This window comes from Rhineura floridana, chromosome 21, assembly GCF_030035675.1.
Source record: "Rhineura floridana isolate rRhiFlo1 chromosome 21, rRhiFlo1.hap2, whole genome shotgun sequence".
NCBI classification, from domain to species: Eukaryota; Metazoa; Chordata; class Lepidosauria; order Squamata; family Rhineuridae; genus Rhineura; species Rhineura floridana.
In genome coordinates, this window is record NC_084500.1 from 22757 (window position 1) to 140521 (window position 117765).

Sequence of the window (117765 nt, forward strand, 5' to 3'; positions counted from 1 at the left end):
CCCAACCCCAACCCCAACCCCAACCCCAACCCCAACCCAAACCCCAACCCCAACCCCAACCCCAACCCTAACCCCAACCCTAACCCCAACCCCAACCCTAACCCAAACCCTAACCCTCACCCTCACCCTAACCCTCACCCTAACCCTCACCCTAACCCTTACGGCGTACCCCGCATTCCGTCATGTGGGACTGGTGAATTTGGTGCGCCTGTCTCACTGTGAAGTCACCGTTCCGGGCTGTTTTACGTTGAAGAGTATTAGAGCCCGGAACGGGTAGCGTGACGTGGTCTTCGGGGGCGGTTGGGGCCTTACAGCGTGTCTCGCCTACCGTCGAGTGGAACTGCTGATTTTGGTGGGCCTGGCTGGCCGGGAAGTCACCGTTCCGGGCTCTTTTACGTGGAAGAGTATTAGAGCCCGGAACGGGTAGCGGGACGTGGTTTTCGGGGGCGGTTGGGGCCTTACGGTGTGCCCCGCGTTACGTCGTGTGTGACTGGTGAAATTGGTGGGCCTGGCTGGCCTGGAAGTCACCGTTCCGGGCTGTTTTACGTTGAAGAGAATTAGAGCCCGGAACGGGTAGCGGGACGTGGTTTTCGGGGGCGCTTGGGGCCTTACGGTGTGCCCTGCGATCTGTCGTGTGGGACTGGTGAATTTGGTGGGCCTGGCTCACCGGGAAGTTGCCATTCCGGACTATTTTACGTTGAAGAGTATTAGAGCCCAGAACGGGTAGTGGAACGTGGTTTTCGGGGGCGCTTGGGGCCTTACGGTGTACCCCGCATTCCATCGTGTGTGACTTGTGAATTTGGTGGGCCTGGCTCACCGGGAAGTCGCCATTCCGGGCTGTTTTACATTGAAGAGTATTAGAGCCCGGAACGCGTAGCGGGACGTGGTTTTTGGGGGCGGTTCGGGCCTTACGGTGTACCCCGCATTCCGTCACGTGGGACTGGTGAATTTGGTGGGCCTGGCTCACCGGGAAGTCGCCGTTCTGGGCTGTTTTAAGTTGAAGAGTTTTAGAGCCCGGAACGGGCAGCGGGACGTGGTTTTCCGGGGCGGTTGGGGCCTTACAGCGTGTCTCGACTACCGTCGCGTGGGACTGGTGAATTTGGTGGGCCTGGCTGGCCGGGAAGTCGCCGTTCCGGGCTGTTTTACTTTGAAGAGTATTAGAGCCCAGAACGGGTAGCGGGAGGTGGTTTACTGGGGCGGTTGTGGTCCTACGGCGTGCCCCGCATTCCGTCCTGTGGGACTGGTGAATTTGGTGGGCCTGGCTCACCGGGAAGTCACTGTTCCAGGCTGTTTTACGTTAAAGAGTATTAGAGCCTGGAACGGGTAGCGGGAGGTGTTTTCGGGGGCGGTTGTTGCCTTACGGCGTGCCCCGCATTACGTCGTGTGTGACTGGTGAAATTGGTGGGCCTGGCTCAACGGGAAGTCATTGTTCCAGGCAGTTTTAAGTTGAAGAGTATTAGAGCCCGGATCGGGTAGCGGGACGTAGTTTTCGGGGGCGGTTGGTGACTTAAGGCGTGTCCTGTGTTCCGTCATGTGGGACTGGTGAATTTGGTGGGCCTGGCTCACCGGGAAGTCGCCATTCCGGGCTGTTTTTCCTTGAAGAGTATTAGAGCCCGGAACGTGTAGCAGGACGTGGTTTTCGGGGGCGCTTGGGGACTTACGGCTTGCCCCGCATTCCATCGTGTGGAACTGATGAATTTGGTGGGCTGTCTCACTGTGAAGTCTCTGTTCCGGGTTGTCTTACATTGAAGAGTATTAGAGCCCGGAACGGGTAGCGGAACGTGGTTTTCGGGGCCTGTTGGTGCCTTACCGCGTGCCCCGCGTTACGCTGTGTGTGACTGGTGAAATTGGTGGGCCTGGCTGGCCGGGAAGTTGCCGTTCCGGGCTGTTTTGCGTTGAACAGTATTAGAGACCGCAACGTGTAGCGGGACGTGGTTTTCGGAGGCGCTTAGGGCCTTACGGCGTGCCCCGCGATCTGTCGTGTGGGACTGGTGAATTTGGTGGGCCTGGCTGGCCGGGAAGTCGCCGTTCCGGGCTGTTTCATGTTGAAGAGTATTAGAGCCCGGAACGGGTAGCGGAACGTGGTTTTCGGGGGCCGTTGGGGCCTTACGGCGTGCCACGCATTCCGTTGTGTGGGACTGGTGAATTTGGTGGGCCTGGCTCACCGGGAAGTCACTGTTCCGGGCTGTTTTACGTTGAAGAGTATTAGAGCCCGGAACGGGTAGCGGGAGGTGGTTTTCAGGGGCGGTTGGGGCCTTATGGCGTGCCCCGCATTCCGTCATGTGGGACTGGTGAATTTGGTGGGCCTGTCTCACTGGGAAGTCGCTGTTCCATGCTGTTTTATGTTGAAGACAATTAGAGCCCGGAACGGGTAGCGCGACGTGGTTTTCAGTGGCGGTTGGGGCCTTACGGCGTGTCTCACCTTCCGTCGTGTGGGACTGGTGAATTTGGTGGGCCTGGCTGGCTGGGAAGTCACCGTTCCGGGCTGTTTTACGTTGAAGAGTATTAGAGCCCGGAACGTGTAGCGGGATGTGGTTTTCGGGGACGGTTGGGGACTTACGGCGTGTCCCGCGTTCCGACATGTGGGACTGGTGAATTTGGTGGGCCTCGCTCACCGGGAAGTCACTGTTCCGGGCTGTTTTACATTGAAGAGTATTAGAGCCCGGAACGTGTAGCGGGAACTGGTCTTCGGGGGCGGTTGGGGCCTTATGGCGTGCCCCGCATTCCGTCGTGTGGAACTGCTGATTTTGGTGGGCCTCGCTGGCCGGGAAGTCGCCGTTCCGGGCTGTTTTACGTGGAAGAGTATTAGAGCCCGGAACGGGTAGCGGGACGTGGTTTTCGGGGGCGGTTGCGGCCTTACGGCATGTCTCGCCTACCGTCGTGTGGGACTGGTGAATTTGGTGGGCCTGGCTGGCCGGGAAGTCACCGTTCCGGGCTGTTTTACGTTGAAGAGTATTAGAGCCCGGAACGGGTAGCGGAACGTGGTTTTTGGGGGCCGTTGGGGCCTTACAGCGTGCCCCGCGTTCCGTCGTGTGTGACTGGTGAAATTGGTGGGCCTGGCTGGCCGGGAAGTCGCCATTCCGGGCTGTTTTACGTTGAAGAGTATTAGAGCCCGGAAGGTGTAGCGGTACGTGGTTCTCGGTGGCGCTTGGGGCCTTCCGGCGTGCCCCGCATTCCATCGTGTGGAACTGGTGAATTTGGTGGGCCTGGCTGGCCGGGAAGTCACTGTTCCGGGCTGTTTTACGTTGAAGAGAATTAGAGCCCGGAACGGATAGCGGGCCGTGGTTTTTGGGGGCGGTTGGGGACTTAAGGCGTGTCGCGCTTTCCGTCATGTGGGACTGGTGAATTTGGTGGGCCTGTCTCACTGGGAAGTCGCTGTTCCGGGCTGTTTTACATTGAAGAGTATTAGAGCCCGGAACGTGTAGCGGGACGTGGTTTTCGGGGGCGGTTGGGGCCTTACGGCATACCCCGCATTCCGTCATGTGGGACTGGTGAATTTGGTGGGCCTGTCTCACTGGGAAGTCGCCGTTCCGGGCTGTTTTACGTTGAAGAGTTTTAGAGCCCGGAAAGGGTAGCGGGACGTTGTTTTCGGGGGCGGTTGGGGCCTTACAGTGTGTCTCGACTACCGTCGTGTGGGACTGGTGAATTTGGTGGGTCTGGCTGGCCGGGAAGTCGCCGTTCCGGGCTGTTTTACGTTGAAGAGTATTAGAGCCCGGAACGGGTAGCGGAACGTGGTTTACGAGGGCGGTTGGGGCCTTACGGCGTGCCCCGCATTCCGTCCTGTGGGACTGGTGAATTTGGTGGGCCTGGCTCACCGGGAAGTCACTGTTCCGGGCTGTTTTACGTTAAAGAGTATCAGAGCCTGGAACGGGTAGCGGGAGGTGTTTTCGGGGGCGGTTGTTGCCTTACGGCGTGCCCCGCATTACGTCGTGTGTGACTGGTGAAATTGGTGGGCCTGGCTCAACGGGAAGTCATTGTTCCGGGCAGTTTTAAGTTGAAGAGTATTAGAGCCCGGAACGGGTAGCGGGACGTAGTTTTCGGGGGCGGTTGGTGACTTAAGGCGTGTCCTGTGTTCCGTCATGTGGGACTGGTGAATTTGGTGGGCCTGGCTCACCGGGAAGTCACCATTCCGGGCTGTTTTTCCTTGAAGAGTATTAGAGCCCGGAACGTGTAGCGGGACGTGGTTTTCGGGGGCGCTTGGGGACTTACGGCTTGCCCCGCATTCCATCGTGTGGAACTGATGAATTTGGTGGGCTGTCTCACTGTGAAGTCTCTGTTCCGGGTTGTCTTACATTGAAGAGTATTAGAGCCCGGAACGGGTAGCGGAACGTGGTTTTCGGGGCCTGTTGGTGCCTTACCGCGTGCCCCGCGTTACGCTGTGTGTGACTAGTGAAATTGGTGGGCCTGGCTGGCCGGGAAGTTGCCGTTCCAGGCTGTTTTGCGTTGAACAGTATTAGAGACCGCAACGGGTAGCGGGACGTGGTTTTCGGAGGCGCTTAGGGCCTTACGGCGTGCCCCGCGTTCCGTTGTGTGGGACTGGTGAATTTGGTGGGCCTGGCTCACCGGGAAGTCACTGTTCCGGGCTGTTTTCCGTTGAAGAGTATTAGAGCCCGGAACGGGTAGCGGGAGGTGGTTTTCAGGGGCGGTTGGGGCCTTACGGCGTGCCCCGCATTCCGTCATGTGGGACTGGTGAATTTGGTGGGCCTGTCTCACTGGGAAGTCGCTGTTCCATGCTGTTTTATATTGAAGACAATTAGAGCCCGGAACGGGTAGCGCGACGTGGTTTTCAGGGGCGGTTGGGGCCTTACGGCGTGTCTCACCTTCCGTCGTGTGGGACTGGTGAATTTGGTGGGCCTGGCTGGCTGGGAAGTCACCGTTCCGGGCTGTTTTACGTTGAAGAGTATTAGAGCCCGGAACGTGTAGCGGGATGTGGTTTTCGGGGACGGTTGGGGACTTACGGCGTGTCCCGCGTTCCGACATGTGGGACTGGTGAATTTGGTGGGCCTCGCTCACCGGGAAGTCACTGTTCCGGGCTGTTTTACATTGAAGAGTATTAGAGCCCGGAACGTGTAGCGGGAACTGGTCTTCGGGGGCGGTTGGGGCCTTATGGCGTGCCCCGCATTCCGTCGTGTGGAACTGCTGATTTTGGTGGGCCTCGCTGGCCGGGAAGTCGCCGTTCCGGGCTGTTTTACGTGGAAGAGTATTAGAGCCCGGAACGGGTAGCGGGACGTGGTTTTCGGGGGCGGTTGCGGCCTTACGGCATGTCTCGCCTACCGTCGTGTGGGACTGGTGAATTTGGTGGGCCTGGCTGGCCGGGAAGTCACCGTTCCGGGCTGTTTTACGTTGAAGAGTATTAGAGCCCGGAACGGGTAGCGGAACGTGGTTTTCGGGGGCCGTTGGGGCCTTACAGCGTGCCCCGCGTTCCGTCGTGTGTGACTGGTGAAATTGGTGGGCCTGGCTGGCCGGGAAGTCGCCATTCCGGGCTGTTTTACGTTGAAGAGTATTAGAGCCCGGAAGGTGTAGCGGTACGTGGTTCTCGGTGGCGCTTGGGGCCTTCCGGCGTGCCCCGCATTCCATCGTGTGGAACTGGTGAATTTGGTGGGCCTGGCTGGCCGGGAAGTCACTGTTCCGGGCTGTTTTACGTTGAAGAGAATTAGAGCCCGGAACGGATAGCGGGCCGTGGTTTTTGGGGGCGGTTGGGGACTTAAGGCGTGTCGCGCTTTCCGTCATGTGGGACTGGTGAATTTGGTGGGCCTGTCTCACTGGGAAGTCGCTGTTCCGGGCTGTTTTACATTGAAGAGTATTAGAGCCCGGAACGTGTAGCGGGACGTGGTTTTCGGGGGCGGTTGGGGCCTTACGGCATACCCCGCATTCCGTCATGTGGGACTGGTGAATTTGGTGGGCCTGTCTCACTGGGAAGTCGCCGTTCCGGGCTGTTTTACGTTGAAGAGTTTTAGAGCCCGGAACGGGTAGCGGGACGTTGTTTTCGGGGGCGGTTGGGGCCTTACAGTGTGTCTCGACTACCGTCGTGTGGGACTGGTGAATTTGGTGGGTCTGGCTGGCCGGGAAGTCGCCGTTCCGGGCTGTTTTACGTTGAAGAGTATTAGAGCCCGGAACGGGTAGCGGAACGTGGTTTACGAGGGCGGTTGGGGCCTTACGGCGTGCCCCGCATTCCGTCCTGTGGGACTGGTGAATTTGGTGGGCCTGGCTCACCGGGAAGTCACTGTTCCGGGCTGTTTTACGTTAAAGAGTATCAGAGCCTGGAACGGGTAGCGGGAGGTGTTTTCGGGGGCGGTTGTTGCCTTACGGCGTGCCCCGCATTACGTCGTGTGTGACTGGTGAAATTGGTGGGCCTGGCTCAACGGGAAGTCATTGTTCCGGGCAGTTTTAAGTTGAAGAGTATTAGAGCCCGGAACGGGTAGCGGGACGTAGTTTTCGGGGGCGGTTGGTGACTTAAGGCGTGTCCTGTGTTCCGTCATGTGGGACTGGTGAATTTGGTGGGCCTGGCTCACCGGGAAGTCACCATTCCGGGCTGTTTTTCCTTGAAGAGTATTAGAGCCCGGAACGTGTAGCGGGACGTGGTTTTCGGGGGCGCTTGGGGACTTACGGCTTGCCCCGCATTCCATCGTGTGGAACTGATGAATTTGGTGGGCTGTCTCACTGTGAAGTCTCTGTTCCGGGTTGTCTTACATTGAAGAGTATTAGAGCCCGGAACGGGTAGCGGAACGTGGTTTTCGGGGCCTGTTGGTGCCTTACCGCGTGCCCCGCGTTACGCTGTGTGTGACTGGTGAAATTGGTGGGCCTGGCTGGCCGGGAAGTTGCCGTTCCAGGCTGTTTTGCGTTGAACAGTATTAGAGACCGCAACGGGTAGCGGGACGTGGTTTTCGGAGGCGCTTAGGGCCTTACGGCGTGCCCCGCGATCTGTCGTGTGGGACTGGTGAATTTGGTGGGCCTGGCTGGCCGGGAAGTCGCCGTTCCCGGCTGTTTTATGTTGAAGAGTATTAGAGCCCGGAACGGGTAGCGGAACGAGGTTTTCGGGGGCCGTTGGGGCCTTACGGCGTGCCACGCGTTCCGTTTTGTGGGACTGGTGAATTTGGTGGGCCTGGCTCACCGGGAAGTCACTGTTCCGGGCTGTTTTCCGTTGAAGAGTATTAGAGCCCGGAACGGGTAGCGGGAGGTGGTTTTCAGGGGCGGTTGGGGCCTTACGGCGTGCCCCGCATTCCGTCATGTGGGACTGGTGAATTTGGTGGGCCTGTCTCACTGGGAAGTCGCTGTTCCATGCTGTTTTATATTGAAGACAATTAGAGCCCGGAACGGGTAGCGCGACGTGGTTTTCAGGGGCGGTTGGGGCCTTACGGCGTGTCTCACCTTCCGTCGTGTGGGACTGGTGAATTTGGTGGGCCTGGCTGGCTGGGAAGTCACCGTTCCGGGCTGTTTTACGTTGAAGAGTATTAGAGCCCGGAACGTGTAGCGGGATGTGGTTTTCGGGGACGGTTGGGGACTTACGGCGTGTCCCGCGTTCCGACATGTGGGACTGGTGAATTTGGTGGGCCTCGCTCACCGGGAAGTCACTGTTCCGGGCTGTTTTACATTGAAGAGTATTAGAGCCCGGAACGTGTAGCGGGAACTGGTCTTCGGGGGCGGTTGGGGCCTTATGGCGTGCCCCGCATTCCGTCGTGTGGAACTGCTGATTTTGGTGGGCCTCGCTGGCCGGGAAGTCGCCGTTCCGGGCTGTTTTACGTGGAAGAGTATTAGAGCCCGGAACGGGTAGCGGGACGTGGTTTTCGGGGGCGGTTGCGGCCTTACGGCATGTCTCGCCTACCGTCGTGTGGGACTGGTGAATTTGGTGGGCCTGGCTGGCCGGGAAGTCACCGTTCCGGGCTGTTTTACGTTGAAGAGCATTAGAGCCCGGAACGGGTAGCGGAACGTGGTTTTCGGGGGCCGTTGGGGCCTTACAGCGTGCCCCGCGTTCCGTCGTGTGTGACTGGTGAAGTTGGTGGGCCTGGCTGGCCGGGAAGTCGCCATTCCGGGCTGTTTTACGTTGAAGAGTATTAGAGCCCGGAAGGTGTAGCGGTACGTGGTTCTCGGTGGCGCTTGGGGCCTTCCGGCGTGCCCAGCATTCCATCGTGTGGAACTGGTGAATTTGGTGGGCCTGGCTGGCCGGGAAGTCACTGTTCCGGGCTGTTTTACGTTGAAGAGAATTAGAGCCCGGAACGGATAGCGGGCCGTGGTTTTTGGGGGCGGTTGGGGACTTAAGGCGTGTCGCGCTTTCCGTCATGTGGGACTGGTGAATTTGGTGGGCCTGTCTCACTGGGAAGTCGCTGTTCCGGGCTGTTTTACATTGAAGAGTATTAGAGCCCGGAACGTGTAGCGGGACGTGGTTTTCGGGGGCGGTTGGGGCCTTACGGCATACCCCGCATTCCATCATGTGGGACTGGTGAATTTGGTGGGCCTGTCTCACTGGGAAGTCGCCGTTCCGGGCTGTTTTACGTTGAAGAGTTTTAGAGCCCGGAACAGGTAGTGGGACATGGTTTTCGGGGGCGGTTGGGGCCTTACAGTGTGTCTCGACTACCGTCGTGTGGGACTGGTGAATTTGGTGGGCCTGGCTGGCCGGGAAGTCGCCGTTCCGGGCTGTTTTACGTTGAAGAGTATTAGAGCCCGGAACGGGTAGCGGAACGTGGTTTACGAGGGCGGTTGGGGCCTTACGGCGTGCCCCGCATTCCGTCCTGTGGGACTGGTGAATTTGGTGGGCCTGGCTCACCGGGAAGTCACTGTTCCGGGCTGTTTTACGTTGAAGAGTATTAGAGCCCGGAACGGGTAGCGGGAGGTGGTTTTCGGGGGCGGTTGTTGCCTTACGGCATGCCCCGCATTATGTCTTGTGTGACTGGTGAAATTGGTGGGCCTGGCTGGCCGGGAAGTCGTCGTTCCGGGCTCTTTTACATTGAAGAGTATTAGAGCCTGGAACGGGTAGCGGAACATGGTTTTCGGGGGCCATTGCGGCCTTCCGGCGTGCCCCGTATTCCATCGTGTGGAACTTGTGAATTTGGTGGGCCTGGCTCACTGTGAAGTCACCGTTCTGGGCTGTTTTACGTTGAAGAGTATTAGAGCCCGGAACGGGTAGCGGGACGTGGTCTTCGGGCGCGGTTGGGGCCTTACAGCATGTCTCGACTACCGTCGTGTGAGACTCGTGAATTTGGTGGGCCTGGCTGGCCGGGCAGTCACCATTCCGGGCTGTTTTACATTGAAGAGTATTAGAACACGGAACGGGTAGCGGAACGTGGTTTTCGGGGGTGGTTGGGGCCTTACGGCGTGCTCCGCGTTCCGTCGTGTGGGACTGCTGAATTTGGTGGGCCTGGCTCACCGGGAAGTCACTGTTCCGGGCTGTTTTAAGTTGAAGAGTATTAGAGCCCGGAACGGGTAGCGAGACGTGGTTTTTGGGGGCGGTTGGTGACTTAAGGCGTGTCCTGTGTTCCGTCATGTGGGACTGATGAATTTGGTGGGCCTGGCTCACCGGGAAGTCGCCATTCCGGGCTGTTTTTCCTTGAAGAGTATTAGAGCCAGGAACGTGTATCGGGACGTGGTTTTCGGGGGCGCTTGGGGCCTTACGGCTTGCCCCGCATTCCATCGTGTGGAACTGGTGAATTTGGTGGGCCTGGCTCACTGGGAAGTCACTGTTCCGGGCTGTTTTACGTTGAAGAGTATTAGAGCCCGGAACGGATAGCGGGACGTGGTTTTCGGGGGCGGTTGTGGACTTAAGGCGAGTCCCGCGTTCCGTCATGTGGGAGTGGTGAATTTGGTGGGCCTGTCTCACTGGGAAGTCGCTGTTCCGGGCTGTTTTACGTTGAAGAGTATTAGAGCCCGGAACGGATAGCGGGACGTGGTTTTCGGGGGCGGTTGGGGCCTTACGGCATGTCTTGCCTTCCGTCGTGTGGGACTGGTGAATTTGGTGGGCCTGGCTCACCAGGAAGTCACCGTTCTGGGCTGTTTTACGTTGAAGAGTATTAGAGCCCGGAAAGGGTAGCGGGACGTGGTCTTCGGGGGCGGTTGGGGCCTTACAGCGTGTCGCGACTACCGTCGTGTGGGACTGGTGAATATGGGGGGCCTGGCTGGCCGGGAAGTCACCGTTCCGGGCTGTTTTACATTGAAGAGTATTAGAGCCCGGAACGGGTAGCGGAACGTGGTTTTCGGGGGTATTTGTAGCCTTACGGCGTTCCCCGCATTCCGTCGTGTGGGACTGGTGAATTTGGTGGGCCTGGCTCACCGGGAAGTCACTGTTCCGGGCTGTTTTAAGTTGAAGAGTATTAGAGCCCGGAACGGGTAACGGAACGTGGTTTTCGGGGGCGCTTCGGGCCTTACGGCGTGCCCAGCATTCCGTCATGTGGGACTGGTGAATTTGGTGGGCCTGGCTCACCGGGAAGTCACTGTTCCGGGCTCTTTTACATTGAAGAGTATTAGAGCCCAGAACGGGTAGCGGGACGTGGTTTTTGGGGGCGGTTGGGGACTTAAGGCGTGTCCCGCGTTCCGTCATGTGGGACTGGCGAATTTGGTGGGCTGTCTCACTGTGAAGTCTCTGTTCCGGGTTGTCTTACATTGAACAGTATTAGAGCCCGGAACGGGTAGCGGAACGTGGTTTTCGGGGCCTGTTGGTGCCTTACCGCGTGCCCCGCGTTTCGTTGTGTGTGACTGGTGAAATTGGTGGGCCTGGCTGGCCGGGAAGTTGCCGTTCCGGGCTGTTTTACGTTGAACAGTATCAGAGACCGCAACGGGTAGCGGGACGTGGTTTTCGGAGGCGCTTAGGGCCTTACGGCGTGCCCCGCGATCTGTCGTGTGGGACTGGTGAATTTGGTGGGCCTGGCTGGCCGGGAAGTCGCCGTTCCGGGCTGTTTTATGTTGAAGAGTATTAGAGCCCGGAACGGGTAGCGGAACGTGGTTTTCGGGGGCCGTTGGGGCCTTACGGCGTGCCACGCGTTCCGTTTTGTGGGACTGGTGAATTTGGTGGGCCTGGCTCACCGGGAAGTCACTGTTCCGGGCTGTTTTACATTGAAGAGTATTAGAGCCCGGAACGGGTAGCGGGAGGTGGTTTTCGGGGGCGGTTGGGGCCTTACGGCGTGCCCCGCATTCCGTCATGTGGGACTGGTGAATTTGGTGGGCCTCTCTCACTGGGAAGTCGCTGTTCCTTGCTGTTTTACGTTGAAGACAATTAGAGCCCGGAACGGGTAGCGCGACGTGGTTTTCAGGGGCGGTTGGGGCCTTACGGCGTGTCTCACCTTCCGTCGTGTGGGACTGGTGAATTTGGTGTGCCTGGCTGGCTGGGAAGTCACCGTTCCGGGCTGTTTTACGTTGAAGAGTATTAGAGCCCGGAACGTGTAGCGGGATGTGGTTTTCGGGGACGGTTGGGGACTTACGGCGTGTCCCGCGTTCCGACATGTGGGACTGGTGAATTTGGTGGGCCTCGCTCACCGGGAAGTCACTGTTCCGGGCTGTTTTACATTGAAGAGTATTAGAGCACGGAACATGTAGCGGGACCTGGTCTTCGGGGGCGGTTGGGGCCTTATGGCGTGCCCCGCATTCCGTCATGTTGAACTGCTGATTTTGGTGGGCCTCGCTGGCCGGGAAGTCGCCGTTCCGGGCTGTTTTACGTGGAAGAGTATTAGAGCCCGGAACGGGTAGCGGGATGTGGTTTTCGGGGGCGGTTGCGGCCTTACGGCATGTCTCGCCTACCGTCGTGTGGGACTGGTGAATTTGGTGGGCCTGGCTGGCCGGGAAGTCACCGTTCCGGGCTGTTTTACGTTGAAGAGTATTAGAGCCCGGAACGGGTAGCGGAACGTGGTTTTCAGGGGCGGTTGGGGCCTTACAGCGTGCCACGCGTTCCGTCGTGTGTGACTGGTGAAATTGGTGGGCCTGGCTGGCCGGGAAGTCGCCATTCCGGGCTGTTTTACGTGGAAGAGTATTAGAGCCCGGAACGTGTAGTGGTATGTGGTTTTCGGTGGCGCTTGGGGCCTTCCGGCGTGCCCCGCATTCCATCGTGTGGAACTGGTGAATTTGGTGGGCCTGGATCACCGGGAAGTCACTGTTCCGGGCTGTTTTACGTTGAAGAGAAGTAGAGCCCGGAACGGATAGCGGGACGTGGTTTTCGGGGGCGGTTGCGGACTTAAGGCGTGTCCCGTGTTCCGTCATGTGGGACTGGTGAATTTGGTGGGCCTGGCTGGCCGGGAAGTCACCATTCCGGGCTGTTTTTCCTTGAAGGGTATTAGAGCCCGGAACATGTAGCGGGACGTGGTTTTCGGTGGCCCTTGGGGCCTTACGGCGTGCCCCGCATTCCATCGTTTGGAACTGGTGAATTTGGTGGGCCTGGCTCACCGGGAAGTCACCGTTCCGGGCTGTTTTACGTTGAAGAGTATTAGAGCCCGGAACGCGTAGCGGGACACGGTTTTCGGGGACCGTTGTGGCCTTACGGCGTACCCCGTATTCCATCGTGTGGAACTGAAGAATTTGATGGGCCTGGCTCACTGTGAAGTCACCGTTCCGGGCTGTTTTACGTTGAAGAGTATTAGAGCCCGGAACGGGTAGCGGAATGTGGTTTACGGGGGCGGTTGGGGCCTTACGGCGTGCCCCGCGTTCCGTCGTGTGGGACTGGTGAATTTGGTGGGCCTGGCTCACCGGGAAGTCACTGTTCCGGGCTGTTTTACGTTGAAGAGTATTAGAGCCCGGAACAGATAGCGGGACGTGGTTTTCGGGGGCGGTTGTGGACTTAAGGCGTGTCCCGCGTTCCGTCATGTGGGACTGGTGAATTTGGTGGCCCTGTCTCACTGGGAAGTCGCTGTTCCGGGCTGTTTTACGTTGAAGAGTATTAGAGCCCGGAACGGATAGCGGGACGTGGTTTTAGGGGGCGGTTGGGGCCTTACGGCATGTCTCGCCTGTCATGCCCGCCCGACCCTCAGGGTCCCGGGAACATGCATCAGGCTCAGACCCCCACCCTTAGGGAAATGAGACTGGAACCGAAAAGCTCTTACTTCACCCTTGCCAAGGCTGTGTACGCTCACAACAACCCTGCAAGGTAGAAGGTAGGCTGCCACCACCCCTGTATACTGGTCCACTCAGAGCCAGGGGATCTCTGAGCCCAGAAGGTATATAAAACCAAGGTCCTAAAAGGCAAGAGTCACAGTTACACTCCTTGCCAGGCACCTCTGGTTTAACACTTAAAATCCAAGCTTTTAACTTCTTAACCCTCTTTGGTAGTGAGTGACTGAGGTTGGGTCAAAACACTGAATTTAGAACCACCCCTTCTCTCAAATGAACACACCAGGTTAAATAGAAGTAGCTTTATTAAAATATATAAGTGCACATATCATATAGCAGCAAGTAATCCTTTAAGACCATTCACCCAACAGGGGTTTAGGTTCTTACAAGAGAATTCATACACACAACAAGAAAATAATAAACTAGCTCACCTAACTACTTACATACGAGGTAGTTGGTTGCGTGGCACCTCTCCTAAGAGAGATGGATGTTCAACATAAAGCAATGGAACCCGACATAGGTTGCCTTCCCATAAGTAACCCCAGGAACCATAAGGCAGAAAAGGTTTGGAACTCTGGTGCCAGTCAGCATAGGCAGAGAACAGAGAACAAAGGCTGTGGGTCCCTAGCCCTATACTTAAGGGAAAAAGATCCTAACGGTCCAAGATTAATTGACCAATCAGGAATTGACTGATGTAACTTTCTTCTCGATGTTTCTCACATTTTCGCGCCTTCAGGCCCCCCTCCCAACGGTGTTTTCCAACTGCATAGGCCAAGGATGACCTTGGGTGCCAGGCACTGGCTAATCAACAAAGATAAACAGGTGCAGCTTGTTAAGGCTTCTTCTAACCGTCTTCAGCTGGGAAAATGAAACTTAACTTTGCAAAGTGGCAAGGCCTGTCCTTTCTGACTATAACCATCTCCCAGAGTCCCTTACTGGAACCAAAGTGTTGTCATCAGATTTCTAATAACTCATGACCATTACAGGTTCATGACACGCCCCTTTTTGGGAAGATGATGTCAGAACTCTAAATAGTTCTGCGTCATCGCCACAGCAACCAGGAATAAGGGAACAATCAGAAAAAAAAATTCCATCAACATTACAATACAGCATATAAAAAAGAAAAAAAAAACAATTTAATACATTTTAAGCAAGTGAGCTACTTCTTGTCTTATGCCTTCTAATTAAGTTCAAAGTTACAACATAACAAACAATAAAGGAGAAAAAAAAAAGAAATAAGGGACCCCTAAAACACCCAAAAAAAAAAAGAAAACTTTATTATCAAAAAAAAAAAAATAATAATAAAAAAAAATAGAATAAAAAATGGGGTGATCCAAAACTGGTCCAAGTTCAAAAAAGGTCATAAGCCGTAAAATCTTTAAAAAGTCCATAAAACATGTTAAAAGCGTAAAAGAGTAAAACAAGGTCTAAAAACGGTCCAGAGGTCATCAGAGCCAGAAAATCAGTCCGTGGAATAGGCATGAATCAAATGTCAGTCAACTGGAACAGGTAACCGAGATAGGGCATCTTCAGCAACCTCCATAGCAGGAGTGCAAGTCAAAACCAGATGTTTCCTAGAAAAATATTGCTTCATCATATTCACATGGTATACTTTAGGTTTCTTATGGGCTTTAGGGTCAATTAGCAGATAGTTGGTGTCGCTCAACTGGGCCTTGACAATCAAAGGGCCTTCCCAGGCCACCGACAACTTATTGTCTACTTGGGCCTTTAGTACCAAAACTTCTGACCCCTCAACAAAGTGTCTTTCTTTAGCGTGAGCATCATAATGGGCTTTCTGCTGTTGTTGAGCCTCCCCCAAATTCTCATGAGCGACAGCCAAAACATCTCTTAAGATATTCTGTAACTTCTGGAGGTAAGTTACTACCGACACAGGCATAGCTTCCAACCTTCCTTCCCACTCATTCTTGAGTAATGACAAAGGCCCCACCAGATCCCTTCCAAAAACTAGCTGGTTGGGGCTGTAGCCCAAGCTGGCAGAGGGAGTAGCCCTATAGGCGAACATCAGGAAAGGTAAAGCTACATCCCACTCTCTAGGATGTTCTAACACATACGCCCTTAACATTTTATTAATAGTGGCGTTCATTTTCTCACATAGCCCATTCGAGGAATGGTGACCAGCAGTCGTAATGTGATGTTCCATACCAGCAAGTTCCCAAAGTTTTTTAGTTAACTTAGCCACAAAACTCGGCCCTCGGTCTGACAAAATAGTCTTGGGAAACCCCCAACGCGAAAATAACTCTAACAAGGTTTTAGCAATGACTGGGGCAGTGATGGAACTCAAAGGAATAGCTTCAGCAAATCTCGTGGCAAAGTCAATTACAGTCAAAATAAATCTTCTCCCAGTCTTAGTCGGATTAAAAGGGCCGATCACGTCCACAGCCACTTGAGCAAAAGGTTCTGCCACAATCTGGGATACTTGTAAGGGTGCCTTAGGGTGATCACGCGCATACCCAAGTTGTTGACAAATATCACAGGATTTTACATATTCTTTAACAGTCTTAGCCACTAAGGGCCAATAAAAATGCTGGGTAACAGAAAACAAAGTCCGTTTCACACCCAGGTGCCCCGCAGTCACAACATCATGGGCCAGCCGCAATACATCCAGGCGAAAAGGTTTTGGCACAACTAATTGTCTGACTGGTTGCCAGTCCGTAGAATTCCCCCCAGGTACATGTTCTCGATAAAGCAAGCCTTTGTCCCAATAAAATCTCACTTTCACAGTCTCTGATAAGGCAGGAGGGCTTCTCTCGGCTTCTTCTCTGCAGTTTTGCAAACTCTCATCCTTCAATAAAGCTGCCTTAAAGGCTTGGGAGCTGGCTGCCGGTAATTTACATTCCTCCGTCTCCCCCACACTGGGTTGAAAGGAGTTTTTTCCCTGTTGTTCGGGCAGGGTCCCAGCCCTCCCAACGGCAGCCCTCTCTTCCTCGCCACCCAGAGGCCATTTCTCCCCACAGTCTTCCATAGGTTGTGACAAAGTTTGAGACCTGGTAAGAGCGTTTATTTCCGCTTCACGTACAGTCTCTTGATGGCTTAGGAACAACAGATCAACTCCTATTAAAACATCCCATAAATGGTCATCCGAATGAACTATAACTCTATGGCGTCCAGTCCAGCCTCGGTATGAAAGCACCACATCAGCTACAGGCACTTGCACTGTCTGCTGGCCATACGCTGTGACCGCCACTTGTAACTCTGGAACATATTGCTCCGGCTTAACCAGCCGTTCTGCAATACTGGTAATTTCTGAGCCTGAATCGATTCTTCCCTTGACCTTAATACAGTTTACATATATGGATTCGGAAAACTGCGTTTGAACCCATTCTTTACATTCCGATGAAAGGGGTCCTGGAGAGTCTTTCTCTGGAAACAAACTATTCTTTACTCCTCCCTCTCGATCCCCTGACACAGTCTGTACAACACTCACCGGCAGGGCTTTAACAACTGGTCCACGAGGAGCCTCAGGACGGTCTTGTGAATTTGGGGCAGAAAATACAAAATCCGATTCTGCTCCTTCATTCTCCTCGGCTGACGACCATGAAGAAAGTTCAGGAGGTTCCGCTCCAGGGGACGTTAAGTCTCTCACGCGTGCAACTGGAGCAACCTTTGGGTTCTTCCTTCCAGCAGGATTGGGCTTAGACAAGGTTTTAGAACAGGAGTTAGCTTTATGTCCAATTTGCCCACATTTAAAACAAATTATTTCTCCACGGGGCTTCTCTTGCAATGCAGCCTCGGGCCGGGCGGAAGACACTTTGAAGTAGCCAGCAGGCCCCCCTTCCTCTTCCTTCGCCGGTTGCCCTGGTTTCTGCATACCTGCGGTCTCTCGCCTCGGCGGTTTCACAGGAACGTACTCCGGTCTCCGAAACAAAGTATACTTTTCTCCAGCTCTGTTTTTAAACATACGATCTGCTAGCATGCCTGCTTCAGTCAGAGAACGGGGCTGCTGGTCTCTGACCAGAGCCATCAAATCTCGAGGGAGGCGTCTGTAAAACAGTTCTTTTGCAAACAGATCTAAAACCTCCTCTCGGGTTACAGCCTCGGCTGTGTCAGCCCAACGTTCCACATTTCTGCCCATCCGTGCAGCAAAGGCTGAGAAGCTTTCCCGAGACTTCTTCTGGTCTGTTTCCAAATGCCGAAAACAATCCTCTGAAGTTAGCGCAAAATGAGACTTGGCTAAAGCATAAAAGTAGTCAAAATCATCTACATACTCCAGTGGCAAAGAGTTCAACAGTTCTCTCAACTCGCCTTCAGCATTAATGCGTAAAGCACTCATCCAGTACTTTTTAGGCACACCTTGATCTCTACAAGAGTGAGCAAAAACTTGGAAGAAAGTAAAAATATCATCTGTCTCACGAAAGGTCGGAAAGGATTTTTTATGGAGGTCTGGTCTTCCTCCTCGCGGTTGTTGCATCTCACGAGCAAAGCTTTCCCTACTCCGGCGATCTTCCTCCATAGCCTTGAACTGCAGGGACAACAGCTTCATTTGCTTAGCCAGGTAGCGCTGCATGCTCCTAGGCAGCTCTTCCTCATCCAAATCTGATTCTTCCTCATCTTCGCTATCCTCAGTTTGCTTAGACACGAACTCCTTGTCATCCACAGAAGGCTGAGGTATAAACGACAGAGCAGCAGCGCCTTCTTCCAGCTGAACAAGCTGACTAGGCAACGCAGTGTCTGCCAGGAGCACATCCTCGGCTCCATTCTTTTGAGATCTGGTTTTTATCTTTTGCGACATTCTGCACTAACCTTACTACCCAAAGTAACAAACAATTGTGTCAGAAGTCTCTTTAAAATTTACAACTTGCTGCAATGCACTTATCTCACACAGCGTGTTCACTTAAGAGCAGGAATGGCTTCGATCCCACCGCTGCCACCATGTCATGCCCGCCCGACCCTCAGGGTCCCGGGAACATGCATCAGGCTCAGACCCCCACCCTTAGGGAAATGAGACTGGAACCGAAAAGCTCTTACTTCACCCTTGCCAAGGCTGTGTACGCTCACAACAACCCTGCAAGGTAGAAGGTAGGCTGCCACCACCCCTGTATACTGGTCCACTCAGAGCCAGGGGATCTCTGAGCCCAGAAGGTATATAAAACCAAGGTCCTAAAAGGCAAGAGTCACAGTTACACTCCTTGCCAGGCACCTCTGGTTTAACACTTAAAATCCAAGCTTTTAACTTCTTAACCCTCTTTGGTAGTGAGTGACTGAGGTTGGGTCAAAACACTGAATTTAGAACCACCCCTTCTCTCAAATGAACACACCAGGTTAAATAGAAGTAGCTTTATTAAAATATATAAGTGCACATATCATATAGCAGCAAGTAATCCTTTAAGACCATTCACCCAACAGGGGTTTAGGTTCTTACAAGAGAATTCATACACACAACAAGAAAATAATAAACTAGCTCACCTAACTACTTACATACGAGGTAGTTGGTTGCGTGGCACCTCTCCTAAGAGAGATGGATGTTCAACATAAAGCAATGGAACCCGACATAGGTTGCCTTCCCATAAGTAACCCCAGGAACCATAAGGCAGAAAAGGTTTGGAACTCTGGTGCCAGTCAGCATAGGCAGAGAACAGAGAACAAAGGCTGTGGGTCCCTAGCCCTATACTTAAGGGAAAAAGATCCTAACGGTCCAAGATTAATTGACCAATCAGGAATTGACTGATGTAACTTTCTTCTCGATGTTTCTCACATTTTCGCGCCTTCAGGCCCCCCTCCCAACGGTGTTTTCCAACTGCATAGGCCAAGGATGACCTTGGGTGCCAGGCACTGGCTAATCAACAAAGATAAACAGGTGCAGCTTGTTAAGGCTTCTTCTAACCGTCTTCAGCTGGGAAAATGAAACTTAACTTTGCAAAGTGGCAAGGCCTGTCCTTTCTGACTATAACCATCTCCCAGAGTCCCTTACTGGAACCAAAGTGTTGCCATCAGATTTCTAATAACTCATGACCATTACAGGTTCATGACATCGCCTACCGTTGTGTGGGACTGGTGAATTTGGTGGGCCTGGCTCACCAGGAAGTCACCGTTCTGGGCTGTTTTACGTTGAAGAGTATTAGAGCCCGGAACAGGTAGCGGGACGTGGTTTTGGGGGGCGGTTGGGGCCTTACAGCGTGTCTCGACTACCGTCGTGTGGGACTGGTGAATTTGGTGGGCCTGGCTGGCCGGGAAGTCGCCGTTCCGGGCTGTTTTACGTTGAAGAGTATTAGAGCCTGGAACGAGTAGCGGGACGTGGTTTTCGGGGGCAGTTGGGGCCTTACGGCGTGCCCCGCATTCCGTCGTGTGGGACTGGTGAATTTGGTGGGCCTGGCTCACCAGGAAGTCACTGTTCCGGGCTGTTTTACGTTGAAGAGTATTAGAGCCCGGAACGGGTAGCGGGACGTGGTTTTCGGGGGCGGTTGGGGCCTTACGGCGTGCCCTGCATTCCATCGTGTGGAACTGGTGAATTTGGTGGGCCTGGCTCACCGGGAAGTCATTGTTCCGGGATGTTTTACATTGAAGAGTATTAGAACCCGGAACGGGTAGCGGAACGTGGTTTTCGGGGGGGGTTGGGGACTTAAGGCATGTCCCGCGTTCCGTCATGTGGGACTGGTGAATTTGGTGGGCCTGGCTCACCGGGAAGTCGCCATTCCGGGCTGTTTTACATTGAAGAGTATTAGAGCCCGGAACGGGTAGCGGGACGTGGTTTTCGGGGGCAGTTGGGGCCTTACAGCGTACCCCGCATTCCGTCATGTGGGACTGGTGAATTTGGTGGGCCTGTCTCACTGGGAAGTCGCCGTTCCGGGCTGTTTTACGTTGAAGAGTATTAGAGCCCGGAACGGGTAGCGGGATGTGGTTTTCGGGGGCGCTTGGGGCCTTACAGCGTGTCTCGACTACCGTCGTGTGGGACTGGTGAATTTGGTGGGCCTGGCTGGCCGGGAAGTCGCTGTTCCTGGCTGTTTTACGTTGAAGAGTATTAGAGCTCGGAACGGGTAGCGGGACGTGGTTTTCGGGGGCGCGTGGGGCCTTACGGCGTGCCCCGCGTTCCGTCCTGTGGTACTGGTGAATTTGGTGGGCCTGGCTCACCGGGAAGTCACTGTTCCGGGATGTTTTACATTGAAGAGTATTAGAGCCCAGAACGGGTAGCGGAACGTGGTTTTCGGGGGCCGTTGGTGCCTTACGGCGTACCCCGCGTTACGTCGTGTGTGACTGGTGAAATTGGTGGGCCTGGCTGGCCGGGAAGTCGCCGTTCCGGGCTGTTTTACGTTGAAGAGTATTAGAGCCCGGAACGGGTAGCGGGACGTGGTCTTCGGGGGCGGTTGGGGCCTTATAGCCTGTTTCGACTACCGTCGTGTGGGACTGGTGAATTTGGTGGGCCTGGCTCACCGGGAAGTCACTGTTCCGGGCTGTTTTATGTTGAAGAGTATTAGAGCCCGGAACGGATAGCGGGACGTGGTTTTCGGGGGTGGTTCTGGACTTAAGGCATGTCCCGCGTTCCGTCACGTGGGACTGGTGAATTTGGTGGGCCTGTCTCACTGGGAAGTAGCTGTTCCGGGCTGATTTACGTTGAAGAGTATTAGAGCCCGGAACGGGTAGCGGGATGTGGTTTGCGGGGGCGGTTGGGGCCTTACGGCGTGCCACGCTTTCCGTCATGTGGGACTGGTGAATTTGGTGGGTCTGGCTCTCCAGGAAGTCGCCGTTCCTGGCTGTTTTACATTGAATAGTATTAGAGCCCGGAACGGGTAGCGGGATGTGGTTTTCGGAGGCGGTTGGGGCCTTCCAGCGTGCCCCACGTTCTGTCGTGTGGGACTGGTGAATTTGGTGGGCCTGGCTCGCCGGGAAGTTGCCGTTCCGGGCTGTTTTACATTGAAGAGTATTAGAGCCCGGAACGGGTAGCGGGATGTGGTTTTCGGGGGCAGTTGGGGCCTTTCGGTGTGCCCCGCATTCCGTCGTGTGGGACTGGTGAATTTGGTTGGCCTAGCTCGCCGTGAAGACACAGTTCTGGGCTGTTTTACGTTGAAGAGTATTAGAGCCCGGAACGGGTAGCGGGACGTGGTTTTCGGGGTCGGTTGGGGCCTTACGGCGTGCCCCGCGTTCTGTCGTGTGGGACTGGTGAATTTGGTGGGCCTGGCTCACCGGGAAGTCACCGTTCCGGGCTGTTTTAAATTGAAGAGTATTAGAGCCCGGAACCGGCAGCGGGACATGGTTTTTGGGTGCGGTTGGAGCCTTACGGTGTGCCCCGCATACCGTCGTGTGGGACTGGTGAATTTGGTTACCCTGGCTCTCCGGGAAGTCGCTGTTCCGGGTTGTTTTATGTTGAAGAAAATTGGAGCGCGGAACGGGTAGCGGGACGTGGTTTTCAGGGGTGATTGGGGCCTTACGGCGTGCTCCATGTTCCAACGTGTGGGACTGGTGAATTTGGTGGGCCTGGCTCGCCGGGATGTCGCCGTTCCGGGCTGTTTTACGTTGAAGAGTATTAGAGCCTGGAACGGGTAGCGGGACGTGGTTTTCGGGGGCGGTTGGGCCTTACGGCGTGCCCCGCATTCCGTCGTGTGGGAGTGGTGAATTTGGTGGGCCTGGCTCGCCGGGAAGACACAGTTCTGGGCTGTTTTACTTTGAAGAGTATTACAGCCCGGAACGGGTAGCTGGACGTGGTTTTTGGGGTGCATTGGGGCCTTACAGAGTGCCCCGCATTCCATCATGTGGCACTGGTGAATTTGGTGGGCCTGGCTCGCTGGGAAGTCGCCATTCCGGGCTGTTTTACCTTAAAGAGTATTAGAGCCCGGAACGGGTATCTGAACATGGTTTTTATGTACGTTTTGTGTCTTACTGCGTGCCTCCCATGGAGTAGTGTGGGATTGGTGCCAGACCCACCAAATTCACCAGTGCCACACGACTACATGAGTGGCACGCAATAAGACACAAAACGTCTGCAATAACCACGTTCCGATACCCATTCCGGGCTCTAATACTCTTTAACATAAAACAGCCCGGATCGGCGACTTCCCAGCAAGCCAGACCCACCAAATTCACCAGTCCCACATGACTGCATGAGAGGCATGCAATAAGACACAAAACGTCGATGAAAACCACGTTCCGATACCCGTTCCGGGCTCTAATACTCTTTAACGTAAAACAGCCCGGAACGGCGACTTCCCAGAGAGCCAGACCCACCAAATTCACCAGTCCCACACGACCGCATGGGAGGCATGCAATAAGACACAAAACGTCCACAAAAACCACGTTCCGTGCTCGCTGGGAAGTTTTACGACGTAATTCCACAACACCGCTTTGCACAAAGTGTGGGGAGTGATGCCATCAAACGGTATATTGTCATAGTGGCATTACATGCAATCTGTGTAATGAGGTGGGACACACATATTTTTGGTGCTCCCAGGCATACTATGATCAACAAGATGCAGATAGATGGGCAAAGGCGGAAAAATTTGCAGAGGTAGGAAAAGAAAAGGCAGCTGCGCAAATGAGAAGGAAGGCTAGACAGGAAGGAGGTATGTGAGTAGAAGAGAGGGAACGTAGAGTACAACCTGAAAATTGGGCAGAGTCTAATACTCGAGGGAGGAAAATCGATTCTACCTCATTAGAATCTATAGAAAAAAGAAATGATCTTCAAAAAAAGCAGGATGAATGGAGTACGGTTCAGAAAGGAAAAGGAGGAAAAGGTAAGCAAAAGACAAAGCATTTAGAAACAGTAGATAATGAGAAATTACTTCCTGATAAAAATAGATACCAAGTCTTAGGAGAAGAATTAGAAATGGTACAGGATGAAAGGTCAGATAGGAACTTAGATCGTGGCATTATAGACACAGAACAGGAGAGTCAGATTGTGAATGAGGAGATGGGTCATGGCAACAAGGAAGGACAACAAAACAAACAAAAAATATTCAGGACAGAGATTTCATAAAAGAACAAAGGAAACCAAGGAAGAGACATAAAGAACAGAAGCATAAGGAACAAATTAATCAAAAAGAAGAGCAGAGGAATGCAAATGATAGAGGAATAGATTCTCAATTTTTAGATTCTCAGTCTTTAGAATCCCAACAAGAAAACACCTTGCATACTTAGCCGGTTGCCGAATCTACAAGAAGAGAGGAGTTAGACAAATCGCAAGATGTTAATTTGTTACAACAAAATTTGTGTGTACAGGAAGTTGTGTTAAATGGCGATCCTCTCACTTCCCTTTTAAATAGCCCTGTTGCACCCCTTTCCTATTTCTCCCACCACCACCTTTCCAAGTAAGACTACACTTCAGGACTTTCCTGAAGGGGTAGAAAGTGTAGATGACGTATAAGGAGAGATAATCTGAAGAGAAGGGAAAACAATAAATTGCATGTAAGTGACAAATGCTAGTAAGCTTTACAGTAAATTTTCCTATGGTTATTTCCAGGCACTGTATTGAAACTTGTTGAATCTGAATTGATGCTTCCTATAATATAGAGCTGAGTTATATATATTGTATTAGTGTTAGGTTAGTGAGGTAAATTTCTATGTATTAGTTAAATATGTTACTATAAGAGTGGCAATATTATTACGTGTTTTCGCGTGCGTGATGTAAAACCGGTAGTATGAATAATTTTAATAAAAAATCTTACCAAAAAAAAAAAATCTTACCTAAGCCTCGCCCTCACCCTAACCCAAAAATAAGAACTTGAGCACATTGCTAAAAACATGAAAGACCAACAATAAATTCTTTAAATACATTAAAAGCAGGAGATCATCTAGGGAGGTGGTTGGACCCTTGGCCCACATTGAAGTCAAAAGTATGCTAAAGAGAAGCGAGTTGCTGGTGGAAAAGGGGTTTCAGGATCCAAGTGGACTGTGGAACTTAGGAAACGCCTTTCTCCTGAGCCAGACCTCTTCGTCCATCTAGCTCAGTGTTGACTGCACTGACTGGCAGCAGCGCTCCCCAAGGTTTCAGGCAGGGGTCTCTCCCCACTCCTACCTGGAGACATTGCCGGGGATTGAACCAGCAACCTACTGCACACAAAGCAAATGCCACTGAGTGTCATGGCCCCGTCAGAGGACTCCTCAGATGAGGACGACTCGGGAGTAACAGCAGCAGACCCAGGAGCAGCAGGAGACACGGAGGAGCCTCCTGAGAATCCAGCTCCTTCTGCCCCTCAGCTGCAGAGCACCCCAGGGACAGCAGAGGCCCTGCAGCCAGACACAGACAGTGAACAGGATACTCCCCCCTCACCTGCAGAACGTAGACAGCAGAAGGTCAGGCAGAAGAGAGGCAGGCCTGTCTCCTTAAGGCCCAAACGCTGAGGGCTCACACCTGCTGTCCATCCTGCTCTTTATAAGGCACACCTTGGCTGCGGCTTGTTGCTGACTGCAACGTCAGGCGTGGCTTTGTGTAGACCTAGTTTCCCTGCAGCATCTCTTTGACTGACCTCCTTGGCAATTGATCCCGGATCTCCACTGACCTCGCTTCTAGACTTCTGACTCGGCAAGTACGCTTCGGATAGGCCTGGCAGATTTACAACCCGACTGCTGGCTAAGGACTTTCCTTCCCTGCCAAAGACCCAGGAATTTCCAGCCCCCCCTGACACTGCTGATGCAGTGTAGAGCTGACACTGAGCAATGGCACCCTTTGCATGTATACACTCATTTGCACATTGTAGTTGCATAAAATTGCCACAGGAGGGCACGCCGAAGAGACTGCGCCCAGAGGACCTTGTTGGGTTGCTTGTAAGCCACCTTCATTTCCTTCCTTCGAACTCTAATATGGGAGACAGTGCAGGACTATCATTCATCTCCCCTGCCAATTCAGCCTGGTCCACACGCACACACCGCCAATCCTGGGCTGCGGATTGCTAAACGGAGGGGATCTCAGAGTGGCCTGCCCTTCAAGCCGGGGCCACAGGGGGTTGAGCGGCAACAGGGGTCGTGTAGCACCTGAAACACCAACATTTATTAGGCCAGAAGCTTGGAGGGACTCATTAATTTTATGACATTTAATGAAGGTGGCTTACAAGTACAACAACCCAACAAGGTCCTCTGGGCGCAGTCTCTTCGGAGTGGCGCAAGCGCACCAGAAGCAGCAAACATGACCAGCAACAGCCTTCTCATCTTATCTCTATGGGTATTCCCAGTCACTTTAGGCAGCGAAAGAGCACCCTCCTGACCCAAAAGATGCCCTTGGGAAAAGAAACCAAGGACTGTTATTGGGCCCAGTCTTAAATTCAACAATTGTGTCAATTAGTCAATTAACCCAAGTGTGACTGAGTGATTGTGAATGTACTTCTGAGTATGTGCAGAGTGCATTTTCAGCACCACTGAGTGCAAAGATATGTGGTGTTTGATGAGAGCTTCCAGGCAGATGAGAGCTCTGCAGAAATTAAGTTTATGGTTAGAAAGAAAAAGCTACCTATTCCTCTGTGTCTGGCCTGTTCAAAATGAGGTCTGTAGATCACCAGTGCTCCATGAGCTTCATTCTGGTGGTCCTCAGTGCATCTGTAAAAGTATCACTTAAAATAATATAATGTCTAGCCCAGGCATTTCAATTGCTGCAACAAGAACAAAAATCCCTAAGTGGTCCATCAAGATGCTCAGCAATTTTCAAGTTGTTGTGGGAGGGGGGGATGACTTCTATTTTGTATTTGTCAGGAGTCTGTTGACATCAGCTCTAGGAAGTGGAGTTTTAGACCCTTTGGAGGCCCATTGTGAATTGTTTGCAAGGCTCTTGGAGGGTAAAGTTGCTCACCTCCGTAGCAATCTTGATGCCCCATCCACATCTACTATAGTCCCCAATGAGGTGTCCAGTGCAACATCTGCTGCAACTTCTTGGAAACGGTTTCAGTTGATGCGGCCTGATGACATGGACAAGGTGCTTGTGATGATGCAGCCAGCAATGTGTCCTCTCGACGCTTGCCCTTCTTGGCTTATTAAAACTTGCTGAGGGGGTTTGACCGAGTGGATCCAGAGTGTGGTCAACACATCATTGCAGGAGAGAGTGGTTCCAGCCACCCTGAAAGAGGCAGTGATCCAACCGGTCCTGAAAAAGCCCACCCTGGATGCATTGATCTGCGACAATTACTGACAGGTCGCAAACAGTCCCTTCTTAGGGAAGGTGATTGAGAGGGTTGTGGTGCAGCAATTGCAAGTACTCATGGATGAAACAGATTATCTTGACCCATTCCAATCCTGGTACAGGTCTGGTTATGGGACTGAATTGGTCTTGGTCACCCTGATGGATGACCTTTATCGGCAGAAGGACAGGGGGAGTGTGACCCTGTTATTCTTACTTGATCTCTTGGTGGCTTTTGATACCATTGACCGTGGTATCCTTCTGGGCCAACTTGGTGAGAAGGGTATCAGAGACACTGTTTTACAGTGACCCTAACCCAAACCCTAAATCCTAATCCCTAAACCCTAACTCTAACGACCCCTAACCCTAAACGGTAACCACATAAGCATTTAAACTAATTGTTCTTCCACATAGGGGAAAGGTGCATGTAATGACATGATTTGTCCACCAGATGGCAGCAGAGCTCCTTATTGAGGTGTTCTGCTCCAGGAGGAATGCAATAGCATGATTTGTCCACCAGGTGGCAGCAGAACCGGCTTATTGCATTCTGATCAGGTAAAGGTTCGTGCAATGGCATGATTTGTCCACCAGATGGCAGCAGAACTCCTTATTGCATTCCGATCAGGTAGGAAAAGTTCATGCAATCTTAGCTGTCCCGTCTTGTGTACCAAACTGCATAATTAGACTAGAAACGGGATTGCCATCCATAGAATCTCGGATCTGGAGCTTAAGAATCTCATATTGGCTAAAGCTAGTTTTCAACCCGGTTGGATTAGCACCCCACACCTTAAAGGATAATTTTGCGTCACCGTGGAAAAAACTAATCATAGAAAAAATTTTAACAATAGGTTTTTCACCAACAACAATATTAGCTATGGAATATGAAAAGGCTAAACAGAGTATTCTTCAGAGAATTAGAGATATTGATTATCAGCATCAATTAATGCTAGTGAAAAAGACAAGATATAATAGTAAACCATTGACATCTATGGCTTATTTATGGAATCTCACCCAACCAAAAAGGCGAAGAGCTTTTACTCTAGCAAGATTTAATGTCCTGCCATCGGCTTTACTTGCTGACAAATTCAATAAAGTCCCATATCAGGACAGAAAATTCCCATGTGATAAGGAGGAGGTCGAAACAGTTATACATGTTTTATTATATTGCCCATTTTACTCTGATCTTAGACAGCAGATAATTGTTCCCATTATAGATCAAATACCAGGTAGAAAGGATATTTTTATGCAGAATTTTTACTGGATGATCACTCTCCTGATGTAACCGAAAAAGTTGCGAAATACTGCGATCTCGCCATTCGTCGCAGGAAACAATGTGTCGACAAAAGGGGTACTCAACCAGTAATTTTAACTTAAAAGAATCTTTTAAAAGTATTTGATGTTGGATTTTGTTAAATATATGTTGTAATACTGTATGTTTTTTATTGGTCAATGACCGCAATAAATTATCTATCTATCTATCATGCAATGGCATGATTTGTCCACCAGATGACAGCGTAGGGCGGGACTGAAAACAGGTTGTCAGGTTTTGTCCACCACGTGGCAGTAGAGATCCTGTTAGGAACACAACTACAACTCCCAGCAACCTTTGTCGTTGGCTTGACTGGCTGGGGGCTGATGGGAATTGGAGACCAATCAACACCTCTGCTCAATCCTATTGGGTGAGAAGAATGTTATGATGATTGGGGCGGGGCAGGGGGAGGTGAAGAGTACTCTACCCAACCATGAAAGGATTGGCTGGAGAGAGGGTGTCCCAGGAGACCCGCCTCCAGCACCGCTGCGTCCTCCGCCTTCAGAAACTGACCGTGGGTTTTCCCAGGTAACCTGGGAGGGGGGGAATGGGGGGAACAAAATCCCAAAGCTGCTCTTTTTAAAAGGGACCGTTAAATCCCCCGGCAGCCCGCTCAAACTTTTCTGAATTTAGAGGCACGGTGGAACAGTTTAATTGTGAAGGCGGGGGAATGAACCTCTGACCGCTCCGTTTCCAAAGGAGCAGGCAGGCAGGCCGCCCTTCTGCATGAAAGAGACAGTGACCAATCAAGTCCAGCAACTGCCCACTTTGTCTGCACCGTACATACAACACAGCCTTGAAAGTTAGCATCACCATTTACATTCATATCATTAGTAACTATTGGCAATCAATTTGCAACTACTGGGCGGGACTTCAGCCTTGGACAAGTCTTAACGGTTATTCAAAAGGGAATCAAAGTCTGGCGCGCACGTGCAAAGGGTCCTTTCGGGTCCTAGCCCGAGGGCTTTTTCAAAAACAAGAAAAGGGCTTAACGAACAGTCACGTCTTCGAGCCTCTTTGTTGCTGTTATGGGCCTCCAAGTCAATTACGACATATGGCGACCCCATGAATCAGCGACCTCCAAGAGCATCTGTCATGACTCATGAACCACCCTGTTCAGATCTTGTAAGTACAGGTCTGTGGCTTCCTTTATGGAATCAATGCATCTCTTGTTTGGCCTTCCTCTTTTTCTACTCCCTTCTGTTTTTCCCAGCACTATTGTCTTTTCTAGTGAATCATGTTTTCCCATTATGTGTCCAAAGTATTATAACCTCAGTTCCATCATTTTAGCTTCTAGTGACAGTTCTGGTTTAATTTGTTCTAACACCCAATTATTTGTCTTTTTCACAGTCCATGGTATGAGCAAAGCTCTCCTCCAGCACCACATTTCAAATGAGTTGATCTTTCTCTTGTCCGCTTTTTTCACTGTGCCAACCCACATAAAAAGCGGGAATAATTTACATGGTGCAGGAACATCTGCTTGGTTTAGCGGGTAGTGCGCAGCCAAACACTCCCTTCAGGATAACCGACCTCACCTGGTTGTTGTGTGGGAAGAGCTGCGTCTGCTGCTGCTGCTGCTCCTTAGATAAATATTTTATTTTAATATTTATTTAAATCTGTAAGCCTCTTTTCCATATAAATATGCTCAAAGTGGCTCACAACCGAGTAAAAATACAAACCACTACATCAGTAACAATCAAATAGCAATCAATAGCACTCAAATGACTCAGTTTGATTACAAGATTATAATATTTAAAGCCATCACCAAACTATCAGTTAATTAAAACATATCAATTAGTGGTTGCGGGTTAACGTGTGGAAGACGCCGCTCCCCATTTGCGACAGGCTTCCCAGCGGCTCCTGCGCCCTCTCGCGGGCCGCCTCCTGCCTCTGCTTCCCGTCGTGCACAAAACGGTGCCCGGGAGTCGACGCAGGAGCCCCCGCCTTCCCCTGCGATCCCGACATGGTACGTTCGACCCAATCAGCCACCACGTTGCTTTCCCGCCCCCCTCAGTCTGCATGGTACGTCCCACGCCCTTAAAAGGGCCAGCGCTGCGTTGGCCTTTCCTTTCTTTTTCCGGCAGCGGCGGCCTCGTGGAGGAGATGATGGCGGCGAGGTGGGTTTGCGGCGCCGGGCCTCTTCCTCCCCTCGCTCCCCTGGGACGGGCGCCTTCGCCTCCGAGCTCTCTGTGTCCCCGGGCGGGTGGCGGCGGCGCGGTCTTTCTCCTCCATGGGATGATGATGCCGAGATAGGAAGTGCCGTCAGATGCGAGAACTGACGAGAGCGCCCCTCCGGCTGACCACGGAGCAAGGGGGCTGGGGCTCTCCTCTCTCGCCCGGCGGGACCTCCGAGGAGCCGCCGCCCATTCGAGCCCCGGGAAAAGCGGCGGGGCGTGGAGAAGGGGCTTTTTTTGTGTATAGGCGGGGGCGGCTGGGGGGATCACGGCCCTCCAAGTCGCCAGGTGATTACACTGCACGCGCTTCTTCTCCGCTGAGCCGACGACGTTGATGGGCTCGGCTGGTTCGTATCCCCGCGTGAGCCCTACCGGGCGGGCACGACCACTTTCCCGCCTGGAGGGCCGCCGGGCTTCTCGGCGTTTTCTTTGGGCGTCCCCCCCCGGGCCTTGCCTGGACCCCCCGCCCGTGACTGTGGTCTCTGTTGCAGGTTCACCCCTCTGCCACGTGGCGCCGGACCCGAAGCGCAGGAGGGAGGGAGGACGGGGCGCCACCCCGAAGGTAAGCGCGCAACGGGCGAAATGGAGCGGGCCCCGACGGAGGGTGGCGGTGATGAAGCAACCTTATTAACTAAGCTGGAATTACCGGCAGACTCTTGCTGTTGAGAAGGTTCTTTCTGAGCAGCCCTCCGGGAAGGGGGCCAGGCGCCCCCCCACTCGGCAGCCGCCTCCCCCCCTTCTGGTCCTCCGCTTTGCCTTGTCTGGGGAGGGGAGGCTACTGCTTAAGTTACCGTGGCACAGGAGTGGGGAGGAGCAACTGTAGTCTTTCCTCCACCGTTGCTCATTGGTGCTAGGCTCACGTTTGGCTTACCGTTGCACGTGGCTTGGGCCAGAGTGGGAAATGAATCTGAGACCCCCTGCAAAAGACCTTGTTTCTCTCCGCTGAAAAACACTTCGTCTTGACCTAGAAATCATCCCGAGCGCCACGTTATGGAGGTGTGCGTTGTAACTCCTGGGTGGCCCCAGGGTTAACAGCTATGGGGCGGTAGGATGTCAAGGAGTCCAGAAAAGTGGGACGCCATTCTGGAATGCAGCTCAAGAGGAGGTAAGCGTGTTCCCTTGCTCACCCTTCCTGTCACGAAGGCCTGGCGTGGTAGTATGCCTAGAGACCACTAAGTATGAGGCAACCAAGAAATAATAGCAGGGGAAACCTGCTGGCAGCCTCCAAAGCACCCTGATGGCATCCAATGAGATCTCTAGTTGAGGTGTTGGGATGGCCGCTTTGTTGCCTCACTTGGGTATTGTTTCAGAACTCATCCTATTCCTGTGAATGCAATGTGTTTTGTTTTTAGTGTGTGTGTGTGCGTACTGCTTTCACGTCTATTCCGACTTATGGTGACCCTATGAATAGGCTTTTCATGAGGCTGAGAGGCAATGAGCTTCATGGCATGTGTGGATTCAAACCCAGGTCATATTCCAACACCTTACCCACTATACCACACTGGTTTTCTTTGTTTCTGATACTGTATTTTAAATTTCTGTAACCTGCTCTGGTGAAAGGCAATAAATATAATAGTAGTAGCTGTTGTCATAGAGATCATAATTTTGCTTGTCTAAGATTTCATAAAATAGTATGAATGTGGAAAGTGCACTATTAACTGGCCTTAAGCAAACGCTCCTGTAGGCTCAGTAAGGTGAAACGTGTTGCCCAGCATCAGATACGGCTTTTCCTCAGTCAGATTGCAAGTGCCACTTCATACAAGGTGGCCTCTGGAGTAATCAACCCAGTGATGCTGGTTCTGGCACCTGTGCAGTGAAAGGAGGGCCAGTTGCATTTACATGTGAATCTTCATGATATCTTTTCAGGTTTGTAGCATTGTGGCAATATTACCACAATGTGACCTGCGCATAGCTTGGAGTCTTCCTGCCAGGAACCACCAGCATTTTCTTGAGAATCCTCCAAGGAGCACATTACTACAGTCAAAACAAACAAAATCCTACAAGAGCCTTGACTGCAACTTTTTGGAAGTAAAGGGGGGGCTCTGCCAACGTTACCCTTGTGTACAACCCCACCTCCAGAAAAGGGGAAATTGTCTTGACCTGTTTGTGTGCACACTTGAAAGCTGAATGTGCCTGTTAGAAAACGCCAACAAGCAGGTCACTCTGATTTTGCCTTGGCAGCGCTACAGAAGCTGGAAGCAGAGTAGAGGACAGAAACCAGTTTTGAAATGTTAGGTCTGCTCTACTGTTGGCATGTATAGCCAAATGTTTACAAGCTGCAAGATTAAATAAAATAAATAAATTAACCTTTTTAAAAGATGTTTTTAAAGCTTTTTTAAAAAATGTTTTTAATGTTTTGTTTTAATGTATTTTAAGGTCTTTTATGAAGTTTTAAAGTGTTTTTAGTTTGTTTGCCGCCCTGGGCTCCTGCTGGGAGGAAGGGTGGGATATAAATCCAATAACAGAGATAAATAAATAAAGGTGAATGCACCTTTCTGAGGGAAGCCTGTCAAAGTGCCCTAGGCCCTGCTCCAAAATGTGTCAAATTTGCATGTATTTCACCTCCCCCCACCCAGGAGAGCCAGTAGTGAGGAATTGTGGGAGTTGTAGTCCAACCATAGGTTAGTCTTGTGAAAGGCCACAGGCTAGCTGGCTTGCAGTGTAAAAAGAGGGTGATATGCTTCTAGGCCTGTTTGGGGTTCTGATGTGGACCTCTTAACCAAGCTCTTCTCCCTTCCCCCAGCAAGACTGCTGGGGTGGGTGAAGAGGTGCAAACCTAGTGCTTCGATGAGCAGGCCATAAACTCTGCTATCTGGGGAAAAGCAACCACGTAGCATGTTTTCAAAACACAGGCAGAAGCACCAATGATTACAAATGAAGGTCTCAACAGAACAGGCTCTGGTCAGAAGGCACATGCAGCCACCACCTTGTTGCAGCTAAGTGGATCTGGGTCTGGTCAGTGCCTGGATAGAGGTCCTCCTGGGACCCACATGCCTCTGGTTCTGTGATGAAATAAATAGCATATTTCTGGGGCCTGGTTGTGCTAGGCACTCTGCCCACCATCACCAAAACCATGCGCCCCTGGGGTGAAATGCCTGGTGGAAGGAATTGTAACTACTGGCATAGAATTGGTTCAGTTGGGCTCTTTTGTAACACCATGCCCTCATGCCACCTGACTTGCTGATAAACCCTGACCAAGAAGGGTAAAATCTCAAGGGAGGGGGAAACAAGCAACACTCCCCATGCTCTTTGGACCCCTGAAGCTCCCCATATAAGGGACACATTCATTTGCTCACCTTGATTCAGGGTAAACCCTGGCCTTTTGAGGAAAGTTGTTGCCCCTTACAGCATTTCACACAATTCCCTCACAGCAATAGAAGCAACCATTCTGCTCCAAGAGAAACACTCGGCCTCCCCCTAAAACCGTCACTTATGCTGACTGCAGACAAACCCTTCTATTTCAGTAAAAATGTTTATTGTTATTGCTGCTTGACAAAACGGATAAAAACAGTTTCAGCAACATGCAAGCAATGACAAAATCTGAAGCCACGGATTAATACCTCAAAAGGACATGTGGGTATCCCAGCCAATTGAAAATATGAGTGGCGTTTGTGCCACAGGGAAAATCCCATGAGAGACAGCAGCCTGATTTTGTTGGTGTTGGAAGCTGAAGGTGGCTAGAAATAAAATTTTATCCCTTCCTGTTCTGGGGGGTTCTAGCTCAGTGTCAGACGTGGTCACTTCCATCAGTGGCTTTTTTAAGGGGGTTACAGAAATTGCAGCACAATGCACATTGAGAATGGAAAGAGACTACTGACTCGGTCTTGCGGGGTGGCTTACAATGTCCGGGGACAGACTGAAAATCAAAAGCAAATATTCTCAACGTGAAGATTGAGTACCAGGTGGCCTGGCTGCCAGTCCCTTTTCTTTCATATTTATGGTGAGAAAATCACCCACGGTTGAGACCACAGAGCTGAGTTCTGTACACTTAACTCCGCCTCCACATTCTCTTCTGTCACAGTGATGGGACATTCAAAGGAACTGAAGACATCACATGAAGACACTGATAGCTATTTCACACTATAAAGGACATCTGGAACAGTCATTGGCTTGATTTCCCCCTGGTTTTGTCATGAGTGGTTGTGGCAGTTGGCACTGAATCAAAATGGGCACGGCACAACCAGGTTACATTTTTAAGCTCTGTCAGCTTCTCAGAGTGCCCTGCTCTGCCTGAACAGGTTCACTCTATAAACCAGTCCAGAATCTGACACTACTGCAGGTTTTACATCTGGCTCATTCAAATCCTGTGTTGCACTGAAAGTTCAACATGTAAAATTGTGGGGTTATGAGTGGGGGGGGGAACCCACTCACTTCTTGCACAGGTGACGTTAGGCTCAGGACCATTTCTCAGCTCTAGAAAGCAACTTCATTTGAAGACCCATATTTCACTCGATTCAGTGAGGTAACTCCTCTCCCTGTTACACCTCTTCCCCCTTTGACACAGAAATCCTTTCCTAAAACTTTTGCCACAAAACTTTATATTCAACCTGGGAAGTTTTTAAAAAATCTGTAACCACTATGAAGAGTGGAAAATTAGATGAAATCCTGATGAAGAGTTTTGTGTAACTTGAAAGCTGTGCCCAAAAAGACTCCCTCAGTGGTGGTATCATCACCTTTTCATTTTCTCTCTTTGGCACTAAAGCAGGCAGCAATGCTAGTGAAACTCCTCAGCATTAGGTTACAAGATCTTGGACTAAAGGGTTAAGAACACACATCAGTATTGCACGGAGAAGTGCAGCCTGGCCCCCCTCTAATAAATGAAAGTGGTTGGCATCCATCCATCCTTACAAGAGGACCCTCATCGGCTTCCGCCAAGTCTGGCCAAGATCCTTGCCGCTGCCATGGAGGGGGACATGTAGAGCCTTCTGGCCCAAGGAGAGGCACCTGGGCTTCACACGCTTCATGTCTGAAGCAGCCCTGGGGCAGCCTCTTGATCTGCCGACTGGCTTGGCTGCAGCCTAACCTCAATCACTTCTCCTGCCTGTACCTGTTTGGGCCTGGCCGCCTCACCCACACCCCTGACACTTCGGTCCTCATCCCCTGAGGCCAGACCCTCTTGGCTCTCCGGGTCGCTCACCTGGCCCTCACCAAACTCAAGAATGGTTGGTAGGTTGCTTTGGGTGGGGCAGCGTTTCTTAAGGCTGACCAGGAACGGCTGTGGCAGAGAAAAAATGTCCACATTGTTGCCCAGATCAATCCAGGTCATGCTGGGGAAATTCCTGGAGTCTTTCAGTGCCTCTGTCAGGTCCCGGAGGATGGCCTTGGTGAGCCTGTTGCCATTGAGGGAAAGAGTTGCAAGGCGAGGCAGGGCACTGAGGACAGGAAGCAGCTGCAGAAACATCTCGTCCGTGAGGTCCGTGAAGCAGAGCTCCACATTCTCAATGTGCTCCGAGCTCTGCTGGAGATAGGAGATGACCCGGTCCAATTCCTTCATGGTCAGAGGGATGCCAGACAGATCCACTGCATTGTTCTGGGGACTCCCTACCAGGATTGCTTTCAAACTGCAAGAGGACAAGAGAGGGGACCTTGTGAGCCGTCTCCAGCCTATCCACAATCCCCCACCCCTGCCAGCAGCCCTCAGGAAGGATGGCGCTCCAAGCACCTTCAAATTAATGAAAGGAAATGAACAGTCAATGATGCAAACATTTCAGTGGTACATGTAAGAGATGCTCAAAGAGCAGTCAGTTTTGATCATGTGTACTCACCATTTAGCAAACGTTTTGCATCCAAAGCAGTACACACATATTTTTACCTGAGTAACCTGTCCTGCAAGGTAGGAGGTGAAGGGGGGGGGAGAGAGAGACAACCAGGGGCTCCTCACTGTGACTTAAATAAAAGGCACACAGAAACGTGCTTGTCCTTCCTTGCTTGCTCTAAGGGGTAGACCTACAACCACGGGGGAAATTGCAGGGAAGCAGGTTTGGGCTAAACATCTGGAGAGCCACAAATTCCCCGCTCCTGGATTAGAGGAAAGGGTGGATCAAGACTATCTCCAGAGATGGTGGCAGTGGTGACCTTCCTGACAAGCCATACAACCACTCCCTTTTGAGACTATACAACAAAAATGAACTTTTGACCAATGCAGACGATAAAGCTTCAATACCAAGCCAAAGTATTCCCTTAACATCCAGCTTGAAGAGTTCTGATGGACTCAAAGGCTTGCTTACTGTTTTGTGGCATTTTGGTTGGTCATAATAAAGAGATTTTGGAATTTTTCAAAATAAAGTGGTGGTTTAGCCCTTAGCCATGCATGCTGAGCAACATCACCTCTTCCTCTGCTTAGATTTTTTTGTGGGATCCTACCTAAGAACAGCACCCCAGGAGATCACATCCTCCTTGTCCCTGATGCGAAATATGTGGTGGTGCTCTGTCCTTCCCCTGCTACACTGCTAGGAGGTGGGGGCTCTCCTAAGGATTGCTGCCTAGCAGGAATACTGCAGTTCAGGGAGCAGAAAAACTGTCGCCCTCCAGATGCTGATGCATTCTAACTCCCAGCATGGCATGGCCCAAGGACCAGGGATAACGGGAGATGAACTCCCGTAACATCTGGGGGGCTACAGAGGTCCCCATCCCTGATGCCATTGCCTCCTCCCTGGCAAATTCTTCTTTGAGCTTGGGGGGTTGGACTAGATGGCCTTTAAGATCCTTTTCAGCAATGACTTTGATACAGAAACACATTTCTTTCAATAAAAAAAGAAAACCACACCAAAAGACAGTGACCCTCTTAGCAAGTGGGAAGCATCCAGCAGAAGCCCCTCATTGCCCTCATGCTGCTGCAGTGTGTGTGGCAACACGGGGCGAGGCATGGGATTAGGACCTCTCCCACAAGCACAATCTGTCATCCAGCAGTTGTGGGCACTGGATGCTTCCCACGTGGATTTGCTGCCAGCGAGCTCTCTTGCTTTGGCCTTTTAAGCCTACTCCGCTGTACTGTGCAGTTACCACTGCTTTAAGCCGGCCAGAAAGCCAGTCTCTGCCAAGGCTGGGATCGGCTAATCTTATTTCTCCTGCAGAGCCACACGTACGCAGCCACAAAGCCACCTGTGCCCCCTTTGGAAAAGAGCTCAGTGGCTCACACAAGCGGGAGGGCAGCCCTGGTCTCACAACCAGGCCAGAAGCAGCCAGCCAGACCCACAGGTGGAAGGCAGCCAAAAGCAATGCGCTCATCACACAGCTTGCAGTTGAAGCAGAAGACACCCCAAATGCCACTGCTGTAGTCGTCAGCCCACACAGGAACATCCAGAAACTTCCTTCCGAGGCCACAAATGGTGGATGAGACTGAAATCTCCCTGGTCTCCAAAAGGAAGAGAGGCCACAGAGTGGGCAACACCAGAATCTTGAGACCAGCCAGCCACATTTGCCCCCCTTTGATTGGGCAGCATAGTTCACCCAAAACAAGAACCAGTCCAATTGCACCTCGAATCAGCAGTGGGCGGGTGGTGTTAACAGACACATACCTCGGACTCTGCCAGCAGCTCCTGGGCTGGCTTTGCCAATTCCTACTGTGTGAAGCGACACTGACAAAGGCAGAGGCAGCCCGACTCGCCTCCTGTTTTCTTCAAGGGGGCAGGAAAAAGACACAGTTATATGTCTGTTCAGCAGTAACACTGTTCACAATCAGCTTGTGCCATGGATGGGCTCTCAGATCTTGCTCAGTGGCTGCTGGCTTTATTTTATCCTGCACTTTCCATATCCAGCCCAGAGCACAAGACCACCACAGACAACAGAAACAGCCTTCCCTCCGAAATCCGTTTTGCTGTTGTCCATCTGAGCTTTGTGGGGGAAGGGAGAAATTGTGTGCGTTCCGGGGATCCCAATGGGTGCAGCTGATCACCTTTTCAGTCCCTTAAGAATACCAGAAGGGCCGGCTGCTGGGTCAGGCCAAAGGGCAGTGGCCAACAAGATGTATCAGTAGGAAAAGGCCCACAAGCTGGGCCTGGGTGCAAGAGGACACTCCCCTCCTGCAGTTTCCACAAACGGGTATTCGGGGGCCTCCCACCTCCGACTGTGGAGGCAGAGCACAGCCTGGCCATCGAGAGCCTCCTCCTCCTCCTCCTCTGTGAATTTGTATCCATCCAAGTTGGTGGCCACCACTGCCTCTTGTGGGAGCGAGTTCTACAGCTGCACTATGGAACTCTATTAAATGAAGCCAGACAATACCAGAGCGCACCTGTGGCAGAACCAGCCATAAAGGCCAGTTGCTCCAGCCTGCTCAGATTTCCCCCTCTTTCCCAGTCAATGTGCTGCCCCCACCCCAGTGACTGAGGCTGCAGCCAGGAAGGGAGGACGCACAGATCACAGCTGCCTCGTGTCTCTTTGGGGCAATGTGGGATGCAATGTGGGATGCATGTGGCTGGAGCCGAGCCCTTCCCGTGAACTTGAAAGCAGCATCAGGTTCAAGAGGTACATAATTTGTTTCCTGTGATGCTAAATGGCAAGGAAGGGAATGCAAGTCAGATGCCTGGGCTTCCCCAGGCTCAGGGCCTGCCTGTTACGATCTTCCCCATGGCTGGCCAGGAGGCAACCCCACAAACACCCCAAAGAAGTGACTAGTGTGGCTTATGCATCTAAAGAAAATGCAGCGGGCCTGACTGGGAGCGGCAACGTGAATGGCGGTCAGTGAAAAACACAGAAAGGTTGGGGGGGCGGACTACCACAAGCTGGTCAATGGCACAAAGAGCAACAGAGGCCTGGGCTCAAGATGGCATCAGGATCAGCGCCCCCATTCAAGACAATGGAAGCTACTGCAGCCCAGTTGCAACTCAGCACAGTTCGAGTTGCAAAGAGCAGGCGGGGAGTGGGGGCTCTCCCTGTAGAACATCAGCCCACATGAGGAAGGCATAAAACCAAGCTGCTGTCAAGCTTTCATCCTAATGTAGTTCCCCATAATTGAGCAACAGAAAACAACACCTGAGAGACCAAAGCCATTTCTGCCTTTTTTCCAAGGAGCAATACCTCCACTTGGGAGCTGTTAGGCTTCCGATTGCACACTCATGTCTACTGGGACTGTGTTGGCTCTAAACTGCAAATTACCTGATTGTGTTCTTAAGATATAACAACCATTTTCCAAACAAACGATCACAAGGCAGTTGGAGAAACGCAAAAGGGTTTGTGGGGGGAGGGGTCGGACATTTCCTCTTTGCAAAAAGGAATGACCATGGCTGCTCACCATTCTGCCTGGCCCCAGACATGGGCTTCAGTCAACCTGGTTATCAGCTTCCAGAAAGTGGAAATTTGGGACAGGGGCAGAGACCTTTTTTCTCTTCCAGCTTGCAGCTGCCTGACACTTTTCACGGGCCTGATGAGTGGAGCGCCAAGTGAGGCGTCAGGATGGAGATTAAGGCAGCTGCCAGGAATGGACCCCTTCCTCTTGGGCAGCCCATGCTGCCCTGGGATGCAATCTCTGGTTTACCACCATCAGTCTCAGCGCTCTGCAGGTGAGGGCCTCCTGCAGATACCATCTCATCAGGAGGTCTGTTCCGCACAATATAGGAAATGGACCTTTAGCGTGGTGGCACCGACCCTTTGGAATTCCCTCCCCTTAAATATCATCTCTTATCTTTTTGGTCCCTACTGAAGACCTTCCCTTTAAAATAAGCCTTTTAAATAGACTTCTTATCCCAGTCTACGTCTTTGCTGGAATTGCTTTTTAATGTTTTTAAAGCTGCATTTTTTAAAAAAATGTTTTTAAGATGCTTTGTTTTAAGGTGTTTTAAAGTCTTTTGTTAAGATGTTTTTGTTTGCCTCCCTGGGCTCCTTCTTATGAGGAAGGAAGGGATACAAATTCAATAAATAAATAAATAACAAAGCAATAAATGCTACAAATGTCTCTCATGTCAGGTGAAAGATGAAAAAGAACCACTCCATTAAACAACTTACTTTTAAATCAGTTAAAATCTGGCTGAAGACAAGAACACAAACATCCAAGGCACGAAACACCCTGTCCTTTCCCTTCCAAGAACAGCAGGATTTTTCCCCTTGAAGGAAACTTTATTATTTATTTATTTATTTATTTATTTTATTGCATTTATACCCCACCTTTCTTTCCATGATAGAAACCCAAGGCGGCTTCCATATGGTTCCCAGGCGGTCTCCCATCCAGGCACTGACCAGACTTGACCTTGAGATGGCTTCATGTGCCTTCAGACCTTAGCCTGGGACTTCAAAGTGTTTCCAATTTCCCTGACAGCAGGTTGCCGGATGAAGCCCAACAGAAATGAATCTCTAATTCATCTGAGCAAAGGCAGGTTCCCAGGATCACTCAGGGTGGGATTGGGGGAGGGGTGAAGGGAAGGAAGGAGGCCCGGAAGGAGCACCCATCGCCACTGGGGGAGCTCCCCTCCCCACCCAGCTTACCTTGCCCAGAAAGACAGCGTCAGCACTCATGGGAGACAGACAATTCCTAGCCTGCAAGCTCATCTCCCCCGACTCCTACACTCACACAAGAGGGCTGGCTCCTCATTTTTAATCTTCCTGTCAGAGGGAGAGAAGCCTCAGCTTTATGGGGGGGGGGAGTCGGTGACAGCCATTGTAGCAGCTGCATGGAGGGATTAATCTGCTCCCTGCTCGTGTCCGTTTCGGGCTGTGCCTTCCTTACTGGCCCTGTGCAGTTTCTGCATCATTTGATTTTTTTTTTTTTTTTTTAAAGAGAGAGCTCACATTTCTGGGGTACGCATTTTATCCTAAAGCACATACTATCCCTAAATCCCTAAAAATACACACTTTTGTGTGCATTTTAATCTAAAATGTGCATTTCCATATTCTTTTTGAGTCAAGAATTGTACTGCAAAAGAAGTCAGAGAACCACAATATAACTGAGTTCCAATCTAGAAACTAGTCCAAGCAGGTGGGACCGCAAAGACCTCAAGCACCCCAACCCAAGGCTACACGTGTCATGCAGTTACGACACGGAGGACGAGGCAGGCGAGGGATGCTACCACCCCACCTGTGCTCCAACTGCGTCCCTGGCGTGGTGCTGGACAACAGTGGCCCTGAGCAACTTCAGCATCCATGCTCAGGATGCCTCGGGTCTGGCTTGAGATTTCATGGCGAACCACGGGCATGGGCTCAGCACACGGAGTAGGGCACACCCCCAGTTTGGCCTTTGCTCTAAAGGGGGAGGTGCGGCATGGAAGTAGGAGGGTCAGGCACCACCCCTTTGTCCTGGTGAATTTGATCTTGCAGGGACTACCCACCTGCAGGAGTGGGGGCCACCACTGCTAACACCATCATCACCTTATTGGTGTGCCGCCTTACTTCCCCCCCAAAATGCGCTCAAAGCAGCTTACAACAAAGAGAACAAAATATCTTAAAATCAACAACTGCAAGAACAATGTCATAATAAGAACAACAAAACAGCAAATGTAACAGCAAACCAAAACAAATATTCAATAATATAAATGTAACAACTTTATACTTCGTGCCAACAGCACAGAGAAGAGAGGAGTCTGACAGTTTCACTTTGCTCCTAGGAACCACCATCCCATGTTGCCATCTGCCACCTGCCGCCCTTCTGCAACAGCTTCTTTTAAGGCTTCCAAAGGCAGCGGGGGGTGGAAGCACCCCTCCCATGATGGGACTCTCAGTCCTCCTCCTTCTCTGTTCGGATGGTCCGACCTTGGTGGCTAATGGACTCTGATGCATTTCTGTCTGTTATGGGAGATTTCCCAGAGGACAAAGCAAATTATCCTGTGAGGAGCTTGTTTTGATGCAGAACATGGCATGCTGCTGGAGCAACTGATCAGGATGGGTATCAGAGGCATGGCATCACAGTGGTTTCGTTCCCACCTGCATGGCCGATTCCAGAGAGTGGCACTGGGGGATGCTCTTCAGCCCCCTGACATCTGTGCTCTGAAGTTCCACAGGGCACTATTTTGCCCCTAGTCATATTTTCACACGTTCATGAAGCCACTGAGAGGTCATTAGGAGTTCTGGAGCATGGTGTCATCAGTGCACTGACATTGTATTCCTCCAGAATTTCCGAATCAGGGATGGCTGTGCATGGCCACGACCAGTGGCTGGAGCAGTAGCCCATTGGACTAAACTGAGCCCAAATCCTGGGAAGATGGAGCCTCTGGGGGCATGTGGTTGCCGTGTCCACAAGACAGGCCACACACCTCTTCTGGAGGAGGCTGCGCTCCCTCTTAGAGGAGCAGGTACGTAGCTTGCGGGTAGCCCTGGATACATTTTTGTCATTAGAGGCCCAAGTGACCTCAGTGGCTAGGAGTGCCCTTGAGCACCTTCGTCTGGTATGCCAGACTGGGATGGGCTGGCCACTGTGGTCCATACATTGGTAAAACTGAATTGCTGAAATGCACTCTATGTGGGGCTGCCCTCGGGCCCGATGCTAAGGGGTACAGATGGCTGACAGTATATGACGCCTCTGCTAAAACACCTGCATTGGCTGCCCATCTGCTACTGGGCCAGGTTCAAGGTTCTTGCATTAATACAAGTCCTGAACAATTTGAATCCAGGGTACCTGAGGACCACCTGAGCCCTCATATTCCAGCCCAGTCACTGAGATCATCTGGAGGGTGCTGCTAGGTGTCTCCCGTGCTTCAGAGAACCAGCTGGACTCAACACATACGAAATAAAGAAATAAAGAAGCCAGACATTTAGAGTTGCAGAGATTTGGCAGGCCTCATTACGTTCGACTTTCAGGTGTCTCCTGAAGACTTTTTTATGCTGACAGGCCTATCCAGCTGTTAATATTTTTTTAAAGATGAGCCAGTCATTTTTATGACTTGGTATTGTTTCTACATACCTTTTGTTTTATTGTCTTTGTATATTTTGTTTTATATCACCTTGATATTTTATATGGAAGGGTAGTACAGAAGTATGTTTATAAACACAGAAATCAGCTTCACCACACAAAAGCAACAAATCACAAGTCCCCACAGTTTGCCCTCGGAGGTTGGCACAGCAGCCCTAACTCTGCCCTGCACTGCACCATGGGAGATTTATGGGACTCAAGGTGCTTGTAAAGCTGTGTGGGCGCACATGGGGAGGGGAGCCTCTGTTTCCCAACCTGTAGAGGCCTGCCCCTCCCGCCACACGAGAGAGACAGCAACAGTGCTCCTGCGACATCCCTCCCCCACAGTTCCTACACATACACATGCTTATCTGCGTGACCACAGAGACGTCTGCAATCACAGGCGGGGACTGATGCAGCGGACTGGGAGCTGTAAAGGACAGAGCCGAGCCAGACCCGATGGGGAGAACACCCCCAAGCAGAGCTCAGCACATTTTCAATGCCTCAGAAACACCCCCAAAGCCCTTTGAGTACTGACTCTGCTGTTCAAACGCTATGACAGCCAACCAGACATGGGCACCTGCCCCAGGGAGGAAGAGAGAGAAGGTCACCCACTTAGGTGAGCCAAATCTTCCGGGTGAGGAGGCGGTGAAGCAAGGAAGGAGTCCTGGCAGCAGCAAAAGATCCCGTCTCAGGGCTCAATCTTTATTAACCTTTTAAATAATGATAATTATAACATCATCCTCGTTGGGTCCTAACAAGAAATGGAAAGGTGATCTTGGCAAATGGAGGCTTGGCTTTTGATGTTCAGCTCTGCCCACCTGCCTCAAGCTACACTTGTTAGCACAGGTGAACTAGGAACCAACTGAAGCACATCCAGCTGGAACAGTCTGCTTAAGACAGAGCAGCTGTGTCTAGATCCTGCCGAAAAGTGCCCCCTCCTCACCAAAGCGGCTGTTTGGTGGTGGGAGTGAGGGAAAGGGCTAACCCTGACCCCGAAAAGGTGAGAGGCAGCCGGTCGTGAGGCCTTAAAGAAAGAGTTGGGAAAACCTGGGAAACACAGCTTCGGCTTTTCCCTTTTTTTATCACTGACTCTTTTTTCCCAGCAGAAAGATTGCACACTTTGGGTAAGACTGAAAAAAACTACATTTTGTCTTTTGGCATAAGTGGAAATTCTTTTAAGGAGGTTTTGGTCACAAGATGCAGCATGAAGATGTGTTTCATGCAAGACAGGCTGCAGCATGAGAGAACTGCAGGTGAGGTGCTCTCAGACTTCCGCTCGAGAGGGCAGGCAATTACTGAGGCCCCACGGCGTGTAATCAGCTGGCAACTACTGACGTAACTCCATCCCTGGAAGCTGCTACATTATTTGCCGCAGCATTTTCCTTGTGGCAAGGAGCTCCACAGCTTAGCTTTCCTCAGGCTAAGTACAGATGCTTGCACGGGAGGTATTGTGCCCCCCCCCCATTGTGGACAGCTTTTGCTGATCCAGAGGCTCTCTGCTGCATGCTGGGTGGGGCTGATGGCAGCTGTAGTCCAACAACATATGAAGGGCACCAGGTTGCCAAAAGCTGTTCTAAGTGAAGGAGGCTTTTTTAATCCATCTTTTCCCTTCCTCCCCCACATGCCTCCAAGCATTTCTGCTCCCCTCCTGTCCCTTGTGCATTAGGGGAGGCTTAGGCCCAATCTGCACTATACATTCCAAGCAGTATCGTGCTACTTATATCCTGACTGGGGTGCAAATGGGTAGCACTTGCCAGGATCTCTCCTCCACATTGCATCCAACAAGAGACATCTCGGAAGCCTCCGTTTCGCCACAGCCTTGGCACACACACACCCTGTCTGCAAACAGACAAGGTGCCTAACAGGCTTTCTGGTCCAGGAAAGGGCCTTCACACTTGAGCTATTTACTCACATCTCTGATACAGAACAATCCAATCAAGCCTGTTAGAAGTCAGGAACACACACACTGATGAAACTGCTAATTAAAAACAAGACTGATAATTAAAAACATTCAACCCAACCCTTTAATTTATGCTTCAGAGAGTTCCCTGGGTCTTTGGTCTTCAGAAACGCTCTTTACAGCCACAGCAGAGTAACCATAATGACATCCAACCCAGCTCGAGGCGGTTTCCCCCCCTCCCCATCTCCAGGAAGGACAAGGCTCTGCTGGGTGGCCAAACAAAATTTATTAATTCAGGCTGTGCCTCAAGGCTGCTCTAAGCTTGGTGGGTGGGGGAAGAGTGCCTGAAGGACCTGCTCTGCTAGTGGACGCCATCCACCAGCAAGGACCTCGTGGCCCAGGCTCAGATTCAAACTGGAGGAGAGGGGGGCATCCACGTGGGGGAGGGGGAAGGAAGGAGGTGGTGGTGGCCCACAGCAGAGAGGGTACAGCTGGCCAGGGCTGTGACACGGCTCCTCCAAGATGCAGCCCGTGGCAGGGTCATGCACAGCCTGTCCTTGCGCCCTTCTCCGTCTGGAATCAGAGCCTCCGGGTCCCAGTCCAATGGCCCTGCTGGCTCTTGGCTGTTGCCCAGGGTTCCTCCAGCCACACTGGGGCAGACCCCACTGCTAAGGGAGCCTCACCTCACGTGCCCCAACAAGGCTGCCCCAGGCAGCACCGGGAGGCTGTGGAGGTGGGGAGGGGGGCACTGTCGGATGCCACAGACCCAAATCCCAGGGGCTCCTGGCTTCCTCAACTCCAACCCCCTCCGACCTGGACTCCCTCATCCTGACGGAGTGGGGGTGGCGGAGCGTCTTTACATAAGCAGCACACAAACATTTGCTCACAGAGCACAGCCTCTGTCAACAAGTCTTTTCAGGCTGCAACATTAGATGTCTCAAGGACTTTGCAGTTAGAAACAGAGAAAGCTACTTAATCCAGACTCAGGCACTTGCTCCATATAGGCTCACGGCTGCCCACACTGAACGGCAACCACTGCCCAGGGATTCAGGCAGGGAGCTCTTTCCAACCCTATCCAGAGATGCTGTTGGGGACTGACCCTGAACCTGCCTGTGTGTGTGCAAAACAGGTGCTCTACCGGTGAGCTACAGCCCTTCTCCTCTACTCTACTGGAGACCTGTGCTGGAGATGTGGCTGCACAAGCAGCGGGGCACCTCCTCTGCCCAAAGTCTGGCCATCCCAGTCAGTGTCCACAACACACCTCCAAGCCCGGAAAAGGAGCCAGCCACCCACCCACCCGGCCTTCCGCTCTCACTCACCAAGCCTGCGGCTTCCTCTTCATGATGCCCTGCCGTCGCCACTGTGAGTGGGGGCTCAGGTGGTAGGTCAGCTGCCGGCAGAGCTTCTCCATGGCCCCCAGAGAATCTCCCTCCTGCAACAGGAAGGGAGGGAGGAAGGGAAGGAGGAGTGTGGGTCATTCAGGCAGACACAAGCCAAGGACAGGTCAGACACCAGGAGGCTGCCCTCAGCGAATGAGGAGGCAGGAGGGAGGGCCAGCAGCCCAAACAGGCCTTGGCTGCTGGCACCCAGCGGCCAGAAGGAGATGAACTTGGCAAGTCCCCCCTCCCCATCCCCCTCCCCCACAGGGACGAGCATCACTTTTCTCCAGGCTGGCCAGAAACCCCTCAGTGTCAGTTTCGTATTTTTGGCTTCAAACACAAATGCATTGGAAGGCTCTCCTAAGTGCCGGGTGGGGAATATCTGCAGCCCTCCAGATCCTCCTGACCAGCAACCTCTCGAGGGCTAGTCTAGGCAAATGTGGCAGGTCCAACTAAGGACCTACCTACCCACCCCTCCTCCAAGGGGAACCTGTACAAAGCAGGGCATGGTCCTCAGCCCTCCTGGGCAGCCAAACCCTCCCGTCACTGCCTTGAGGGGACACAGGCAGCTGGGCCCTCAGTCTATTGCAGTCAAGGAGCAGAGTACAATGGGCACAATATGAGGGCAATCAGGAGTACAACAGGGCAAGACTAACTGTTCTATGTCACCCGGAGAAGGCAGCATTCTGAGAAGATGGAACTCTGCAAAATATAAACACAATGAATATGAACCTGGGCTGCTTCTCTAGCTCAGTCCCACCACCAGAAAGCCAATGGGGGGGGAAGTGTCCAGCCCAGTTCATTTCAGCCCTTTGGGAAGCCTACTGGAATATTTCCAACTAAGCTCCCAGCATCTCCGCCGTCTGGACTCTTGAGCTTTGCCCTCCCATCAGGTTCAGGGACTCTGCTGCAGATCAGCTTGCATGACATGCGGCAGCTGGAGGAGGTCTCCAGCCTGCAGCCTCAGCACTGAGTCAGGAGGTACCATTTCTGGCCTTGCTGTCTCCCTTTGGCAGGGCAGCAATGTTGTTGCCATGACAGCATGGATCAGATTCTGCCGGGGCAATGGCCCACTGGAAAGGTGAAGACTCGTGCGCTCGACAGGAACTGGCGCCAACCCTCGGAAGGCCGGCTTCTGCTCCCCAAGCCTGCGCTGACTCAGGCAGTCAGGCACTGCTGAAAACTCTTCCAACCTCACTGCCAGTTTAGCACCTTCATACAGCCATAGTGGAGGAACCAAACCCATGGAAAAGCATAAATGAAGGGCACAGCCCACTGGCACCCGGGGGAAGGTCCGCCGCTCACTTGGGAGTGCCTCAGCCTTGTATGCAGAAGGTCCCAGGATCAAGCCCCGGCTGCGTCTCCAGGTAGGACTGGGAGACTCCCATCAGAATCCCTAGAGAGCTGCTGCCAGTCAGTGGAGACAGTGCTGAGCTAGATGGAACAATGCTCTGGCTCCGTATATGGCAGCTTCCTCTGGTCCAGGGCCACAAAGAGGCACGGGGGGGGGGAAGAGCAGCTGTCCTTCTGCAACTGCACATCACATGCTCAACCTGCCCCATCACAAACCAAACAGCCTCATCTGAGAAGACGGACACAGCCAGTCTCAACATGCCTACAGCGAGCAGCTCAACCTGCCACCAATAGCAGGATCTCACCCCTCCTGCTGTGCTGCAGAGGCCACTGGCCCAACATTCGATCTCCTGTTCCTTGGGAAAGCGGAGCTGGAGGATGCGAAATCCAGGACATCACGTGCTGCCAGAAAGGTGCCCACCCTGTTGCCATCACTCCCAACAAGTGAGAGGCAGTGGAGGGGGCAACACAAGGCAAAGAGCACCCGGGGGAGGCACTTCCCCCATCCCCACAGCCCGTCGGACAGCACTGGCCTTCTCTACCGACAGGCAGCCACCTAGGCCTGGCCCCATCTTTTCAAGGGGGGGGTTGTCTGAACAACTGCTACGCAAACAGCCAAGGAGGTGTCTGGATTAACAGCGAGGAGAGCGGCTGCCCCTCTCAGGCTGCCAGGACATGCCCTTTCCCCAGCCGTGGCCCATCCAAGCCATGTCCATTTCTGCTGCTTGAGAGCTGGAAGCCACCTCCTTCCACGGACACACGCACATCCTCCCCCCCCCGACAACACTGTCCTCGCTTCAGGCACTGCCAGTGTGCAACCCCGAAAGTAGGAAAGGCGGGTTGCACTGGAAGAAGGGGAGAGGGTCTCCTTCCCAGGAGGAAAAAGGTGGGAGACAAGGAGAGGCTGTGTTTAGGAGCGCATTTCCTCAGCAGCCAGGCAGTTTATGACACATCCTTTCAAAAGGCACCATTCCAGCACCTCCAAGAGGGCAGCCGTGGGACTGAGGGGCAAGGCAAGCATCAGGAACGTGCACAAAGGCCCAGCTGGCAAGATAAACTGGCATGGTAAAAGCTAGCAAAGGAGGCCATGGCTGTAGAATGTTGGCAAAGGCAGTGCCTGGCACAGAGCAAACTTCCCGTGGCACCCATCGCACAAGGGCAGCGGGTGTGCGCTCGCCAAATCCATGGCTCAGGCTTGTTCTATTCATTGCCCCCATTTCAGTCGCTGCTGTCAAAAATCTTTGCCCTCCAAAAGCAACTGGAAGAGCTGAGCTTGGTCTGCCAAGCGCTAATTCTTCTTCTCCAGCCATTACAAATGTAATTGAGGGCATGTTGATCAACTTTCAGCCCAGGTGAGCACAAGTGCGCACCTATGCAGGCACACACGCACAGCACCAATCTGTCCACTTGCACAGCAGAACTCAGCTCCTTAGACATTAAAACGGCCTTCCTGCCCCCTCATCTTCCTCAGTGAGAATTCAGAGAGAGCGCCTGCGGTGGAATATTTGCAGAGTATGCAGCAGAGGCCATCTGGAGAAGTGCCAGGCCGGCGCCCCCAGCTTGGCTCAGCACCGCACCTTCCTCTGGAGCTGCCACAACTAAAGAAGGTGTTAGAGGTGGAATTTCAGTCAATGATGCTCCAGGCCCCACTCCAGTTGGGGTCGGGAGAAGTTGTGGGGAACCCTTGGCTTGTCAATGTGTATTGAGTTTGTCCCTCACCCACCCACTTCTCTACAACCGGAAAACAACTAACTGCTCTATTCGGGTCAACACCCCCCTCCACCCCTGCTGAATTCCAGCATGAATTTTTTATCAACCTACGTGAAATATTCATGGTGACCTATTTTACACAGCAAGACACGGAGCATGTGCAGGTAGGGCGCTGTGGATCTTTCCCCTTGCTTAGGAGTTTAGGGTTTGGAGAAAGGAGAGAAAGCTTTTGAAGGACATGGCACATGAGGCCAGAACAGCCCCAAAGGGTTCCTGGGGGCCCATATGCCAACCAGCCACTAAGCCCAGAAGCCACGCCGGGGGCAACCACGCAGAGGCAATGGCCACTCTGTCCCACCTGCCTATCCAAATAAAGTCACATCCACTCAAGCAGGTGTCAACAGGCACAGCCTGGTTGGTTACATTTTGGCACAATCTCCTGGTGGGAAAATCACCGAAGGGAGGGAGGGGCGGGGGGAAACTTTGGACCAACTCTTCATTGGGGTGCATTCTGCAGCTTCACTCACCTCAGAGACCTGGAGGTTCATTAGTGGCTTATTGGCACACACACACACAAAAGGTTCTTTAGAAATTCGGTCATCTCCTCCGGTCCCCCACCCCCTCCCCAAACAAAAGAAACCAGCTACACGTTGAGGAGTTTGTGTGGGGCGATGCTGAGGGAAGTGTGGCACCAAGACATGACGGGGATTTTCTTGAGTGAGTCACTATCCCTCATAGCTTGGAGATGTGAAGGCCTGGGAAAAAACTGGAAAAGTTTAGGGGGCGAAATGGTCCCCCCCAAAAAAAAGCTTGTTATTCTGAAACTGACAAATTTTGGAACTATGGCATGTAATGGGGTACAAAAGCTTGTTTCAATCCTCGCAAGCCTTCAAGTTTTAGAAGTCTGTGATAAACATGAAGAACAAATATGAAGAGGAAGAAGAATCAGAAATGGCAAGTAACAGTTCAGAAACTGCAACTGATTAAAGTCGTATTCACAGAGACTTCGCTTTCCTCCCCTCCCGCCTCTTTGTCTCAGCGCTATTTATGGAAATGAGTGCTTTATGTCTGCTTGACACTGTGGAGGACATAAGAGTTTACAGAATACATCATAACATTATTTTCTTTTTTACATCATAATTTTATTGTCTTTTTATTTTTTTACCCAACAGTTCAGCAACCTGGAGTGCCATTTGGAACAAAACAATTTAAAAAGTAAATTCAATGTGTAATTATTCTGAATAAACTGTACTTTTAATATACCAAACGTGGTAATTTAATGGCAAACCCAAGTTATGCATAATACATTTTATGTTCATAAAGTAACAAAGTGACTTTCAATCTGTAAAGGACACTAAAAAATAAGTATTGCATATTTTCATTTTTTCCTCAAATTTGTTTTCCCCGTGGCTTTAAAATTTCCAGAAATTTTACATCTAAAGTCCTGCAACCTAAACATACCTAACAGGGTTGTCTGGAGACTGAACTGCCATGCAGCACTAACTGACAGAGAAATGGATAAATCGCACATGGCAGGCAGCACTGTGGAGATCTACAAGGACCACTCACTTGATCTGCAATGCACCCCTAACCCTTAAGCAAAAAAACGGCCATGGTGGCTAAGATTTGTCACAATGACTTCACAGCCAACAGACTGTGTGGTAGAATCCACTGGCTCAACTCAGGCAGCTCCTGTTGGCAGCTCTAGGGTGGCGATGTCCCCTTTGAAGCATATCCTAAGATGGAAGATGGACATCCAAGCTAGCTCTATACAAGATGGATTCCTCCAGATATTGTTTAATTTCCCCCAAAGTGAAGAAAGAAGTTGGCCAGGAGGGTCCAATTGGGGCATCCTAGCTGGCTGCCTTGGCCGTTCTTTCCTGACACATTTGGAGATGCTTCAAGTTGGAATCATGCAGAATAGCCCTTCTCTGAAAGGGACACCAAGATCAGTCTGAGCACGTTGTTCTAATTGGGAGAACAAAACGCAGGGAACTGTGCTGCAGACGCACATGACATGCTTAGCCACTCCCACGGTGCACAGAAGCAACCACCCTGGAGTTTGCCAGACAGTGCAGCATTTCCACAGCTGGCCACAGATCAAGGGCAGGCTACACCCATGCAACTTATGTAATAAAGCATCTCCCTGCTACGTGAAACCCATTGCCAATTGTTCTTCCTCAATGCTCTGACCTTAATGCATGAGTTATCTCATGCATGTCAGATTCCAAAACTGTTGACACCAGCTTTCAATCGTATCAAGACCCATCATTTCCCAATGTTTAAGTGACTGCAGAACATTTCAGGGCAGTAGAATTCTGGAGTAACTCCTGGCGAGTGCAAGAGGATCCCGCGTCCCTGGGCAAGAATATATGCAGAAAGAGAGAGAGAGATCTTGGTGCACCTTCATCAAGGATGCCACTTTGGCTTTGTGACTTAAGGACACTCCCAGCACTTTATCATTCCCTTCTTGCTCACAGGCCAAGCACGCAGCTCATTCTGAAAGCAGACCAGAATGGCAAAGATGCCTGTTCGGGGGAGGGGCAGGAGCAATCTGCTTCAGACTAATTATGGGCTTGGCAATCAGCTACAATCCAGCCTGGAGAAACTGCAGGAGACTCTGTGTTCCTTTCCTGCAACTTCTTTTTGGAGATGTGCAGGAGGATGCCTTGGCCCAGTTTGTCACCAGTACACAACAGGGTGGCATCACGTACCACCACAAGAAGCATCCGCACAAACATCTCCTTGAGTTGTAGGAGAGGCTAAAGGAAACCCCAACCCAGAGAAAGGCTAATTGGCAATGCAGACCTGAGAGAAGAAGAAGAAGAGAGAGAGAGAGAGAGAGAGAGAGAGAATGTACAGACATAATTACTGTCTACCCAAAGCAAAGCAAACAGGTCCCTAGATTTGCTGTCCAGGGGCCAAACCATGTGGAAAACTGTAGAAGTGCCCAGAGAGCTTTGGCTATGGGGTGGTATACAAATGTAATAATAATAATAATAATTAATAACCCAGGAAGGTGGCTGCTCCCACCAAGAAGTACTGGCATTTATTATTGATTAATTGCATTAGTTGCTCCTTTCACAGAAGTGACCCAAAGCAACTTGCAAAAATAAGCACTGGCAACAGCCCTGCTGAAAACTTGTAGATCACCCCAAGTGTCAAAGCAACACAGAGCAAGAAAGAACAGATGGAGGAATTCATAACAACGATGGGAATCCAAGACAGGGATCTCTTTCTTCTGTACACGCATTCCAAGCTCATTTTCACCATCATAATAGGAAGACGCTTGTTCAGAAAGTTTAATTAAAAGCCATTTAAAAATCTGGCTTTCCACCACCCCAACCACCCACAGCTGGGCTGTGCAACAAGCCCCATCCCCAAAACACTGAGGAGGCAAGGAGAACAGAAACAGACCGTGCCCCAATTCTAAAAATCAGATGTAAACAAGAAGAATCTGGGGCATAATCCAAAGTGTGCATGGATGGACTAACACAGACTCCATGAAACTGTTTTTAAAAACCCAGCTCCACTGCATGTGGCACATCTTTCCTTCCCATTTTGTGGGAAAACCCTGCTCTGGAGAGCTTCTGATATCTCAAGCACTTAACCTGCAGGTTAAGTAGCCTCACTCACACAACTGCATTCACACACAAATCCAACTGCAGAAATAAAAACACAGCATTTGTTTTGGCCTCTAGTGTCTATCTGAATGCAGTAAACAATGTACCATGACATTTGCCAAAAAAACAACACCACCCTATTGTTAACTTGAAGGAATTTTAAACTTGAAGGCATTCTATTTGTTTATCCAGTTATAAACGAGCATATTTTAACGATTACGCACCAAGTCTGTCTTTCAAGAAAATAAAGATTTTTCAGCAGTTAAGCTGGATCACTTGCTGCAGCCACCAACATGCCCCCACTTTCTGAAAAGCATAAACTCCCCCACCCCGCCAGACTCCCCAAGCATCTAGGGAAAGCTCTCCCTTTCCTCAGCACCTACTCCTCTGGAGAACCATCACCACTCCTCATATGTAGAAAAACAAGATTTGCCCCAGAGGGAGAAGAATCAATAAATTTCCTACCTATTCAGTAACTCACATCCCTCAGTTACATTATTAAATGAACTCAAGTGGCAATTACTCTTGCAAAGCATCAATAAAACATTGCCGTGGCAGTCACTAAGAAGCCAATTGCTTATTTCCTGAAGAAACAGCAGCCCCATTTTCATCACTTTCTGTGGACACTATCTCACCTTGGATAAGAAACTTCTACTTGATTCAGACTCTGAAAACATTAATACTTTTTTTAAAGGGTCCTCTTGACTGAAAGGCAGCCATCCCACCCACAAGCAACACACAGAACCAGCCTGCAAGGTTGGGATCCTGCAGTTGCTCTTGAGGGCAGCAGCTGGTCGACCAAGGATTCACCTCAGCATGTCTCAGCGGTGCTAGGCTAGCAAATTCAAGCTCATCTATGGTAGGCTTTTGGACTCCAACCTGCGCCCCTCCAGCCCCAGCCAGCATGGGCAACTGTCAGGGGTGATGAAACTGTAGCCCAGCACCGCCCAGGTTGGGGAAAGGTGATCTGTACTTGCAGCTGAGAATTTTGGGGGGGGGAAATTTGGAAATGGAATGTGCATGTATGTTGGTGAGAAGTATGAAACCATTTTTATCCAAGTCCTACTCAGAAGAGACCCACAGAAATTAATGACCCTAAGTCATGTCCATTAACTTCAGCGGATCAAATCTGAGTAGGACCAGTGTCAAACACCACCCTAAGGCATGTGAACAGCACATTTTGTGTGTGTGTGTTTTGAAATGGTTCCTGCAGACCAGTTCAACCTCTCCTCCCTGCACATTGGACCTCTATGTTCTCTCCCTGGGAAGGGGGCTCGAATCTACCCAGGGTCCAGGAAATTGTCTGCAGTCTCAGGGCTTCATTCCAACCACACCATTTGCTGCATATTTGGAATGTTTCCCTACACTGGCCAAAGAGGAGAGTCCTCTGAGCACATGCAGAGTGTTTCCTCCACAGCAGCAATAAGGGTGGGGGAGGCCTTCCATGGCAGAGACTGTGGCTTCTAGGAAGGCAAGAAATGAACACGCACCAACATTGAGAAGGGAAAGCCAAGAATGAGGGAGCCCCAAACGCGGCATTCAAGCACTACGAGTGAGGCTGGGAAAAGCCACAGCCTCTCTACACTCCCCATCAGAAGAGCAAAAAAGTGCCTCTTCCCGTCAGCTGGGGCTGCACAGAGGAACTCTAGTGGACCCTGTGAAAATCTCTCACAACAAGGCCTGATACCATTACTGGAAAGGGATGAGCAGCAGCCGATACTGAGAGAGAGAGATGCGAGAGGAGGACGCATCCAGGAGGCAAATGCCAGCACGAGGTTGGCAATGGCAGATAGCAGTTGGCTTCTGCCAACCACATTAAGCACCGTGCTCTGCTCCAGAGGAGGCCTGAACATTGGGGGGGTGAAGAGGCACCCCTCAGTCACAGCCCCAAATGGGTAGCTTGGCTGGGAGGCTCTGCTGGATGTTTTACTATTAATGGGTCTGTAAAATAAAATGCTACTGCAATGTGGAGTAGGAGGACGCTGGCCAGAAATGCCGGAGTCAGACTGAAGCAAATGCCCGCCCGCACCCCCAGCTCCTCTGCCTGCAACCAGCCTGCGTCTCCTTGGTCAGCCCAACCTTGGAACTGGCCTCTGCTGAGGTCTTTCTTCTGAATGCGAAGGGGAGCCATTGAATCCATAATTTCAGTCATGATGTTGTTCCAAGAGGAGATCAAAGTGTCGATTGGAGTTCCAGCAGGGGGGCATGAATATTCCTTAAACTTTGATGCGAATAGGTCGGGATCTAACAATCTCTTAGGGCGATATAATTTAGTTGAAGTTCTAGTTTTGGGGGGTACAGGTGACACAAGAAGGTTAAAGCTAATTAAATAATGGTCAGACCATGATAGTGGGGTAGAGGTTATATTCTCTATTCGGAAATCAGAAGTACCTGTTTCTGGTAGGAAGACAAGATCTAAGATATGGCCTGCAATATGTGTTGGGGTTGAAATTAACTGTTGCAACCCCAATGTAGACATTGAGGATAGAAAGTCAAGAGCGTTACTTGAGGCAGAGGATTCTATGTGAATATTGAAGTCTCCCAAAATTAAGAGTTTAGGAGAATCCAATAGTAAACCTGCAATTAGATTGGATAAATCAAACAAGAAGCGGCTTGGTGAATTGGGAGGACGATAAATCACAAGAATCACAATGTGATTATGATGACCAAGTTTCAGACAAAGAGATTCAAAACCAGGGGAAGGCTGGAGGAAAATTCTAGATAAGGGAATAGATTTACGGTATATAAGCGCTACTCCACCACCACGGTAATCCAACCTAGGTTGGTGGTAGACAGCGTAATCAGGCGGGCATATACCAACTAAATTGGCTCCACCTAAATTGTTAAGCCAGGTTTCTGTTATGCAGACAATATCAGCCTGTTCATCTAGGATAAGATCATAGATTATTGAAGTCTTATTATTGACTGATCTGGCATTAAAGAGTAATATTGAGTAATCAATGTGTGTCTTTTTTCTGGAGTAAGCTGTCCCTTTTGTTGATTAACTCGAGTAGGGGTTACTAGGCAACGTGAAACAATGATATCTTTAGAAGATTTGGCGATGTTTAGTCTTTTGTATTTCCCTTTGCCTAGCAGTGTTGGGATAGGCCTAACGTCAGGACTCCTTTGACGGTATATATAGGGCGAGGTGGGTACTAACGTTATGAAGGGGTCAGAATTTGTTACACTAAAATCGGCAGTCTCTTTTGCAAATAGGCCTGGGTAATTTGCTATATGGGGATGATGGTTGACCCTTCTCTCAGGTGATTTAGTAGTTGAAAAGGAGTTCGCAAGTATTGATGAAGATTGTCAAATTAGTTCTGGTGCCTCATGTACTATTGCATCGCAAAGCATACTGGGTCTGCAGACATTTGAATAGTAAGGTGGACGTTCATTTAGAGTGGTATTAGAAGGGAGTACTTGAATTATGGGTGATGAGCCCAGTTCTGAGCCTTCCAAGAATCTGGAGCTTGTCCTTTTTGCTCTGAGGTTGGTTAATAGGTTTTGCATTTTATTAATAACTTCACTCTGTTCAGCATCTGTGAAAGTATGGAAGCTATTTATTAATTCTTCCCTTCACATGTAAAGTCAAAAGGGGCTTCTTAAATAGCTTCAGTATTTACCAGATTAGGAGAGGACGGCAGCGAAGTGGTATTGGAGACTAAGGTGTTGAAAGTTTCAGGTTTTTGTTTTTCTTGTGAGGAGGGGGTTGGAAGAGTTAAGTTGTAATTCTGCACAATCGAACTTGTTTGTAAAAGAGGGCTGTTTGAGTTTAGCAGATTGATGGAGGGAAGCCGGTCTGGAGGTGGATCCAAGTTTCCAGATTTTAGCAGATTCTTTCTTTTGTTTAGTGGGGAATTTCCACTCCCATTTGATGGGGTTATTATATTCGTTGATAGTATTCTCTTTGTGAACAGAGGAGCAGGTTTAGCTAGATTGGAGAAATGTCTGTGGATGGAAATTCTGTAATGTAATTTCCAAGAAGTAATTTATTTGCAATTATTCGAGCTGTTACAGCAGATGATTTAAAGGTGAGTAAGACAGATGTTTTTAAGGAGGGGTTGTAGAGGAATTCCACCTTTATAATGTCGTCAGGCCATAAAGCCATTAGGCCTAATGACTGGAGTGTATAATAAACTCTGTATTTCCAAGTAGCTACTTTTCCTCTGTATCTTTGAAAAGGGAGGTTCAGTAGTACAAGCTTATTTGAGTCATATTTAAGGCACCAGCTTTCCTTTGGATTTTCTTGTTGTAAGTTCTTATTAATAATGGCAGTTTTTTCTTCATCAATCTTCGGGTCAGAACGTGTACGCGTTTTTAAGATATTTGAGTTTGAGTTTGTCTTGTTTTGAAGTGAAGTATCATCATGGGTTTTTGGGGGTGTTCTCGCTGTGTGTGAGACTGAGGATCTTAACGCTGGAGTCAGTGAATTCTTTGTTTGTAATTTCGGTGGTTGTTGGACAGCAAGCAGTTGAAAAAGCTTCTGGAAGTTCATTTTTTTACTTCTTGGTGGTTTAAATTTTTTTATATTTGCAGATTTTTTCCTTTTAGGAGCAGTCCGAGTTTTCTTTGAGTTTGTAATCTTCGATATGATTGTTTTGTGTGAGGATGAGGTATAATTTAGAAATGATTTTAGTTTAGTTAGTTCTGCCAGAAACAATCTTAACAAGTTGTTAGTTTCTTCTAGGAAAGATTTGATGTTTTCCGTTTCTTTGGTCGCAATCGCTAATTGTAGCTGCAGACATTTTTGGCCTGTTAAAAGCAGTTTTTGGCCAATTAATTCCAGTTCTTTCTTTTCAATATCCTCCATAGGGCAGACAGGGGATAATTGGGGTTGAATAAGTAAAGGAGTTAAACTGTCCGTGTCTGTAATATGCGAAATGGCTGGAGCAATTGGGGGGCTAGTAAATCCCTATCCATGAGGGAAGGAGGAAATGGAGTCTCATCGTCATAAGGTGTATGGATAGAAGGATTTATTTGTTCAAGAAAGGAGTCTTTGTCTGCTTTCTTTTTCAGTCTTTGTGGAATTACCTGAGTCTCTAAGGCCTCTAGAGTTTCATTTAGAGGGCAATCTGTTTCAATGGGTATATCTAATTGAGTATTTTGTTCATGGTATCGTTTTCGCGTTAGAACCATATTAAAGAAACTGAAAAAATTTATGACTCACTCTGCACTCTGCACTCTTCAGTTTCCAGTTTCCCGTCTCCAGTCTCCAGTTTTCGAGGGGATCGATTATTATAGTTCCAGTTATATACTCTCGGGCTCTAATACAAGCTTAAGATATGGAATGGATGAATGGATGAATAGGAAGCTTCTCCAGAACAGCTTTTCAGTCTATTCAGTCTTAGTTGAGTAGATGTGGTAAAAATAGAAGCACCTTCGCCCGTTAAAAATTACAAGATCTAAATCAGTCCCCTGGTTCTCCAAAGAATTGCTAGAAATGAAGCGTACCTATCAAAAGTTAGAACGCCGATGGCAAAAAACTAGGAGTCCATCCGACCGAGCTCAAACCAAGTAATTTGTGAAAACCTATACTTTGGCCAGACACGGTGCCCAAAAAGCATACTATTCAACTGCAATCAATTCAGCCGGAAATCAACCAAAACAACTTTTTCAGATAGTTAACAGCCTCCTCCGTCCTAAACAGCCGGTTTCTGATATAGTCCACTCTCAATCCCGTTGCCAGGAGTTTGCTACATTCTTTGAAACTAAGGTAGATCAGATTCGCTCCACCTTGGACTCTATTAAAATGGCAGAACATTATGATATTCTATCAGAAATTGATGTAGCTAAATTGGCAGAATCCAGTGACACTCCATCTGAAACTGTTCTTCCATCCCAATTTACGAACTTTCAACCTATCTCACCGGTTGATATTCCCCAACTTCTCACTAGAATGAGACCGACAAATTGCTCACTTGATGTCTGCCCTTCATGGCTTATAAAAACATCAAAAGCTGAACTTGCGAACTGGCTCTGTGTGATAATCAATGCCTCACTTCAACAAGGCCATGTTCCCCAGACATTGAAAGAAGCAATTGTAGTTCCATTATTGAAGAAGCCTTCCCTTGACCCCACACTTCTTACCAATTTCCGTCCAGTATCTAACTTATCTTTCCTCAGTAAAGTTATTGAACGAGCTGTAGCCACACAACTGCAAACATTTATAGATACTAATGATTGTTTTGACTCCTTCCAATCAGGTTTTCGGCCAAAACATGGGACCGAAACAGTGCTAACAGCACTGGTAGATGATCTACGACTTGAATTGGATAGAGGAAATCTAACTTATTTAATTTTGTTAGATCTGTCAGCCGCATTCGACACTATCGATCATACCATTCTCCTAGACCGCCTCTTTAGTATGGGATGCCGAGGAACAGTACTACAATGGCTCCACTCCTTTTTGGAGGTCAGACTACAAAGAGTTGTCCTTGAAAATTTCTCATCCAAGGTTTGGCCAGTACGATATGGTGTCCCCCAAGGCTCCGTATTATCCCCAATGTTATTCAATATTTATATGGAGCCCCTAGGAAGGATTATCCGTGAATTCGGAATACACTACCATCAATACGCAGATGACACCCAACTCTACTACTCTTTCCCTCCAGATGCCGTAGAGGCGGTTCGTCCCTTAAACCAATGCCTGGTTGCCATACAAAACTGGACTAATAGGAATAAACTAAAACTTAATCCAGAAAAGACAGAGGTTCTGTTAATTGGACAAAAACCGTCCCATGAAATCAAAAACCTACTTACCTTAGACGGGGTCTCACTCCCTTTGAAATCCCAAGTTCGGAGTTTGGGCATTATCTTAGATTCCGCTCTGACCCTTGAACCTCAAATTGCAACAGTATCCAGAAGTGCTTTCACTCAATTAAAACTAGTCCGTCAACTCCGTCCTTTTTTAGGAATGTCGGACTTGAAGCAAGTGACACAGGCTCTTGTGACCTCATGACTGGACTATTGCAACTCCCTATATATTGGACTATCTGCAAGATCACTTCGCCCGCTTAAGCTGATACAGAGAGCGACAGCAAGAATGCTGACCAGAGCAGGTCCACAAACACACACCACGCCTCTGCTTTATCAACTTCACTGGCTTCCGATCTCATTCCGTCATCAGTTTAAAATCTTAGTATTAACTTTTAAAGCTCTAAATGGTTTAGCACCAATATATTTATCAAATCGTATTCTGGAATTTAAACCTCAGCGACCGACAAGAATACATTTCAAACACTCTCTCATCATCCCATCCACCTTTATAATCCGCCGTGCCAGTAGTAGAAATAAAGCCTTCTCGACCATAGCGCCCATCCTATGGAATAATCTGCCACCAGAGATCCGACGTTCTTCTTCACTCATGGACTTTCGCCGTCAGTTAAAAACTTTTTTGTTTCTTCTAGCTTTTAAACATTTAATAGTTAATTGATTTTTTAATGATTTTATTGTACTCTTATTATTTTATATTATATTGTATTGGACATTGTTTTTTGTTTGCCGCTCTGAATTCTATGAACTAGGGCGGGGTATAAATTATTAAAATAAATAAAATAAAAAATAATAATGCACTCACAACAGGCCTCCTCGTGGGAAGGGAGACGCAGGCACACCACACACACACCCCAAGCCCGCTTTCCCCCTTCCCTTCACCAGCCCAAAGAAAATCCCAGCGAGCACTTACTGGTCTGGGGCAGTGGATGTATCTGGCGAGGCTGATGATCAGGTCGTGGGTGATGGGATCCACGAGGTTCCTGAAGCTGGCGTAGCGATACAGGACGTCATCCAGCGAGGTGGACTCCATGCCCAAATCCTGCAGAGAAGCAAAGGGAGTCCAGCTGGTGGGCACTTTGGGACATCGGTGCAAACCCTGTTTGTGGAACACCCTCCCTGGAGAGGCACCTCTGTCTCCATCATTACTGACTTTTGGGAGGAATTTAAAACCATTCTTGTTTACCCAGATATTTGATGGCTGAAGGAGACTGCCTCTGACAACCGGGAGATCACTGGGTGAAAGAACATTTGTAGCTGTAATGGCTTTCAGAATGTTTTTGTTAAATTGTTTGTTTTTTATTTTGCCGCCCTGGGCTCCTCCAGGAGGAAGGGCAAGATAAAAATTCAAGAAACAACAATGACGGCAGCTACAGCTCTACAATCACGCACCAGCACTGAGACAGGCCCTCGAAGCTCTTTAAAGTTTGTGACTCCCTCAAACAGGAAGCTGCAGAAATCTGCATGGAGGGGAGGGCACCCCTAAAGCAGGAAGGGCAGTCAGAGGCCATTGGCTCAGACACACGCACTATTTGCCAGGGCACCTGGTGAGCAGATGAGCTAACCCTAACCCTTCATGCTAGGATGTGGAAACCCCTTCCTTTCTCCCTCCGCCACTGGTCAGTGAGGAACACAAGGCCAGCCTTCTTTGGGGGCTGGCAATGCCCTGTCTTTGGAACGCTTTTCCTGCAAGGCGGCCACTGGGATGTCCTTCAGCACCAGAAGGGACATCCTTTTCATTTCCCAAGGAGTTTACTGGGGATTTAATCCTGTTGTATTGATTGGGGTTTTCTTATTGGTTGTGTGTGTTTTGTAAACTACCCTGGAAAGATTTACTGAAGGGCAGAAGAGAATCCTCTTCTCCCAGGCATTTTAGCATGTGTTTTAAATTGTTTTTAAAAGATGTGTTTTTAAATTTCTATATTTGTTTTTAATGTTTTTAGTTACTGTAAACTGCCTAGAGAACTTTGGCTATAGGGCAGTATATAAATACAATAAACAAATAAAAATAAGAAATAAATCCAACAAAACAAAAAAACACACACAAGAGGCCCAAGTTGGCCATTTCCGAGCTAAGCTCTCTTCTGGAAAGGAGGATTCTGGCAGCAGCAGCATGATCGTCAAATGGGGATGCCCCCCTCCCCCCCCCACATCACTGTCACCAACTTCCCACCACACAGACACACACACACTGTTGCCATTTGCTTTCTGGCTCAGCTCGGCTGGGTTTCCTCCAGAGCTCAGCTGACCAGCGCAGGGTGCACAGCAGCGCCAGGGAGCAAACAGGCCCAAGAGCAAGTCCTCCTCCTTGAGAAAGCTGAGGACAGCTGGTCTGTGAGGGAGGGACAGGGGATATCCAGTCACCAATTCTCAGCCCCCTCTCCAAACCGCCATTCCCAGGATTTTTTCAAGGACAGGAAGTCAGGAAAGTTAACTTGCAGAAAATTAACATAAACATGCTGTGCTCCCATAAGGCAACTTGCCTGTAACTATATACAAAGCTGGAGGTGCCCCCCCCCGACCGCCTCCCCCATATTCATGCCTTTCTTCCTCCAGCAAGAAAATATGTGAAGTTCTCCACAGGGCTCGCCAGGCCAGGCCAGACGCTCTTGCTTCCTTTAATTAATTTTTGACTACTAACTCAATTACTAGAGCGCCTTGGTGCAGCACACTAAATATGCTGGCAGGTCAACACACTGTTGCAACCCCCCACACACACACACAATGGCTGTGTTCAAAGGTTGTTGCTAAGAGGAAGGCCAGGGTCTCTTCTCGATCGTCCCAGAGTGCAGGACAAGGATTAATGGTCTCAAGTTACAGGAAGCCATTTTCTACTAAACATCAGAAAAAACTTCCTGTTAGAGCAGTACGGCAATGGAACCCATGACCTGTGGAGGTGGTGGGCTCTCCAACACTGCAGGCGTTCAAGAGGCAGCTGGACAGCCACCTGTCGGGGATGCTTTAACTTGGATTCCTGCCTTGAATAGGGGGTTGGGCTCGATGGCCTTATAGGCCCCTTCCAACTCTACAATTCTGAGTGTATGAAGGGGAGGTCAGTTGTGGGCCAGGGGCTGCTAAGTTGTTCACCATCGCCCCCATCCTACAAGCAGCTACTGTTCCAGGCCAAAAGGGTTGAGCTCTAGCCAGGGCCTCTGGAACATAATCAGCCACTGGTCTATTTTAGGGCATTCATATAACTGTGCCACAAGCCTCTTCCACAGAAATCCATTGCTGTTCTTCAAATCGCTGAGCATTGACAGGACTGGGAAAGGGCCGCACGTTCAAAGAGCCCAGCTCAATCCTCAGCCCATTTCCTCACTGAAGCCACAGAGGTGGTAGAAGCCTAACCCCTCTGACCCTCAGTGCAAGAAGGCACAAGCCCCCGCCACAGCACTAACACCACAGCATTTGCAGGGCAATGGCCTCGTGCAGACATTAGACATAAAGACGTGGAGGCTTTTGCGGACCCCCCCCATCTTCCAAGGTCTGCTCCCACACACCCCATGATGCAACAGAATGTGCCTGTGAGGAATCAACACTTCCAGAAGGGAAACAAAGGAAGCCCAAACAAGTTCACCGGCTGCCTGCAAGAGAAAAAGCCAGCTCTAGAGCCAAGAGAACTGCACCCTGCAAGATCATTTAAGATTGGAGAAGTCAAGTGAAGAAAGAAAGCAAGCAAGGAAAAAAGTTAAGTGGCAAAACTAGTTCAGCCTGCCATTGTGTCATTTGGGCCAAACTGTTTTCTCGGAATCAGGCCTCCTTCCAGGGATGCAGCCTTCCAGCTTGTAGGGGTGGCTCCTCAAACAGGAGAATCCCACCTGGGAGGGACCTCACACAGCAGAAACGCCAACCTGACGCTACAGCTGTGCTGGCCAGAAGCCACACAACGCAGCGGGCCCCTCTCTGCCCAGCCTGCCCAGCAGGGTCTTCCGGCTTCGATGTGCACCACTTTGCCCTTTGCCCACTTTCCAGTCTTGGGCAGGTTTTTATACCACTTGGCCATTTTGTTTCTTCAAAGGAGGAAGCAAAAATATAAAAGTTCATTTCAGAATAGAGTTGAACTGCTATCTCATTTTACACAAGAGGAAATTACTAAGCAGGAAATCACTGAACACGTTCAAGGCCGCAATCCAAGGCAGGTGCCACCCCGACAGGCTCTCCACCTGCTCTCTCTTATGAGTACGGGTGGTTACATGGATCCCTCCCGGCCAAGTGTGGCAGCGGGGCAGAGCTGTTCACCTAGCAGCCACCTGAGGTCACAGTGACGGGTGACCTTTTTGTCTGCAGGGGTCTTTTCAACGCACTCCACAAGACAATGCTTTGCAAGACTTTGCGGGCTCTTTTGGCTGCCCCATACATGATGTCATACACGATGTCATGTGCAGGGCACTGGATGTGGCTTGGCTAAAACAGCCCAGGCAGCCCCAGCAGGCCAGAGGTTTCCTGCTCCTGGTCAAGAGTCCTGCTTTTCCTATAGGAGACCTTCAAGGGGGGGGGCGTGATGACCCTGGCTGTAGCCCCACACACCAGAACCCAGTTGGGAGGTTTCTAATGAGCAACTGAACAAGGTCCAAAATGATGGTGGCCAGCGCAGCACCCAGGCTGGCCCAAGGAATTTTGGGAAGTGGGACCAGCGGCCCCCTCCATGCAGAAGCCACCCTGCCTGAGCCCACTTGCCCCTTCTCCTAGTGGGAACTTTTGCCCCAATTACGCCATCAGACAGCGGGTGGCCTTTGGACCCCCAGATCTCTCCTTCAGCCTTGCAAAGCACTCGGACACTAACAGCCCGTAGAACTCGAAGAAAGGGTCTCTGCCCCGCTGAGGTAAGCTACCTTCCTCGGCTCAGACCGCCCTGGAGCCTCTGCCGAGCCGCACCGGGGCGTTTGCTCCGCGGGTCCCCTCCCGGGGCTGCGCTTCGAAGCCCCCGACCCCCGTCCCCGGAGGAAGAGAAGGACGACGGCCGAATTACCTGGCGCAGGTGCTTCAGCAGGTCGGTCGCCTCCTCCTGCTTGCCTTGTTTGACCATCCCCAGCAAGTCCTGGATCAGGCCGATCCGGCGGTGATAGGGGGGGAGGCCGCCACCGCCGCCCTTGCCAAACTTTTCGCTCGAGCGAACAACGAGAGACGCCAGGAAATCCCCGCGCTCTCGCGAGGGCAGCATCCTACGGCGGGCGGCGGTCTGGGGGCTGGCGGGGGGCGGGCAGCCCTTGGTCTGCTTGGCGCCCATGCTGGAGCCGAGCCCGGCCGCGCCGCGCCGCCTCCCTCCCGGCCTTCAGGAGGAGCGCGCCGGCTCCAGAGTCCCCGAAGGAGACGCTGCGCGAGGCAGGTACCGCGTCGCCCAGGCGGAGGAGTAGGAAGCGGCGGCGGCGGCTTCTTCCCCGCCGAGCATCTCCTGCCCGCCCAAGGGCGGCTCTCGGCGGCTCCGCCTCGCCGCCGCCCTCCGGCAACTTCGGGGAAACTGTTGCACAGCCGGGCGGAGCAGCCGCGAGGAGGAGGAGCGGGACGTGCCTGCCGAGCGTCCCTGGCGCCGCCGCCGACAGGCGGGCGAAGGAGCGCGGCTCCGGGGGGGGTGGGAGCGCCTCCCTCCGTCGGGAGCTCGGACGGGGCGGGGCGGCCTCGGCCTCTCCCGGCCGGCCTTCTCCGCCCCCGCCTCGCTCCGCCTGCCGAAGGCGGGGGAAGACGCACAGCCGCCACCTCCTGCTCGGCCCAAGGCACGTGACGAGCTCGCCTCTGAGCACGTACAGAGCGCGCCTCCTGTCCGCCGCGAACCGGACCGGAGGAAATATCCCTTGGCTCCTCCGGCCCCACCAAGGTGAACCCGAAAAGGACCGGCCGGGGAGACGCCTCAGAGTTCCTAGGAAGGCAAGACCGCCACCACCCCCGCGCGCCCCGGGGCCTGGGTGAGGCTCGGCCAAGGCGGAGGGCGACCGGGCGCAGGCGTCGCTCGGGCCGCCTTCCGGGCAGCGCGTCAGAGGAGCCGCCGGGCCGGGCCGCAGGGGAAGCATCTGGGCCAGCGCCGCTCCCGGCTGTCTGCCTCTTCCTGGAAGCAGGACGTCTGGGGCGCCGCAGCCCGGGACTCGCGGGGTGGGGGGCAGGAGGTTAGCGCCTGTGTAGCAGCCAACCCTCGGGACAAGGGCTTTAGGAACGGCCGGGGGGGGGCTTCAGCCTGCCGAAGGGTCTGCTGTGGTGGACAGCGCGCCAAACAAGCTAGTCCAGCGCACCCTCTGGCTCTATGGGGCAAAGAGCGGCCTCAGGCGCTCAGCAATGCTCCCAGGCATGGTCCACTTTTCTTTGAGGCAACTGGCGACCCAAGGAAGCCCTCCGCCCCCTCAGCAATCAAGCCTGGAACTGCAGTTACCTGGATTTCAAAGATAGTGTCACTACTGCAGCTGGCGCCATTCCGTTTCCCTCTTCTTTATGTGTGCGTGCCTACTGCCTTCAAGTCGATTCCGACTTCTGGCGACCCTATGAAGAGGGTTTTCATGAGGCTGAGAGGCAGTGACTGCCCCAAGGTCACCCAGTGAGCTTCATGGCTATGTGGGGATTCGAACCCTGGTCTTCCAGGTCGCAGTCCGCCACCTTAACCACTATGCCACACTGGCTCCCTCTTCTTTACAGGCACCTCCAATAACCACACGGCTTGATGTCCTCATTCTGGGGCTGCAAGTGATGCCCAGGCAACGGGGGGGGGGGCAACAAAGCAAAAGTCAGCCAACTGCTGCAAGCAAAGGAGGCAACCCTACAGGCCTCCGCCTGGTCCTGCAATCCACCCTCAGCATGCACAGCCCATCCAAGCACTGAAGCCACACACAATGGGGTGCTTGCGCTCATGCCCAGCTGGCACTCTGCTTCTGAACAGCTTCCTCCCACCGCCAGCACAAAACGGCTTTCACAAGACAACTGCTACATGTTGCTAGTCCTCAAGGGCACTACACATTTGGAGGCCATTCATAGAAGATTTCTGACAGGGAAGTGGTACTCCTCCTCCTGCTTTCTGAGTGCAGTGGACAGATTCATGCAGCATCTCTCTCTCTTCAGGGTTTGCTTATTTAGCTTTCAGACTTATGAAACAAATTTACATCTGATGAAGCAAACCCCAAGGCTAGCAACGCAGAGGCCTAGAAGCCACACGCCAAGCATTTAAGGTGCTCTGGTTATGCACTACAGCTATGTATGTTTCTCTTCTCAAACAGAAATGTTTCAAGAATTCCTGCGAGAGGCCCTTGAAGGAAGGTGGGCTACAAAGCTGGGAAAGTGATGTTAATAAGCAAAAGGGCAAGCCTGGAAAAGCATCAGTCTGAAGACGAGACAGAGCCTGTTCTTGGGGGGCAGGTACCACCCTTCTTCAAAAAGAGATACTTGGGTCAGAAACTCCCACAGTAGTGAAGTGTTTCATCAGCTCCCTTCAAAGTACATTTCTGGTTTTGGTTGAATCTTCTTGTATGCCACTGTGAATGCAATTGTGCATCAGAAAAGCTGGCTCAAGAGTTTTGTTTAAAGAAGTAGCTTCTCTATGACTATTTTGTCAGAAACAATGTTCAGTGGAGCCTGCCTAGTGTTCTGTGTAATGAAAACATAGCCTCTTCGGGGAGAGGGTGGGCAGCTATTTGTGATAGATTTTGGCCTCTGAATTACAGTCTTTTTAAAATGCCAGATGGCTGTGGGGAGCTCAGCTTCCTGCCTGAGATAATTTTTCTCGGGGGGGGGGGAGAGACACATTTGTTTCCAGATGACTGATATTTATCAAATTTATATCCCGCCCTCCCTCCCAAGGGAGCCCAGTGCACACTACACACAGCGGAGGGCAGCAGCCGCCCCTCCCCCATTACTCTATTTCCCCAGCAATGGCCCACCGGGAGCAGAGCACTAGCTGACCAGTCAGTTATCATAGCAAATGTCAGCATGAATGTCTGACTTGCTCTTGAACCAGATGCAAAAGCTGTAGCATCCTAATCGCATAAAAAGGGATTCTGGCGCCATCTAGTGACAGCCTGCCAGCATATTATGCTGTTATCTCCTGTCTCCCCCCCCCCCTTTTTTTTTTTTTTTTACTGAGGCCCAGCTGGCCTGGACCAGACCTCAATCCCATGCTGTGGAACACTCTTCCAGCAGAGTTTTGACAGGCTTCTCACTTCTGACTGTCAGGCATCTCTCGAAAACTTTTTTGTGCCAGCAGGCCTATGCAGCTGGCAAATCTTATAATGGCAGAGACACATGAAAGAAGATTAAAAGGTGATTAGTCCAGTAGGACTGACTCGAGTCAGGCATAAATTATTTTCCAGCTCTCCACCCCACAGTCTTCCTGACAAAGAGAAGCTGAAAAACCCTACAGAAGCAAGCATGAAGCATAATGAAACTTCAGCAGCCACAACCAGGCACTGATGCCTACAAAGCTTGAGTGCTGGACTGGGATTTGGGTTCAAAGTCGCTCTTCCATGCAGCCTACTGCTTGGGAAAAGAGTGACCACCTCACAGGGCAGAGCAACCTCCAGAGAGGCTAGTCCCTCACTAGTCTGAGATTTCAACATTTAACTGGAGAGCTGCCACGGTTTCTCCTGACTCAACTCCCTCTGGATGCCACTCTTCTCCCCCCAGCATTGTACCCTAAGCTGCCCCGCTGGCAAGGGTTTCTGGGAAGAGGCTCAAATTTACTGTCCAAAATCCAGAAGACAACCTTGCTGTGCTCCTTTCCCCTGTAACAGATCCAGCTGCCCCCCAAGGTAGCACACACAGTCTAAAAGCTAAATCCCGACTGTGAAGCAAGACACGAGCTGGCAGAATGACAGCCCGCTCCCCGATGCTGATTGGATGCTGCCAGATACAAACACTCTCAGGGGAATCTACTGATAGTAATAAACTTTTATTTTGCAAAGCAATATCTGTATCTTACAAACACAAAAAAATTAACTTAGGAGAGAAGTGTCATTAATAAATCAGTTACTGACCGGCAGCCCCAGAGGCAAGTGAAATGCTGTCTTAACCCTCCATCTCCTGCAAAGGACGCTGGGGGAAAGGAGGGGTGGGGAATAACGAGATTGTGACCCTTCATATCATGCCAGAGAACTCAACTGGAATGGCAGATTTCTAACAAGAAAACAAAACAGAATCAAACCTGATTCAATAGCGAAAATGAAAAAGAAAAAAGCAAGATCAATATGATCCGAACAGCCGCTGCAATGCCCCGTTTGAATCCTCCTGCCTGGATGCCCCTGACTTCTTCTGTGTGACGCACCCTGCTCTGCCCCAGCCCTCCTCCTCCTCCCTGTGAACAGCTGGGACCAGCACCAGATTCATGTCTGGAACAGACCAGAAAAGCAAAAGGTTAACAGAAACCCCAACATTCTTCTTTCAAAGTCCACAAGATTTTTTCCATTTAAAACGTGTTTTGTTGGAATTTTAACTCGAAGAGGATGCTTTAAAAAAAAAATCACTGCCACACTCATTGCCCAATACCAGAACCCAAAGATCCCTGGAGATAGTCCCCATGTTGGAGACGTTTATGAGACACCAAGCAAGGCAGTGCATGGGCAAGGAACTCCTTCAATGAAAGCAGGCCACACACTGTGTTATTTTGTGCAAACACGAAGCAAGCCATTCTCGTAAGAAAAAAACAGGCTTGTTTCAATATGGAGAGATGCCGCGCAGCCACCAGATATGAAAGCCAGAGTGGAGAAGGAGGAAAATGTCACTGAGGCAACCAGCAATGTCTTCAAAGCACTGGCCAAAGGGGATCCTAACCTTCCCTGCACCTCTTCAAGAGTGAAACTGGAGGATGTTGCACAAACAGGAAGGGCAGAGAAGGAAAAGCCCCCCCTAGACTCAAAAGCTCTCCAAGGAGAAGGTCCAAAGTTGAACACAAAGGCTACCCACCTGGAAGGCTTCCCTCCACAGCGTCAGGCGGCTCCCAGCATCTCTCTCACCAGACAACACGTTCAACAAACAGAGGGCGACGGGCAGCATGCCCCAATTACCCTTGGCTGCCTGCCTCTTCCTTTCATCATCAGGCCCCTGAAAGCCCAACAGAAGTTCCCAGTTTGGAAAGCAAGAGCTGACCTTACACATGCAGATCATAAGACGACTAGACCATTCCAGACTATGTGCTGAAACTCTCACCCACACTGAAAAGAGAAAAATATTTTCTCAACAAACAACGAGCACGTCAGAGAAGCAGCCGGCCTGAAATCTCCTCAGAAAAGCTGGTTTTCTGTGGACTGGAAGGTTGTGATATACATGAAACAAACAAACCTTTCAGATGCGTGTGCGTGCGCACACACAAGCAGTGCCTACACTGTCTGTAACGGGGCAATCCCAGGGATTCTGCAGCATGTGGTTTATCTGCGCATGCAGATCAGCATCAAAGGGCACGCCCTGCAGCAACAGCCTTGATTTGATCCAGGATGGTGCCAATGGAGATTCAGTCTGTGCTGACTTACAATTTTAGGAGCACTTTCAAAGAAGCAGAGTGCAAAGTGGAAGATGCCTCTCTTGCTTTTCTTAATCTAAAATTACAAGTATCTTTCCTAACTACAGCCAGTATTAAAACGCAAGTATGCCAGGTGGTTTTGTTGTTGCTGTTTAAAAAACAAATCTAGAAATATTGGTATCTTTCTGGAAGCAGACAGGAAATGGGCAGGAAGAAACCAGACCGTGGCCCACACTCTCTCCACGGAGGCCGTCCTCCGTGGCTTCGGAATGGCAGTACGGCAGCAGAGAGGAGGGCCCTGCCTTGGAGACCCTGGACAGACCACTGGGAAAATAAGGTGCTTTTTCTGAGACAATTGCAAAAGGCATCTGAAATGTCCCAATGCAGCAAGACACACACACACACACACACAAATATCTCTGGCTCCAATTAGGCAGTCACACTGCCACAAAACAGTCTGACACAAACAGGCTAAGGGGTCCCCAACTGTCCTGGGCTGCAATGCCTTCACCTGTTCCACATATACTCCTATAAATAACCGTTACAGGCACTTAAAATGTCTTTGGTTGGAATAACCCAACATCACAATATAATGAATTCATAACGAATCAGGGCCGAGTTCTGGGTTCAGCAGGCAATGATTGCAGACTCCATCACTTTTGGAGGAAGGAGGTGGGGGGGTGTCACACTTCTGAGAAAGCAACCTGAAATTTAAAAAAAAAAGTTGGATTTGAGCCACCAAACCTAGGCGCCATAGCCACCCTATCATTGTGAGGGCTAAACTCATAAGCGGGTACTGGATGGGAACTGGAAGTCAGCACATATATTTTGCTTCTTGCCTAGAGGCACAAGGAGGCAAAGGCTTGAATGACCAGCATAAAACCCAAGTGGGCTGGTGGCACAGTCAGGGGACCCATCCCTCCGCTGGGTTTTCAGGCTCACCATCGAAATCAAGTGGGCAGAGACCAGCGTGGAGCTCCTTGCCACTACTGTCAGCCCACAATAGTTTGTACAGGCCTGCTTTTTAATCATAAGGCAAAGGAAGGGTGGAGCGCTCCATGAGCAGAGTGAACCTTGTTGCAGGTGAAACTACTTCGGGCTAATTTACAAGGCTGACGTGAGTGACGTCAAGCGCGGGCCAGGAGCCCATCTAGCTCAATACTGGCTCTCCAGGGTTTCAGGTACGAGTCATTCCCAGCCCGTGGAAAGGGTGGAGTGGAGTGTCTCAGACCGACTGAGGTAACCAAGGGACCCCCAACAATCCCTACTGGGTCCAAACATGAAAAAGGCTACTACAGGCTACTTTCTGTTTCAGCCCTGCCTGAGGCACTGGCCAGGAGAGTGGCCAATCCACTTGTGTCTGACTTTGCGATGGCCACACGTGAGCACCCCAGTCAGCCAAAAAGAGATTGCGTGGCTCAGTGCTTCCCGTGGCCAGCCTCTGAATGAGCAGCTGGCAGAGCAGGAGCCACTGCTGCCCATCTCAGAACCAGTGCCAGGGACGCTTCCCGCACCCACCTACCTTTTCAGGACAGAACTCAGAGTTACTCTGCCGCAGCTTGCTTGGTCTGCCTTTGATCACTGCATAGCAGAACATGGTGATGACCATCACAAAGAGGAAGTAGCTGGTGTGCATTAAATGCAGATTGATTAAGGAGCGGTCATCCTGCATTAGGGAGGGGGCGGGGGAGGGAGAAAGACACTCTTTCCTGAGCCTGCAGTAATTCCATATGCAGATGCCACCCTGGGATAGGGGGTGGGGGATGCAACCCCCCTGAGGCAGTTTCTCACACACAAGACCTCCTCCCCCCATTCCCCACATGTACAGTTGCAGACTTTGAACATTGCCGATACATTAAATGTACCGAGATCACTTACATCTGGAACCATAACTGTCAGTTTGGGATTTAATGCATGATAGACTTTGCCAATGGCTCCTTTGTAACACCAGAAAGGGTTGTAGTCTTGGGCGTATTTGGTTTCGGAGTCCCTTGCAGTGGTGAAGATCTTGTACCAGAAGGTCGCATTAATGTACGTCTCCGGAATACAGTGTGGTGGCTGACTGCAGGGCAAGACACAAGGGTGAGCTGTGCATCCCAGTCTCTGCTGCCCTTTCTGCTGGGATTGGCCAAAATACAACCCAAAGCCGAAAGCCAGAATGAGGCCTTACGCCGATATCTTATTTATTTATTTATTACATTTCTACCCAGCCTTTCTTTTCATGACTGAAACCCAGGGCGGCTTACATATGGTTCCCAAATGGTCTCCCATTCAGGCACTGACCACAACTGGCCCTGCTTAGCTTCAGTAGGGTGCTGGCCTCATGTGCCTTCAGACCATCTTCCCATACCATCGACCACGGTATTCTTCTGGAGCAGCTGTCTGGGCTGGGGTCAGAGGGCAGTGCTGTGCAGTGGTTCCAGTCCTGCTTGGAAGGTTGCTCTCAGAGGGTGGTGCTTGGGGGTGGGTATCGTTCAGCTCCATGGAGCCTTCAGTGTGGGGGTCCACAGGGTTCGATTTTATCCCCCATGCTATTTAACATCTATATGAAACCAGTAAGTGGTGTTAACCAGAGTTTTGGAGTATATTCTCGGCAATATCTCTCCCTTACATCTCCAGGTGCAGCAGTGGATGCACTAGGCTGATGGCTTGCCTTGATAGTGGGCTGGATGAGAGAAGCTCAGTCTAGACAAGACTGAGGCACTGTTGGTGGGTGGTTCTCTAGACTGGATGGAGGGGTTGTGGCCTGCTCTTGATGGGGTTATACTCCCTCTGCAGCAGCAAGTGCATAGCACGGAGGTATTCCTGGATCCTTCACCTTCGCTTGAGGCTCAAGTGGCCTAGGTAGCAAGAAGTGCCTTCCATCAGCTTCGGCTGGTGGCCCAGCTGTGCCCCTATCTGGACAGGGTTAGCCTGACTTCTGTTGTCTACACCCTGGTAACCTCTAAGCTAGATTACTACAGTGTGTTATACATGGGGCTGCCTTTGAAGACAGTTTGGAAACAGCAGCTGGTGCAGAATTCAGCAGCCAGATTGCTCACTGGGGCAAGACGGTCTGAGCACATAACACCAACTCTGGCACAACTACAGAGGTGACTAATTAGTTTCCAGGCTCAATTCGAAGTGCTGGTTTTGACCTATAAAGCCAAAGGAAGGGCGGGATATAAATAAAATAATAAATAAATAAATAAACAAGGCTCAGGACCCCAATACCTCAAGGACTGCCTCTCTCCATGTGAACCAACCCAGACCTGCATTTGGCATCCAAGGCCCTTCTTCATGTGCCCCCTCCCAGGGGGGTTCAGAGGGTGGCGACACGAGAGCGGGACTTCTCAGTGGTGGCCTCCCCTTGGTGGAACTCTCTCTCCAGCGAGGCACCCCTGGCACCATCATTATCTGTTTTAGGTGCCAGGCAAAAACATTTCTCCCAGACATTTGGCCCCTTCTTTTGGAGAGCTATTGATGTTGTAGCCTCTTTTAGGGGTGGACTGTTCCACCACTGTTATATTTATGTGTTTTTAACTTTTTCTGTTGTTTAATTATTTATACTGGTTTTAACTTTTTTATTGATTTTAAGGCGCTTTGGGTTCATTTTTGTGAATAAAAGTGACTAACAAATTTAATAAATGTTTTTGAGAGATGGATAAACCAGAACCTCTGCTTGTTGTTTCTCAGAATGTGTCAAAAAGTCAATTCAAGGCATGAAATAGCATTTTTTTAAAAAAAGAACATACGGATAACCAGGGCATAAAAATCCTCTTTGGCTATGTCAGGGCTTCGGAAGGAAGGAAGGAAGGAAGGAAGGAAGGAAGGAAGGAAGGAAGGAAGGAAGGAAGGAAGGAAGGAAGGAAGGAAGGAGCAACAAGAGACCCTTACACTGTGACCGGGAAGACCCCGATGGCTGCCGTGATGGTCATGCAGGTTATGAAGACTGCTTGGTCACAGTGGCCATGCAGAACACAGTCGTCCGAATTCCAGGCAGCGGGCAGGGTGAAAGTGATGTTGATTTCCTCATGAGCATCTCTGCCTGGGATGGGGGAGCAGGAGAGAGAGAAGAGAAAAGCATTCTACGTTATGTTAAAAGTAGAAACAGGCTATACTCAACAAGCAAACATTTCTGGACAAAATGACTGCAATTTTTTCCTCCTCTCTGTTTTTGTTGTCTCGCATCCATCCTGCATCCGGCTGCCAAAATGACCCACCTCTCACCACTCTGACTCTGCGACTCCCCTGGTTAAATCCCTTCTCTGGCTTCCTGTCTGCTTGCAGATCCTGCAGAAGCTTCTTGTCTTTGCCTTCAAAACCCTTCCTTGCCTCTCTGTGTTCATTTCCCAACCCTTCCCCTTCTTCTTCCTGTGACATTCGCTTGCCCAGTGCCATCACCCTCAGCTGCTCAAAAGTCTCCCTGCGCCCTGAAAGAACTCCGCCATGTCTTCTCACTGCCCCTTCGACCTAGATCTGCTTCTTGGAAAGCCTCCAGATCAGAGACCCCCTCCCCTCCCTCCCTCCCAGCCTCTTCCCAAAATGCATCTTTCCTAGGAAGCCTTTAGACCATTCCCAACCCCTATCCCTATAATTTACTCTTATTGGGCCATATCCAACATTAGCCATACTCAGAGAAGATCCATTGAAATTAACGGATCCAAGTTAGTCATGTCTATTCATTTCAGTGGGTCTCCTCCAAGTAAGACATATGCTGGATACAGACCACTGAAACTAAGCCAAAGCACATGCAAGCCCCTTGGGGCAGAAGCCTGTCCTACATCTTCTGTACAAAATGACACAGACAAGAGGGGGTGCGATGTTAACAAATGAGTCTGGACAAGGCTTCTGCTATTGCATCTGCACCTCCCACTGGGCTCAGTATGTTGAATTCATCAGTGAGTCTTGCAACAAGCCATACCTGAAAGTCCAATTTGGTGTCCAAAAATGGTGGAGCTCAAGTGGGTGACATTTCGGGAGAAACCACCAAAGGGCTTCAGGGGGTCCAACGTCAAAGTGATGGCAACTGAGATGTTGACTGGGCCAGAATCCTCAAGTGCCTGCGGTGATGGTGTGGAAGGCCGGGCCTGGCTGCTGGTCATAGCGCTTTCTGGAGTGGTGGTATCATTTATGAGATGCTTTAATGTTTCATTCTCCGAAATGCAGAAATCCAAGTCATTAAACCGCAGAAGGAAAGTGTTCCAGTCCTTAAAGACAAACAGATATTTAGGGCCTTCTGCTGCCAGCCGCCTTAGCATCAGTGCCCATTTGAAGACCATGTGGCAAGATCAGGTCAGGGGACCAAGTTAGACCCAACAATCTGGTCAAAGAAGTTCAGTTGTGGTGAAATCCTGCATTTCTGATTTAAATAGGACATCAAAAGAAGGCTCAAATGTGGCAAGTATTCTTTCATCTTTTAAGAGATAAATTGCCCTGGAAGAAAAGAGGAAGGGCCCAATCTTCCTCCCCTCCCCAATCCCACCACAGACAGACAGACAGTTAGGGAAACAGCCATCACCAGGGGGTGGGCCTTCCCCACTCCTGCAGTTTTAAACCTGAATGGCAGTCCCAGAGAGGTGGCTGCAGAAGGTAAGTGCCTTATCCAAAGGAAATCTGCCACCTTAAGCATTCTGACTACCCCCTCTGCTGCCCCAGGCATTCCAGTTTGGGGCCAAGCACAAGCCATCCCAAATCCCACCAGAAACAGAACTACTGTCCCATAAGACAAAGAATTCATTGCTGTGCATGTGGTTGCATCTCTCTCTGGATCTAGAGACCAAGCCTCAGAGATTCTACCCCTGTGGTGTGCAAATACAGACCCTGCTTTGTACTTTACCTCTGTCATTTCCGGTGACTTGATTTCCTTGATTTTGAAGAAATACCCCAAGGTCAGGAAGGCTATAGCCATTGCACTAACACTGATCATGAACACCACAAGGGGCGGCCGGCTGCTGATGTAAACCTTCAGGTTCTCTAGAGGGTTTATGTTGAACATTATTCTGACTAGGTCCACCTGGAAAACAGCAAAGCCACAAACTGGCAAGGGCATCACACTCACCAGCAGGCTGCTGGGATCCTGCAAGGAAGCCCCAGAAACCCTGGCTGTGAGGGCTAGAACATGCCCATAGCTAGCCCTCCAGATGAACAGAAATCAAAGCATTACCCTGATGCAGGATCACAGACACCTCAGGATAAACAGACGACGACCGAGGTTCTCCCACATCAAGGCTTTTTACACCACCACCCCACTTCATCTGCACAGCTGAAGGGATGGGCTCCTCTTCCCCACCCCGAAGACAACTGGCAAGGACTGCACTTATTCTGAAAGGTCTTCAGGAAGAAGAATCCCAAGAGGCTTCCTCCTGTGTTCTGTGTGGGCACAACCATCCAGGGGCCCATCAAGGAGGACACCAGACGCTAGTCCCCAGACCTATTGCGAGGTTAATGTTCAGGGGGTCCAGCCTGGGCAGCAGGACGGCCCATTTCAGGAACACACAGACAAGCTGAGCAGTACTGGATACTATTATTTTGTGGCATTTGGATTTGGCCCTTCCTCGAAAGAGCTCAGCCTTGCACCTGTACCTCACAGCTGCCACTCCCTGGCTCAGCTGAACTTGCCTGGCTGGCTCAAGGGCTCCCAGGGACCACAGCAACAGGACAAGGCCTGGAGGCTGCCCACACCCAGCACTTCAGCTGCCATGCCAGATGAAGAGCTGGTGCTTTTGTCCTAAAAGAGGCAAACGGAGCTCAGGCACCTCACCTCTAGCTCATTCCCTTCCTCGAGCTTGATGTGGGCAGGCAGAGAACCTGGATCTCCCTGGGTCTTGTTACTGGGCCAGTCGTCCACAGCGACAGAGGAGAAAACCAGAGAGAGAGAAATAAAGAAGCCCCTCGTTCGCATGGGTCGCTGAAGCTGGGGACAGGGGCGGGAATGAAAACAAAGAATTTATTGTTGCTGTTTGCTTTGGCAAGCACCATGCCTCTGCCTAAACACCTGGAAGTGAAATCTGTTTCCTCATAAGCATATCCTAACCCTGCATCAAAATACAACATGCAGAATATTGTTTTTTGAAACAACAACAACCAGGCAAAGCCTGCACAGAGAGGGATCCTTTCTCACTGCCATACACCAGCTTGTGCCTTCAGGGAACTCTGGTGTGATGGCGGCTGTAGCGGCCCTTTGCCAAACTCGTTCTGCTGCACAACTTAAAGACAACTCCCAGCAAACTACTGGAAAATTGCACACAGTTCAAGCTTAAACAAAAAGAAATGGGGGGGGGAGAGAGAGAGAGAGAGAGGAATCCCACAAGTGAACAAGCAGCTCACCCAGGGGACGAAGGACCAGTGTTGATGTGAAACTGACCAGCTCAAGGCAGGAGGCAAACACCACCTGCCAAGCTAGTTTTGCTTTCAGAGCAACCCTTAGCATCCTCTCTGACACACGCACAAGAGGCAAAACATACTCCAGGTATCTGGCGCAATACCTCGCCAAAGGGAAGGACTCTGGATTTCAACTGCATCACAGCCATCGGCTGAGGAAGAGGGAGGCTGGACTGGCCCACCTACTAGCCAGACCCGAGAGGGCAAAAAACCTCCAATCTCAACACCAAGGTGGTGCTTTGGACTGCCATGCCATCTTCAAATTAGCATTTGGCAAGAACACAACTAGCCAAGTGGCTAGCGCATTACTTCTAAGGATATATACCTTACTTTTGAAAGGGCCACTGGCAATAAGTAAAAGAGCAACGTACATTTTGAAGGAGATTGGGGGGGAGGAACAACCCCCCTCCCCCCATTTCAGAAAGGGAAGGAACAGTCCCTGCGCAGCAGCACAGCTACCTGACTAAGGTGTGCCCAAGCTCCTCTCTCAGGGCTGAACGGCTCTTGCAAGGTAAGCGTTGTGTCCTTCAGTTGTGGAGAACTTCCCCCCCCCATCAATCATTGCCCAAAGGTAAACAGCGCTGGATGAAGATCCAGGCACGGAAGATCCGTTCATGGGCCTCACTGTCTCTGCAGCACAGAAGCAAACCTAACAAAACCAGCTGCCACCTAGAGCTCAGCCAGGGGTTTAAGGTGACACCTGGAGCGTTCCCCCTCACAGGATAATTTTAATTAATTTGCTTTTTAAACACTTCCAACTTCCCTTTAAAAGTCCCAAGTATCTAACAAACAAGGAATGTACAAATGCAATTAAAAATACCAGGAAAGAGCTAGCAGAGAGACAATAAGAACAGCCACTGAATAGCTAAGAAGAACCAGGAGACTTTCTAAAAGGGAAGGGGAAGGAAGGGTGGAAACCATCGGAGGTTGAACAAGGGAGCTGTTACCTCACTTGGGCTTCTTCCCCCCCCCGACTTCAGCCACATTGTGGGTCCAGCGAGACTTACCACTTGGAGCCTCCTCCGGTCCCCATCAGAAGCACTCTAGCAAACCCATCGATGGAACTAGAAGGCACCTCCCCCCCCCATCCATTTAGGAATCCACCGCGCATGCCCAGAGGCTCTTCAGCTGTCCGGAGTTCCCAGGCCTTCTGCCAGCCAGCCAGCCAGGCTGCGGGAAAGGGGTGCAAGATCCCCCCGTGGCCCTTGCGAAGGACAACAGGCACTGCACAGAGGAGGGCAGCCGCTGCTTCTCCCTCCAGGAGCTGACACAAACCGAGCGGGAGCAGCATCTGCACCCGGGGGGAGCCCCCGTACTTGCCTGGGAGACAAGCAAGAAGAGGGGCGGCGGGGGGCGGCCGAGCTTCCCTCTGCGCGGAGGACATCGGCGGCCCTCCCGGTGAGGGCAGGGCTGGATGCAGCAGGAGCCCCAATAAAGGGGAGCAGGATGCTGTCGCCTAGCAACGCCCCCCCACAGGTGCTGCCCCCGCCGTGCTCGCGGCGTCGGGGGTTCGCGGCTCAGGCGCGCAAAGAGCCGATTACAGAATGACTCACCGCGGCCAGGCCAGGCCGGCTCCCCTCGCCCTCGCCGGCAAGGAGGAGGATTACCCCAGCCTCCATTCCGGGGGGAGGGCCTCCCCCTGCGCGGCGTTGCCAAGACCAGCCTCCCCTTCCCCCCTCAGCTCGGGCGCCCCACGGAGGCCCCCTCCCGGATTCAGAAGCCGCGAGGGGGTAGGCGCACTCTGCACACGCTCAGGGGCCCACCCGGAGCCTCCCGCTTACCGGCGGCGGGCTCAGCGGCGGGGCTGCAGCATCCTCCTCACGCGCCGCCGCCGCCGCTTCCTCCGCTTGGGCCTGTCCGGGGAGCCGCCGCTCCTCCTCCTCCGCTGCCCCGCCCGTAGGAGGAGGAGGGGCTGGGGCAGCGACGGCGGCGCCGCGGGGACAAACTTCCTCCCACGAGCGGGAAAGCCTCAATGACGTCAGCACTCGGCGAGGCGCCGCCAGAGCGGCGGGTTCGAATCCCGCCGGGGCTGCGGCCGTGCCGTCCTGGGACAGGAAGGGCGCCGAGCGGCAGGAGGAGCCCAAGCTGCGCCGGTGGGCGCGGGCGGGCCAGGAGCAGCCAGCGCGGGCCCGGCGCCTCTCGGCATCCCACGTGGGCAGCAGCACCAGCAGGACTTGGCCACGGGGGCGCCTCCTGCAGCGCCGGGCACACGAAACGCACGCGCAAGCCTTGGGGGGCTCACGAGAATGAGCGGGGCCCCGAGATGCTGTCGCACTATAACTCCCATCGGTCCCCCACCCACCGGAGCACGCCGCCAGAAGCGGCCACGGGGAGTTGCGACTGCGAGCTGAGAGGTGGCTTCCCCCCCCCCCGGGCAAAAGCAGGGCACCCCTCTCGGCTGCGGTCAGCAGGAGAAACGGACACCCCCTTGCCGCGCGGGGAACCTGAGAACCCAACGTCGGCCCAAGCCAAGGTTTGCAGCCTCATTTCTCGCTGCTGCCACAGGGACGAAAAACCGGCAACAGCCGCCAATTGGTCCCCAAAAGGTACCCCGCCTCTAACAAAGCAGGCGCCCGGGAATTGGATGGGCTCCAGCGGGGAAGGCAGCCTGGAAATGTAGCCTCGGCACTGCATCCTCCTCCTCCCACCCTGCCAAGGGCTTACAGCCAGCATCGCAACCCATTTCACTGCCTGGTCTCCTTGAAAGCCGCCTGGCTGCAGCCATGGAACTCTTTTGGGAGGGATGAAGGCAGCCAAGAGTGCAGGACCTGGCTCTGTCTGCCAGGATGCGGCATCTGCCACGCAGCCACTCTTCGGAGGCATTTCAAAATAACACTACTACTCCAGGGAAGTGTACATTAGAGTCATACTTCAAAGCACCAATGAAGCCTTGCTCCTGTCTAGAGGCAGCCTACCAGAGCCTGCGATCTCCCTCCAAAGTAGACAACTGCAGACACTCAAGAGGAATCCCAAAGCAGCTTTGCCTTTGCCACCATCATCCAGCCTTTGCCAAGAGGCCTTCTAGTTACTCTGGAGAAGCAAGAAAGTATCTGCTGGGGAGGACTCCCACAGGGCTGCTCCCTTGAGGGGGCTGAACGTCTGTTCCACGCCTGCCCCTTTGCTCTTGTCCACACAGTCAGTCCTTGAGCTGTCCTGGGCACTTCTGCAGACAAAACTTGGGATTCCAGGCTTGATACACAAGAGAAAACGTTGAGATCTGCCAAGACCAGGGCTTAATCTTTGATAAAAGTATTAATTATATTTGATAGTGACACATTAGGCTTTAGACAGAGGGAAACACACACACAGCCTCTTACAATGATAACACACTGCATTTACTTCTCATTTGTGATCTTTAGAAGCCATATTTAAACACACGGGGTTCAGCACAAATAGGGAACCCTTGAGACCAAACATTAGTTTAGCCTCCTGGTTTCCTGGATTTGGTCACAACGCTGCAGCTCTTCTCCAAAACAAAAGCTCACGATCCCTTGGTTTTCTCCAAAGGCCAAAACATTTGTCTGTGGATAAAAATAGGACACTCCCACTTTGCCAAGAAGATGGAAGACCTAAAGAATACTTTGACATAGCAGAGCAAGAGCATCTGTTGCTGTTTTTCAAGCCAGAATTTTAAGAGTAGCACCACACCCCCTGCACCAGACTCTCGCCTGCCTGCCCACCTCCCCAGAAAGGAGGCTGAAGAAACAACTTTGGATTTGGGGGACATGGGGGGTGGGATTCAACCAGACATCCATGGCACAAGGACAGAAAGAGTGACCGGTCGGCACACTTCCTATAGCAGGGCCACAATCCACCAGAAACTGCTCCGTGCCCTACTCCCACATGTCCCGCTATGGCTTCAGGCCCAAATAGAGCACCAAACCAGCCTTGCTCACTGGGACCAATGGCCTTCTTTAGGAGATCGTCTGGGGATGGGAGTGTTACTCTACTGAATGTCCTCAACCTCTGACAGCTTCCACTACCCTTGATCTTTGTATCCTCTGGGAGCAGCTCCGGGGTTGGGAGCTGGTGGGACTGCACTCCTACGGGCAGGAAGCTTGGGGGGGGCGCTGCTCAGCCCCCTGGTGGTTCTGCACGTTGTTCCGCATGCTGTTTAAGATCAACCACTATATGAGACCGCTGGGCAGGGCGATCCAGGCATCACCAAGATGCAGATGACACCCAGACCTCCCTCCCATCAGAGTCAGGAGAGGATGTGCAGGGTCAGGGCTGGATGAAGGCCAATAAATGAGCTCCGGCCCTCCTGAGGGAGATGCAGTTCTCCCCTACTTTGTGTACATCCTGCAGGCCTCCACTACGTAGTCTAACTGGCCACATGTATATAACTATTGAATGTTACATTTGTACTTTATTGTAAATTGTGATTTTACAATGTTGGGTTTGTCAACTGTTGTAAGCTGCCCTGAGCTGTTGTGAGAGGAAGGGCAGGGCATTAAGTGCAATAAATACTACTACTACTACCAATAATAATAATATTGAAAGGGCTTGCACAGGAGAGGTTCCCATCAGGCAGCATTGGGTTGAGATCCCACCCAACCCTACGTACGCATACAACTGTATTTTTCACATATATATATATATAATTGGAACTGCACGTATGAAACCACCGTGGTAGCTTTCACTGTAGCCAACAGCAAAAATAAAAAATCACAAATATATATATATAAAAATTAGTATTTCCATCGCTGAATTTGTTTGAACATTACTGATGGAAAGAATTTTGAAGTTACTTTCAAAAACAAACAAAAAGCACCTTTTGGGATTTTATGTACCCTTTTCAAAGGTTTCCAACTGTTCAATCTTCATTTAAAGTAGGAAAGTATCCTGAAAACACAGAAAGCCAATTCAGGTGGGTGATAGCCAGAACTGCCTGTCGCTGCCTTTGCTTGGATTTACATTCAAGGTCATCTGAGAGGTGAAGGATGAGAAGGTGGCAATGGCGGCTTGCGGTGGCCCACAGAGACAGCCCTGGCAGGGTCAGAACGACCAAGGAGAGCCATCAGGGGAGTTCCATATCCTTTGAGGGAACGGCCAGGAAAGAAAACGGGGTGTGGGAAGCCTCAAGAACATACAAGTCTACTACAAAAGTCGCTAGGGGAGTGCGTGCACGCACAGACATGCACACACACTTCACCTCTGCCAAGCAGGACCAACTCGTGCCAGAGGGATCAGGCAGTCGGAGAGCAAGAGGCTCCTGGGTCAACCCGGGCCTGGCTCTCCCTTTGGGGCCAACGGCAAAGTCACCAGGTGGCGGCGGCGGCACCACACAGGCCGTCACGATTCTGTGTCTGACCCTGAGCTGCTCTCCCTGCTGATTTCAATCTGTAACGAGGGCAAGTTATCGAGGCGGCTTTTCTTCTGGCGGGACTGTTCCTTCTCTTTGATGAGGGCCCCCCATGCCCGCTGGAGCTCAGAATCATCTTCTTCAGGAGATGCCACCAACTTCCCTGCTTTCTCAGGAACCTTTTCCTGCATCTTTGCTGCAGATCCTAAACGTGTCCATAAGTTTGCTAATAATGTACAGAAAGAGAGAGGCTGGGTGAGGAAACGTAATGAGCAATGAAAAGAGGTGCTTTCATGCAGGCTTCAACCCTGAGCTGCATGTTACTCAAATGGGGGTTTCCCTAACTCCGACATTCTCTACACGGAGAAAGATGAAGCTCAAAATATGGCTCTCCTTCACCAAGATGACACCTTCTTTCATTAGGACACCAGAAGCATCAGGCCACCATCCTGTTCTCACAGCGGCCAGTCATATCCCTCTTTGGGGCTGACTTGTTTCCCAGGTATTTAAGACAAAGGCACCATTGACCCTGCGGTAGGGCCAGAGGCTTGCTCATTCCACTCTGCAACCCATACCAAAGAAAAACAAAAAAACCAACTACAACGTGGATTTCTCTTTCCTTGACTAGGCAAGCACAGATCTCTTTCACAAGTAGTGCTGAAAATGGAGTGGGGGTGGATATTAACAACCCGGTGCCAGCGGATGGGGTCCTCCAAAGGGCCAAATGTTGGCATACAAAGGATTTCAGATTGAACCTCAGCAAGAGCGTCACCTGGCAGCAGCAGCAGCAACATAAGTGACTGACACAACCAACACTCTGGTTAATTCTAATGTTCCCGGCCAGGGGTTCAGAGGAGGGAAAGCATCAGGGAAAGGGGGGTTGTTTATTCCCCTGCTGCAAGACCTGCTTCATTTAAGTCCAGGAACCCCAAAAGGGCTGGACTTGAATCCTGGAATCTGGTTTCTCTGACTGTCGCTTCACCAAGCCTTTCTCTTGGGGGCGGGGTGGGTGGGTTGAAAAGTGTTGTAATGCACACAGTGTATTGATACGAGCCAAAACATTTTCACAAGGCTCTTTCTGAAGGCAGATTAATTCAACACAGCAGTGTTATTCATCAATATCCTTCCCATCTTCCAAGGAGCTCAAAGCAGCATTTTAATCTTGCAACAGGGAGAGAAAGGCCAGGAGACAGTGACTAGCCCAGTCAGCACCTCAACACTAAACAGGGATTTGTATCTCACTTTGGCACATTATGATTATTGCTGCCCAACAACTGAGTCTCAGCATACTTGGCGCTTCTGTGGTCAACTGGCAGCAAATCACCCTTTGGGCCATCACTGTGTCCAGAGGCAACAGAAAAGTCAAGTGACAAAATGCTGCCCTTCCTCCCTAAGGACTGACCTGGCTTCTTCTCTCTGGTATCCGAGTAGAGGCCTTTCCCGTCCTGCTTTGGGATCCCCAGCCGGCTGTGCACATCAGAAACAGGCTCCCGATGAGATGCAGAGGTGCTGCCAGGCTGTGGGGCTTCAGGGGAGTGTGGTCTCTTGCCAAGCCTCTGCCGGACATCTAGAAACATCAGTTGAACAATCACACTCTGAATTTAACTCGGTTTACTATTACTTAATATCCCCCACCCCATGCAACAGTTGAAGTACAGCACAAGCATTGCTGAATATACAGACAATAATGTCATTCCTCTCTGAATGAATAATTTTCTTATTTACATTATACTTTAGAGCAGTGGTTCTTAACCTGGGGTGCAAGACACTTTTTCTAGGGGTGCAAGGCGTTGTTCAAGAGATTTAAACAATTCATTTAATCTTAGCTAAGTTAGGCTAAAACACACATTAAAATTAAATTAAATTAAATTAAAGAATGAACGGTATTTTATCAGGGGGTGCGAGAGCATATTTTGGAAATCCAAGGGGTGCTGGCAGTGGAAAAGGTTAAGAACCACTGCTTTAGAGTATTTACAGTGCTTCCTGTACATCATAATAATACAATGACGTTTACAAAAGCAGATCACCCCAAAGCAGAGCCAACCCACCCACAGCAGAGAAACCCTCTACCTGACTTCGCCGAGTTCAGTGGCTGGTGCTGGCTGGGGTTTCCATGCCTTTTTTCTTCCAAGAGCAGTCGCACATCAGAAACTTTCTCTGATGTTCCTTTGCTGCCAATTCTGTTTTTGATATTGCTGGCTGCAACACTATCTGCTCTCATCGAGTTCCTACATGGTTTAAAGAAAAAAAGAAACAGAACCCAATTGGCCCAAAGCTTCCCCAGGAGGCCTGGGGGGGGGCGGGTACGAGTCAATATCATGCACTGGAAGGGAAAGGTTGGGAAACTGGACTCTCTCGCTGGGCTCCTGACAGGAAAGATGGCTGAGAGGCCAGCAGGCGAGGCCTTACACTGACAAATATTCATCTTGCCCTAGAACTCAAGGACAGCCTTGCACTTTGCCCCACTACGCTGCCCCAGGGCAACTCGAGACTGGAGAGGGCCAGGGATCGGTTGGAGTTCGCTCCTGGCCATCAATGCAAGTGCATAGGGGCACTCTTGCCACGCTGCCCCTCCTGGCCCAGATGGGATGCTCAGCTCACCTCCGGCCATGGCTGCCTCACAAGGATGTCACGTTGAGAAGCAACCCAAGACATGGGGGGCCACCTCACTCCTCTGGGTGTCCAGGAGTCTTACCTAATGCTCTTCAGCTGAGACTCCACCTCATCAGCATACATGGTCATCTTCATGCTCTTCTTGGGGGAGGGAGTGGAGATCATCTTTAGTTCGAGATCATAGTCCATTTCGTCAGAGTCAGACTCACTGGCCGCACTGGACCGGCGAGAGGCACTCCGCTCACGCGACTGCTTGAAAGCCTGCAGTTCATCTCTGTATTCCACAACCACCCGGTCATCTTCATCCATATCCTCCTCTTCCTCCTCCTCCTCCTCCTCCTCTTCCTCAATAGGTTCTTCAGGAACATTTACTAAACCTGCCCGGCAAGGTGGTCATTTTAAGCGGTGGTCACAAAGGCTCATTCAACAACGTAGAATCGCGGAAGGGACATCAAAGGTCATCTAGGCCCACCGCCTCCCAATAAAGAAATTCTCTGCTCAAACATCCCTGACTATTGGTGACCATCTAGTCTCTGCTTAAAGACCACCAACCAAGTAGATTCCGCCCTTCTGAGGCATCCCAGCAACAACTGGCTTCTTGGACCTGCTTTTGTTTCTAAGAGACTCCTTAGTACTTACTTAAAATATTCATATACCAACCCTATATGCTTTACATTTTCAAGATGTTTTATCGTAACGGCTCTCTTTAGAGGCTATTTGTTTATTTCAGTGCTAACTGCATTCCATGAGCAATAATGATCAGTTACCTGAGTGGCGATGTTTGTAAGGAGGTGTCAGGCCAACATCATCCCCAATTAGAGTTCTTTTCTTTATCACATCGCGATGGAGTCGGCGCGAATGGTACCTCCGCTTCCTAGAATGCCATGGGAATATGGGACACAGCTGTCGGGGGCAGAAGGAAATACCTGCCAGCTGTCATTCCAAGGGGACCACGCTAAGCCCTAGGTCAAGGCTGGAGACCTTTTCCCCCTGTGGGAAACACCTGTATCTGCCCTACCTCTCATGGTCCGCCCACCTGTCAATCACCTGACATCACAATGGCATGGGGCAACAATCCTTTCGGCAGGCATGCTCCCAGCAGACTTTCAAAGAGGCTTAGTCCAAGATCTGGAAGGGGTGTGCCTCGAAACCCCTGCTAAAATCATTGCCCCCCTCTTTTTAGCAGGGGTTTCAATGTTCCTAGTGCTTCCTTGTTCCCAGCACCCATCTGCTGATCAGGATGGGAGTGCACATTGCTCCAAAGGAACAACTTAGAGCTCCTTTTAAGGTCCTAGTTGTCCCTTAAAGTCACACCAGTCACCGGGCATCACATGAGGCAGCAGGCAGGGGCGGGGGAATAGCCTGGTGGGTCAGAGTTGCCCCAGAGGCTACGAGCCCCCACCTCTGTGCCTGACAAAGGTGAAGGCTCACACTGTGCCTCCCTCTCCCCACAGCACAGCCAGGAGTGTAAAGGCCTATTCACTCCCATGCCGAGCAGAGGCTCTGTCATGGGCTAGGGAACCCACTGCCAACATCTGGCAAACAACACACCCTGGACTTCAGGCCTGCTTTGGTCTTCCAGATATGCCAGCATGTTTTCCTACAAGCACTCAAATGTTTATTTCCCAGCCAGCCAGACTCCCTCCTCCCCACTGCCCCTGAGCCGGTCAGGGCTGCTTCTGCGGCTGCAGAGCCCTCTTCTAGCTACTCCCAGGGACAGAATGCTAGCAGATCCCCACATCCCATGAAAACCATAAGCAGGGCCTGGGGTGAGGGCAGCCCCCAGGAAGCCAGCCAAGTCCCACTAAGAGGCACTGCTGCTGGGGAGACGACCCCTCGGCATCCCCTTGGCAAGTGGGGGGGTGGGGTGTGCGGGCTGGTTGGGCCACAACGGAAGCGAGGACAGGAAAAGAAATAGAACGGAAGGGTCAGGCCACACAGCTGCAGGTAATGGGCCTCCCCACCCCACTCACCAGGAGTTGCTCAGGATGCCTTTCATGCCTCCGTAATTTGGATTCCCATATTTCATGTAATACTGGCTCCTCCTGGCAGCCCCAAGCTCTTTTTTGTCATCTGCAGGAGCAACGAGCAAGCTCAGTGACTACAGCCCAGGTAGCTCGTTCAGAAGCGCCCCTCCCATCAAGAACCCCCAGTATAAGACAATTCAAAAACCAGGTCACCGCTCGAAGCAGGAAGGCGGCAGTGACAGCAGCGCCACACAAGAGACACCAGCAACCAAAAAGGTCCAAGAGGAGAACTGAATGCCACTCACCTCACGTGCCCTCTGGAAAAGCAGACCGAGCCACGGAGGAGCAGAAGGGCCCTGCTCCAGAGGGAACTCCCAGAGGCACCCCAAGAGGAGGCCCAATGCCAGTGCCTGTGGGGGGAGGAGCCGGGCCACTGGCCAACTGGGCCAGCCCTTTTAGTTGGAAGCCACAAGGATGAGCGGAAGTGCTCTTAAGCGTCCACGTTCCACTGGTGAGGAGAGCCAAAGGTGCCCACACCTGGCTGTAGCTCCTCTTTGTCCCAGAGACATTTCCTCAGTGCCCCTGACCCAGCTGAGCCAATTGGGGGAAGGTGGCCCATGGGCCTGCAACAGTCCCTGAGCTCTGCTGTGGACATCTGTGCTCAGGGCAGCGGAGCCTCAGTTTCCCTGGGTGCAGACTACTGGAAGAACGGCAATGTCCTCCTCCCTGTTGTAATACAGAAGGTTTTGCAAGGCCACCCCTGTTTTCATGAGAGGAGTCCATGGAACTCCTAAGACACTTAAAGTGGACAGGCAGGCCCACCAATGAGGCAGAATGAGCAACGGTCTCGGATTGTGTGGGCAGGGAACTGGCATGTGTCCCCTCCCCAGGGGGGCCCAGCTCACTTGCCTCATTTCGGCCAGCCCACTCACCTGCCAGCACCACCCGCCACTCCCACACCAGGTGAGACAAGACTCTGTGCTCCCCCCCCGCCTTCTCCCAAAGGGAGCCATTCTGGGCGAGGTGGCCAACAGAAGGCCTACACCGCCACAACTAGACATGCTGCTTGACCGTCTCATGGAAACTGCTGAAAGGGACGAGGTGGACGAAGCAGCAGAGAAACCACCAACAGTGCCATTACTAACAAGGCAGCGAAAGGAGGAACTGGGCGGGAGGAAGATGGGGAAGAGGACAGCAGAGGATGGCAGAAGCCTCAGCAGCTCACAATTCTTCACCCCAAACCTGTGGTTTTGCCCTGCAACAAACTGTCCTTACAGGGAAAGCTCTTTACCTCTGGTAGCAAATCTCATGAAGAGCTTGTTGCCTTTGACCAGTTTGCTGGCTGGGCGAAGGTCATTGCGTAGGAGGGAGTCTTCTTCCGCCTGGGATAGAGTCTCCAGCTGCAGAAAGAACATCCTTCTGTCAAGGCCGATGTCCCAGCAGAGAGGGAAAGGCCTGGCCGCAAGAAATTCCAGCTTACCTTGAAGCAGCAACGTGAGGGTATGTCAGCCCAGTGCTGCTTCAGTGTTATTCCCCAAACCCTCTAAGGGGAAGATTCCCCCCCCCCAAGGAGGGAGGGGGAGCTTCCCAGAACCACATGGCTGGCCTCAAAGGGAAGTAATGCATAACTGGATGGGCCCGCTTTGGTCTGACCAGCAGCAGACCGACCTGGGAACCATCTGCACATGTTCTCATGAACATTCTAGCGCTCTGTGTGTGTGCAAGAGAGAGAGAAGTCCTTCACCATTTATACAGGAAATTGAAGGCTAAAAGATACTGACAATCTTGACATTATCAGCTGTGAGCATACGTTTTACATGCTTTTCAATATTTTTAGGTGTTTTTATTGTATCTTTTATTGCATCTTTTCATGACTTTGGTGTCTGCATCTTGGGGCCCGTTTGAAGGAAAGGAAGAATAGAAATGTAATAAATAATGATAGTGACAAGGACCGTAATCTACGAGAGCATGCGACTGGGATTTCCCAGCGGCCATATTGAGTGTTATTACCCAGCAACAGATGTGTCCACGTCTCTCACTTGTTGTTTGGGGTTTAATGTTTATGGCCCTTGTAAAAACAGACTTTGCCCTAGTGATATGGAATTTCCAGAAAAAAATGAATTGGAACATTTTCCCAGGCAAATTAGGGAAACCTGACTTATAAAACTTTGAGTCTGCATCAGAAAAATTTCTGATGCCCCAGAGAATGATCTAATTTAGCAAGTTAATTTTACTTGTTTTTAGTAAACAAAGGTAAAAACTCTGGAAACTGCCAAGTTTGCCTAATATTTACAGTATTTGCAACTGGCATCCATTCACTATTACAAAAAAAAATTTTGGGGGTGGGCAGAAAAATAAAACAGGGGAACCACTCCCAGCCCACCCCCACTGACCTCTGTCTCACTTGGATGGTCGTCTTCTACCTCACCCTCCTCTGTCTCGTCATCTGAGCTTTCCTCCTGCGTCTCTAAAAGGAAACACAAAAGTACGAAAGTGAATGCAAAAAGGCAGCACATGTTGCAGATGGTGCTCTGGTTAACCACCTAGAACTGCTGGATGTCACAACTCCACAGACGGCACACCACAACATGGGACCTCTCCAGAGGACAAAGGGGCTTTCACACCAACACCAGCGCTCCGGGCCATGTTGGTCTGAGAAGCAGAAGGCCATATGCAAGAGGGACCCCAACTGAGCAAGTTCTCAAGGCAGAGCTTTGCTTTCCAAAAGAACACTGAAGGAAGACAACTTTGGGAAGGCCCTATCGCTCAGGGGCAGGGAATGGTCCCGGGTTCAAAGGGTCTCAAGTAGCCACAGGGCTGGGAAAGGCTGACAGCCCCTGCAACAATACAGGAAGCTCCCTTATTATACCGAGGCAGATGACTGGCCCATTCAGCTCAGCGTTGTCTGCACCAGGGATGGGGAACTTCCAGCCAAACTTGGCCCGAGGCCATTTTGGGGAAGCCGTGCCGTCAGGTGTGGGGTGGGGAAAGAGAATCGGGAGCTGGAACGGGACTCCCAATGGTTCCTTGGCTGGAGCAAGGTGTGCTCCCAACCACCCATCAGCACACCTTGTCAAGTGAATGGGAGCCGCTTCTCCCTCCAAGCGCCGCTCTTCAAAGCCGCCTTGCACCTCACCTGCCCACCTCTGACATCGGGGAAAGGACGGCAAAGAGCAGCTCAGGAAGGCTCACAAAGGGCAAGGGAGTTTGACAAGCAGGTGTGACAACCCACCTGTCAGTCATGTGACACAATGACATCATGTGATTGGCAGGTGAGTTATCCCGCCCATCTGTTGAAGCTGGCCCGCCACAAAGGTTCCCCACCCGTAGTCTGCACTGACTGGCACGGCTCTTCAGGATTCCAGATAGAACGGGCCGCATCCAGTGTTAAGTCCATGAATTTCAATGGGTCTGCTCTGGATACCATCCTGCATCTTTCCAGCCCTCCCTTGGACTGAACCTGGGACTGTCCGCATGCAAAGCACGGGGCTCTGCCACTGAGCTCAGTCCCTCCTCAAAGGACAGGCAATGCTGGCTCAGCGCTCCAACTCAGCACCAGGCAACTTTGCAGATTTGTCCACCTGGCCTGCAGGACAACAGATCCAGAGGTCCAAAGAGAGTGGCCCAGCTGTGAAAGGAAGATGCTGCTGCAAGTCTGAGTGGCTAACCTTGGAGCATCTTTGGTTGGTAGCCCAGCTACGCCCCTATCTGGATAATGATGACCTCGCCTCAGTCGTCCATGCTCTGGTAACCTCGAGATTGGACTATTGCAATGCACTCTACGTGGGGCTGCCTTTGAAGACAATTCGGAAACTACAGCTAGTGCAAAACGCAGCAGCCAGACTGTTGACGAGGACCAGACGGTCCACACATATAACCCCTGTTCTGGCGCGTTTGCACTGGCTACCTATCTGTTTCCAGGCTAGATTCAAAGTGCTAGTTTTGACTTATAAAGCCCTACACGGCGCGGGACCTCAATACCTTGCGGAACGCCTCTCCCGCTATGAACCTACCCGCTCACTACGTTCAACATCTAAGGCCCTCCTCCGAGTCCCATCCCATAGGGAAGCTTGGACGACTGTTACTAGATCCAGGGCCTTTTCAGTGGTGGCCCCTGAATTATGGAACAGTATCTCCGATGAGGTGCGCCTGGCGCCTACTCTTCTATCTTTTCAGCACCAGGTTAAAACCTTTTTATTCTCTCAGGCATTTTAATGTCTAATGTTTATTATTAAGTTAATTTTATACCAAGTGTTACATGCTCAAGCTGTATGTTTTTAGTGATTTTACCTGATTTTTATTTTACTGTATTTTATTTTATTCCTTGCTGTGAACCGCCCAGAGAGCCATAGGCTAAGGGCGGTATAGAAATGGATTGAAATAAATAAATAAAAAAATCTTCCCAAGCCACTCCCTCCCCACCCCCACCCACCCCATTGCTCTTTGCTACAGCTGCGCTGCCCTCAGCACTTGGGCTCTACAGATGAGCTCCTTCCTCTGAACCTGCCCAATGCTTTGGCCACACATTTGCTATTCGTTATGACCTTGAGGGTCCCGTGGGCCAACAGAAAGACAGGATAAAACCAGGAGAGCACATATTTTTTAATATATGATCATGCAACACTGCCTGATATCGCCAGAGTGACATTATTCACCATCGCCAGTGGTGGTCCTCCGAGGTCTTTCCCAGCCCTGGCAACCTGAGAGCCTTTTCTCACTGGTGATGAAGTAGGCCCTTCTCCAAAGCACATTTTCTGACCCCTGAGCTAAAGGGCTTTCCATCTGTACTCTAACTTTTCTTGAAGGCCCTCCAGGAAGCACACGTGCCATGTTGCACTGGATCCCCCCCAACAGCTTTAAAGGTGGGCTGAGAAACAGCAAGTCTCCTGGCTGTGTGACAATCTGAACCTGCACTGCCCACAACCCCAGCTAACCCTGCAGTCAGCATGCTGCCCTGGCTGGCTCTGAGGGTGGAACTCAACAGGCACACTGAGCAGATCCAAGCACAGGTGTCCAGACATGCCAGGCTCAAAGGCCAGAGCTCTCTGCCTGAGGGAGCACAGAGGGCCAGCTGCAATAGACCTCTACCTTTCTTGCTTGCATCCATTGCCTTCTTGCTGTTTTCTTGGGGCTTCTCCTCCTCTGGCATAGAACTCATGTTGATGAGTGCTCGGGTGGCTGTGACTTCATCAAGCCAGACAACATTGCCTGAAAATAAAGCAGAGATCCAGTGGACGGCAGAGCCAGAAAGAACAACAGTGATATAAATCCTCACCTTCAAGGTAAGCGTGAAGCTTCATTACAGTTTGTCTCACGCAAGGGGGGTGGGGAAGGGGGACCAGCATGCCACTGCTGCCCTTTTTAACAGAAAAAGGGGGACACAGCACATACACATGCAGCTGCCCACATGAGTGAGTCTGTGGTTGACACACCCTCAGGCACTTACATGAGGTGTCATCCAGCCACTCAATGTGAGCAGGCGGATACTCCTTGAAGAAAGCAAAGATATCCTGCGTGCTCATTTCATCAACACCACAAACGTAGATGGTGTCCAGCCGAACTTTCGGGATGGCTGCAAAGAAATCCAGAATCTCCTTTAGCTGTCAGCAATGGGCAGAAGCACACAAGCATGTAGGAGACCTCATAGGCAATGCTGAAGTGGCTGCAACTTGTATGAGAAGAGATACACAGACCCAAGAAAGGGAGAAAATGGGAGTGGGGGGCCTTCACCAAGAAAAGGGAGGAACTGGGCATTTGGGGGGAAACCTGAAAAAACTAATAGGACTATTTTCATTTAGAATTAGTCAAAATACTATGGAGACAGTTCCTAACACTAATTTTTTTAAACCTTTTGTTTACTATGATGCTAACACTGTTTGCATTAAACACCATTTTCTCTCTATTTTCTCAGCTGGCAAAAGCCAAGATATCCATCTCTAACATGGGTACATTTACTTAGAAAAAAATATAAATCACAATAAAAAAATCTAAGCAGTGTACATAAAATAATTCTCAATAATACACAGATAAAATCACAATAAAAATTAAAAGTATACATAACTAGATTATAGATTGTAAACCATACTACTAGCAGAAACCAGTAATGATTTGAAACGAATGCTGATGAAAGTTAAAGAGGAAAGCACAAAAGCAGGACTACAGCTGAACGTCAAGAAAACTAAAGTAATGACAACAGAAGATTTATGCAACTTTAAAGCTAATGGGGACACTGAACTTGTCAAGGATTATCAATACCTTCGGCACAGACATTAACCAAAATGGAGACAATAGTCAAGAAATGAAAAGGCTAGGACTGGGGAGGACAGCTATGGAAGAGCTTGAAAAGGTCCTCAAATGCAAAGAGGTATCGCTGAACACTAAAGTCAGGATCATTCAGACCATGGTATTCCCAATCTCTATGTATGGATGTGAAAGTTGGACAGTGAAAAAAGTGGATAAGAGAAAAATCAACTCATTTGAAATGTGGTGTTGGAGGAGAGCATTGCAGATCCTACAGACCGCAAAAAAGACAAATAATTGTGTGTAGAACAAATTAAACCAGAACTATCACTAGAAGCTAAAATGATGAAACTGAGGTTATCCTACTTTGGACATATCATGAGAAGACATGAATCACTAGAAAAGACAATAATGCTGGGAAAAACAAAAGGGAGTAGAAAAAGAGGAAGGCCAAACAAGAGATGAATCGATTCCGTAAAGGAAGCCACAGACCTGAACTTACAAGATCTGAACAAGATGGTTCACGACAGATGCTATTGGAGGATGCTGATTCATAGGGTTGCCATAAGTCAAAATCGACTTGAAGGCACATGACAACAACAACAAAGTCCTACTCAGAGTAGGCCCACTGAAATTAACAAACCTGAGTTAGTCATGTCTATGAACTTCAATGAGTCTACTCTGAGTAGGACTAGCATTGAATACCACTCTATATGGATGGGTTAGCTGAAATAAAAAAGCTTTTAGCAGGCATCTAAAACAGTATAGCGAGGGTGCTGCCTGCCTAATTATTGTTTCATAAACTGGGGCAGTTATATTTTAAATTTAATAGCCAAAGCAAGAAGTACATTTTATGTACTTACGTATAACTTGGCACATAAACATCATACCTTTTGCTGAGTTTATTAAATTTAGAAGAACATAGCAGATTATGTTCTTAAACCAGTAAACCAGGATTAGACCTGGTAAGAAATATGTAATGCATATATTTCAATTACTTTTCCAAAAACCAGCAGGAAAAACGTTTTTTGCCCAATGCTTCAAAAATTCCAGAAATTTTACAGTTCTATATCCCCCATAGCTTCTATCACACACAAACCACTTTAAACACTGTAATCCAAAGAGCTCAGAGGAGGCATACCACAAATAATTTTTTACAGGTATCAGGATGGCTTGTGAAAAACTGGAAGTTTTGCATCAACAGTCCCTTCTCCCAAGTAAACAAGATTTTACTGCTCTACCAAACAGGAAAACTCAAAACAGAAAAACCTTCACAAAGGTCAGCTGTGGAATCTCGATATAGAAAGAAAACCAAATCCCCGGAAGGAGGAGATGAAACAATTGAAGCTGCTGCTGCCACCCCCCTTGCTGCTTACTAAACTTGTAGTGGCTAGAGTGCTGGACTGCGACCTGGCAGACCAGGGTTCGAATCCCCTCACAGCCATGAAGCTCACTGGGTGACCTTGGGCCAGTCACTGCCTCTCAGCTTCAGAGGAAGGCGTTACCATGAAAGCCCTATTCATAGGGTTGCCGTAAGTCGGGATCGGCTTGAAGGCAGTCCAGTGTAGTAGTGTAGTAGCCGCCACCCCCCCTTGCTGCTTATGACACTTTCTAAGCAACCCTCAACTCTCCATACCTTTCTTCATCATGTCTCGGTCCAACGCCACGTTTCTCTGGGCAAGATTCACCTCTGCACGAAAATGAAAGCGTTTGGCTCTCTGCTCCTTCTTCTCAATTGCTTCCTACAAAAAGCAAAGGCACCCAAAGGAGAAAGAGCTAGCTAGCTGTGAGTCAGGCATCGATCGTATGCAAGCCAGCAGTCACACAGCAACTGGTTCCTGGTGTGCAAGGAACACAGAAGGCTTCTCATAATACTCTGTAGTTAGATCTATATTTTTCTAACACTTATCATGCAGCGTGATGAACAGAATAGTGAGAAATATTATGGCCTCCTACTTCATGCAACATAACAGGAATGACAGGCTCGCCTCCGTGCAATTTGAATACTTCCAACTCTCCCTAATGGCAAGGGGTGACGAAATCAAAAGCCAGCATTAAGCAAACATGTGGGCAAACTAGAACCTAGTGTTAATTTAGGGTTACAGCAAGGAGTGCGTAAAGGAAAGGTTTAAAAGAGAAAAGCAAACATCTGAGAGAGAACGCTGGGGGCTGAGTTTTGACACAGTCACAACTGTTTGGTGATACAACCCCTCTTTGGGTCTGCTGGATGGAGCACTCCTCTCCTAAAATGGGTCTGGACTGACACAAAATGCTTCCTGAAAGTAAGCGCCAGCTTTAGTGCAGGCACTGGACAGCAATGTCTCTCCCCCAGTAGCACCAGAGCCCCAGCACAGAGAAACTCGTTTCCATTTTGAAGCAAGACTCCTCCTCTTAGAAAACAAGGCACTGGAGAGGCCACACAGCCTCCATGCCATGCCACAGAGACTCTCTGCGTAGCCATGACACAGACATCCGCAGCTGCATTTGCAGTGGCCACCTCCTTGCTCACTTGCAAGGAACACCCTTCACTTCCAGAGGCAGCATTCACAGCTCTTCAGAATGTACATATTTTGGCTATAAAGCCCCAGAAAGGGATATCTGACTCAGCCTCCATAACAAACTCAACTTTCTTCAAGGAAGTGTTACGATATACAAATGCTGTGCCCAACAGCAAAACACAGCTTGTGTCACAAACACAATTATCACATGAACTAATTTTAAAAAGCACAAGAAATTAAATATTAGTTGTAGAAGAGTAAATAAATGAGCCTGAAATGAGCCATTTTCTGTATTTCCAAGCTGGGCCCCAAACCTACAAGCACCCACTCAAATACCTTTGAAGTGACATCTATCCCAGTGATGAAGCTCCCAGCTTTGTTTTCATATCTTCTGCTGGTGTCCTGAAATGAAACCACACAGTAAGCAAAGCAGCTAAGCAGCCAGGGAAGCAAGTTGCATTCCTTCTGTAGCCTCCCCAATTAACAAAATGAATGCTAAAACTGCTGGTTTTGAACATGTAAGAGAGCCTTAGAATGGCAAAGGACATCAGAGGGGAGATTGCTGACCAAGAACCAGCTCCTCCTACTGCAACTGGAAGTCCCCACTGTCCACCCTCAACCCAGAGTCCCACCCAATGTCCAAACGGGACATTCACTGTGGCCACCCACAGGGCCAAATCACTTCTGCCACTGCTGGTTGTCCTTTCATCTGCAGAGGATTTTTTTGTGGCGAGAAGACAACAATCGTGAGATGGAAGTCAGGACTCCACCAAGAAACCAGCTCTTGGTAGTACTTTCAAATAAAAAGTGAGGTAAGCCTCCCAAAATTTGACCAATGTTGATTTTGTGATAGAGAATGTCACAGGTGCTTCTTGTTTTGGTTTTACAAGCTCCCCTGAAAGGCTGGTGCATCCCTGTATATCGCTCCCCCATCCACTGTGCCCTCAACAGGCCCCGGACCCCCTTCCAATCTCGCCAAGGACCCCACGCCCCTTCCCGCGGCCAGCAGAGGCAGCAGCCTCCTAAAAGGAAAGGGACAGGGCGCTACACAATCGTTAGTACTATTATTACTGTTGTTGCGGGGCGAGGCGGGTCTGCTGCCAATGTGTGCCTCGGAGGCTCCACCCGTGGAGTGGCGTGGCGGCTCCCCCTCCCCCTCCGCGTGCTCTGCACATGCTCAGGGGAACTCTCTCCCCGCCCGGCTCCGCTGGCAGGCGCCCCGCGGCGGGCCCCCGCGCTCTCTCCCCGCCGGGAGGTGGACCAAAGCCCCCGCCCCGGTTCCCTGGCTCCGCTACCGGCAGCAGCTCCCTCAGCGAGCGCCGCACCGGCACCGGGAGCTCTTCTCCTTCTTCTCCTCCTCCTCTTGCTCCCTCCTCCTCTTCCTCCCCGTCGTCGTCCCGGGCGGGGGTCGCTGGGCCGGCCGGGCGGGGGGCGTCGGCCGTTGCGGGCGGGGTCCCGGCCTGCAGCACCAGCAGCTCGCCCTCTTCCACCTCCATGGGCTCCGGCTCCGGCGCCTTCGCGGAGATGCGGAGACCCCGAACAGCCGCCATCGCCTCGCCCGGACGACGAAGACGAAGAAGACGCTGCCGCCGCCGCCGCCGCCGCTTCCGAGGGAGGGGGGAGGGAGAGACCGGATGGAGGCCCGGAAGGAGGGAGGGCCACAAAGGCAAGGTGCCCGGATGTCCGGAGGGAGAGTCGCCGGAAGAGGCTGGAAAGAGGAGGCGAGGCGAGGCGCAGAGCGGCCCCGGTTCCGGGCCCCGAGTTCGAATTGTCGTGAGGACAAGGGGGGAGGCGGAGCCTTCAGCAACGTGTCATAACTCAAGAACCGCCGTAAACAACGCCTGAGGCGAGGCGGCCGGTTTCTGAGGGCGGCGGAGCGGCGGCTGCTGCTGCTGCTGCGGTGAACGCGTTCGTCTCCTCCTCGGGCCCACCTCGCTGCTCTCTTGCCGAAGCCGGGGAGCCCTCCCCTCACACACACCGGAGCCTTTTTCCAAAACACCTTTTTGAAAAAGACAAAAACGTCCAGTCGCCGCCGCAGCAGCAGCAGCTGCCCTCGCCCCGAATCATGGCCCAGCGGCTGTAGCTGTAGGAGGCCGAGGCCTCTCAGGGTGCCCAGAAGCCGCTGGGGGCTGCTGTTTATTCTCCGCCAATGTGTCTAATCCTCTTTTGAAAGCATCCCCAAGTTGATGGTCGTCGCTGCCTCTCCAGAATTTAACTTCGTGTGAAGAGGCCCTTCCCGTTGCCCGCTCTGCATCTTCCAGCGTTCAGCCTCTTTGGACGACCCCGTTGGGTTCCACTCCAGTATTGTTATGGGAGAGTGAGGAAAAAACACTCTCTAACCACTTCCTCTATACTGTGCCAAGGCTCATAAATCACCATCACATGCATACACTTACTTACTTTTTTTCTAAACCTAAAAGCTCCAAATGCTGCCACCTTTCCTGACAAGAGAGTTGCTCCATTCCCTTGATCATTTTGGTTGCCCTCCTCTGAACCTTTTCCATCTCTACGGTCCCCTTTTTGAGGGGAGGCAACCAGAACTATCCACACCTGCAGCTTTTCCCAACCAGTGTGCCTCCAGATGTTGTTGGACTACAACTCCCATCTTCCTGACCATTGGCAATGCTGGCTGAGGCTGATGGGAGTTGTGGTCCAACAACATCTGGAGGCACACTGGTTGGGAAAGGATGGTCCACAGTTACAATTGTGGTCGCACCATGGATTGGGATGATGGCATTACGAGATTGGTAGGCCTGTTTTCAGCCCCTTTCCTAATGATTCCCAACATGAAGTTTGCCTTTTTCATTCTCAGCTCTTGAGTATGTACTGAAAGACGGGAAGACGCTACCTGTGCAGCTTGGGTGGAAACAATGAATGGATCACCAAGTATGAGTCATGTTAAGCAGAATACCTGATGGCACACGGAAGGTCCTTTGTAACCCAAGTTTTGTAGCATCTTGTACTTCCCTCAGCTAGTAACCCTCTACAAGTAACCAGCAGTCTGTGCTGTGTGTTTTGAATGCCTACAGGTCCCTTGCCTTTTTTAAGGTTTCAGCCCCTTTCCTAGTGATCCCTAACATGGAATTTGCCTTTTTCATGGCTGCCAGACACTGGGTTGGCATCTTCCTCGAAATATCCGCCATGAGTCCAAGATTTCATGCCTGGTCAATCACTGTCAGTTCAGGCACCATGTGCATGAAGTTAGATCTCAGGACATGCATCACTGTGGCATGCAGAGGGCTCCACCATGCAGAATCCAGGAAGCAGGAGGAAGATAAAGAAGAAGCCACCAGGAGGGGAGCCCTTTGCTTGGTGACAAATAAACTGAGCAGAGGCTCCGATCCAGCTCAAGTCAGTGCGGGTGTAAACCCCGCTGTTCCCAGTGGGACTCGGCACCCTTCACCCACATGTCCCCCTGCAGCAGCACTGCAGGGGTGTGCTTGTGGTAGCATGGCTATCTAAGGGGATCCAGTCACCTGGGCCTTTCCCATGGGACAGCTGCAGCTGCCCCCTGGTACCAAAGCGGAGTAGCACTGCTGCTCATGCCCGTGGGATGCTCCAGAGATGGCATGTCAGCCAGATCACAACAAGCAGAGTTCATGAGGACCCAGTCTTTTGCCTGCCTGCCTGCCTGCCTGCCTGCCTGCCTGCCTGCCTGCCTGCCTGGAGAGTTCCACACATCCAAAATATTCCTTCCACCTTCCTATTCAATGATACTGCCTGCGAGTGAGTCAGCCACTGTGGAAACATTTGTTACTTCTCTCTTGCAGCTGCCAGATTCCTGTGCCCAGGAAAGCATTTTGGAGGAGGAGGAGACCCTTTAAGAACCATGGGAAGCGCAGGAAAAGAAATCCTCAGGAGCGGAAGCAATAACACCTGGATTCCCCCTTCAAGAACACCCGTAGCGTTACTAAAAAGGCTCATTTGGCTGTCCATATAAATTGAGCCAGCTCATACATCACATTAAACCATATTTTAAAAATAAGCGATGGTTTACTGCAAATGAGCAGTGTGCTGGTGCACCTTGCCCAGTCGCCCTGCTCTGCTTCCTTGTGCTGCACCAGGAGCAGGCACACCAGAGCCCCGGCTTCATGTTATGTGGTATGTGTCTCCTCAAAGAAGCCACAAGATTTGTTCTTTGCTTACCACAAACCAACCACAAGCCACACAGAATGGTAAGCCAGCAGTCTGGCTTGTCTCCTCGCAGAAGGCACGGCGAAGAGACAGGCAGGTGCAGTTGAGTCCCGTAGACTGTCGTTTATTTTTAATCATGGTTTAACATGACATGCGACCTGGACCATTATATAAATATATAGAAATCAAATTCCTTCATTCATGTGTATCTGGCACTAGCCATGCTAACTGTAGTTTCCAAAGGACAGCTCCCTGCCCCAAGGAGCTTACAGTCTAGAATCTGACACAAGGCGGCCATAGAAGGAAAGAAGGGAGATGGGGTGTAGAGGAAGAGTATTTTAGTCATTTCTGTCACACCTAGTGACTCTGAGTAGGAGGAGGGTGGGAGGACTGGGAGGCTGGTGGGCTTTGAAGGAGAGGAGGGAGAGGAGGTGGCTTCACAGAGGCACGTGGGGGGTGGGGGAATCAGGCATATGTCAGAGAAAAGGTGGTATCTGAGACATCATGGGCTAACCGCGCCAAATGCTGCTCAGCCTGTGCTGCCCTGTAGCTTCTGAGGGGCCTCCCACACGCCTGGCGCCTTGGGATCCAGCTCATTGTCACAGCCAGCAGGGCTAGCAACTTGCTTTTTAAAAGAAGAGTGAAGATTCTAGCATGGGGAGCAGGCTGAATCCAGCTCTCATGTCCACATTCTGCTCTGCCTCCAGAAGTGGTTCTCTCCTTTCAGATCTCTTGTGTGCTGCTCCAAGAGAGAGAGAGAGAGAGAGAGAGAGAGAGAGAGAGTTGCTGTCTGAGCCTCTGCTGCTGCCCTTCCAGGCTCTCCGTGTCTTAGAATAACATCCCCTCCTGTGTCTGCCCATCCACGGCTGGGTTATTCTCAGGGCAACTGAGCTCTCCCCAGGGGAAGCGGGGGTAGGGGCCGGGGTGAGGCACAGAAGCTGCCTTTGGCTTCCTTCCCTCCTCATCTCCAGGTCCCTGCTGAACACGGCACACTTGTGTGTTCTGCATTGCAGTGGTGTTTACTGCTTTGGTATTTTGTTTCTCATCATGGAAGGAAGCCATTATGTTAGGAAAGCTAGAGATAAATTTGGAAAGCAAGCCTGGCAAAGAGCCAGGTCAGTTTGAGGGTGTCAGGGAGAAGAACACAAGCAGAGTCTAGCTGGGTCCACCATCCCGCTCCTCACTTTTGGCAGCCAGAAATAGCCCCTCCTGCTGTTCCCCCCCCCGCAGCTGACTGCCCCTGATCCTGGAGGTGGCACAGAGCCATTGATAGCCTTTCTCTGTGCACCTGCCTAATCCCCTTCCCTCAGTCCACCGTCTCCTCACCATGCTATGTTTTATAAACCTCTGTCCCCTCTGTTGCCTTTTCTCTAAACCGAAAAGTCAGTTGTTGGAGGTGGTTTTGTCCCTCCACCTCCAAAACATCACTCAAAAGTGCCTCTCCTCTTGGTTGGTGGGCATCTTTCCGGGACACGCCCGTCTGAAGAGCACCCCATTGCACACTCCTGCTCCCAAAAAGGAGGGAGACCAGGGCCCCCTCCAAGGTGGAGTCCATTATGCCAGTATTGTGCAGCAGGTTCTTAACACAATTATAGTGCATTAGTGGTGGATTTATTCTGCTTTAGCCTGTTCTGCGATGCTTCCCCAATACTACCACATTTTTGCTGTCCGGAGGGGCAATAGTGCAACAAAAGCAGGACTAAAATCAACTAGAACATTTGTGGGATTCAAAGTTATGGGATTTTAGCAGGAAGTTGCAGGATGTGCACTGATTGGAAGTGAAGCAGTGTGACCACCTCAAAACATGATTGAAGGCTGGATCGTGTGGCTGCCTCGGGAGTATCAAGAGCACATATCACCATATCATAGAAAGGATCTCAGGCTGGAGGGGGCTTAGATTAATTTTCTGAAAGCATCCTCTTGTTGCTGGAATGACTGAACTGTTTTCTCACCTCACTGGGCCCCCAGTCCTGCGTCTGGATGATATTGTGTATGTTGCCGGCAAAAGTGCATGTGTGGCATCAACCAGGAGCACCAGGCTGCCATCATGTGCAGCAGGTAGGGGAAAGGATTGGGGGGGCTGCCTCCAAGTTGGAGGAAGCAGCAGCTCAAGCCCATTGCCAATTGGCTACACGTTCTGCAATGTCCCTCCTCCACCTTTTTACGAGTGGTACCCAAGGCAGAGTAGGAATGCTAAAGGTAGATGGGGCGTACGGGGGCAGAATCCTGACAACTGGCTAGAAGATGCTTAAGTGTCTCATCTTTTTCAGACCTGCTCCAGAACCTGTTCAGTCAGTGGAGCCCTGACTGACTGCTGTGGTGAGGACTGGCTGGCTGGGCCCTCCCTATTGCTCTCCTCTGCAGCCATCGCTGTGGCTCCTTAAGCATTTGTGTTAAAAATGGGGGCTTGGAGGAAAGGATCACTAAGGAGGAGCCACACTGGAAGATGGCGCAGATGCCAAGAAGGAAGCGGTGATGTGCTCGGAGGTGGTGCTGGAGGAGAAGCAGCCCTCCATTCCCCCACCCCCTGCAAGGGAGCCCCAGGGGGCCTGGCAGTATGAAGGAAGGCCCCTCACCAGGCAGTGAGCCCCCTTCCCCCTCCCAGAGCCAGCTGGCCCTTCCCTCCCTCCCTCCCTCCCGCCAGGGTATCCTGTTGCCTTGCCCTGCATACAGCTAGAACTTTGCTCTGGAAAGAATGGGAGCCACCCAGAGAATGCTGCAGGCTGTTGCCTGCTCAGATATCACTGGTGGCTGCTGGTGGTGCGGCTGCAGGGAGGCCCCCGGCCAGGCTAGGCCAGACCCTTGCTTGGAGTCAACAGAGTTTGCAGCCATAGCAGCAGCAGCTGCGTGCAGTGGTATTCTGCCTCTCCAGGTCTCCAGTTCCTACAGGCTGAGGAAGGCTGTGATGTCCGTCCCTGGTTCTCCCTGTCAGGTTCCCACCTGCTTGTGGCTACTGCCTTTCACTAGGCACCACCAGGGATACCACAAGTCCGGACCATCCTTTATATGGTTTCTCACTCCGCTCTAGCACAGATCTCACTAGATCCCCCTGCTAGGCAGCACCACTAGTCACGTCCTATAACCAATACTCCCACAGACTTTGCCTGAGTCTCTCTCTAGCTGGTTACTTTTGTGACTGTGTGCTTATGCTGTTCTTAACCCCCTTGTATCTTTATAGATAACGCATACAACTCTGGGTTGCTCTGGATACTTGAATTGTTATTATTCCTCCCTTCACCACTGCCACCATTAGATACTGTTTCTGTTCAGCCTTGGTAATTACCTTGCCCTCCCTTCTGGTATGTATATCCCCCAGCCAAGGATCAGGCCTTTGGTAAACCAAATAAGTATTTATTAAATATCAGAAATAACAAGATTAGTTTTAGAATGTTTCACAAGCGTATGGTTTCATCTATTCCTGTTTTGTACTTGACTTATTATTAATCAGAACTCCAACTCCCTCTTTCTCCACACTCCTGACCTCCACCCTCAAACACCTGTTTCTCCACCCTACTAACATCCACCCAGATTCAACTGTCATTCTTCCATTTATACTCCCAGCCATTCAAACGCTCAGCCAATCATCCAGCATTATACTGCTCATGTACTCCCCCCTCCTCTTTCACTCCACTTACCATATGTCTTCTATATAAACAGCACTTACCATATTTACACTATAAGCAGGAACATCACAAAGGCCTCCGGTGGGCTCCTCTTGGGGGAACAGAGCCAGCGGCTGTCAGCTTGGCTTGGGACAGAGCAGAGAGGGCCCAGGGCAGGAAGGGATCTGCCCAGGGGGTTGCTGCCAGCACTCTGCAATTGGCCACCACTGCCTCTGAGGCCTTGACTGGAGCCAGTTGAGGAGGCCAGGGCACGATGGCACACTGAGTTGCGGGATGGACTGCTCACTCAAACCTAGCTGGGGGAAGCCAAAGGCCCTTCTGATCAGCTACCCGGGGAGCCCATCAGCAAGACGTGAGTGCAGTTCCCACCCAGCATCCTGGCTCTGACAGTGGAAGTAGAACGTAGTCATTGGTAGCCTTTTTTTTGGAGCTGCCCAAGTTGATGGCCCTCACTACTAGCTGTGGGAAGGGATTCCCAAGTTTAGTTATGCTCTGTGTGAAGATGTCCTGAGTGGACATCTTCATTGACGTATTCACCTTGACACCAAGATTTTTTCCTGGCTAGTTACTGCCAGGTGACATCTCATCAGAATATATGTGAAATGGGGGGGGGATTGTCCCAACTTGCACTGCTTTACACTTATTTACAATCTTTGCCATTTTAATGGCCTTTCCCACATTTTGGAGAAATCTTTTTGGAATGCCTCCTTACAATCCTTTCTTGTTTTAATCACCCTCAACAATGTGGTGTGTCATCAGCGAACTTGGGCCATCTCACTGCTCATCCCTAACTTTAGTTGAGTTATGAGCAAGTTAGAAAGCACAGAAGGTCCCAGATCTGATCCGTGGGGGAATCCACTTTCTACCTCCCTTCATTGGGAGAATTGTCCATTTCCCCCTGCTCTCTGCTTCCTGACCAGTTAGTGACACTTAAGACCTCTCCTCTTTTTCTATGACTGCTAAGCTTACTTAGGAGTCTTTGGGGAGGGACTTTATCAAAAGGTTATTTAATTTATAAATAAAGTCCTAGTACACAGTGTCAACTGGGGGCATCTGAAAATGGGAATGTGCCTGCGATTGGGTAGGTTAATGTGATGATAACCCTAAAACACTAAGTACACGGATTGATGGTGCTCATATAGAGAAAACAAACCACGGGCGATGTGTTTTCCGCTATCATTTGTAACACTTGGGCCTGTAAACCTCCTCCTGCTGTTGCTGCTCTTCTGTTTTTGTTTTCCAGTGAGGCTTCTCACTCGCACAACAGAAAATGTGTCTGTTACTCCTCTGCCATCAGGGCCTTAGCCCAGATCAAACACAGATGAGTCAGACAAGTTGTCTCTCGGCTATTTTCACCAGCTGAAGACCTCCCTTGGCTGCAAGCCAGCCCAAACTGTGTATTATGCTCAGCTGATTTCCAGTAAACTCCCTAGATTAGCCGTAATGACTTCAATATCGAGTCCCTGCAGCAATGGAGAGCAAAAGGTAGCCGGAGGATGGTCTGGAGCGGCCTGTGGTCAGGCTCTTCCTGACATCGTCTCACGGGCCCAGATGGTGGGCTGTGGAGGGCAGCAGGACTCCAGGTGGCTTTTAACATTAAAGTCCCTTGCAGGGATGGGTGGATGGCTTTGCCTGAAGCTTATCTCCACTTCAGATCAACTCTGGGATGGAGCAGGAATTGGCCCCAAGAAGGCAGAGCGGCTGGCTATCCATCAAGCCTGCATGTGCTGAATCCGCCAGGCCCTTTCACGGCACCCGGAGAGAGCAACAGGTCTGGCACCTGCTCTAATCACCTTCTTGAACTGGTGCCCAAGTCAGTGCTGCCTGCCACCCCACCCAGTGTGGTCAGGCCAAGCACCCTCCAGGGTTTGGATTCCCATGAACTGGGTGACAATATGGCATCCTGCCAAGCAGAACAGGGTCACCCCCATTCCTTGGCACTAGCTGGCATTTCAGTGAGCCTGGGTGAAATGTGCCCATAGGTGTGCTGCCGCCTTTGCTGCTATGGAGGGTGAGCATTGGAGGCCCCTTCTGGGCCCCAGTCAGTGTTCATGGGGAGAAGGAGGAGCAAGTGGCACAGCAGGGCAGAGACTTGCCAAGGGCCATGCGAGCCTGGTGGCACTGCAGAAGAAACAGCATTTGCGTGCCCAGCTGGGGGTCCCTGCTGTGTGCCTTGGGCCCCAAATGTAGGCCTCAGCAGTTGCGGTTTCAAAATACGTGGAACTACTAAGGGAGGAGAGTCAGGACAACAGGCCGGAAGGGTAACTCTGTAATGGGGAGGCACAGGTAGAGGGAGCAGCCGCACAGAGAGGGAGGAGGCACGGGGTTGTAAGCATGCTCCTTCTGCTGGGCCAGTTATTTCATTGATTGCTTTGCCCTGCTTTTAAATGTTTAGCAGCAGGGTGTGCGATTGGACCGATGACTTGGGGGTCGCTGCAGCTCCTCAGGGGGTCGCAGGGAGGAGAGCCTTAGAGATGGCCCACCCCCCTTGCCGGCGTGTCTCTCCAGTGTTCCTGGGGGGACAGGTAGATTGGTGCACATGCTCCTAATGCGCCTCCCAGCCCCTAGAGTTTTTGAGGGGTGGAAGCCAAAATGGTCAGTGCTACAAAAAACATGCAAACAAACATGGTGCAAAAAATAAATACTATGTAGAGCCCCGGGCATGGCCCACCCCCGTCGCCAGCCCTGCATAGACAAAATTCTCTTCTTGAGAATAACCAATTAGAGGTTTGGGGGGAAAGCATATACTCTCTGAAAATGCAGAGTGAAGCAAATACCTGTGCCTGGTTATTAATAGGCCAGATGACCCCGTGTGGCAAGCGCTGCATCTACGAACCCTGTGGACATCATAGAGCCCAGCTCCGGAAGGGCACTATCGAGCCAAAGCCTTGCCGGAAGTGTGGTGTTGGCACACAGTCAGAAACTCACCTGTGTTTAAGTCCTCGGTGTAGACTGGGTCCAACACAAGCTTGTGTACACGGAGCAGCATGTGTGAATTAACTTTGAGGCAGTGCTTACCCAACTGAAGGGGGTCCAGCCCACCATTTAGAGATAGTCTCGATTAGAGTATATCTACCGAGATGGCACATGCACAACAGGCATGTCTCCTCCGAGATGAGTTTGAAGCTATAACGGGTCCAGCCCCCATACCCCAGCAGCCTTGAAGCTCTGCAAAAGCTCCAGGAACAGCTGGGCCACTACAAGGCAGCCAAAGATGTGTTAAAAGCCCCCAGGGCCCAGGAGAAGGCTAAGGAGGCTACCAACAGAGAGTTTCAGCAGCTTGCTGGCATAGAGCTCAGTCAGGACGTGCCCTTTGACCTCGACAAGCTGGTCCAGCCACCGGCTCGCCCCAGATGACCTGACCCACGAGTGGTATTGCATGTGCTAGGAAGCAAAGGAAGAGTTTCTGGCGGACGGTGCTGCACATGCATTCAGTACCGTCAAGGTCGAAGAGGGTGACTCCCTGCGGCTCAGGGACCTCGACCTGTTGTGTGGACATAAAATCCCTGGTGAGCAACTCATCCAGGACAGTCAGATGGATGACAAGAGGGCAGCTCTACTCCTCCAAGCTTGTCCTGGTGGCACCACCTGCCTCTTTCATGTGGAGTTCATTGTCCTGCCCAAAGTTGAGAGACTCAGACTGGACAATGGTGTTTTCTCTTTTTATTAAAGCAATAGACAGCTGCAGTGCAGAGCGCCTCGTGTAACTAGCTGCTCTTTCTAGGAACTCGGCTTCTCTCTAGCTAAGCATGACTTTGCAACTACAGACATTGACTCAGCAACTGTTAATCCTCCCCCGTCCCCCAGTCTGCTTAAGCAGGTTGGGAGCACCCAAACGAAGGCTCCTCCTTAGCTGTGTCCGCTGAACTTCCCGCCTCAAGCGTGTTCGAGTGCAGGACGAAGATGGAGCCTCGGCCAGTCTCTCGTCTCCCCCCTCCGATGGAGGCCATTGTCAGTTCAAGCATGGGAAGGGGAGGTGTGCCCGGCCAGAAGCGCTTGATGGGTCAGGTTGAGCTCCCACAAGAGCGCCTGGAGTTGCACGCGCTGTGGGGTCAATGACAGGGGTCGGGGCACCCTCTAAGTCCCTGATTTGTCCCTGTCCACGTCCTCTGTCTCACCCTTATCAGTCCACCCTCGCCAGGCAGGGCTGACGACATTCATGAGGGGAAGGGACAACGATCTGCTTGTGGAAGACAAATTTGAACCCATGAGACTAGAATGGAAAAGGAGGGGTGCACTTTCAAGATCTCACGCGAAACTCATCCCGGTACCCTAACAGGCATCAATAAATCCTTTTATGCCAACCCCTATCTGGCCACAGCGGTGGTTTATGGGCTCTTTTCTATCTAGGACCCGGACATAGCTGATCTAGCCCCTCTGCACAACGGTGAACTCAACTGTGTTGCCAAGATAATGATTGCCCACTTTGAAGGAGCTCTCCGTGGGCAAAAAATATGTTGCTGTAATCTGCCCTGATGTTTGGAAAGAGGACAGTATAGAAATACTTTTGCAAATAAATAAATAAATGAACTAGCAAACATTTGAAACATGGTGGCAGCTGGAATAATGGTACAAAAGTTGCCTTGGCTCAGCGCCCAAGAGACGATTCTGATCCAGCAAGGCAATCCTTATCTTCATATACAAAAAGGTGGCATCATTCAGGGCTCTCAGATTATGAAGCATGGGGGGGGGGAGAGAGAGAAACCAAAGGTCAGCACCCATCCTGGCCTGGGGGGAGCTTTGTAGAAAGGGCTGGGCCACTGGCTGGGGGGGGAGAGTTCTCCCAAAGACTGCTTCCCAGCACTACCCAATCCTTGTTTTCTGTCATAAACCACAAGCAGAATTACAATAATCTTTCCACACTATCGGAAGTATTGCACCCTTTTCCTCTCAACTATCATGACCCACTGTCTCCTCCCTGACAAAAAATCCCTGTTCCCAGGGGGCTAAACTGATCTAAACCCATCCCCCTTTCAAACTCTTGCTCACTGGAATTTGGATGAACCCAGTAGTTGAACCACATCACCTTGTGTTATTCCACTGAGGACCTTCTGACTTAGCCAGCTAATGCCAGCCAGGAGAATCTGTTTTGAACCGCCTAGTGAGGGGGCCCTCTCTCCAAGCATTGGATAAGCTGGGAGGTTGTGCTGGGAAGGAGTCAGTGGCTGTGGTGCAGGATGGCACCACCAGTAACAGGGGGAGATGTATTTAAGGGGTTCTAGGGAGGAGGTTGAAAGACCATCAAGGTAACTTTCTCTGAAATACGGCTGGTTCCATGACCAGGGCCAGCTAGACAGGCGCAGCTGCATCATCTGAGCGTACGGACGAGATGGTGGTGTTGAGAAGAGGCGTTTGGATTTGTTAGGCTCTGGGGGGACATTTTGAGACTGTAGAAAAGAGAACCAGGATGGAAACAGACTGCTGGAGCTGGAAATAAAAAAGCTGATGGGGAGAGAGAATACCAGCAGGAGCCGAGGAGTGTCCAGAACAGGGATGTGGGTGGGAATGTTTATAATCACTCAAATGGGGGAGGGATGGAGCTAGGCATTAAGCATGCAGGGGCACATGGCAGCCATTCAGCAAGGCGAAGGTGGCGTGCCAGGGATATTTGGAGAGAGACAACATGTACAGGGGTTCATATGCTAAGGCTAGAAATCTCATGAGCTGAAGCACTTGGTCTTAGAGGTGAGCATAACAGAAACCTGGTGGGATGGAGAGAAGTAAGCAGTAAGACACAGTTATCTCTGGATAATATTCCATGGAAAGGACAGGGAAAGTGATTCTGTACATCGTAGCAGACATAGAGTCCAACAAGCAAGAGATCCCAAGAGGGGCAAACTCCCCCGCAGACGCTGTGAGTGGTGCTACCTGGCCCCAAGAGTAATTTAGTGTTGAGGACATGAAGACCGACAACAAAACATCTTTAAGTACATTAGTAGCAGGAGATGGTTGGACCTTTGGATGACAAGGAAGTCAAAAGTGTGTTAAAGAGGGAAAAGGAGGAGCTGAATGAACCTTCACAGCAGAAGCTGGAGAGGTGGTCTCTGGCAGCGCTGACATTTTTGAGAAGGGAGTCTGAAAAACTGAGACAGAGATTACGTTCTAGGCCTTATGAACAAATTAAAACCACACAAGTTGCTGGATCAAGATGGTATCTGCCCAAGTGCTCTTAAATAAATAATATCTGAGGACTGGAAGTGCCCTTTGTAACACCAATTCTTAAAAAGGGATTGAGGCAGGGGGAGATATGGGAAATTTCTGTGCTCGGGGCGGGGGGAGGAAGTTGGACTTCCTGCAGTCTAACAAATGAAAGAGCCACAGGGGAAAATACAGGACAGCAAAGACTGGATGACAGTGTCATGAGGATGTCCCAGGAAAAGTGACTGAGTGAAGCATGGCAACCCACACTAAACACCTAATGTGGAAGCATCCACACCCTGCCCTCCCTCCATGTCCTGCTTGCGGGGGTGGGGGGTGGGGGGCGGGGCATCTGGCCAACCATTGCTGGAGAAAGGGCTTGATGGGATGTCCTTCCTCTGGTCTTGCAGGGCTTCTCATGTCCTGATACCCGCAGTGCCCACTCCGTGCCTGCCTGGCACAGCCTCTTGCCTGCAGATTTCCCTGGAAGTGCTTTTTCTTTGTTGCCAAAGAGGCTGGGTGCTGGAATTTGACATTTCAGGTGCTGGAAGTGACCTACTTATTGCCACCAGACAAAAACCAAATTTTAGTCATTACATGGCATTTGAATAAAAATGCAATTGCCATGCTTTATGTCAAATCTCTGGATGCTGGAATTCTAGGACACTCCAAAATGTGGAGTGGCTGAGGTTAAGCGGGTCCCAAACTGGTCCAGTAAGTTGCTGCCCTCAGCCCCCCCCAGCACCATCAGCAAGTCGCTGCTCCGCCATGGGTCCAGAGGGCAGCTCCCCTGGCGTTTGCAAGAGGAGTGCGGCACTCTCTTCCTTCATCCAGTTCCTGGCCCTCCTCTGCAAAGACCAGGCAAGGGGGTATGAAGAGGGTCGAGCCTCAGATGAAGAACAAGGACCCAAGCCAGGCTGTCCCATATGGACCTCCTTCTGGAAGGAAAAGGTGATTCACAGCCACCCTCAGGAACTCACAGATGCAGGTCGGAGACATTTTAAGTTCAGGACGCCAGGACAGGGCTGTTTTTAGCTCTGCAGTGACAACAAAAGAGAGCAAGAGGAAAACGGAGGGTGCAGCAATCAGCACCTGTGTGGCAAGGAAGGGCCAAGCTCTGGTCAGCAGGACTGGGCCACTACACACAGGGCTCCGCTGCCCGCCCACCCCTCTTTCCAGCCAGGTCTTCAGCTACAGGTCAGGAGAAGAGGCAGCTTGAAGGGCCAAATTATCTGCAGGCCTGAGAGGCGGGCTCTGCTTTCACACAGACACACACTCTCTGGACTTCAGTCTTGGCCCTTGTGGGGCAGCACGCCCTCCATTCTTGCAGGAGGATCCGCTTGCCTGCCCTAGACCCCTGGGAGATGGCATCTCCCACAGGACAGAACCATCATTTGCTGTTTGTGGGGGATGTTCTACAGGGCTCCTGCTTTCCCCAGGAATTGGGAATGTCACAGCCCCACATGATGACATCCGGACTCAAGCTTCCCTCCTCCAGACCCATTAGGGGTGAGGCTTCCTCGTTTCACACAGCCTGAAATGATGTCATTGTTTACTGAGCAAGGCCTCAGCCAGAGTGCCATTCTCTGCCCATGGTGTAATGGGCAGCCCTTGGAGGTGCCTTCCCCATCTCCTCAAAGCAGCTGCATGACCCTCTGCTGCCTGTGGCCCCTGGAAGGAAGGCCCGGTGGCCAAGACCCTCTTGCAGGAACTGGAGCAGGGAGGACACAGGTGCAAGGACACACATGGGCACACCTGAGCAATGCTCTGGCCCTGCTGTTCTCTCAGCACTGAGCCATCAACTGCCTCCCCCCACTCTATGAAAACGGTGTCAGAAGAGTCATCTTTCTCCCTTCCCAGATGTGTAGCAGCTGACAGCATTCTTGCATTCTGTACACGCATAGAAGCCCTCTTTTCTTTATTTCTACATGTTTCAAGGATGAGTCATGACAGCAACAAAGATTTGGGGGGGGGGAGGGTGTGTCTCAATCCAGGCTCAGAATAAGCCCTGAGAGTGCAAATAAATATTGCCAGCTCCTTTCCTGACCTTGCTCCTGTGCCTTCAACAGCAGCCAGAAATTCAGCATGTGGAGCTTTTTTTTATGTATTCAGATTCCTATCCTACCCTCCCAAAAGATTTCCCCCCCTGGGAGCTCTTTTCCCATCACTTGATCTCCTGGCAAGGAGAAGAGATCTGCCTGTACTGTTGTCTGCGTCACTTTTGGGCTCTTTTTAAGGGCACAGGAGCAGGGCCCATGAAGAAGCTGGCAGCCTACAGGAGAAAGCCCTCCCTTGGGAGAGCAGAGTGTTTGTTTCCATGACATGTTCCATGCAAAGCAGAGCCTGGCGGTGGGAGGCAGCCTCCCCTTCCCATGGAAGATAAGCTCCTCTCCTCCTAGTGAGATAATCTTGCCAGCAAGACTCATGAGAAGCTGATGGGAGAAGTGGAAACTATGAGTGTGGGAGGAAGGGGGGCCAGCCAGGGGTCTCCTCTCACACTGGAGGAGGGAGGGAGGGAGGGAGGAGGACCGCAGGCTCCCTCAAACAGGCCCAGAGAGAGCCGGATAGGGAGAGCACAGCAAGCAAAGGGTCCTTTTCTGGGCTGGAGAGATCAGCCATCCCGTCTGTCTCTGTCTGCGCGACTCCTTTCCGAATCTCTTTGAAAGAGACAGGACAGATACAGGCTCTGCAGATCAGGGCATCCTTGGACGGGCACCCAGCCTGCTAGGCCTGCTTCTCAGGCAGACACCCTCTATCCCTACAGCAGCCTTTGCCAATCCAGTGCCCTCCAGGTGTTCTGGGCTACAACTCCCACCAGCCCCGGTTTTGGAGTTGTCATCGAAAACATCTCCAGGGCGCCGAGTTGGTGGAGGCTGCACTAGAGAGGCTGAGCAGCACGCAGGTGGTCCAGAGGGAAGAGGGGGCCTCTTAACCACCCTCCAAAGTTACTTGCTCCTCTTGTTCATGGTGGTTTGGTGGAATAAAGGCCAACCCCACAGAAACTTTTATGGCCCCAGCACAGAAGCAATGACAGCCATTGACCTGTGCAACTCAGTGCCAAAGGATTTGGGGCACCTCGAAGACCAGCCATTTGTTGACTCCCAAGACAGTCCCATGGGGCTCTTTTTGCCTGCCCTCGTTTCTCACCTTTCTTCATCGCCGCAGTTCCTGCTAGGCAGCTTGAGATGGGCTGGCCCTCACTTTCCGGTCCTTACATGGCTTTTGCTTTCCAGAGCAGGAGGAAGTGATTGACACGGATATAATTTGGAATGGCATTGGAAGAATAAGGAGCCACAAGCTGGCTAATTCAGTGGGGACCTGCATGAGGGAGGTGCCAACAGGAGATGTCAAAGGCAGCAAAGAGACACCACCCTAGAGAGCTTCTGGCAACGGCTGCCAGGAGGAGCGGTACAGAAGCTCTTGCCTCACCCTCCTGGGACCGCTCATGGGTGTTGCATGTCCTGCTGGAAAGGGGGACCCCATTGCCTTGAGCTGGGCCCAGGCGGGAAGTCTGCCAGGAGGACAGGAGAGGTGCCCAGACCCCACCTTCCAGGGGACAGAAGGGGGGACATTTGCTGTTTCTGGGGGATGTTCTACAGAGCTGCTGCTTTCCCCAGGAATTGGGAATGTCACGGCCCCACACTGGAGCTCTCTGTGCTTCACTGGAGCTCTGAAAACATGGCCGGGGCTGATGCTTCTTCTGCTGATGCTTCTTCCGTGACAGTCTTAACTTGTCCTGCCAGCCAGGAGGCTAAAAATAGGAGCTGTCAGAGGCAGGAATGTGCCTCCTTGCTGCTGCCCAGGTCAAGTACAAGGCCCGCCTTCTCCGCCTGGGCCTTGCACTGGCACCCCAGCCTGGGCCACCTGCTGCAGAGCGACTCCACTTGCTCCGCTTGCTCGGCCAGCTGAAGACCTGCTCTCTGCGGGCACACCAGGGAGGCTCTGTTTCCCTTTAGCAGTGCAATCGGGGGGGTATCCCCAAGTTTCTGTGGGGTGCTTGGAACCCCCCCAACTGTTAGATAATGAAGGCCACCCTCCATACCCTCCCCCATGAAGCTTACCCCTTACATTTCTTGGTTTTTTACTCTTGGCCAAGGAACTGGCCGAGGGGAGGGGAGAAGGGAAGAGCCCTTGGCCACTGGCTTCCAAGCTGCTGATAGCCTGGCAAAGTGGCCTGAACCGAATGCCTCCCTACCAACTCCCTCCCCGGGTTGGAGGAAAAGTCAGAGGGAGGGGTGCAAAGGAAAGGGGCAGCTGCTGCTGGGGGGGAGCGGGGGGAGGCAGAGTTAAAGTTCCCACCCAGGTGGAATGCTCTGCCCAGGCGGCGGCTGCCTGGCACTAACTATGTCATCATGTTTTTCCCTAGGCATTTGGGCAGCACCAATGAACTGATGTTTTTCTTCTGAGTGTATGTTTCAGGTTTATGAGTTTTAAAAATTGTATTTTATTCTGGTAAATTATGCTTGCAAATTGCTTCAGGACATTATGTGATGGGAAGCAATTTATAAACAAACAAATGAACCTCCCCATGTAGGGCTAGCCCTTATCTCAAGGACAGTGAAAAGAAGGATTGTACCAGGATCTGCATGTGAGATACAGCCAGGCAAAGGGACTGGTGCTTGCCACCCAGTTGCTGCTAAGCCTGCGATCGTGGGGGAGGGGCATCATGACTGCCCAGCAGCCTGCCTGGCACAGGAGGTGGAGGAGGAGCCTCCTGCCAGACAAGATTCTAGCTTGAATCTGGGGGCCTATCCAATTTTGGGGAGGGACGGGGTGCCAAACACCAACCACTAACCAGCCCAAATGATGCCACCCAGGCAAGTCAGCACTTCTGCTAAATGCAATGGCTCCTGGAGGGTCTTTCTACCGCTCACCTGCATCAGTTTGAATGTTCTACCACATTCCAAACCGCGCCCCCTCTTGCCTCTGCTGCCACCACTTGCTCACTTCTCCAGTGCTAGAAACTGGGTGGGTCAATTTTCACCAGCCCTCCTGCAGCTGCAAGAGCAGCAACCCACTCCTTTCAGTTCTGTGGGCTCTTGCTGAGGACTGCCAGTGAGTAGTTACTGGTGCGTGCATTGGACACACAGGGGTGTAGTGGTCCAGGGTCTCAGAGGGTCTTAGACCCCTTACTTTTTTGAGAGCAGGGTCCCAGCAGGGTCCCTATGTCTCCAGCACCCCATGAGCTAATCAGCATGAAAGGGGAGTGTTTAGCCACTGAGAAGAGTTTTCTAACAGGCATCCTTGTCCTTTCCTGCTGATTGGAACCAAACAGAGTGGAAAGAGGTGGGTCAGCCACAGAGAAGACTCTTCTCAGTAGCTAATATTCTCCCCTTTCATGCTTTTTTTGGCTCCTAGGGATGTTGTGGGAGAATACATCAAGGTTCTCATTGTGAACCCCTCAGGAAAAAAAAATGTGGTGGTGGCTGTGACTATCATGAAGGAACCCTGCACTTCTGAATTTGCCACTACGCTACTGTGGACACACACCTCCGGCTCCCCTTGGGTAAAGGGTGCTGTCTAGACTAGAATGGCCTCTGAAGGTCCTGAGGCCCAAGCTGGTTTTCTCAGCCACTTCCTGAGGACAGGATTGTAGCTTGAGACTGATGGGCAAATAGTCAAGGAATACCTAATCACTTTGAACAAGCTCAAATCTCCAGGGCCCAATGAACTGCATCCTAGAGTATTGAAGGAACTGGCTGAAGAACTCTCAGAACCACTGTCTATTATCTTGGTGAAATCATGGAGGATGGGTGAAGTGCCGGATGACTGGAGGAGGGCTAATGTTGTCCCAATCTTCAAAAAGGACAGAAAGGAGGAACCTGGGAACTAACAGGCCAATCAGCCTGACGTAAATCCCTGCGGTCAGTCTGTAAACCTTGAAAACAATGCAGAGATTATGTGTTGTTCAGGTGTTAACAGTACCATTCTCACTATGCGTTCATTGAACAGTAGCTCAACTCCAAAATAAGGATGGTTAGAAGCCAACATGGATTTGTCAAGAACAAATCCTTCCACACTAATCTTATCTCAAATTTGAATCGGGTAACCTCCCTGGTAGACTGTGAGAATGCTGTGGACATAATATATCTTGATTTCAGCAAAGCTTTTGACAAAGCGCCCCATGATATTCTAATTAGCAATCTAGCTAAATGTGGGCTGGATGGAATAACTATCAGGTAGATCCACAGTCGGCTGCAGAATTGTACTGAAAGAGTGCTTATCAATGGTTCCTTCTTAAACTGGGGGGAGGTAACAAGCAGGGTCCTGTAGCGCTTGGTCCTGGGCCCAGTGCTCTTCAACATTTTTATTAATGACTTGGATAAGGAGGTGCAGAGAATGCTTATCAAATTTGCAGATGATACAAAATTGGGAGGGATGGCTAATACCTTGGAGGACAGAAACAAAATTCAAAGGGATCTTGACAGGCTGGAACATTGGGCTGAAAACAACAGAACGACATTTAACAGGGATAAGTGCAAAGTTCTACACATAGGAAAAAGAAACCAAATGCACAGTTATAAGATGGGGGATACTTGGCTCAGCAATACTGTATGAGAGAAGGAACTTGGAATTGTTGTTGATCACAAGCTAAATATGAGCCAACAGTGTGATGCGGCTGCAAAAAAGGCAAATGGTATTAACAGAAGTACAATTTCCAGATCATGTGAAGTACTAGTTCCCCTGTATTTGGCACTGGTTAGGCCTCATCTTGAGTACTGCATCCAGTTGTGGACACTGCACTTTAAGAAGGATGCAGACAAACTGTAACTTGTTCAGAGGAGGGCAACATGGATGATTGGGACTGGAAACAAAGCCCTATAAGGTAAAACTGAAAGAACTGGGCACATTTAGCCTTGAGAAGAATGCGGGGAGATATGATAGCACTCTTCAAGTACTTAAAGGCTGTCACACGGGAGGGCCAGGATCCCTTCGCAATCATCCTAGAATGCAAAACATGGAATAATGGGCTCAAGTTACAGGAAGCCAGATTTCGACTGAACATCAGGAAAAACATCCTAAGAGCGGTATGAAATGGAACCAGTGACCTAGGAAGATGGTGGGCTCTCCAGCACTGGAGGCATTCAAGTGGCAGCTGGACAGCCACCTGTCAGGGATGCTTTATGTTGGATTCCTGCATTGATCAGGGGGTTGGACTAGATGGCCTTATAGGCCCCTTCCAACTATACTTTTCTATCATTTTATAAAGCAAGAACTGCAAATATGCCAGGCTGCTGCTACAGGAGGTGGATCTCATACACCTAGATCTATGGACCCTCAAACCCTTTGATGTGTGTGGCCCACAGCAGCAGAGGCCGAGAAGAAGCCTGGCAGGGCTAAAACCACAGTCCAGCATCTCCTGGAGCTCTGCTCTGAAGGCCAGGCTGCCGCAGGGGTTGGTCTGTCCTGTTGGTCAGAATGCCTTCGCCTCCTCCAGCAGGACTAACTTTAACCTTTCTGTGTTGCACATGGCAACCCGCAGTAAATATTGACTCCTGGAAGGGTGAATCTGCTGGAGCGCTCAGCATGCTGGGAAAGCAACTTGGGCCAGCCTCTGTCATCAGGCAGAGCTGGCACTAGAGTGAGGAAAGGAAGGAGAGGAGGGTCTGTTTGTGGGCTTGATCCCTGATGCCCCAGGGCCCAGAGCCACCCTCAGCCCTGCTGCTGCTGTTGCTGTTGCTGCTGCAAATACCCTCCCCACCCCGTCCTCCTGATCCCCCTCCCTGACTCCAAGTTTGCCTTCCAAGGGAGAAAAATGTCTGCCACTTCCTATCATTGACAAGCAAAGGGGTCCCCGACGGGGCTACGGGAAGGACCGTGTGGTCTGGACACCCCTCCCTCTTTTATTCTGGGGCTGCCACAGGGAGGTCGAGAAACACACACCTTTTACCAACAAATGTTTGGGGTCTGGGCACAAGGAATCTGGGTGGCGCTTGGATCTCTGTGCTGCCCCGTGGCACTTTTGCCCCCAAAGGGCATGGCTATTTCCTCTGGAGGATGCTGTGGGCATCTGGAGTGGGAAGAGGCTGGCATGCCACCATGAGGGTCCTTCAGGCAGGGAAGGCTGACCCAGTCCAGGGTGCAGAAGTGGGATTCCCATGCATTTTCCCACTGAAATGGACAGGATTTTGGATGTGTTTCTCAGCAAAGAGCCCTAGGACATGCACAGCATGATGCTACAATCCTGGCAAGGCCTCATTGCATTCTTGGGATTATGGTGGATCTGTTTGGCAGCAACTGGCATGAGAATCCCTTCGGCTTCCTTCCGCTTTCTTTCTGGTTTTAAAGGCAGGATCTGTATGTGGGTTTTCAAAACGAGCCACTAAGACTGTGTCATGCTGTCTCTGCTTAATGTGTCAG

General features: G+C 51.0%; 3 protein-coding genes and 1 non-coding gene across 7 annotated transcripts; 1 reads left to right on the top strand and 3 right to left on the bottom strand.

Moving 5' to 3' along the window:
• The first annotated feature begins 29608 nt into the window (after window positions 1-29608).
• Window positions 29609-29679, top strand: LOC133374514 (small nucleolar RNA SNORD49). Its single transcript, XR_009759909.1, has one exon. It is a non-coding gene; the product is annotated as a small nucleolar RNA SNORD49 (small nucleolar RNA).
• Window positions 29680-32838: 3159 nt separating this feature from the next.
• On the bottom strand, window positions 32839-64707 carry LRRC75A (leucine rich repeat containing 75A). The gene is made up of 4 exons (XM_061604688.1): window positions 64071-64707; window positions 60015-60143; window positions 45585-45697; window positions 32839-35112 (listed from the first exon to the last, which is right to left on the bottom strand). Exons 1-4 carry the CDS (start codon window positions 64326-64328, stop codon window positions 34512-34514), a joined length of 1101 nt encoding a protein of 366 aa, XP_061460672.1. The 5' UTR covers window positions 64329-64707; the 3' UTR covers window positions 32839-34511.
• A 3238-nt stretch (window positions 64708-67945) lies between these two features.
• TMEM248 (transmembrane protein 248) lies at window positions 67946-78952 on the bottom strand. Of its 3 annotated transcripts, none has more exons than XM_061605427.1 (8): window positions 78668-78950; window positions 76267-76419; window positions 75343-75519; window positions 74428-74713; window positions 73401-73551; window positions 71403-71586; window positions 71047-71190; window positions 67946-70228 (listed from the first exon to the last, which is right to left on the bottom strand). In XM_061605427.1, exons 2-8 carry the CDS (start codon window positions 76405-76407, stop codon window positions 70208-70210), a joined length of 1104 nt encoding a protein of 367 aa, XP_061461411.1. In that variant the 5' UTR covers window positions 76408-76419; window positions 78668-78950; the 3' UTR covers window positions 67946-70207. The 3 variants fall into 3 exon arrangements, with proteins under 3 accessions (XP_061461411.1, XP_061461412.1, XP_061461413.1); XM_061605428.1 differs by lacking the exon at window positions 78668-78950 and adding an exon at window positions 77894-78001; XM_061605429.1 differs by lacking the exon at window positions 76267-76419 and having other exon boundaries at window positions 78668-78952.
• A 2413-nt stretch (window positions 78953-81365) lies between these two features.
• On the bottom strand, window positions 81366-97348 carry NCBP3 (nuclear cap binding subunit 3). Of its 2 annotated transcripts, none has more exons than XM_061605426.1 (13): window positions 96835-97348; window positions 95846-95911; window positions 94648-94753; window positions 92218-92343; window positions 91860-91979; window positions 89165-89238; window positions 88063-88171; window positions 86778-86877; window positions 85572-85678; window positions 84887-85181; window positions 84262-84419; window positions 83594-83758; window positions 81366-82417 (listed from the first exon to the last, which is right to left on the bottom strand). In XM_061605426.1, the coding sequence occupies exons 1-13, from the start codon at window positions 97057-97059 to the stop codon at window positions 82182-82184; spliced, it is 1887 nt and encodes a 628-aa protein (XP_061461410.1). In that variant the 5' UTR covers window positions 97060-97348; the 3' UTR covers window positions 81366-82181. The 2 variants fall into 2 exon arrangements, with proteins under 2 accessions (XP_061461410.1, XP_061461409.1); XM_061605425.1 differs by having other exon boundaries at window positions 96805-97342.
• Window positions 97349-117765: the final 20417 nt, after the last annotated feature.

Bases quoted from the DNA above. Each gene is read 5' to 3' on its own strand.
- LRRC75A (XM_061604688.1), bottom strand. From the start codon at position 64,328: ATGGGCGCCAAGCAGACCAAGGGCTGCCCGCCCCCCGCCAGCCCCCAG. The intron at 45,698-60,014 runs GTAAGTGCTCGC...TTCCTGTTGCAG, and splicing joins ACATCCACTGCCCCAGACCA to GAGGGAGATTCTCTGGGGGC. The intron at 35,113-45,584 runs GTGAGTGAGAGC...GTCCTCTTGCAG, and splicing joins AAGAGGAAGCCGCAGGCTTG to TTTGAAAGCAATCCTGGTAG.
- TMEM248 (XM_061605427.1), bottom strand. From the start codon at position 76,407: ATGCGAACGAGGGGCTTCTTTATTTCTCTCTCTCTGGTTTTCTCCTCT. The intron at 75,520-76,266 runs GTGAGGTGCCTG...GCTGTTTTCCAG, and splicing joins AGGAAGGGAATGAGCTAGAG to GTGGACCTAGTCAGAATAAT. The intron at 71,587-73,400 runs GTAAGGGTCTCT...CTTGCCCTGCAG, and splicing joins GGGGTCTTCCCGGTCACAGT to TCAGCCACCACACTGTATTC.
- NCBP3 (XM_061605425.1), bottom strand. From the start codon at position 97,059: ATGGCGGCTGTTCGGGGTCTCCGCATCTCCGCGAAGGCGCCGGAGCCG. The intron at 91,980-92,217 runs GTAAGTGCCTGA...CTTTATTTTCAG, and splicing joins GTGGCTGGATGACACCTCAT to GCAATGTTGTCTGGCTTGAT. The intron at 85,182-85,571 runs GTAACTGATCAT...CTTGCCGGGCAG, and splicing joins TTACAAACATCGCCACTCAG to GTTTAGTAAATGTTCCTGAA.